Below are 144,179 nucleotides of genomic sequence, written 5' to 3'. Positions count from 1 at the left end.
CCCTAAGCCCCACACACAACATATTTCCCAATTTTCGTAGACTCCAAACTGCTCTCATCACTGCACCTGCCCTGTCCTTACCAGATATCTCCCAACCCTTCATTCTCTATACTGCTGAAAACCAAGGAATAGCTCTCGGGGTCTTAGGGCAACAGAAGGGAAGTCCTTCTTCCTTTGCCGCTGTGGCATATCTCCCTAAACAGTTAGACAACACTGTCAGAGGGTGGCCAACATGTCTTACAGCATTAGCAGCAGCAGCTGTTTTAGCTCTGGAAAGTAAAAAACTAACATTCGGCCAAAGCACCACCGTCCACAGCTCTCACAACTTACAGGATCTTCTCTCCTCCCGGGCGTTGAGCTCCCTCTCTCCTTCCCGAATTCAGTCACTCCATGCCCTCTTTATCTAAAATCCCAAATTCAGCCTTGCCAAAAGAGCCCCCCTCAAGCCGGCATCGCTAGTTCCAATATCCTCTTCCCCTCTTATTCATTCTTGCACTGACATTCTGGATCACCTGCAGCCACACTTCCCTAACGTCTCCTCTGAGCCTCTCACTAACCCAGATGACCAACTATTCGCAGACGGTTCATCTTCCGGAGCCCCTGGCTCTCCCAAAATTGCTGGGTATGCAGTAGTTACCTTAAACCATGTAATTGAGGCTAAATTCCTACTCCCAAGGAACCTCCTCCCAGAAGGCAGAACTCATAGCTCTCACCAGAGCCCTAACCCTCTCCAAAGACAAACAGGTCAACATATACACAGACTCCAAGTATACCGATCACATTCTTCATTCCCATGCCACCATCTGGCAAGAGACAGGATTCCTTATCGCCAAAAGAACCCCCACTACTAACGGCCCCTTATTTACCAACTCCTTCAGGCCGCACACCTCCCCACTGAAGCAGGAGTCATACACTGTGGAGGACATCAAGCAGGATCAGATGAAATCTCAAAAGGAAATAGGAAGGCTGATGAGGCAGCAAAACAGGGCTCCCTTTCTCCTCTCCCTGCGCCCATCCTCCTTGTCACCCCAGCAGTCCCACCCAAATACCCTCCCACCGAAAAGGCTTCGATACTACAGCAAGGAACCTCCCTTCAAGGGGACTAGATAACCAAACATCAAAAGCTCGTTCTTCCCCAAGAGCAAAGCAAGGAAATTCTAACATCTCTTCACCAGTCCTTCCATATTGGTGCACACCCTCTGTGCCTACCCCTTCGCCCTTATTTCTCCTCCCCCCATCTATTCATCTCACTAAAGGACATAACCTCAAACTGTCATATATTCCTCCCAAGGGGCCCTCTGCCCTCTCCTCATCCCTACACACCAGCTCAGAGGAACACTCCCAGGGGAGCACTGGCAAGTCAACTTCACCCACATGCCTCCTGTCAAAAAAACTAAATACCCTCTTACCCTCGTAGACACTTTTTCAGGTTGAGTAGAAGCATTTCCTACCCTTCAGAAAAAGCTGCAGAAGTCTCCCAAATTCTCATAACAGAAATCATCCCTAGATTTGGTCTCCCTCGCTCCATACATTCAGACAATGGGCCTAGTTTCATCTCCCAAATTACCCAACAAGTCTCCCAATCCCTTGGTGTTCAGTGGTGCCTCCATATCCCATACCAGCCCCAGTCATCTGGAAAAGTCGAGGGGGCAAATGGAATTCTCAAAACTCAGTTAACCAAACTCACACCTGAAGTCAAAAAACCTTGGACCTCCCTTTTACCTATAGCACTGGCTCACATCAGAGCCAGTCCAAAAGTTCCCTCCTTCCACAGTCCATTTGAGTTAATGTATGGATGCCCTTTCCTCTTACAAAACAGACCCCCTCCTAACTCTCAATTAGGAGAGTACCTCCCAACACTCTCCTTCATTTGTCATATTCTCCATGAACAAGCTGAGCAGGCCTTCCCAAAACCCCACCAAGGCCCCACCGACCAAACACTCCTTCCAGGAGAATATGTCTTTCTAAAAACTCTTACTCCAACGAGTCTCAAACCGAAGAGGGGAAGGCCCTTCCTTCTCACTACCCCCATCGCAGCCAAACTTTCAGGACACAACTTTTGGTACCATCTTTCCAGCTTAAAAAGGGTCCCTGGAGCTGACCCGCCACCAACTAACCAACCAGCTGTTCCTTGCAAATACTCCAGCACCCTTCTCAGACCAACTTGACTCCGTCTAACACCCATCCCAGAAGACCCCACTCTTCCCCCATGAACCATAACAGATAAGTTGTCACCCCTTACCATTAAGTATCTAAACCCTTATTAATGGAAATCATCCATTACGCTGCCCTTGCAGGAATCACCCTACTTACTCTACTCTTTGCCATAGGACTATATACTGTCTTGCCTCCTGGGTGGAGTTTCAAACAAAAAATCTCAATATCCGTAACCTTTTGCCTCATAATCCTGCTTAGAGCAGGTGTAACAGCCACCAACAAATAGTTGCCCCTCCCTAATGTCCTGTCTTTGCCCGTCCTGCCGTTTCACCCTCTTCCTTCACTGCATCACAGAAAACATCTCATTGTCCTATGCAGAACATCCCACCCTCACGGCATTCCTGGATTGGATCACCGATCTTCTATTTCAAGGGGATTTACAGGAATTTACTCCAGATGAAGCCGAATTCTTTACCTTTACACTTGCTCTCTGTCTATCTACTCCTTCTCCCCTCCTCCGTCTCACTACCACTCCACCTTCAGCGCACCATTCAACAGGCACATACGATACTCAATCAAACTAACCCCTCCCTGGCCAAGGCCTGCTGGTTGTGTACACACCTCAGAAACCACATCAAAGGATGCCTTCCCAGTTCCCCTCAAACACTGGGTTCTCACCAGTATAACCCTCCACCCCCGCTACCAAAGTTTCAGAGGAGTAAATGCACTCAAAGGTCACAAACTCAATCTTCCCGCACATACTTCAAAACACAAGGTTATCTTAGGAGCACTTACTAAAACTCAGCCAACACGCATCCCTATGCATAAAACGCGAACTTTCCTCAGGAGTCCCCCTAGGCACCCTCTCCTCTAGCTTATGCAACTGTAGCCTAACACTCACTCCTCCAACAGGCATCCGAACAACAGTAACAAACTCCACACAAGTTCTCAAAATTTCCAACCCCCCTCAGACCCAAGTCACGGGAAAAACATCAGGATTCTGCAATAACCGACACAGGCCCTGCTCAGAAATCGCAGGGTGGAGCGCTTGTCTAGACCCCGTCCCCACTTCCGAATGCATGGAAATCCCACTGCCTAACACACCCTCAAACGAACTACTTATTAACACAAAACTCTTCTTTCTACACTTAGAAAACTCAGCAGTAGGAGCCAGCCAGCTCACCTCAACACACCCTCTTCAACCCCTAACCGAGTGGCTCTAGCCTCCTCCCTCCACACCTGCCGCTCAGAGAACAACCTTTTACACTCCCTTTTTGCCATACATTTCCAATTCAGCCTCCCTAGCCAAGGTGTATTCTTTCTATGCAGCACCTCCACCTACCTCTGTCTCCCGACCAACTGGACAGGCACCTGTACCTCAGCCCTAAAACAGGCATAGCTCCAGAAGGAAACCTGCCCCTCCAAACCCTAAATACTCAACTCTGACACCACAGGTGCCGGGTCATATAGCTTATCCCACTACTCGTAGGCCTAGGCATCACAGTGGCTGCAGGCACAGGAGTAGCAGGAATCACAACCTCCTCTTATCACCATAAAACCTTATCAAAAGGCCTTTCAGATGGTATAGATGACCTTGCAACTTCCATATCCACCTTACAAGCTCAGCTAGACTCCCTAGCGGCAGTCGTCTTACAAAATCACAGAGGTCTCAACCTACTGACCGCTGACAAAGGAGGACTCTGCATTTTCCTAGACGAAGAGTGCTGCTTTTATTTTAACCAGTCAGGCTTAGTTCAGGATGCAGTAAAAAAAACTCAAAGATCGAGCCCAAAAGATCAGAGAAAGCAGCTCCTCTACCCGGCCTTCTTGGCCCTCTTGGTCTCTTAGCACCTGGGCCCCCTGGCTACTCCCTCTCCTTGTACCCACTATAATCCTTTTTCTCCTCCTAATCTTCATGCCTTGCTTAATACGCCTCTTCACCCAGTTTTTGCAGAATCATATCCAAGCCTTTACCCATGGAACCATATACGACATGATGTTACTCCAGGAGTATCAACAATTTCAAAACCAAAACCAACACCACCTTTCAGCCTTTCCCCTAGTTACTGCCCCCTCTCAGCCTGAGGCAGCCAGGGTGCCCGAAGCGCCCCCTTTCCTATCATCTATTAAAAGGCTGGAATGTTAGGGTCACCCCGACCAGACTGTTTCCCCTCCCTTCCCATGGGTCTTACAATGTAGTCCTTTGTGACCTCCGCACAGCTCTCCCTGGGCTAAAGACAATCCCCCACTTCACTGGCCCCTCCAGTAACTGTCCAGGCAGTTACGGGATGCAGTTAACATGTCTGTTCACCTTCAGTTTTATGCAAAACTGGCAAAAAACATCTCCAGGATGCGGTCAAGACACTTGCACCCCCGACTCAGCCCCCTCACCCTGACTCAGCCCTCCTGCACACCCAGCTCAGCTCCCCCACCCTGACTCAGCCCTCCTGCACACCCAGCTCAGCTCCCCCACCCTGACTTAGCCCTCCTACACACCCAACTCAGCTCCCCCACCCTGACCCAGTTCCTCGCCCTATAAAGCCCTGTGGTACTCTGTAAGCAGAGCTGCCTCCTCTGCTTTTGTCAGGAGATAGCCTGGCAGGACTGACAACAAATCAGCTTGCCTGAACTTGGGTCTATGGGCCTCATTCCTTTCTCGGCTGTCCTTCTAATTATCCCTTAGAGTGGGTTGATTCTTTTATTATTATGTAACATTGCTCTTTGTTTCTAGAAGTTTCTTTGCTTGGATAAAATCTACTTTATCTGATATTAATATGGCTATTCCTTCTTTTTTAAAAAATAATTAATGCTTACACAGTATTTTTAGTCCTTTGATTAACCTATTTATTTCACTGAAATTAAAATGAGTTACTTGTATATAGCATATAGTTGAATTATGGTTTGTTTGGGTTTGTTTTGTTTTTTATCCACTGTGCTAATATTTGCCTTATAATTGGTGTATTTAAACCATTTACATTTAAAGTAGTTGTTATTAGGGCTCAAGTCTTCCATTTAATTATTGGTTTTCTCTTTGTTTCCTCTGTTTCTTATGCCTCTGGTCCTTTCTTCTTCCTGTGTGTTACATGAACACTTTTTAGGATTCCATCTTGATTTACTTATAGTATTTTTGAATGTACCTTTTTGTGTAATTTTCTTAGCAGTTGCTCTGGGTGTGACAATATACAAATGTAACTTATTACAGTCTACTGGCATTGATATTTTACCACTTCAAATTAAGTATGGAATCTTTACTTCTGTTGTAATCCCTTTATCTTTTCCCACTGTTAAACATCATAGTCTTGACTCTCAGATGCTGTTATAATTTTTTGTTCTAATCATTAAACATGATTTTTAAAATTCCTGAGAAGAGCTAGTCTATTGCCTATCTGTATTCCTGACTTTTACATTGTTCTTTCGTCTTTCCTAATGCTTCAGGTTTCCTTCTTTGATCATTGTCATTCAGTTTGAGTCGCTTCTTTTCCACTTCCTTTAGGTAGGTCTGCGTGCAACAAATCCTTTAAATTTACCTTCATCAGAGAATGTCTTTATTTCTCCTGTATTCCTGAAGAATCGTTTTGTAAGAGATAGAATTCACTGTTGACAGTCCTTCTTTCAGCACTTAAGAAATGCTGTGCCACTTATTGTAGCCTCTGTGGTTTCAGAGGAGGAATGTGCTAGGATTTGAATTTGTATTCCCCCGTGGTAAATGTGTCATTATGCTCTGGCTGCTTTCAAGATTTTATCTTTAGTTTTCAGGAGTTTAATTATGGTGTGTCAAGGCACGGATTTCTTTCAGCTTTCCTATTTTAAGATTGTTCCACTTCTTAAATCTATAGGTCTATGTATTTTACCAAATTTGGGGAGGTTTCAACTTTTTTTTTTTCTTTTTTTCAAATACACTTTCAATACCACTCATTTCCTGCTCTCCTTCTGGGACGCTAAGGATATGAAGTTTTGATCTTTTGTTACTGTCCTACAGTTCCTTGAAGATCCGTGCATTTTTTTTTTTCAGGATATTTTCTCTCTGTTTTTCAGATTGGGTAAATTCTATTCATCTATTTTGAAGTTCTTTGATTCTATCCTCTGTCATCTCCATTCTATTATTGAGCTCATCCAGTGAATTTTTATTTCTGTTATTGTATTTTTCAGTTCTATAATTTCCATTGGTTCTTTTTAAATAACTCCAATTTCTTTGCTGACATTTTCTATTTTTGTTTCAATAATTCATAATTGTTCATTAAAGCATTTTTATAATAACTGCCTTAAAATCTTTATCAGATAATTCCAGTATCTGATTCACCTCCGTGTCCGTGATTATCTCGTTTTCATTAGAGTTGTGATATCCCTGATTCTTGGTGTAACTATTACTTTTCAGTTGTATCCAGAATAATTCCTTTTAACCGAATGAGTGTGAGCAACACTGCAATGAGTAATCGCCAACTTCATTATTTATTCTGCTTTTAACCTGGACATTTTGTATTTTGATTATTAGGAGACTCTAAGTCATATTTAAATATTTTATTTTAGTAGTCAGACACCCTGCTTCAGTTTGGCACATGGGTCCTGGCCTGACTTTTGTACACTATGATTCTGATGACAATTTAATTTTCTGGACCTTTGTGATGCTAGATTCATCTGTTTGGTTTATCTAATACCATGGGGGCTTCCAGTGTGACAACCAAAAATGTCTCTAGACATTACTAAAAGTTGCCTTGGGGAGAAAATCACCTCCAGTGGAGGACCACTGCTCTCAAAACCAGAAAAACTCAGTGTCCCCAGTGTGGGGCATGGCATGATCCTGTGAGGAGAGGCAGATAGAAACTCTTCTAAAGCCTTATGGAAACACATTAGGACCTTATCCAGTGTTTTTATGAACCAACTCCTTTCCCTGGCAAGAGGAAAAGGCTTTATTTGCTTCTTTCTATATCTGCCCATGTTTGCATTCATGGAAGATGTCAATGATGGCTCCTATAATAGACCAGGATTTGATTTCCTGTATAACACAGCTCAAAGATTAATCTAGCCCTTGATGAACAAGTGGCCTTTATTAAGGCATTACAGTGATCAAATTTCAAAGTGAAATCCTTTCAGAATTACACATGTATGTGTACATACTTCTATTCTGCTTTAAAACATGCTGTCAGGCTGGGCACGGTGGCTGACGCCTGTAATCCCAGCACTTTGGGAGGCTGAGGAAGGTGGGTCATGAGGTCAGGAGTTGGAGACCAGGCTGGCCAATATGGTGAAACCCCCATCTCTACTAAAAATACAAAAATTAGCTGGGCATGGTGGCGAGCGCCTGTAGTCCTAGCTACTCAGGAGGCTGAGGCAGAAGAATCACTTGAACTCGGGAAGCAGAGGTGGCAGTGAGCCAAGATTGCACCACTGCACTCCAGCCTAGGCAACAGAGCGAGCATTCTATCTAAAAAGAAACACACACACACACACACACACACAAAACATGCTGTCAAAGTTCATTATTTTTTTTGATTGTTAGTTGATTCTTTTTTTTTTTTTTTCTACATTGCTGAAATGACATCACATGACCTTTTGAAAGTTTTTGCTTTTCTGCCTGGAAACATAGGACAGAGTTTCATAAAAGCAAGAAAAAGGTTGCTGTGCTTTTTAAAATCTCCTTATCTTGGGGAGAAAAAAAAAAAAAAAAAAAAAAAGCTGCCAGATTGCTCACCACAGAGTTCCTCACACTCATTTGGTTAAAAGGAGCTCTTTTGGTTAATCGTTTACTGCCCTGTGGATAGAAAGCCATCCTCAAACTGTGTGAAAATAAAATGAAACCTCATAGAACACTTGTTTACAAAACGGCTGAAGTTGAAGGTCACACCCATTGGCTTCCGTGGTATTTTCTCCTTGCCAAACAAGCCTGCATTATTGCATATTAATAAATCATCTGGGATCGCTTCACATTATCTAGTTGGTTGAGGCTCATGGACACTAACCATTTTCCACCAATCTCCTCTAGAATGTTCATGGTGTTTTAGGCTACTCAGCATGAGTCCAATTTGTTTTGTGGGAGCCCAAAATAAATGACATGCCAGTGTAAAATAAAATTAGCTTCTCCTTTTTACTTTCAGAGAAAGATTTATTTGAACCCTGGTCTGCTGAGGATAAGAATGTTTTATAGACGTGAGCTCCGTGGACAGAAGTACAGCTGATTATCGGCTGGGTAGAGCAACCATCTCCTGACCGTAGACTCCAGTAACTGTTCCCTTGTATACTTTCACTTGAACGATGTCGAAATCTCTTTCCGCCATGTTTTGCCCTTTCCCTTCCTGTGTTTGCCTTCTAAGATTCAGAGGGAGTGATGTCAAAATGATTTGGAAAAGGCCTACATAGGTCGTAGATGGAGTACAGCCATTTATCTTCAAGGCTATCCTCAAACCATGAGGCTGCTTTCTCAATGAACTTGCTTGAAGTGCTGGGGAGGTAGTTTTTTTTTTTGTTTTTTTTTTTGTTTTTTTTTTTTTTTTTTTTCTGTTCTGGAAAGCAATAATTACTGCACTTCATCTAGTAACCTCATTTCAGGGATTCATTGCATGACAATACCCTCCCCACCGCTGTGGTAACATAGAACAGTTTTTATGTTTTTATGTAGTCCTTAGCCCTTTAATGGGGCAAGTGTGACAATCCCTGTTTTCATCAATCTGGCTGTAACTTTCAAAAGGAGCACTGGATCAGGAGCAAAAAGAGAACACAGAGTCCAGAAGCCATCAGGCTACGTGGCCAAGTAGGAAAGTCTAACCTGCAGCCTGGGCTGTTGCTGTTCAAGGATCTGTTGTCTACCACTAGAGTCATCCTTAGGATGGATGCCACGAATGAGAGGATGCCTGAGGAAATGTCTGACAGCTACCAGTTGACTTGAGGGGCTCTCACATCGCTTTCTGTTATTGTCATGAGGCTGCTATCCTGCAGTGAAAGGCTGGCTTCTGGAGAAGTGTGAATTCCAAAGCTAATCGAGGCAAAAGATTTTCACATAGTGGCTGAGAGTGTGAGTCCTAAATGCTAAGTTACCTACCTCAGATCCTGGCTTCGGCTGGGCGTGGTGGCTCATGCCTGTAATCTTAGCACTTTGGGAGGCCAAGGTGGGTGGATTGCCTGAGCTCAGGAGTTCGAGACCAGCCTGGGCAACACGGTGAAACCCCCTCTCTATCAAAATACAAAATAAATTAGCTGGGCATGGCGGTGTGCACCTGTAGTCCCAGCTGTTTGGGAGGCTGAGGCAGGAGAATTGCTTGAACCTGGGAGGCAGAGGTTGTGGTGAGCCGAGATCATGCCACTGCACTCTAGCCTGGGCAACAGAGCAAGACTCCGTCTCTACAAAAACGAACAAACAAAAACCGTGGCTTCATTTGTTCCCAACCCTGTGGCCATGGGCATGTTCATGAAACTCTCTGTGTCTCAGTTTCCTCAACTATGAAATGGGGATGATGATAATAATACCCAACTTACAGCATTGCTGTGTGGATTGGAGGAGACAGTGCTTGTGGAGTACTAAGGACAGAGCCTGTGAGGTCATAAGCTCTCAGTAAGCATTAGCTTTTAGGATTGGAAGCCCTTGGAGAATGTGTCCTCACAGCCAAAACCTGGCCAGAATACCCATGTGGCCCACAACAAGTACCCCATTGCTAGAAAATGTGTTTGCCGGAACAACTTTTGCAGTGTTTCTTCAGCATGGCCGAGGTGCTAAATCTATGACTAGGCTTTCAATTGCAAGCAGCCAGAATTCTTTCCAGAAAACATTTGGTGGGAACAATTTCCAAACATATTTCACAGTTGTCTTAAGGCCAACATTTGCTTTTAAACTGAAGAAGAGTCTTCACTTTTGACCTGGGGCTTTCCATGAAGACTGTAACAACTCAGAATTTCCCACTGGCCCCTGCAGTTTCTTAGGAATTGAAAAGAGCAACTGCAATTGACCTGAAGTCGCAAGTTGGTGAATTATCATTACCTCTCTTTTTGAGGCAGGGTGGTGAAGAGAGAAGGAATGTTTGTATGTAATTAGTAGACATCGGCCCATTTAAAATTATTGTAACATATTATTTTCTTTATTTTTTAATAACGAATATACTCTCTATATAAATAAAAATAAGTGCTAATGTTTATTAGGCACGTCAATGGCTTAAGCACGTGCACACACTTCACACACATTCTCTCATTTTTTGTTTCCTACAACCCTCTAAAGCAAGTGTTATTGTGCTATATTACAATCAAGGAAGCCACATCTGAGGATATGAGTGTTTAAATAACTGGTCCAAGGACACACAGTGCATAAACAGCAGAACTGGGACTTTAGGCCATGGCTGTCTGACTCAAAAATCCATCATCATATGGGGACTCTCTGTACTATCTTTGCAACAGTTCTGTAAATCTAAAATTATTCCAAAATAAAAAGGTCATTTAAAAAAATAAAATGTATTGCCGAAATGGCTCTACTACGCTATTTCTCTAAATGACTTATAAAAGGATTTTGCTTTGTTTATATACTACATTTCGGAGAAATCTTGAAAAACAGAATGCTATATTTTTACCTGAGGATCCTTCTAGCAACTATATTCCCAGAGTATTGTCTTGTACTCCTTCATGTAAAGCACTTAGAATAGAGCTTGACACCTGGAAAGCTCCCAATAAATGTTACTCATTATCATCATCACCATCACTATCATCATCATCACTATCATTGCCATCTTCATAAATCGTCCTTTGTTACATTAAATCTTATAGTTTTAAAATTAGGAAATACTTTAGAGTCCCCACTAGACTATGAATGACTGAAGAGCAAGGACAGACTTCTGCAGGTCTTCAATAAAATGTTATGAAACAGATAACCCCTGTGCTCACAACTAGATTCTTCAGCACTGAATCTTTAAACAGACAAGCAGTTTGTCTCTGTCTCTGTTTCTAATTTGCCTTTGCCCTGGGGGAGGACAGATGTTGCCAAACATCTCCCCATGACTCTGACCACTTTGTAGCTCCCATCCAACTTTATAGCCCATTGCTTGGGTTAGGGATGAAATGGACTTAAAAGCTCTTCATTCCAAAGGCGGTTTTCCTTGTGCCTGAGCTCCTTTAGCTCTAACTCAGTTTGACCCAGCTATCCTCTCTGCTGTGCTGCATGTCAAGGAAAAAAATCTATAAATGGGAACAAAATTAGCATGACCCTCATGCCTCATGCCCAATTTAAAAGAGCCAAATTATCTTTTCTTGCTGTCATGTTAAATGTTTCTCCTGCCATGTCCCCGATTTCCACTAAATGCCAACAACTGTTTATAAATTCCTGGGCTCTAAGAAGATGAGGACATAGTCCGAGACGCCTGATGCATCAGGATATGCAAACTCTAAAAAACAAAAGTTTTCACTGCAGCTTTGCTGACCCAGTACACTGCGCATTCACTGAGGTGCCAGCCGCGTCACATGAGATTGCTTAACACTTGACTGGGGCACTGTTTTAAAGGCTGTTGGTTCTAGGCGATTGCGGGAAATACCCTCTAGCTCAGCACTATCCGACAGAACTGTCTGCAATGATGGAAATTTCTATCTCTGCGTTGTCCCGTGAGGTTCTCATGGGTAGTCATAGAGCCCTTGAAATGTGGCTAATGCAACAGAGAAACCAAATTTTTAATTTTATTCTATTTTAAATTTTGGAGACTTAAACAGTCCCATGGGGCTAGTGGCTACCTCAGCCATCCTGGTTTACCCAGGACAGAGGGTTTCTTTGGAATGTGAGAGTTTTAGTACTAAAACCAGAACTGTTCTGGGCAAACTAAGACATTTGATCACCCTAAACTGGATCCCTTTTCAAAATACGTTTGGCGTTTTGGGAAGCATGAAATAGACATGTACCAGCTACAGTGCAGATTCAAAAAGAAATGAGGAGATAGGTAAATAACTGAGCTTTCCTTCCCAAGCAAAGAACAAATAAATGTTTTCTGAAAATTATTGAATTGGTGAGACCACAGGGTTGACCCTTACAAGTGAAGCAGTCTATATAAAATCTCAGTAAAAAGCTGAGCTGGCCAGGCGCGGTGCCTCACGCCTGAAATCCCAACACTTTGGGAGGCCGAGGTGGGTGGATCACTTGAGACCAGGAGTTCAAGACAAGCCTGGCTGACATGGTGAAACCCCATCTCTACTAAAAGACTACAAAAAGTTAGCTGGGTGTGGTGGTGGGCACCTGTAATCCCAGCTACTCAGGAGTCTGAGGCAGGAGAATTGCTTGAACCTGGGAGGTGGAGGCTGCAGTGAGCTCAGATCACACCACTGCACTCCAGGTTGGGCAACGAGAGAAACTCTGTCTCCAAAATATATATACATATATTTTATACCTATAAAATATGTATATAAAAATATATATATTCATATATATGAATGCCAAAAACCACACATAACAGTGTGGAAAAATAACCTGACTTTGTTAGAGAACAACATTATTTCCATTAACTCAGAAAATTCTTCTCAGGGGGGTTAAGAAAGTGAATGTCGCAGATATGTTCTGCTGGGTTGCACTTTATCCTGTGTGTATGTGTATATTTAGATTAATACAAGTCATGCGCTGTATTCCTTATGTAATTTATAAAGTTACACAAAATATAAAGAGGAATAAACCTGTCTGAAAGCTTTTGGCGAAGGAAGTTAACCTAAATGTAATAGTTTTACAGTGTACATGAAAATTTGCATTCTATAATGAACTGGATTCATTCTACAATAATGCATTCTATAATAAACTTGTCCTCAAACTACCTGCAGAGCCCGCCAGTAACTGACTTGACTGCATTTTGAATTCCACTGGAGAAGGAAAGGTGATTGGGTGACCATGGAAGAATCATGACTGCCTTGAATTCCTGATCCCAGCCAAGGGTCTGGTTAAGAACCACTAGAAGTTTCTTATTTAATGTAATTATCCTGGTAAAAGCTCCACTGCCTCATAACTCATCTACCTGCCAACCAGAGAGCCCAAAATTCACCATCAAAGAGGGAGTCCTTTGGACTAAGCCTCATCTTCTATTAAAACACAGATATCTTCTAAGATTGGTCATATATGACCATATATTAGCACCATATTGTAATTAATTTTTTTATCTTTCAAATCGATCTCCACTATCAAGGTCCTGAACACTTTTGACTATGCATCCTTATTAGTAACAAATTTTGAGGTGTGTCCCCAATATATGTATATTTAATGGTAATTATTGTCAATCCATACATTAATATAGCATATTTATTTGAAGAAGAATCCCACTGTTACTTTTTATTTTGTTTCATTTTGCTGTTCTCATGGTTCATCTGATTTAAGTCAGCATCCACATTAGATTATATATGTATGTCAATACTACTGGCTACCCGAACCACAATTGCTCTGCAAGTAATGATGGCTTGGATGTCTTTGAGTCACTGAGGACAGTTAAAAACCATTCTACTTTCAGCAGTCTAGCATTTGTTAATTGGATTTTTCTCTCGCCTATTCTGTTGCTTCCCATTTAATCACGTTTTTGTGCATTTCTTTTCTTGTCATTGGGCTGTTGGAGGACGGTGGTAGAGACTACAGCCCAGTTGCTGAGACATATACCAGCCTGAAGTCAAGGCCTTGGGTCCAGTTCCTTTACAAACCAATTTTTTTGCAATCTTCTGGAAGTAGTTACCAAACATTATTGTGCAGAAGAATTACTTGGGGATCTTGTTAAAAAAACAGGATTCCGGCTGGGCGCGGTGGTTCACGCCTATAATCCCAGCACTTTGGGAGGCCGAGGCAGGCGGATCATGAGGTCAGGAGATCTAGACCATCCTGGCCAACACAGTGAAACCCCGTCTATACTAAAAATACAAAAAAATTAGCTGGGTGTGGTGGCAGGCTCCTATAGTCCCAGCTACGCAGGAGGCTGAGGCAGGAGAATGGCATGAACCCAGGAGGTGGCAGAGCTTGCAGTGAGCAGAGATCGTGCCACTGCACTCCAGCCTGGGCAACAGAGTGAGACTCTGTCTCAAAAACAACAACAACAACAACAACAACAACAAAAAAAACAAGATTCCTAGCCAGGTGCAGTGGCTCACAACTATAATCCCAGCACTTTGGAGGCCTAGGCAGGAGGATCACTTGAGGACGGGAGTTCAAGACCAGCCTGAGCAATATAGTGAGATCCCATCTTTGCAAAAAAAAAAAAAAGAAAAATTAATTTTTAAAATTAGCCGAGCATGGTGGTACACACCTGGAGTCCCAGCTACTCAGGAGGCTCAGGTAAGAAGATCACTTGAGCCCAGGAACTTGAAACTGTAGTGAGCTGTGATGACACCACTGTACTCCAGCCTGGGTGACAGAGCAAGACTCTGTCTCAACAGTAATAACAACAACAAAAAACACAAAATGAGATTTCTGATCCCTCCCCAAGAGATTCTGATTTAATAGGTCTGAGGACCTATTAATAATCGCCATTTGTAATAAGACCCCCTGTCCCCCAGTGCTACCCACACAGGCAGTCCGGGGTCAGGTTGTGCTTATACCCCAGGAAATATTGGAGGAGTGAGAATGGTGGCAAAGCAAACCTTGCATTGGGTGAAATAGTCCAGACTTTATCACATGGTGACCATGCTCAAAAGCTTGACCTTTGTCACAGAATTGGTATGGATAGGGCAATGGAAGGAGGGTGTGTGGGTGTGGGAGTGGGTGTGTGCAAACATGAGGTCAGGTTTCTATCAAAGGTGCCAAACAGAATTGGTTTTCCTTTTCTCTCTCTCAAAGTGGAAGCTTGTTTTGAATGTACATATGTTAATAAACTAAATGACACTTTATAAATTACACCTTTTCTATCTTACGCCTCCAAAGAATTATTTCTAAATTCATGTCTTGTTAACAAATGTGCCATTTGTGCCCCCTCAAAAGAGAATGTTTTAAATTGCACGTCTTGGTTCCTGGTTCACAATGAGATTTAGGTCAAGTGTGAATTACGATCAAAAGGTAAACATATTACTGTGGCACCGAAAGAATGCAGGGATCACATGACAGACTTCCACGTGTACGTTTTGCTACTTGCTACAGATGAGTTTCTTAATTTGGGTTGCGGGGCGAGGTTGGATAATTTATTTACTAAAAAGCTCTTAAGCCCCAGCAAATAGACCCCAAATCAGTAAGCCTATTCCTCAGATCCTAAACATACCCAGATCTGTCCGTATCCCAGTGTGAACACACAACACACCTTCTACCTAAAAGTGAGACTCTGGATCTACTCATAGATAAAGTGAGTGACAGTTATTGCTGAAGTAGATATAAAACCATATTTCAAATACAATTTCTTCATAAAGTCCTATGGCAATTTTCACTCTTTCTGCATTTTTCTTTGAGGCCTGACCTTGAAAAATCAATAAGCATAATTGGTTAGAAAATTGAATTTCTTTCTCTTTGCTTCCAGGAATTAATTTGGCAAGCCATAGTTAATTTAGTGAGCATGTTTGCACTAACCATATTTTGCATGTCTAACACAAGGTATACAACTGTGCGCTGTGATCATTGTGAAATGCTGCCTGTGGCCCATGTTACAGAAGTTCAGAGCTGCAGCAAAGCTTTAAGGAGACTCGCACGATGTGAGTGGAGGGCGGTTCTAGCTTCTTGGTTTCTTGTAGGGCATACCCTCAAGCGTAAATCTATTATCTGCTGCCGGTTGAAATCTTGTTAGTCCTCAGGGAACCGTTTTCTGGAGATCATTCTAAATCAAATCCAGGGGATTTCTAGCCCAGGATCCCTGAGATTTGTCAGTTTGGTTCAATAGGAAGACCTAACAGCTAGGACATTCCCAAAAATCATGATATAGATGGTTTACTTTCAGTGCTTTGACCTACTGTCATGGACCGCTCTGCCACTTCGCCCTGCTGTCTCTACCTTCTGGGACTTCCATGTACCCCCAGGAAAACTCATTTTCCCCCTTTCTTGTGTCTGGGGATGGTTTTCGGTGTTTGTCAGTGTGAAAGGAAAATAAATCTCGGGACCCCACAATCACTAAGCCAAAGGGAAGTCAAGCTGCTACAATGAGATAGCTGCTTCATGATTAGCTAACAAGAAAATTCCTTGTGGACAAAGGACAGACAGACCTCAAAGTCATCCCTCTGCCCACGTGAGACAAATGCATATCTGATGGCTTCCTTTGTCCTGTTGTTTCCAGACTAAGGCATAGTGATTATTCCTCTCTTCTCCTCTCACAGGTAAATTGTGTATTCAGTGAAAGGCTAATCAGAGACTCAAAATAATGCAACCGTTTGTCTTTTAGCTACCTGTGCCCTGGAAGCCCCCTCCCCTGCTTCAACTTGTCCTGCCCTTCTGGACCAAACCAATGTACAACTTACACATATTGATTGATGTCTCATGTCTCCCCAAAATGTATAAAACCAGGCGTGGGTGCCCTGACTACCTTGGGCACACGTTGTCAGGACCTTCTGAGGCTGTGTCACGGGTGCATCCTTAAACTTGGCAAAATAAACTTTCTAAATTGATTGAGATCTGTCTCAGATACGTATGGGTTCACACCAGGCGCCTATGGGCTGATTTCATCCCTAGTGAGTGAAGAGGAGCTGTGGCAAGGGTAGCAGAGGGATGTCAGGCTTTGCTGAGTGGCAGGGGGAGCAGCCAATAGTGTGGGGATGTGGGGGCGGGAGAGATGTCCTCCTCTCCCCTCCTCCACCACTCCCTGCTGGATCAGGCCACCAAAAGACTAGACGCCACCACATGTATGAATATCTGAGATGCTGGGAAACCATGCAGGCTGGGCTGAGCTAAAACCCTTCGCTCCTTCGCTTTATTCTGTATCAGGGGATAGGGAAAACTTTTCCTGATTGTAAAGAAAAACTCAATTACAATTGGACCCCTAGGCTTCTAAAGGAAAATAGGTGAGAGAGGGAAAGGGGCGTTTCCTCAACTTCATGGCATCCAGTGTTCCACAACTGTGGAACATTGCAAGTGGCCTGTGCCCGGGGCTGCCGCTGCTCATCTGGATAGGTGAGTCAGGTGTAGCCAGGCGTGGGTGTGCGCACCAAGCCAGCACAGGGCAGGACAAAGCCCGGCTTGCTCTCATCTGTGTCTCATTGGATTTGCATTATCTAGGTCTTCAGAGGGGAGATCTCTCAGCCTCTGAGACTGCAATGCTATCCGTATCTTACCAGTGGCCTGTGGTAGCAGGAGCCCCATATTGGGTGGTGAATCTACTAGTGACTTCAGTGGTTGGAAACTTGGGAAAGTTTAGGAAATTAGAGAAGGAGTGGTTCATAGGCAAGCCACTAGGGGGTTAAGAGATGAGAAGCACCTGCCGGTGCTTTGGAAAACACAACTTGCTGGCACCTGCCTGCTCAGCAGTTTCTTCCTGCAGGTTGCAAGCCCCTTTTGTCACCGTCAGTGCCTAAGGATCCAGGAAGCACTGTCTACACTAGGAGTTTGTTAATATATCGCCATGGTGGGTTGGGTAATGTTTGAGAGCAAAAGAAAATAAAATATCCTATATGTGTTTAAGTTGTAGAAAACTAGGAATGGAAGATAAAAAGGCTTTCTGCCCTTGGATCCCAATTTACCTAGTGAGCAGGAAGCCTCCCCAGCACCCCTTCCTCATTTCTGACTAAAGCAGTTAATGGCATTAAATATCTTCATGTGATCTCACGCTAGAACTGTATTGGAGCAGACATCTGGCAACAATTTACTGGCGCACAGGATAAATGTTCAGAAAACCAAGTTGCAGTTCTGAGAAACTTCACAAATTCACCTTCCTGCCCACCCACTTCAAAGCCCCTCACTCTCTCAGCAACTGTTCACCCTCCCACGCCGGCACCTCAGACGCCTGCGATAACCTCCGACAAACTCGTCGGACAGCCCTAATCTCCTAACAAGGGAAATGCAGAGAGCTCGAGACAGAGATCAACACTCTGGACGGGGATTTCCAGGCCCAGATCAGCACCCTGCTGAGACATGCTGTCTGGAAAATCAGACATGTCATGTGGGAGCGCGCAGCCCCGTGGCCCCCTCACCTGGTCACGCAGCCGCCTCTCCATCCAAGCCAGTGGTACAGGCAGGGAGGAAGGACACTCACCTGTTAGCTAGTTAGATGTGGCCTCACCTTGTGGGGTTTCCACAGAATGGATCTCTTCCTGAGTATCATCATCATCATGACTGGCGATGAGGAGGAGCTAAGGATCTCCTTCTTGGGTGGGTGGGAACTCACTTTGCAAGAAAGTTGGCTCAGTTTGGAGACTCTCTGGGCTGGCTGGCAGATGGGAAGGCTGTCAAAGGTGAGCAGGCAGCATCATACCTGACCAATGAATGGCAACAGCCAGGGCTGCTGGGAAGTGTGGATGCAATTGCTGGCAAGAGCCACCTTTTTTCTTTCTTTTTTTTTTTTTTGTGAGTGGGCGTTCAGAGGCAATTTCCCCTAGAGCTGGCATCCTCTGTCTGGAGTAGGGAATAGGAATGCGCAGGAATTGGGGAGTGGAGGGAGGTTGTGTGTGTGTGTGTGCACGTGCACATGTGTGACTGCAGGTGTGTACAAATGCAATACCGCATTTCTATCTGCAAGGTTTAGAAAAAACCTTCCTTTAATGAAACCTCTATTTTACAAGAGGCTACAAGAGCTTTGGGATTTTCTTCCATGAAGTAACATGATTTCGCAGTGGATTTCAAACACGTTTTAAGGCACCAGAAACCCCTCTCTCTCTCTTTTTTTTCCTCCCCAAACACAATCATATACAAAAGTCACAGATTAGAAAAGAGATCAAAGCAGAGTTGCCCTGATTAAAGTGTACGCTGGCCCCAGAGACCCAAAACCTCTGCTGGTCCTCCTCTCTATGGCCAGAAAGGCCCCAAATGAACTCATGGAGGCCCTAAGTGCCCCAGAGCAAAATGTACCAAACTGGTGAGTGAGTAGGATAAGTTCTAGCTTTCAAATCAGACAGACCTGACTTTGGGTCCTGACTCTGCCACTTGTGAGCAGTGAGGTCTTTGTCCACTCATTAACATATCTGCTTCTCAGTTTCCTCATCTATGCAATAGAAATAATAACCCTTATATTGCAAGGTATCTACAAGAACAGGAGAGAAATACATGTAAGGCATGTGTTACTAAATCCCCATACCTATGTGCCGTGGCTGGCACATAGAATCTTTACACAACGTATTGCTGCCATATGACGTAGTTTGGATGTGTGTCCCTGCCTAAATCTCATGTTGAAATGTGATCCGCAATATTGGCTGTGGGGCCTGGCCAGGGAGGTGACTGGATCATGGGGGTGGATGTCTCAAGAATGGTTTAGCACCATCCCCTTGGTACTGCCTTGCAAGTGTAACTGAGTTATTGTGAGGTCTGATCATTTAAACATGTGTGGCACCTTCCTGCTCTTGCTCTTGCTCCTTCTTCTCCTTCCACCATGATTGTAAGCTTCCAGAGGGCTCCCCGAAGCCAGGTGACATCAGCGCCATTCTTGTACAGCCTGCAGAACCATAAGCCAATTAAACTTTGTTTCTTTATAAATTGCCCAGCCTCCGGTATTTATTTATAGCAGTGCAAGAATGACCTAATACACTGTGGTTAGTTCAAGGAAACTTTGGATATGAGCCATCTATTGATAGCCAGGAGAGAAAACAAATGACAGTGAGGAGACTTCCCTTAACTCAAAACTTTTGTGCCTGTTACTACCCTATTTGGTATTCTTTTCCTAATGGCACCTAAGTGCTTTGTTCAGTATCTTTTCTTTAAAAACAGGACAATCAAGACAGTAAATACATAACCTACAGAATGAGACAGAATATTTATAAATCTCATGTCTGGTAAGGTTCCAGTATCCAGAATATACAAAAAGAACTCAGCCAGGTGAGGTGGCTCACGCCTGTAATCCCAGCACTTTGGGAGTCCAAGGTGGGCGGATCATGAGATCAAGACATCAAGACCATCCTGGCCAAAATGGTGAAACCCCATCTCTACTAAAAATACAAGAATTAACTGGGCATGGTGGTGCACGCCTGTAGTCCCATCTCCTTGGGAGGCTGAGGCAGAAGAATCGCCTGAACCCAGGAGGCGGAGGTTGCAGTGAGCCCAGATCGTGCCATTGCACTCCAGCCTGCCAACAGAGCGAGACTCCGTCTAAAAAACAAACAAACAAAAAAATCTCTGACAACAAAAACAACAACAACAAATCCAATTTAAGAATGGGCAAAGGACTTGAAAAGTCATTTCTCCAAAGAAGATATACAAGTGGCCAACAAGCACGTGAAAAGATGCTCAGCATCCTTAGTCATTAGAGAAATGCAAATCAAACCCACAATGGACACCACTTCATATTCCCTGGGATGACAATAATAATTAAGAATGCAGAAAACACCAAGTGTTGGCAAGGATCTGGGGAAATTGGAATCCTCATGTACTGCTGGTGAGTGTGTACAATAGTACAGCCTCTATGGAAAACAGTTTGGGAGTTCATTAATAAGTTGAACACCACATTATCGTACAACCCAGCAATTCTACTCCTAGGTATATACTTAAAATAACTGAAAACAGACAATCAAACAAAAATCTTCACATGAATGTTTACAACAACACTATTCACAATTTCCAAAAGGCATAAACAACTCAAATGTCCATTTACTGATGACTGGGTAAACCAAATGAGTTATCTACATAAAAAGAAATATTATTCAACCATTAAAGGAATGAAGTACTGATACATGCTGCATTTTCTGTGACTCTTAGAAACATGCTAAATGAAAGAAGTCAGACACAAAGGGCTACATACTGTATGATTCCACTTAAATGAAATATCCAAAACAGGCAAATCCATAGAGACAGAAAGTAGATTCGTGGTTACCGGGGACTAGGGGGCTGTGGGAATGGAAAGTGACTGCTAATGGATAACAAGTTCTTTTTTAAGTTAATGCAAGTGTCCTGGAATTGGATGACGGCGATTCGTATACAATATTATGGGTTTACTTGTTGCCACTGAACTGCACACCCTAGAATGATTAAAATATGTTTTATGTTGTGTGTATTTTATTGCAACAAATAAAAGGCAGAACAAGTGTCCATCTAGCCAAAATATAGCCTGTGCCTTTTTAAAGCAGTTTTAAAGGTTTGGTTTCCTCTTTGACCATCTTGCATGGATGCAATAAAACACAGTTCTGAAATGCCAGAACATCTGTCTGTACTAAAGAAGTCTCATTCCGATTTCAAGGGCTCACTTGCCTCTGGAACTGGCCTTGAGAATGAGAGTGCCTACTCCTCCCTCAACAGCTGACGTAAAAGGGAGAACTTCCAGGAGGCCAGCCAAGAGCCTACTGGGGCATAACCAGGCTACCCAACTTGTTGGCTTGGACATGGCTCCTCTCCGTTTAGGAGGCTCTGCCCACTCACACTTCAGGCCTCAGCTTGCCATGTTTTCCTGTTAAGCCCAGAACCCTTCCCCTGGGTCCTTTCCTCAGAGGGCACATGTCCGGAGTCATAGTCTCAGAGATACTTGGGATTTTAAATATGATGCAACTGTAGGGTAGACTTTGGAATTCTGTGGGTTGTGCTTGGCCCACACCCCACCTTTGGGCCACTTTTGCTGCTACTATTATTTTTAGTTGGTGGGGCAATCATCGTGTGCCTCTGTACGGTTTTCATTTGGGAAACCTTAGAGTCTTTAACTCCACTCCATCCTATCACATCCTTGTTTAGCAATGATCATCCTTTTGCATTACAAACTACAAAAGCAACTCAGTAAGGCTAACAAATACCCTTCAACCAAGTAAAGGAGACTCCTTGGGGAGGATAGCCCCTGTCTGCTCACCTGGATGACCATGCCTCACATCTGCCAATCACATGCAAATACTTGTCCTGTTCTGACACATCCTTCCGGGTCCCAGCTTCTTCTCTTGAAGAGAGAGTTTGATTTGATTTTGTATTTCTGTCTTGAGCTACTTCCTGCTTTATCATTCAACAGCCTAAATTTAGTTCAACGCTCCATCTTTACAGTACAGATTTCCAGTGCACCATCAGAAGCCGAAGGAACTGTGAGTGGGAGGCATTCGAGCCGGCTGGGAGGTAAGCATTCGGGCCAGCAGGGAGGAGGAGTCACCCATGCAGCAGAGCTGGATGACAACATTCCCACACTGCCCTCAGACACATCACAGACCCTGGTACCACAGGATCTCTCTGATTCAACAGAAGAGAGATACAGAGCTGCATGCCACCAAGTAACTAATCCGTTCTTTTCTTCTTACATCCATTGAGCAGTGTGCGGTGTTGGCACAATGCACAGTACTTCTTAACCACTCCAGGAAAAGAAAGAACCACTCATTCTGATTAGCCGTCAGAACTAATTTTAAGCTACGTTATCATATGGTAAAGAGGAAAAAGGAAATACAAGGAAACTGTACTTAAGGCCGGTGCCTAATCAGGTTTTTTCCCCTTCGTCTGTTTTATACAAAAACTCCCTGGAATCACTGGTGTCAGCCATTTCATTCCCCTCTTCCAGTGTTAATTACATGTGATATTTTAAAATATACACTCCTCTCTCCAAGTAGACCAAACCGAGCCCTTTGTAAATTGCTCACTGCCCATGTATTTTCCCCAGCAGCTCCACCTCATTCCCTTGTACCTCCTGTCCCCCCATGGGGCCACAACTCCAGCAGCAATAAGTATAGAGTAATTATTTCTGCCAGAAACATTCCCCCTAAAAAGGGCTGGGCTGACTTTGGTGTGTGTATGTGTGTACTTAAAAGAAAGGCATATAATAATATCAGGCCTCTTTGTTTTCCCTCTTTTAATACCCACTGGTTCTCCAAGATGTCATTGGCAAACACAACAGCATTTGCTTTTGTTCCCTTTACAAATATTTTCCTCTCAAGGCCTATTTCTTTCTTAAAACTGCTGCGTGTCTCACTATGGAAAGCAATAGTTCTCAATTAGTAGACTGAATGAACTCTGCCTGTGTGGTTTTGATTTAGGAAATATTTACAGAGCTTTTGGTCTGAAACTCCCCAAAATCTGGAACAGCTGATAGTCTCTTGGGTAAGTGAAAACAACTCAAATGGTAGGTATTTGTGTTTAAGGTGGGAGTGGGGGCAGATAAGGGGCCTTGGGAAATCCAGTTAATCTATCTATCACTTCTTTTCCAATCATGTCATTATTCATTCAACAAATAATTGCTGAATGCCTAATATGTGCTTGCTGCACTTGGGTGAATTGGGACCACCAAGCGTGACCATTCGACCCGAGGAGAACTCTTATTACAATGAATTCTTGCAAAAACAGAGCTGGGCATTCTGTAACAACCTAGAAATTTTACCGGATTAAGGGACAATCATATGATTTGTCTTTTGGCATAATACAAATTATATTGATTTTTTAAAATACAAAAAAATGTACTTACATTTGTATCTTATGGTAAGCATTTCTTCCAATAGAGGGAAATGCTAAATGTCTCCGGATTTCGGCTTACATGTTGCATAGATTTGTGACAATCTTGAGATTTGGTTCCTTGAATGGAGTCTCTAATACAAGCTTTCTACTTCGACTGAATGGTCAGCCTTGATGATCCCAAATTGCCCAGGAGTAGCAAGCACATAGTAGACATTTGGAGAGAACCCATCTTTTTTCCAACATAGATTTGGACTAGAAGGTGTCAATGGAAGACCCAGGGATTTAGAATGGAGAATCCAAGTGGTAGAATGAGTTATGAATAGTGGAATAGGATTCATTAGATTTAGATTCTTAAAGAGGTCAAGTTGGACTAGATTCTAGAAAGACTGTGGTTAGAGGTACTATTTTTGTTCAAGAACAGAAAAAGATGAAATAATACATACTTGTGTACAACGGATCAAATTAAACATCTACCATGTAAGAAAGATGATGTGAAAAACAATCACATACTTCTATTAATAGAGTTATCCAAGTGGACTGAATCATGCTTGTGAGCCCCACATGTGGTACCCAGCACAGAAGAGAAGAATCACACCTGTGCACTGGGCCACATTTCACTTAGGTCCAGGGCACTCCCAATAGGAGGTAGAGACAGTTCCCCCCAGAGTCATTTTGTCATGAAGCGTCTGGATTTCAGAGTTCCAATGCCCAAATTAAACAGCTTAAGCTTGGGGGGGGCCAAAATTTTTTCACAAAGGTGTCACCTATGTGCAATAGGACCTGTGGCTCTTAATCAACCACCTGAGGTTGCCAGTGTATCGGTGAGTATTCCTCCAGCAGAAACATGACCTTAATGGAATTCTTGGCATGGAGTGGCAGTGTGTGGGTGCATTCTGGATAACTGGACTTTCCCAATGTTTGAAATTGCGCCATTTGGTTTCCTGACAACTGCTATGGAAAGTTGGGAACGACAGAAGGTGAAAAGAATCCAGACATATTGTTATCTAAATAACGACATCTTAAAGACAGACACTGAATGGCCTATGCAGCCCTCACTGGTAGAGGATGTGCAAAGAACAGCAGAATGAAGTCGGAGGCAGCTTTCTTTCCTGTTCCCCTTGGGGCCTTTACAGCTGTCTCCTCTCCAGCCCTTCCCTATCCCCTGCAACTACCAATTATCTTGAAAATCAAAAGCAGCTTTTGTTCAAGCAAAAAATCAATATGTTTTATCTATGAATATCTCCAAGAGTATTCAAGCTAAATGGGCTTTCTCAAAAGACACATCAGCCAGGACTCCAGAATTAATAGAAATGATGAGCCTGTGTTTATTAGGGAGCTTCGAAAAGATTAACATGAAAACAATGCCCCTTTCCCCCCTCAAGAGATACTGGACAGATATCCAGATATCCGTCTGCCATAGAGATTGAGATTTTGTTTCACTCAACTTGGAAGAATTGGGGGATTTAAATCTTGAAACTAACTGCAGATGAATAATATAAAATTAGAGCTTGCCTTGATGTTCCCACCAGGGACACATCCATCACATGAGGTCACTCTGCATTTGGGGCCTCAACTGAACTTCCATTTGGCTGGAGATAGTTACACTGTAGAGCAGTATTTCTCACACTTTAGTGTGTACACAAATCACTTGGGATCTTATTAAAATGCAGATTCAGCAGGTCTGAGGAGCACTCAAGGATCACAGGTAATGCTGACGATCCATTGAGCACACTTTGAATAGCAAGGATGTTGTAAATGTACTCCATTGTAAATGATCCAAAAGATATGGGTTCAATCCAAGTAACTTGACTTTGCGCAAGTTACTTAATCTCACTAAAATTCTGATTTTTTTTTCTCTACAAAATGACAAGTAAAGACATTTGCCTCACAGTATTAAGAGTTCAATGAGATAATCAGTAAAGCACTTTATAACTCTACATTGGTTAGTGATCTTGAAGCTTTCTAAGGGGAAATAAATGCTTGCTTGAATTATCCACCAAGCATGTATTGGGCAGCTGGTATCCTATGGGCTTTTCCCAGCAGAACTGAGAAGAGGAAGATGGGGGAACCCAGCTTCTCTGTGACTGACAGTCCCCTTGGCTGCTATCTTGGGGAGTGGAAGGGTGAGCAAAAGTTAAACTGATTATGGTGCTGCCATCAGGGGCTGGTTGAGAGACCCCCAGAGAATCCAACACCTAGCTGTGTTCCGTCTTCATTTCTGAAGAAAAGCCAAGGATACCTATTTCTCTTTCAATTCTGTTTCTTATTAAAGACAAAGGACGGTATATAGAAAAAGTTGCTTTAATTGAGATGTTAGAATGAATGAATTTTAGAGACAGATGGAGCGATTCTCTCCTAAAATGAAGAGTGATAACTCAAGGAAAAGGCCTTTGAGACCGAAGGCCCTATTATTGTGGAGGCTTATTGTTGAAAAAGACCAACTGGGCCACACGCTGATCATGCTGAATTGGCAAAAAGCTTATAATTCATCCAAATGAAAGTGGCTTCCCTGGGTCTTGGCTGGTTATGCGGAGTTAGAGTTAGTGTGAGAGCTATGAGAAATGGCTAGGGTAAAGGTCAAACAAAAACGCCATTCCCTTGAATAATCATTAAACTTCTGAGGCAAATGCATATGAAGCCCCCATGATGTTCTGTAATGTTTCTCTAAATCCCTTTTTGCTTTGGTTTTCTGCCAGAAATGGATGCAGATGCATCAGCTACCTCACAAGGAAAACCTGTTCTCACAAGTTTTATCGCACCACTTGGCAGAGAAAAAGGCTTGGGTAGAGGCTGAGAACTTTCACATATAACCAGAGAGCTCGGGAATTCAGCCATCTTGACTTACCGCCCACCGCTGAAAAGAAACTTAGGCAAACTCTCAGAGCCAGGATCTAAGAGTCTCCTCCTAATCAGAAAAGGATAAAACTCTACCAGGTCCAGCTTTCTCTTTAGAGGAAATTCTGTAGACGGCTACAAAGCCAGGCCATTTTAGAATTTCTCAGGGTAATGAGGAGCTCAAAGACCTGTTGGCATGGTTCTCTCACCTCAATCCTTCTCGTCTCTTTCCTCCCAGCTTCCATTGGCCCAAAGCAAGTTCCCTCAGAAGACTCCCAGGAAAATGCCAAGCTGGGGCTGCGAGGGATGAGGGCTGGTACAAAAAAAGGAGCAGGAAGAGCAGTTCTTTTTATTTGGGCCATTCTAGGTATTTGGGAGTCCATGAGAAATTTAAGAAGGGCTCACTCTAAAGAGTAAACAATGTAGATGGCAGGATATGTGACTGGGAATCTGCTAAGAATGTCTTCACATTACTCACAAGTTAATAATTTCCCTAAGAGTGGGAGTTTCTTGAGGATGTTTAGGATTTATTTTTAAGCCTTTTAGAGCTTTGGAATAACACTCACAGTTTCTCTTTTACTATTTTCATGGTGTTCAGAGATTTCAAGCCCACATTTTAGAACCCACCCACCTTCAACAGATGTAGACAAATTAGAAATACGCAGGGACCTCTCAAACTCATTACAGAGCTTATTTGGAACATGTGAATTATATATGCATTCTCTACCTCATTATCTTCATGGGACACTGTATGTTGATTTCCTTGTAAATCTGCAATGGTAGCATCTCACTGTATATAACCTGCAACTATGTCCCCAAGTCATTATCATTTATGCTAATGACAATGCTATGTCCTTTTCACAATTAGTGCTGTGGAGTATATAAGTCAAGGGGCATTTGCTGCGAACCTACTAGGTAGATACCAATGCATTAGGGACTGGGAGGGAAATATGCCATCAGAAGATTTGCCCCTCCCTGCCTGGTAAAACAGGCTTCTGAAAAATTATAAAGGGAGGGAAAATCAGTGAGGAATCTGCATTCCAATCAGATCTGCCCGTGTTTCCAGGTTACCCAATGGTAAAACAAGCCATCGAACTTGCTTACCATTTGTTGATTTCACAGATAATTTTATTCCAAGTGCGAGTAGACCTAAAAGATATGCAAAGATCAATGCAATGTGATTAAATGAGTCTCAATCAATAAATTCCGAAAAGTATGGCACGCAGTAAGAGCATAATAAATATTGATTCTTATTGTTATCATCATCACACTTATCATTATTTCTGTCATCAAAGACCTCTAAATCTAGTAGAATACATGACATGTATTTGTAATAAAATGAAGAAAATATACAGATTATACTGTTGGCACAGATAAAATTCTGTAAGAATTCAGAAAAAAGAGAAAATAATTTCAGACTGAGGATAAGAATTGAAGACATGTAATAATAAAGAAGTCCAATACCCTTATTCCCTCAGTATGACGTGTCTGAGAAGTATGGTAATTTGCCCTTCATACAAGCACTCCAAATATTCCTGATTTCCTTAATAATATACTATGGCTCTATGCACCATTAATTGATTCCAATCCTTTCAATATCTGTTTATACCTTTAGTCATTTGATCAATTAATAAGGGGGTCTCCAAGCCTGTTGTTTGCCGAGTGTCTTTTTTTTTTTTTTTTGAGATGGAGTTTCACTCTTGTTGCCTAGACTGGAGTGCAATGGCGTGACCTCTGCTCACCATAACCTCTGCCTCCTGGGTTCAAGTGATTCTCCTGCCTCAGCCTCCTGAGTATCTGGGATTGCAGGCATGCACCACCATGCCCAGTTAATTTTTTTGTATTTTTAGTAAAGACGGGGCTTCTCCATGTTGGTCAGGCTGATCTCAAACTTCCGACCTCAGGTGATCCACCTGCCTCAGCCTCCCAAAGTGCTGAGAATACAGGCATGAGCAACTGTACCTGGCTGCCGAGTGTCTTTAGGTGGTAGAATTATAGTACTTGTTTGGTAATTCTGTGTCACTGTATTTTTATCTTCATGATTTTATAATTTTTAAATCTCTTATCAGCCTTTCAGTAGTCTAAGTAGGGAATTTTAATATATCAACTAATTGGCCCAAAATAATTCGTCCAATCACTTTACTCTTTGAAATGCTTCCTGGTAGGTCTCTAAAGCTCTCAGTTATCATTTTAAGGTATGATAACAGAATGGTACATAGAAGTTCTTGCGTAGTTGTACCTTCGTTATGTTCAAGAAGGTGATGATATTTCCACCCTGTTGTCAAAAACCCCAAGGAAAGGGACCAGCTTCAGGTTGCCAGGAAGATGTTCACATCATGGACCTTGGAGCATTGCTTGTTATCTAGGTTACAAATAAAAATAATAATATAATGCTCAATTATAAACTGGTAATGGCTTTTTATGAAGTTGCCTAAAAGGAAATTGATGTAATATGATTCATGTCTCACACATTCTTTTCACTCCTTGTGCTTGTGACTGTATCAATCAGATTACTCATTGAGCACCATTTACATACTCTGCTTTGGGCTGGGCCCCACAGAGATGACTAAAAAAGTATATGATAGGCCCCCTGTCCTCGAGAAGTTTTAAATCTACCAGAAATGACTTGAAATATAAGAAGACAGCACATGAGCTCATATGATATCTATAATGAATGTTCCGCAGTAAGTTTCAGGAAAAAAGAGCTTTGATGAGTTCAGAGAAGAGAGAGATCCATGTTGACCAGAGTAGTTAGGTTGGGGGGGTATTTAGGGGGCTGAGGAGAGCTTTTTTGGTATACATTGTGGAGCAGAAATGGCCTCTTGTCACAGCCCTTAGTACTCAAGAGCCTTTAGAAGTAAAAATCCCAAGTGGCCTCCTCCTCTAATGAGACTATGCTGTGAGTTCCCGCATGTTTTCAAAGCAGGCAGCTCTAAAGAACAGAGTTCTGTGAGCACTTTCATTCACTCCACGTTATTCTCCAGCCGGACCCAATGATCAATCGCCTTTCCCCGAGGAAAATGTCTGAGCTATCCTGTCAGGGAAGATGAAAGTTGACTGCCATCCTCCTACTTGCCTCAGAGGAGAGGGGATTGTTTCTCAGCTGAAAGGAAGCAGGTCTGGTCATATCCTCAACATTATCGGATGTCAAAAAAAATCACATCCGCCCCCTTTTGAGAACATGCCTCCATGTGATGGCATGGAGCGATTCACAGTGCAAACGCCTGTTTCCCATAATGGGTAAGTGTATGTTTTCTCTTTTCACAGATTAGCCTACACTCCAGGGAAAACTAGTCAGAATAACAGAGCCAGGGTGAATTTGGGTCAGGCCGATCTAAGGGCCGGCATCTTGGATTTAAATTTGATCTGCCAGGGGCTCCCTTGGTCACAGTCACACCCTCCCAGCTTACTGCTACCTGTGGAAGAGGTTTAATGGCTCAAAACATATGACCTGTGCAATGAGCATTCCTAAGAAGTCTTTCCTTTGTTTGCAGTGGTGGACTGTGGGCCATGGGACTGCCTGTAACCAGCATGAACATCCAGATAAAGAAGCTGGGGTCAAAGCCTCTCAAAGCCAAGCAGAAACCACTCTGCCACTCACTCCATAGGCTCATGCATCCAACCGCCATCAGCTTAACGCCTGTGATTGTCTGGGCATCTCTCTAGGAATCACCCATACAAAGATGAGCTCTAAGTCTGGGGAGAGATAGGCTGTTTCTCCCAAGGAGAAGAGTTAATGGCAGAAGAGGGTATAGCTCTCCAAAGTCTAAAGGCTTGCATAGTGCTTCTCCTGTTGAGGCTTCTGGAGACTCCAGAGGCCATCTCAGACACTCCATCTGCCATCCGATCTGGTAGACCTAAGTGCTCAAGTTGTAGAGCAGCTTAAGTACTAGCTTGGATCTGCTCTGCAGATTTTTTTTTTTTTTTTTTTTTTTTTGAAGGAGTCTTGCTCTGTCACCCAGGCTGGAGTGCAATGCCACGATCTCAGTTCACTGCAACCTCTGCCTCCTGGGTTAAAGCAATTCTCCTGCCTCAGCTTCCTGAGTAGCCGGTATTGCAGGTGAGTGACACCACGCCCAGCTAATTTTTGTATTTTTAGTAGAGACAGAGTATCACCATTTGGCCAGGCTGGTTTCAAACTCCTGACCCCAAGTGATCTGCCTGCCTCAGCCTCCCAATGTGTTTGGATTACAGGCGTGAGCCACCATGCCCAGCCTGCAGATCTTTCTCTTGCTCTCAACTCTTTGCAAAATTGTGTGGGTCAAAGATAACTTGGAACATAGACGAGAACAGCACACCTAACGATGACATCCACTGCCTCCAGAGCTCAAAAACTCACCAGCTGTTGTGCCTCTTTCTTGGTGGTAGAAGGTTCAAGATATCACAAATTTGGCTTCATTTCACAGGGAATACCTCCAATCACTGCGCCCCTATAAACTTCGCCGTAAGTTTGTTTTCTACTGTCTGCCACAAGAGAAGTATATTGCAGATAGGGGCTGTTCCTTCAGCCTGGGTCCAGGAGTAAAAAGACACTTGGAATGGGGCAGGCAGAGCTGCAGACAAGAAGTAGAGTGAGCAAGATGCAAATGGATGTGGTTACAAGCCTCTGAGATGTGTGAGGTATTTGTTATCACAGCAAGAGCTAACTGATACACCTTCCTATACCTTTCATTTCAGCCTAATGACATTCGTATCCTGATAGATGCCCCATTCTTTCCAATTGTCATTTCTTGATTGACAAATTAAAGTGCCCTTTTTCATTTTTTTTGTGTGCCTAAATCCAGTCTTCAATTCACAAGTGAGTTATTTCTTATAATCCTTAGTTGGAAATAATTTCTGCAGGTTTAACACCCAAAGTGCTTTAGTTGTGTCTTTTTTTTTACAATTTATCACCTTCTATCTCTCACTTTATGATTTCTTTGCATGCCTATTGTAGCTACCATGGTTGATTTCCTAACATCTACTCCATCTGAATCTGTTAGTCTAAACCAAATATTGTAATCCCATCTTTTTATTTGTGATTGTTTTTGCAATGGTATTAGAACCAAATCCTGGTCAATGAAAAAACAGAAGAAAACTCTGGGGGACTTCCAGGAAAAGTTTCCCTGCTTCCCACCTGCCCCCAACCCCCAAAAAAGAGCAAAGAAAGAGATGGAGGCAGCCCTTCTCCCATGCTAATAGTGTGAGGATTAAGCAAACCTAAGGGAAGAGAGCCAGAGCCAAGCCAAAACAAGCACAGAGGAATGCCTGGCACAGCTCCAGATATATGTCCACTGCAAGTATTCTCCATGGCACCAGTGTGGGCCTTGACCAACAGAGACTCAATGAATTTATTTCATGAATAAGTAAAAGGAAAGCCTTTCAGATATTTTCGTTATGGATGTAAGATCTTTGAACAAAGTATAAAACAACGACAATTATTGCAGCCTGGAAAGTTGGTAGAGAAACTACTTAATCAAATTCCTCATGTATACATAGTTTTTGAAGCAAATAAATAAAAAGATAAAATTATTGAGGAAAAACCCCTGCAAAGAAAAAAATAGGGAAAGAACTTTCTGGAACAGCTATTGAGTAATCCAACTTTCTGAAGTCTCTCTAAACTAGGATAAAGATTATATAGATTTTCACCTGTACAGGATTCTGCCATGGCATTCCAGTGAGTGCAGCCAAACTAAACAAGGATGGGAACTAGAATTTTTAATCAAAGACCACACATAAAAATATAGTAGTTTATTATATGAAATAAAATCAACAGATATTTCTGTATTCATATATATACGTGTGTAGTAGTTTCACATCTACACGCATGAAACATCTACACAATACCATGAAAGAACATGGTATTTCATTTCATTACCACAAGTTAGAGGGGCCATTCTCCTGTTGCCTCTAAGGGTTGCACTGTTTCTCTATTAAACAGAAGAGTAGGTGACTTTTCTTTGGGACCTTTCCACAGCTATGACCTTGAAGCTCCAAAATGGGAAGTCGTCTTTTGGAAGTCTGAAAAAGTTGTGTTAACCCCTTGAATTGCCCAACTTCCTAGCATGGAATATATTAATATAAAGCTCCCAGTAAATGAATATTTTAAGTAAAGTGAATGAGGTTCTATAGAGTTTTTGTTTTGTCTTATAAACAGTAGAAGATGTTGGTCAACTGGTCGACAGGGCGGTTGAGGTTTCAATCCTTATGAGAAAGAGGACAATTACAAAATCCATTATATAATTATTAATTTCTGGTTTCCTTCAGCCTGGAAAAGAAAAACTCAGTTTTCCCTTGATCTGTGATTCTCTTTTCTCCCCCACTTTAAATCCTAAATGCATGGATATTACTGGAGAGAGTAACAAAAGCAAGAGAGACATGGTTACTGGCAAATTTAAAACTGAAACTCCATTTATGCAACCAATATATTAGGAGGCATGAAATTCTGTCCTATAGCTATTATTTTTTCCCCTTGCAATACTGAAAAAAATAAAATTGCTTCATTCAACTGAAATGGTATGTCTGACATGACAGAATGCTGAAGAATCAATATTCAGTTGCAAAAGTACAGTTACTTATTCTCTCAGACACACAATGAATGATTCTGAGGCATTGATGTGCTCAGCTTGTAAAGGGAGTGCAATCTCAAGGTAGTCGTTCCAGTATGGTACAGGATTTGAAAATTTTATGTGACATTTCTGTCTTTGGTATCGACTCACAAGGAAGTGTAAAAATAAAATCATTATTTATTCTGCGACTCAGTTTACTGTTTTTACAAATGAGCACATTATATGGCAACAGTCTTAGCACACAGCCTTGAGAAAAACAGGCTGGTTGTTCTCCTTTGCTTATTTCCTTTAGAAAATCATCAGTCGTCGGCTCATTGAATCCCCATCCTGCAGAAAGCAAGTTCTCAGCACATGGTTGTTGCATCAAATACACGGAGAGCAAGCGGCTTTGTGTTTGACCTTTTGAGATAAATGCTAAGTGGGAATCCAAGGAGCAACTTTGACAGGAGCTAGTATGGGAAAAGGGCTAGAGCATGAAGGAAGAGACGGCAAGCTGGGGTCTGGGCTTATCCAAGGCTGGTAACTAAAGAGATCATAGGGAAGAAGAAGAGAGTTTTCTTTGCCTTTTTCTTTGTCTTGTCTTGTCTATTTAAAGATATAAAATTGACATTTTATGAGACACTGATAATATTTTAAACATTTATGTCAAAGATTCATCTCGTACCAATTCTAAGATGCCTGATAGTGTGTTGCTGTTGGTTGGCTTATTTAACTGAGTAGTATTATGAATATTTAGGTAGTTAACTAGAGACTGAAAAGGACCACTTTTTGGAAAGATTTCCTTAGTACTTTTATTTCCATTCACTAATTTATATAAAATAATTTTATTGAGTAGGAAGCTAAAAATGAACATGGGATATGAGGTGGCTGTGATAATGGGACTTGCAGATCTTGGCTGTAGATGGCATAATTGACCCAGAGCTCCACGATTACACTTTGAAATACACCACCACATTGTGCCAAGGATGTATGACAGTAGGCAGCCCACATCTCAAAGCCCAAGGCTATGCTTCCCCTGGGCTGCCCCTGGCCAATGGCTGAGTGTGGCAGGGGCATAAGGCAGGCTCTTTCCTGAAAGACAAGGACTTCCTGTGATGGGCATCATGGTCCAAGGACTGCCCTTTGAGAATCCAAGGATACTCAAATCTCTTCTCTACAACGGCATAGTATTTGCATATGACCTCATCCTGTACATCATCCTGTATACCTTAAATAATCTCTAATTACTTATAATACCTAATACCATGTAAATGCTATGTAAATAGTTGTTTCACTGTATTGTTTTATATTTGTATTTTTTTCCAAATATTCAAAACGTGGTCAGTTGAATCTGCGCATGCATAACCCATGGATATGGAGGGCCAGCAGTACTTTCTTAGAACCATACTGCAGTCTAAGACACTTGCTCCCAACCACCCTTCCCTCCTTCCATCTCATCTCACCTCTGAGTTCTAATGGCCCTCAGCCTCCTCTGCCTTTCTGCCTTTCTCCCAAATGTCTTTCCCCTCTAAATCTGCGTGTCTCCCTCTTGGAGAGTCCAAATTAGCACAGGGTAGGAGAAGAAAACTAGTCATTTATCATCTTGCTGAGTTCTTATAGGGGCCTATAGGATCTACAATCTGGCCCCCAGCTCCTAGGTGGAAATTAGTGTTAGAATAATCCTAATCACTAGATTAAAGCTTTCTGTACCTTTTTCCGGGAGATGGTTTGACTCTCCAAGGTCAATGGTATTGCTGACCTGGTACCCTTTGTCCTGGGTGGCAATATGAAAGTCTTCTTAGCTTTAGCCTTTCTGATCTCTTTTAACTTTGACTTAGGGCATTTCCCTTTTGACACATCTTTACTTTAGCTGTATCATCACTTTGGAGCCATATAAAACCGGAATAAGTTACTTAAACTACAGGAATCTTAATGTCTCCATATATAACTTGGGAACAATAATAATACCTACATTGTCTGGTCATTCATTATTTGTTCAGTAAATAAGTATTGAATACCTAGTAGGCTCCAGGCATTCTGCTATAAGGAGAAAATTAGTTAAAATATATAAAGCACGAAGCTCACAAGTTGGCTTATATTTGTTGTTCAATAAATGATATTATTACTGATTTGTTGTTATTTTTATTATTGGCATGATGATTGAATTGTAATTCTGCTCTTTAAGAAATATAATTTTTGCATAGATGATCTTATTCATTATTTGCTATTTTTCAAGTTTAATGCTTAGAATCTTAAAACCCCACTTCTCCCGGTTTATCACTCTCTCTTTACATTCAAATTTCTTGAAAGAATTATCTATACAGCCTGACTCCATTTATTAACTTACCTTCAGTTAGTCCTCAGCATGCTCCAATCCAGTTTTCCACCTTCATCCTTCCCCAAAACAACTTTATCATAGGGCATCTACGACCTTCTTGTTGTTTATATGCATTAGCTTGGGCTGCCATAACAAAGTGCCAGAGATCGGGGGGTTGGACAACAGAAATGTACCGTCTCACAGTTCTGCAGGCTGGAAGTCCCAGATCGAGGTGTCAGCAGGGTTGGTTTCTTCTGAGACCTCTGTCCTTCATTTGTGTCTTCACATGGTGTTCCCTCTGTCTGTGTGTGTCCTGATTTCCACAGGACACACAGACCTTTTATAATGACACCAGTCATATTAAATTGGAGCCCACCTTCCGACCTACTTAATCTGAATTATCTCTTTAAAAGCCCCATCTTGGCCAGGCACAGTGGCTCACGCCTGTAATCCCAGCACTTTGGGAGGCTGAGGCGGGTGGATCATGAAGTCAGGAGTTCGAGACCAGCCTGGCCAACATGGTGAAACCCTGTCTCTACTAAAAATATAAAAATTAGCCAGGCGTGGTGGCGCAAGCCTGTAGTCCCAGCTATGAGGGAGGCTGAGGCAGGGGAATCGCTTGAACACAGGAAGCGGAGGTTGCAGTGGGCGGAGATTGCACCACTGCACTCCAGCCTGGCGACAGAGAGAGACTCCATCAAAAAAAAAAAAAAAAAAGCCCCATCTCCAAATACAGTCACATCAGGAGTCAGGGCTTCAGTGTAAGAATTTTACGAGAAACAATTTCGTTCACAACACGCTACTTACTTTTTTCCTTTGCTTGTTTTACTTGACCTTACAGGGTAATTCAAGAGTACTGTCCACACTTACTGCAAAAAGAGGTTACTCTTTTCTCTGGATTTCTGCAACCCTGCCATGCTCCCAATTTGTCTCTTATTCCTCTGGAAAAGGAGACCCTTTTTCAAAATTATCTTTCACTTTCTGACAATTAAATATTGAAGTTCTTCAAGACTTTGACCTTAACTTCTTCCCTTCCACTCTTTCTAGGTATTCACGTCCATCCACATGGCTTCAGCCTATGTAAAAAACTCTTGTTTTTTATGTGGAGACTAGAAATGTTGTTTTGACCTTTCTGTGCATTTTCCCCTGTCTGGAATGTAACAGACATTGAGAAAAACAGAGGGTTTTTTTCCTGTTCAGAATGATTGTTGTATTGAAACATATTTACCCCATAAAATCACCTCTTATTCCATCATACCAATACATTCATAGGAGGGAATTTCCAGACTAATCTCAGATGAACTTGTGTGGCCCTTTACAGAGCTGACCCACATGTGTGGCTGTTCTTGACATGAAGGTGGTGGGGCAAGAGGGGAAATTCCAAGCTGCAGAGTGCATGAAAACAGGTTTTTAAAGTTGACTGATAACCATCTCCATTGCAGCTATTCTGTGGCTCTGTCATTTTATGACTAAGGACTCTGATGCTGCTGCCACACACTGCCAATGGGGAATTTCTGTAGTCTGAGCTGAGTTATTTCATTTGCTAGGCTGTGGTGAACAGTTTCAAGATATTATAAGTCTCTTGATGGTAGATGTAATTATACAGTTCCTGAGATGATGCATTACTATTACCAATTAGAAATGAAAAAACCAGGAAGGGTGTGAGGATGGAGGGGGAGTGAGGGAGGAGAAATTGCTTAATGGATACAGTATACCCTACTCGAGTGATGGTGACACTAAACACTCAGACTTCACTACAAGACATCCATGAAACAAAACTACACTTGTACCTCTTAAATTTATACAAATTTTTCAAAAAAAAAATGAAAGGGGTAAAATTCAATCATTCACCAAGAATGGGTGTGTTGAGTGGCTATACTAGGTATCAAGTATAGTGCTAGTGAGTGGAGAGGCAAGGAAAATGGAGAATGGGAGGTCCCAAATGCAAGCTCCTCAACTTCATCAATGTCATGATTGTGCCTGGACCAGCCCTGTTCATTACAGTCAGAATCCCTCCTGTGCATCTTGGACACAAGCCTTAGCTGGCCAACCTCAGAACAGACCCTGCCCGTGTTTGCCCCAAGGCAGCCTAACTCCATTTTTGACTTAGATATGCAATTCTGGCCATACAAGCTTCTTTCACCAGGAATTATTTAATTATATGCATTCCATGTTTGTCCTGAGGTAAATTAGCCTAAGTGATTATTGTATCAAAACCTACAACTAAATTGTGATCAAGGGCATCTAACCTAGTCAGTGTTATATAAATGAACATAACTGGACTTACATAATTTTTAAAGAATACATGATATTTGTAACTATTTGGGGGTACATGTGATTTTTTATATATGCATACAATGTGTAACGATCAAATCAGGGTATTTAAGATTTCCATCACCTCAAACATTATCATTTATTTTCAAATCTTCTCTTCTAGCTATTCTGAAATATACAATAAATTATTGTTAACTACAGCTACCCTATCATGCTATGGAATACTGAAACTTATTCCTTTATCTAAATATATATATGTATATATATATTTTTTAATCTATTAACCAACCTCTCTTCATCCCCCCAAAAGATACCCTTCCCAGCCTCTGGTAACTATCATTCTAATTTCTACCTCCATGAGATCAACTTCTAGAGCTCCCACATGTGAGTGAGAACATTGGATATTTGTCTTTCTGTGCTGGATTTATTTCACTTAACATAATGACCTCTGGTTCTACCCATGTTGCTGCAAATGACAGGATTTCATTCTTTTTTGTGGCTGGATAGTACTCCATGGTATGTATTTACCACATTCTCTTTATCCATTCATCTGCCCATGGACACTTAGGTTGATTCTGTATATTGGCTATTGTGAATAGTGCTTTAGTAGAGATACAAATTCTGCCCAGCTCATACCTGTAATCCCAGCACTTTGGGAAGCTGAGGCAGGCGGATTGCTTGAGGCCAGGTCCAGGGCAACATAGATAATGATAATGCTTGAGATCAGCCAGGGCAACATAGAGAGACTCCATCTTTCCAAAAAAAAAAAAAAAAAATAGCCAGTTGTAGTGACATGCCTCTGTGGTCCCAGCTACTCAGGAGGTTGACAAGGGAGGATCACTTGAGCCCAGGAGTTCAAGGCTGCAGTGAAACTGTGATCGCACCACTGAACTCCAGCTTGGGTGACACAGTGAGACCCTATCTAAAAACAGAAAGAAAAAAACAAGGTGTAGGTATCCCTTTGATGTTCTGATTTCCTTTCCTTTGGATAAATACCCAGTGGTGGGATTGCAGGATCCTGTGGTAGTTCTGTAGCACCCCCAGGTGGATATGGGGTATGTCAGTGGTACTCCAGGCATGTGGGGTGCAGGGGCTGTTAGGCCCCAAGGCAGGGTGTAGTCTAGTGGGGGATGGGCTCCCAAAATGCCACTGCACTGCCACTGCTTGGGTCCCAGGGGTGTGTAGGACCCAGTGTGAACCCCATCTTTGGAACAATGCCTACTGCAGATGGCTGTCTGTACTAGTCTCAGAGCCCCCAAAGGCCAAGCGGCTCTACTGTGCCTAGGAATGTAGGAGTCCACTGTGCTTGTGTGGACCACTGGGGTCTCACACTTACCTTCTCCCCCAGCCAATCCTGGTTGCCTGGCTGCTTTGCTGCCCTCTCTTTCCCTGCCCCCACAGTCCCCTGTCACTTTCCTGCTGAATTCTAGTGTGGTCTCCGAGAGGCTCTATTCAACGTGCGTTTTTCTACTCGCTGTTTTGGTTCTTCTTTGTGGAGGAGGCAAGTGCTGGGTGCCTGGGGCGTCTTGAAGCCTCGTCTGCACTGATGTATTTATATTTTTTCCATGGCTCTAACTCAAAACAGTTCCAGGAGATATTGGTTATTTCTTGGATTTTTCGTTTCTTTCTTTTTGCCTAACAGGTTTAATTTTGTTTAAGAACAAAAAGGGCCAGGATCCGTGGCTCATGCCTGTCATCCCAGCTTTTTGGGAGGCCAAGGCAGGAAGATCACTTAAGCCTAGGAATTCAAGACCGGTCTGGATAACACAGAAAGACCCCATCTCTACAAAAAAAAAAAAAAAAAAAAAAAAAAAAAAGTAAAAGAAGAAAAAACAAAAACCAAAAAATAACTCCACAAAACTTAGAAATCTCCCTCTCCTTCGGTGACGGAGTTCCCTTGTGTTAGCTTTACCCGGTATGCGTGAGGGAACCTCATCCCACCTTATCTAAAGCCTTAGGATAGGGACAAATGGGATTTCCAGACATGTGCCCAAATCCGTGCAAAGGGAAAACCTCTAACCAGTAAGAATAATGGAAACACAGATACCTTATGTGACTTTTCTTTGAAGAAAAAAGTGAACAGAACAGGTTCACCTATTTCAAGTGCAGTTAAGTGTGATCCAGGAAAATGGAGGTGATCCCTATGCTAGAATGTTCGTCCCTCCCATCTCTGTCCCTTTTCCCACAAATACCTATGTATGTTTTCTGTCTATGGGGCTACCACTGAATTTATAAGGCACTTAGAGAAGTGAAGACTTCCACAAAAGAGGAAATGAGAGAGGGATAAAAATGAACTTCTGATTTCAGCTGAACTCACCCAGATGGCAAAAAGGAAAAAAAAAGTGACAATTTTGACCTTAGAAAGCAGTATAATAGTAAGAAAATTCAACTTGAGCTCAACTCCAATTTCCTATTTGACGGCTAAATAAATGTTACATGACTTTGTAAATATTTTTAAATGAGCGGCTTTTGGAGTGAGAGTGGTGAAGAAAAAAGGGAAAAGAGGTTAACTACCGCACATAAAACAACCAGTTCATGCAGCCTATGGCCAATTTTTACAGCTGGATTTTTATAAACTGCTTGGAGAGTTGAGCAGGGGATGGGTTTATGATGTTACCATGGCAGTCCTGCAGTTTTTTGACAAAATATTGTGACACTAAAGCAGATGTACTGTGGGAGGTAGACGTAGCGGTTGGGACAAGTATGAAGGAATTTAAGACCCTCACTAAATATTTCAGCGAAGAATTTCTCACTGAACTGCCCCTGGATTTAATTAGCTGTGGAGTGAGAGGTGAAGGGTTAATCCAAGGTCAGTGTGGAGGACAAAAAAGCTCCTGCACATGCAGCTATTTGCTATTTGCTGAATGCCACATTGCAGTCAATTGGAATAGTAAATTAGCCCAGCAGGAGAAAGAATAGACACTTCGTTTCTTTAAATCAATTGGATATGACGGTGTTCAGTTATCTAATTTCCATATGCGTTTCTCTGAGCTTCTTTCTGTCAATCCAGTAATTTCTTCCGAGTGTTAAAAGTGCCTGCCAAGCAAGGAAGACGTATTCTCCAACTTTCAAAGTGAGAAACAATTTGATTGAGCCCAATTAAGAACAATTAAATTGTGTTTAATAGTATTTGGTGCCTATATTTGCCTCTTTATACTACTTCAAATGTTTTGTTTTGTTTTGTTTTTCTCGTTCATGGGGGGGGAAAAAGTTGTCGGGCTGACATTTTTTCCTATCCACAGAATTCAGAGCAAGCTTGTTTGCTTGAATAGAACAAACTCCAAAACTCTGTCTAGAATAAAGGAAAATTTCTCAGGCACATGGAGCACCTCAATCATTCATTAATTGAGTCAACAAATATTCCTTGAGCATCTGTTATGGACCAGGCATTGTGCAATGCACTGTCTTCCCACCAATCAACCGTAGAAACCCGATAGGTCGGGACACAGAACAATGGCATCTCTTCAAAGGAAAGCTCTCAGGTAGGCAAAAGGTATACTCAGTCTACTAACTCAGAGTGATTACATTGTTGGTCACCTCTGTAACAAACCCAAATTGCAAAGAGGTTAACTGGTTTGTCAAAGATAACCAGCTACTTTAGTATGTGCAAACGAAGTAAACAATTTTCTGATTTATATTCTCTGGTTTAACCACTAGATAGATTTTCCATGGTATTTCTCTAATAAATTCTTTGTCTACATACTTACGGAATTTTTACTAATAGTAAACTTACATACACACTCAAAAGTGAATATTTAATCTGACTTGAGCGGTGTGAATGAGCAAATATCTTCTATTCCAAATTAATGTGGTAAGGAAGAGAGAAGAAAAATCAACTAACTTTAGCAAAGTTACAGAATAGTAAATTCCCAAAAGAGTCCTCAGTCATGTTAAGGTGGAAAGAAAATGTGAGCCACCATTTAACCATGTTATCACACTGGGGATCAACCATGCATCCAAGCCAAGTTACACCAAGATACAGTGTTAGCCAAGAAATGCTAGCCTTAGCAGAAAGCACTGGGCAATTCTGACCACACTGATGTCTGCAGAAGTGCTTTCAGGAGCTCCATTCAGCAACAGGCTTAGAGGGAACGGTTGAAGATTAGGCCTAAGGCTGGGTGAATGCTGCCACCTTTACCAGCTGCCCTTCAGGGCTGACCTTGGAGTTGAAGCACCTGACAGCTGTGAACCAACGTCAGCAGTTGTGGAAACAAGATACCGCAGTTTCTTTACCCCTACCCCAACAGCTCATGCAATTTGCTCGGTTGAAATCTGTTTCCTGAATGCCGGCATTCAGGCACTGGACTGCCTGCTAGGAATACGGTTCTGGACGAGACAGACGGCACACTGTCCTTGTATCGTCCAGTAGAATCCATGGCATAGGAGTGTGAGTTAGTGATCTGGGTATTTCAGTCAACTGATTTTTTAATTATATGGAGTTGAGTGCCCTTTGCTCTGGTCCCACTAGAGATCTCCTGTCCTAGTAGGACCAAGGACAGGATCTCTTCTTCATGGAGGTCCTTGACAGGAGATGTGCCTGCCTACCCAGCACCTACATGTGGCAGAATGTCACAGAAGGATGTGGTCAGAGTCCCCAGCGCCTGCTTTGGACCTGCAGTGCCTACATGACTCTCACAGCAGCCACTTGGAGCTGTGAAATGCATGCAGCCGAACTGGCAATGGTACTTATATTCTACCCCTCTTAGATGCTCAGTCCCTCCTTGGGAGCGCTCCTCTTCTGCAAGTGACACCTGCAGAAACCCATCAGCATGTGTGTCTGTGTCTGGAAGAAACATTAGGAAGAACAAGACCCAGGAACATGGTGTTCAGGGTTCAATGACATATTTTCACGAGATTCTTAGTTGGCTGCATCATCAATGTTCAAACTAAACTAACATAAATTACTCTTATTGCTTCATGAATCTTGATCTTTATAAAGGAAGAGGCTTATTTATAAAGAAAAGAGGCTTATTTGGCTCATGGTTCTGCAGGCCGTACAAGGAGCACGGCACCAGCATCTGCTTCTGGTGAGCGCTGCCCGGAGCTTCCACTCACTGAAGGCAAAGGAGAGCAGGCCTCACACAGCAAGAGGAAGAGAGCGAGAGAGAGAGAGAGGAGTACCAGGTTCTTTAGACAACCAAGGAACAGATCTACTTAAACTAGTTGAAGCAAAGCAGTATCAAAACTTCTGCCCAAACAATGACTGTCATTGTTAAATACTGAAACAGGAAAGGTTCCCTTGTCCGCCTAGCAGGGTGTACGACAAGGGAGTGGCTGGCTTCTTCAACGCCCGGCTGCTCAAATCTCTAGAGGAGCATACAAATGGGTAGGCTGTGGGACTCCGACCCCACAGGCTCGTGTCTAGGGGTGAATGTTTACAGCTCCTGAAGCCCCCGTGGGCGTATGTTGCAGGGTGCTCTCTTAGTTTGCTGTCTACAGGCAACTTGTGTTAGCTCAATGAGACCCTCTACCTTGTCGCAAGGACAGAGGAATTTCTGTGTCCCGGGATTTCTACCCTTAGTGGACCTGAAGAATCGGATTACATGTGGCCTTGAAGAATAGAGTAGAGTGCAAGGTTTTATCGAGTGGTTCTCAGCAGTTGGGGGAGCCAGAAGGGTGACGGTTTTCCCCTGGAGTCGGCCGCAGGCCCGGCCCCCTTCAGACTGCCCCGGCAAACCCCATGTCGTTCTCCTGCTCAGTGGCCTACTGGCGTGCCAGGGCTGGGGCCAGTGCGTTCCTTTGGACGTCCAGCCCCTTCTGTCTCTGCCTTGCTAGCGTCTCGGGTTTTTATAGGCCCAGGATAGGGGCGTGGCAGGTCAGGGTGGTCTTGGAAAACGCAACATTTGAGCGCGAAGGCAGAAGTGCCCGTCCTCACCTAGGTCTGTGGGGGTGGAGCCCTAGCCAGAGGCCACGCCCTTCCTCTACCCAGCAGTTCTCTTCCCCCACTTCCCTATCGTTTGTAGGGGCCACACTCTTCTCTTCCCAGCACTTACGTATCAATACTACTTAAAGCTAGCTTTGAAAATTAGTTGTTTGTTCCTAGAAAGGGTGAAGGACACCAGCTCGGAAGTATTCCTGTTGAGAAGATGTGACATGTTGATGTCAGTTAATCTGTTTCACTGACCCTCAGATAGCCAGACAATTATCAGAAAGTTCTTCCTTTTTCCCTGGTAGTAGGAAAAACATTTCCATGAATACAACTCTCTTCTTATAAAATAGGATGATTATTTGGATAGGCTTAGAATCGTTTAAAACCGTAGATTAATATACAGCATAGAAGAAAAGCAATTTAAGAAAAGACTGGCTCTGAAACTCCAAAACTCTTAAGACCTTCTCGAAATCCATGGAAGAAAACAAAGGTGAGGCTGAATGTATTGCATATTTGGAAGTCAAATAATAAGTAAGGGGTTCCACTAAGGTCTGCTATATTTATAATCACTTAGATTTTTTTGTGAGCTAAATCTTCTATGGTTGCTACAGCAAACATTTATTGAGTACCTTCTAAGTATGAGACCCTGTACTAGGATGTTTTAAAGATTATACAATTCTTGTTTAAGATATGATATATAGTCATTAAATCTCATTCACAAAAGTGGGGTATTAGTTGTGCTTGAGCTTATACGTAAAGGTTTGTACATATACATGTATGCGGTTTGGTCTTCTTATATGCAAATGTCCATATTGGGAGAAAATGCCAGTGCCAGTCAAAGCCAACTGAATTGTTGTACATTGATACACACTGTGAAAAAAAGGGAACAGCAACAAAAATATTCCAGTCCCAATCAAGTGATAAACAAAAGATATTCAAATCAACTTTAAAGAACCTGTTTTTGCTGAGTTTTGGAAGAACCTTTAAGACAGTGGCTCAAGTTCCCACTTGAACATGACTGTTTGTTGTTTTTAATGCTAGTGTTAAGGTTGAATTCATTAATGTCATGGTTTTGAATAACTTGAATTTTATTTACCTCTGGGCAGGTGGGCCTCCCTACAAGTGACCATGATGTAGGAAACACTTACACACATAGACGTATGTGTCACAGGGATGTGTAATACACTTTTTTTTTTTAGACGGAGTCTTGCTCTGTCACCAGGCTGGAGTGCAGTGGCGTTATCTTGGCTCACTGCAACCTCTGCCTCCCAGGTTCAAGCGATTCTCCTGCCTCAGTCTCCCGAATAGCTGGGACTACAGGTGTGTGCCACTACGCCTGGATAATTTTTGTATTTTTAGTAGAGACAGTGTTTCACCATGTTGGCCAGGATGGTCTCAATCTCTTGACCTCATGATCTGCCTGCCTCAGCCTCCCAAAGTGCTGGGATCACAGGCGTGAGCCACTGCACCCAGCTAAGATTTTTTCAGTTCACATGAGAGGGAGGCCTTTGGGGAGATGGGTGGATACTGAGCTCTTCTTGGTAACAGGAAGGCCATTAGAATAGGAAGCAGTGAATCAGGTGAAGAATCAGATAGAGTCAGGAAGGAGCCAGTGAAGCTACAGTGGGTCAGAAGCATAGTCACGGGGAGGTTGGGAGTTGTCTCAGTGTATTTGCTATAAAGGAACACCTGAGGAAGGGGTCATTTATAAAGAAAAGAGCCTTATTTGGCTCACAGTTCTGCAGACTGTACAAAAAGCATGGTGGCAACATCTGCTCCTGGTGAGGGCTGCAGGGAGCTTCCACTCATAACAGAAGATAAGGAGAGCAGGCATCACTTAGCAAGAGGAAGGGAGCAAGAGAGAGAGGGGAGAGGTACCATGCCCTTTCAAACAACCAATTCTCAGGTAAGCGAATAGAGCAAAAACTCCTGCATTACTACAGGTTGGTACCAAGCCATTCATGAGGGATCTGCCCCCGTGACCCAAACACCTCCCACCAGGCCCCACCTCCAACAAGGTATCAAACGTCAACATGAGATTTGGAGGAGACAGATATTCAAAGTAATCAGGAGCTCTGGCAGAACTTCAGATGCCAAGAGTAGAATTTTGAGGTTAAAATTAATGGCCATGGTAGTTACTAGAAGCCTTTGAAATATGAGTGGGTTTAATTATTTGACTGAGTTGATGTCAACAGCCTGAGATGGTAACAATGGTGATGGTGTGCTGTTGCTGTTCTTCAGCCCTCCCCACTAAGAAAGTTCTTCGAAGCCCGTAGCCAGCTTGCAGGTGGAGAGGGTGGATGAAAAGAAAATGGTCACGACCATAAGCATGATTCTGACATTTTCTATGGCTCTGGACAGACCAGTCACCAAAGATACCTCCAAAATTCATTTAGAAAGATGTGACAAGAAGGTTTCAGTGTTAGAACATTGTTGTCTAAGTTATTTATGGCAGAGTCCCAGCTGCTGCCAGAATTCCCCTTCTTAAAATAACCAACAGGTGGGTGACCTGGTCTTGGAGAACATTGTGTCAGAGTGTGCACGGGATACAATACGGCCTTCTTTCTTTTCTTGCTTAGGTAGTACTACCTTTAGCAAGTAATAAGACCCCTTGAATTTTGGAATTCAGATATCAGAAAAAAGCTGCTAACTCAGTGCCTTTTGTATACACTTAGGTATTTAATACATGTTTTTGCTTATTGATTGGTAAAAACTCCTAAAGATAGGTGCATGCTTGTGTGTGTGTATGTGTGTGTAATGATTTTTAGAGGTTGTGGGTTTGGAACTGTCTTTGTTTTATTTAGATCAATATGATCATCCATTTATCTTGCTCTTCTTGTTTCTTATTGACTTTTTTCCTGTAATGTATGTACCAAAAGAATTTGCTGTTGCATCTTCTTAAGAGAATGCAAACATTACCGTGTTTCCTTTCTCTCAGAAAAAAAATGACAATTCGTTTTCCAGAAATCATTTAAATTAAAATTGATATTCTTTGGACATGAAAAAAAAGGGTGGGGCAGCATGAATTTTTTTCTTCTTGTGGTTTGACTGCTCACTGGCAAGAGGAGAAAGCTGGTCCTGAAGCCTGGGGTTGCTGGACTGGCCACCTTTCCCTCCTGTCTTTCAGCATGCCCTTTTAAGAGCAGGAAACATGAAAGGGTTTGGCCACACCCCAATTCCACTAAAGGCGTTACCCAGTTGGCACTGAGGTCTGTCTCTGGCCTTGGTGGCTTCCCTGACGGCTCTAGCATTTGTTCCACAGCAATGACATTCAAATCCCAAGAGATGCATGAAAACACAAAAATAATGTGTGGTGAATAAACAAGTCTGCTAACTGGTTCTTCAACAATCCTCCTTTGTGTCAAACCCAGATTGCATTTGGTTGGATGCAAGGACAATGTTAGGCCATGAAGAAAACAGAGATCAAAGGAAATGGGATTTCCAGAGGCTAGGAACAGAGGCCTTCCAAGCAAGAGAGGCACCTACAGAGTCAGTGAAGCTGTGGTGTGGTGGTAACCTCGGTTACAGGTGAGGAACCAGAACAGACCCCAAGAGTGGCAAGGGTCATTTTGGAAATGTACAGCTTAAAGAACAAAGCTGAAATCTAGGGTAGATAGCGAGGTGAAACAGAGACCCAGAGCCTGGGAATCAGAAAATCAGAATTCTGGTCTTAGTCTGTCTCCAAGCAGCTGTGAGTTCTTGGCTAGATATTTTATCCCATCTAAGCCTCAATTTCCTTGTCTCTGAAGTGTAGGGTTTGGATCAAATGACCTCTTAAGTGCCTTTAATTTTTTATAATTATATGCCTGAGAGAAGTTGTCATTGTAATTTGGCCCTATTGGGGTTATGTTTTTTAAAGCTTGATAATAAGGAAAGTTTGCATGACAAAGTATACTTATCTGATTTAGAATTATTATTTCCTTTAATGTTTTCACATTACCCCCTTGGCGAGGTTCATTAAATTTGCCATGTGCAACGGATCTAAGGATTCTGATCCTGATATTATAAGATGTCCATTGAGCATCTCAAGTTGGTTATCAGCCCATTCTTCATTGCCTGTGGGTGGCAACACAGAACACATGTTTATCATTCATCTGACCAGGATCCTGGCATCAGATTTTCAAGAAAGTTACAGGAGCAGCCAGGGTCAGTGGTAAAGAAAGTGTTTCACTGAAAAATAGGCAATGAGACATCCTTTGGATAGAACCAAGCAAAACTGCATTTTTGGACCTTAGATTTAGAATGTAATCTCTCAGCTTGGAAGGGTTAACATAGGCATTAGAAAGCATGTTGATATACGTTTTTAAATTGATAAAGACCACCAAATTCATCTCTTCTGGAGGAAGGTGAAGTTCTGAAAACTTGAGTGAATTCTCCAGAGAAATATAGCTGGTTAAGGCAGGAGTGAGGCTCAGTCTAGGGTGTTCCACTCTCAATTCAATACTTTTTCTCTTTTCCCCATCAGTTGGTTTTTTTTTTTTTTTTTTTTTTTGAGATGGAGTGTCACTCTGTGGCCCACGCTGGAGTTCAGTGGCACAATCTCGGGTCTCTGCAACCTCCGCCTCCCGGGTTCAAGTGATTCTCCCACTTCAGCCTCCCAAGTAGCTGGGACTACAGGCTCTTGCCACCATATCAGGCTAACTTTTTGTATTTTTAGTAGAGATGGGGTTTCACCATGTTGGTCAAGCTGGTCTCAAATTCCTGACCTCAGGTGATCCAACCACCTCGACCTCCCAAAGTGCTGGGATTACAGGTGTGAGCCACTGTCCCTGGCCCCCCATCAGTTTCTTCTTAACAGAACCGGCCCTATTGGAAAGTGGAAAACACCAGTCTTCTAAGTGGTGGCATCAAAACCTGCACAGCTGAGGGGACCTGGGCAAGACGGTCAAATAGGAACATCTCTGGTCTGAAGCTCCCAGCAAGATCAATGCAGAAGGCAGGTGATTTCTGCATTTCCAACTGAGGTACCTGGTTCATCTCACTGGGACTGGTTAGACAGTGAGTGCAGCCCATGGAAGGCAAGCCAAAGGGGGGTGGGGCATTGCCCCACCCAGGAAGTGCAAGGGGTTGGGGAACTCCCTCCCCTAGCCAAGGGATACCACGAGGGACTGTGCTGTGAGGAATGGTGCATTTGAGCTCAGATACTATGCTTTTTTCATGCTCTTCACAACCCGCAGATCAGGAGATTCTCTTGGGTGAATCACCAGGGTCCTGCGTTTCAAGCACAAAACTGGACAGCCATTTGGGCACACCCTGAGCTAGCTGCAGGAGTTTTTTTTTCATACCCCAGTGGCCCCTGCAACAACAGCAGACAGAAGTGTTCACTCCCCTGGAAAGGGGGCTGAAGCCAGGGAGCCAAGTGGTCTAACTCAGCAGATCCCACCCTCATGGAGCCCAGAAAGCTAAGATCCACTGACTTGAAATTCTTGCTGCCAGCACAGCAGTCTGAAGTTGACCTGGGATGCTTGAGCTTGGTGGGGAGGAGTGTCTGCCACTATTGAGGGGTGAGTAGGCAGTTTTCCCCTTTGTTTATGTTGTTTCACAGCGTAAACAAAGCTGCTGGGATGTTTGAACTGGGCATAGCCCACCACAACTTGGCAAAGCCAAAGTCACTGTAGCCTGACTGCCTCTCTAGATTCTTCCTCTCTGGGCAGGGCATCTCTGAAAGAAAGGCAGCAGCCCCAGTCAGGGACATATAGATAAAACTCCCATCTCCCTGGGACAGAACACCTGGGGGAAGGGGCAGCTGTGGGCACAGCTTCAGCAGACTTAAACGTTTCTGCCTGCCAGCTCTGAAGAGAGCAGCGGACCTCCTAGCACAGTGCTCAAGCTCTGCTAAGGAACAGACTGCCTCCTCAAGTGGGTCCCTGACTCCTGTGCCACCTGACTGGTAGGCATATTCCAGCAGGGGTTGACAGACAACTCATACAGGAGAGCTCGGGCTGTCATCTGATGGGTGCCCCCTGGGACGAAGCTTCTAGAGGAAGTAACAGGTAGCAGTCTTTCCTGTTCTGCAGCCTCTGCCAGTGATTCTCAGGCAAACAGGATCTGGAGTGGATCTCCAGCAAACTTCAGCAGACCTGCAGCAGAGGGCCCTGATTGTTAGAAGGAAAACTAACAAACAGAAAGGAGTAGTATCAACATCAACAAAAAGGATGTCCACTCAGAGACCCCATCCGAAGGTCACCAACATCAAAGACCAATGGTAGATAAATCCACAAAGACAGGGAGAAACAAGCACAAAAAGGCTGAAAATTCCAAAAGCCAGAACGCCTCTTCTCTTCCAAAGGATCACAACTCTTCACCAGCAAGGGAACAGAACTGGATGGAGAATAAAGAGTTTGACGAATTGACAAAAGTAGGCTTCAGAAAGGTGGTAATAACAAACTCCTCCAAGCTAAAAGAACATGTTCTAACCCAATGCAAGGAAGCTAAGAACCTTGAAAAAAGGTTAGACAAATTGCTAACTAGAATAGCCAGTTTAGAGAAGAACATAAATGACCTGATGGAGTTGAAACACACCATGAGAACTTTGTGAAGTATACACAAGTATCAATAGCTGAATAGATCAAGCAGAAAAAAAGATATAAGAGATTGAAGATCAACCTAATGAACTAAAGCATGAAGACAAGATTAGAGAAAAAAGAATGAAAAGGAATGAACAAAGCCTCCAAGAAATATGGAACTATGTGAAAAGACCAAATCTACATTTGACTGGTGTACCTGAAAGTGACAGGGAGAATGGAACCAAGTTGGAAAACATTCTTAGGATATTATCCAGGAGAACTTCCCCAATCTAGCAAGACAGGCCAACATTCAAATTCAGGAAATACCAAGAACACCATAAAGACACTCCTTAAGAAGAACAACCCCAAGACACATAGTCTTCAGATTCACCATGGTTGAAATGAAGGAAAAAATGTTAAGGGCAGCCAGAGAGAAAGGTCGGGTTACCCACAAAAGGAAGCCCATCAGACTATCGGCAGATCTCTCTGCAGAAACCCTACAAGCCAGAAGAGAGTGGCGGCCAATATTCAACATTCTTAAAGAAAAGAATCGTCAACCCAGAATTTCATATCTAGCCAAACTAAGCTTCATAAGCAAAGGAGAAATAAAGTCCTTTACAGATAAGCAAATGCTGAGAGATTCTGTCACCACCAGGCCTGCCTTACAAGAGCTCCTGAAGGAAGCACTAAATATGGAAAGGAAAAACCAGTACCTTCCACTGCCAAAACATGCCAAATTGTAAAAACCATCAACACTATGATGAAACTACATTAACTAATGGGCAAAATAACCAGTTAGCCTCATAATGACAGGATGAAATTCACACATAACAATATTATCCTTAAATGTAAATGGCTTAAATGCCCCAATTAAAAGACACAGATTGGCAAATTGGATAAAGAGTCAAGACCCATTGCTGTGCTGTATTCAGGAGATACATCTCACATGCAAAGACACATATAGGCTCAAAATAAAGGGATAGAGGAATATTTACCAAGCAAATGGGGGGGGGGGGGGGAAAGGCAGGGGTTGCAATCCCAGTCTGATAAAACAGACTTTAAAACACAAAGTTCAAAAAAAACAAAAAAAAAGGCATTTTATAATGGTAAAGGGATCAATGTAACAAGAAACAAGAAGAAGTAACTATCCTAAATATATAGGCATCCAATAGAGGAGTACCCAGATTAATAAACCAAGTTCTTAGAGACCTACAAAGAGACTTAGACTCCCACACAATAATAGTGGGAGACTTTAACACCCCACTGTCAATATTAGGCAGATCAATGAGACAGAAAATTAACACGGATATTCAGGACTTGAACTCAACTCTGGACCAAGCAGACCTAATAGGCATCTACAGAACTCTTCACCCCAAATCAACAGAATATACATTTTTCTCATCACCACATCACACTTATTCTAAGATTGGCCACATAATTGGAAGTAAAACACTCCTCAGCAAATACAAAAAAAGGAAATTATAAAAAACAGTCTCTCAGACCACAGTGCAATCAAATTAGAACTCAGGATTAAGAAACTCACTAAAAACCACACAACTACATGGAAACTGAACAACCTGCTCCTGAATGACTACTGAGTAAATAACAAAATTAAGGCTGAAATAAATAAGTTCTTTGAAACCAATGAGAACATAGACACAACATACCAGAATCTCTGGAACACAGCTAAAGCAGCGGTTACAGGGAAATTTATAGCACTAAGTGCCCACAGGAGAAAGCAGGAAAGATCTAAAATTGACACCCTAACATCACAATTAAAAGAACTAGAGAAGCAAGAGCAAACAAATTCAAAAGCTCCAGAAGACAAGAAATAACTAAGATCAGAGCAGAAGTGAAGGAGATAGAGACACGAAAAACCCTTCCAAAATATCAATGAATCCAGGAGCTGGTTATTTGAAAAAATTGACAAAATGGATAGACAGCTAGCCAGACTAATAAAGAAGAAAACAGAGAAGAATCAAATAGACACAATAGAAAATGATAAAGGGGATATCACTACTGATCCCACAGAAATACAGACTACCATCAGAGAATACTATAAACACCTCTATGCAAATAAACTACAAAATCTAGAAGAAATGGATAAATTCCTGGACACATACACTCTCCCAAGACTAAACCAGGAAGAAGTCGAATCTCTGAATAGACCAATAATAAGTTCTGAAATTGAAGCAGTAATTAATAGCCTACCAACCAATAAAAGTCAAGGACCAGACAAATTCTACCAGAAGTACAAAGAGGAGCTGGTACCATTGCTTCTGAAAGTATTCCAAACAATAGAAAAAGAGTGACTCCTCCCTAACTCGTTTTATGAGGCCAGCATCATGCTGATACCAAAACCTGGCAGAGACACAACAACAAAAAAGGAAATTTCAGGCCAATATCCCTGATGAACATAGATGTGAAAATCCTCAATAAAATACTGGCAAACCAAATGCAGCAGTACATCAAAAAGCTTATCCACTGCAATCACGTCAGCTTCATCCCTAGGATGCAAGGCTGGTTCAACATATGCAAATCAATAAATGTAATCCATCACATAAAAGGAACCAATGACAAAAACCACATGATTATCTTAATAGATGCAGAAAAGGTCTTCAATAAAATTCAACACCCCTTCATGCCAAAAGCTGTCAATAAACTAGGAACTGATGGAACATATCTCAAAATAATAAGAGCTATTTATGACAAACCCACAGCCAATATTATACTGAATGGGCAAAAGCTGGAAGCCATCCCTTTGAAAACTGGCACAAGACAAGGATGCCTTCTCTCACCCCTCCAATTCAGCATAGTGTTGGAAATTCTGGCCAGGGCAATCAGGCAAGAGAAAGAAATAAAGGGTATTCAAATAGGAAGAGAGGCAGTCAAATTGTCCCTGTTTGCAGATGACATGATTGTATATTTAGAAAACCCCATCTTCTCAGCTCAAAATCTCCTTAAGCTGATAAGCAACTTCAGCAAAGTCTCAGGGTAGAAAATCAATGTGCAAAAATCATAAGCATTCCTATACACCAATAATAGACAGAAAGCCAAATCACGAGTGAATTCCCATTCATAATTGCTACAAAGAGAATAAAATAACTAGGAATACAACTTACAAGGGATGTGAAGGACCTCCTCAAAGAGAACTACAAACCACTGCTCGAGGAAATAAGAGAGGGCAGAAACAAATGGGAAAACATTCCATGCTCATGGATAGGAAGAATCAATATCGTGAAAATGGCCATACTGCCCAAAGTAATTTATAGAGTCAATGCTATCCCCATCAAGCTACCATTAACTTTCTTCACAGAGTTAGAAAAAACTACTTTAAATTTCATATGGAACCAGAAAAGAGCTCATATAGCAAAGACAATCCTAAGCCAAAAGAACAAAACTAGAGGCATCATGCTACCTGACTGCAAACTATGCTACAAAGCTACAGTAACCAAAACAGCTTGGTACTAGTGCCAAAACAGATATATAGACCAATGGAACAGAATAGAGGCCTCAGAAATAACACCACACATCTACAACCATCTGATCTTTGATGAACCTGACAAAAACAAGCAATGAGGAAAGGATTCGCTATTTAGTAAATGGTGTTGGGAAAACTGGCTAGCCATATGCAGAAAACTGAAACTGGACCCCTTCCTTATACCTTATACAAAAATTAACTCAGGTGGATTAAACGCTTAAATGTAAGATATAAGGCCGGGCGCGGTGGCTCAAGCCTGTAATCCCAGCACTTTGGGAGGCCGAGGCGGGCGGATCACAAGGTCAGGAGATCGAGACCACAGTGAAACCCCGTCTCTACTAAAAATACAAAAAATTAGCCGGGCGCGGTGGCGGGCGCCTGTAGTCCTAGCTACTCAGGAGGCTGAGGCAGGAGAATGGCGTGAACCCAGGAGGCGGAGCTTGCAGTGAGCCGAGATCGCGCCACTGCACTCCAGCCTGGGCAACAGCGTGAGACTCCGTCTCAAAAAAAAAAAAAAAAAAAAAAAAAAAAAAAAAAATGTAAGATATAAAACCATAAAATCCCTAGAAGAAAACTTAGGTAATGCCATTCAGGACATAGGCATGGACAAAGACTATGACTAAAACACCAAAAGCAATGGCAACAAAAGCCAAAATTGACAAATGGGACCTAATTAAACTTAAGAGCTTCTGCACAGCGAAAGAAACTATCACCAGAGTGAACAGGCAACCTAGAGAATGGGAGTAAATTTTTGCAATCTGTCTATCTAACAAAGGGCTAATATCCAGAATCTACAGGGAACTTAAACAAATTCATAAGAAAAATCAAACAACCCCATCAAAAAGTGGGTGAAGGATATGAACAGACACTTCTCAAAAGAAGACATTTATGTGGCCAAAAAACATATGGAAAAAAAAAGATCATCATCACTGGTCATTAGAAGAATGCAAATTAAAACCACAATAAGACACCATCTCACACCTCACATTCTAACATTCAGTTAGAGTGGTGATCATTAAAAAGTCAGGAAACAATAGTTGCTGGAGAGGATGTGGAGAAATAGGAACACTTTTACACTGTTAGAGGGAGTGTAAATTAGTTCAACCATTGTGGAAGACAGTGTAGCGATTCCTCAAGGATCTAGAACCAGAAATACCATCTGACCTGGCAATCCCATTACTGGGTATATATCCAAAGAATTATAAATCATTCTACTATAAAGACACATGTACACATATGTTTATTGCAGTACTATTCACAATAGCAAAGACTTAGAACCAACCCAAATGCCCATCAATGATAGACTGGATAAAGAAAATGTAGTACATATACACCATGGAATACTATGCAGCCATAAAGAAGGATGAGTTCATTTCCTTTGCAGGGACATGGATGAAGCTGGAAACCATCATTCTCAGCAAACTAACACAGGAACAGAAAACCAGCACGTTCTCACTCATAAGTGGAAGTTGAACAATGATAACACATGGACACAGGGAGGGGAATATCACACACTGGGGTCTGTCAGGGAGTGGGGAGCTAGCGGAGAGATAGCTTTAGGAGATATACCTAATGTAGATGAAGGGTTGATGGGTGCAGCAAACTGCCATGGCGCGTAACATGTAACGAAACTGCAGGTTCTGCATATGTGTCCTAGAACTTAAAATATAATAAAAAAATTAAAAATTAAAAACATGCCCCCAGCATCTCCTAAACTACCTGTCCCCCAAGATCTCTGCCCTCCCTGGCAGCTTCTCACAGCATCCCAGGCCGCTCCATCAAAGCCCACGCCTCATGAATTGTTTTTCCCTATTTGAGCGTCTGTTTCCAAGTCAGTTTCATGAGAGCTCGGACTATGCTCCTCTCTTTCTCAGTTGCATCTCCAGTTTTAGCACATTTTCTGGCGGTGTCAATGCTCAATAAATATTTGTTGAATCTGTGATCAAAAGATTAAAGTATACAGTAATGAATAAATAAACAGGAGCCCAAGATCTCTGCCATTAAAATCATTTCTATGGGTTAAGACACTGTTCCATGTATAAATGCAAAAAGACCTGGGAGAGAATGACAAGTAAAAATATTATCACAGCATCTCAAACTGCTTTTTAGAGCCATGAAATAAGAAAGTTTTAAAGGGAGACAGGGAGAGGGGAATCAGGGTGGGTGGGGGATGCTGCCATATTTGTGTTTGGTGGGCAGAGTGGAGAAAAGTGGCTCTCAATAGGAAACCTGCCGGTATCCCAAATAATATCCCATTACTTCTCACTTTGTCGGAAGCTGGCACTACTTGAAGCCATTCCACCATCAAGAACAGTTTTCTTCACTACTGATAAGTCATACAGACACATGAGAATTAGGGCTGTGCCTTCTTTCCTACTGTCAATTAAAACAATTAAAAATGTCCATTAAAAACTATTCCTATTATCAATTAAAACTCTGGAGAAATCATCACATCCTTTACTTTGTTTAGTTTCTTTGTGCCTTTGAGAGACTCAAGGCAGAATATACTATCTTGTTGCCTGAAAACTGAGGTGGGGAGCTGGTCTTCAGCCTCATAATCCTGTGCTCTAAACCACTAAGGAAAACTGTAGTTTTCTTCCATTTGTTAAGACTAATGCTAACATTTTTAAAATATATTTTTATTTATTGCAGGCAAATATTTTTTGGAAAATAGTTCCAATTTTTATTGATGAAGGCATAAATTATAACAATCCTGCAAACCTATCTTGCAATCTAAATCGTTGTTGTAGAAATGTAACTGTCATTATGGCAAAATTCCCCAGAGGGGCTAAAAAGAAGAGGGAAAAAGGAGAGCCATACATTGAATTTCATGATGTCAATATCACACTTCCAATGCCTACACAGTTTATATTTTCTATCTAAAATGAAAATTATATCTTTACCAAATAGATAAATAACAGAAGAGTAATATTAGAATGAGAATGCCATATTTGTTACTGCCTTTCTGTTTTACTTGTGTAAGTGTATTTCTTTACTCTTTGTTTGCAGTGACCTAGATATTTGTGACAGATGTGTACAGTTCCCATCATTTTATATAAACTAGCTGTTATTTTTAAATGTTAAGTCCTAGGATGACTCTGTCACCATCGACTCCCTCCCTCCACCCCATCATGCAACAGATGAAAGACATTATGAAAGGTTAGAAGATGGACAGAGTTGGAAACAGCCTTTCCTCGAAGATATTTTTTTTTTCAAGATCAAAATCAGAACCCAACCTTTTAAAGAACAGTCCTGAATTTAATTTCCTTCCCTTTGTTCTTATTTTAATTTCCCCCTAAACTGCACTTGAGCTTCCAATGATCTTCTTTCCTATCTAATGCCAGTAATTTGCACTTCTGTCATCCTTTTCATCTGGGGAATCATAAGGACATCTGAAACTTTCTCTTATGAACTTCAGAGAGCTGCTCTAACAGGTAAGTCCTTTGGTAATCTTTTCAGAATGTGTAGTGAGACTAAACTTTGCAGTACAGTTGAGTATTCCTCATCTGAAATGCTTAGAACCAGACATATTTTGAATTTTTATTTGATTTTCAGATTTTGGAATATTTCCATATATAAAGTGAGATATCTTGGGGATAGGACCCAAGAAAAATTCACTTATGCTTTAAATAGCCTGAAGGTAATTTTATACAATATGTTTAATAATTTTGTGCATAAAACAAAGTTTTAACTGCATTTTGACATGATCTATCACATGAGGTCGGGTGTGGAATTTTCCACTTATGGCATCATTTTGGGGTTCAAACAGTTTCAGATTTGGGAGCATTTTGGATTTTGAATTTGGGGATTGGAGATGATCAACTGTAATGAAAATCCCTTCTGGAGCCCAGCGTAGGTGATATGAAATGGTGACTGCGCTTTAGTGTACGGAAGTAGTCACATGGGATGTGGGTATTGCATGCACTTATGGTAGAGTTCATGAAGACTTATGTGCCTGCAATGGCACAATCCCATCTTTAAGGAAATGGCCCTAAATCCTTTGATCTTCCTCAGTAGACCCTGTGGCTTGCACAGGCTGCTTAGTCTGGGAGGTAAAATCAGTTATCATGTTTACTCTGGACATAGTAGATTGGAATTGGAAAAGAACTGCTATCCTACCCAACGCCACTGGGCTAGAGAGAGATCTACCCCTTATAGGCAGGCATTGACTAGCCAATGGAAATGCTTGGCAATGAGGTCATCTTATCTGATTATTTCTTTTGGAAAGGGTAAGTGCTAGGTGAACACAAAAAGATCTAGTCACTGGAGCTCGAGTTCATTTCCTAAGGGACTCTGAGATTTTTTTCTTGGTAGAATAAAAAATATGTCACAGATTCCAGGACAAGAAGGTCTAAAATCCAAGGTGATGGTGAGATGAAAAACAATCCTCCTACTGCACATTTCCATAAACACTTAAAATCAATTTTCATTTTACAAGTATATGATCTGTAGGTGCATTGTCCTCACAACACTAAAGAATTTGACTGGCAGGACCAGTTCTGTTGAGAAAGAACCAAGGAATGCAATCCTTTCACAGGTGCAGGCTACGTGGGCACAGATCTGGGGCAGCCTCCTGGAAAACCTGCAACGGCCCTTAGCTCTCCCGAGAGTAAAGCCAGCTTGAAGCCCTAAATGACCAATGTGAATGGTGTTGTCCTTTTATTACATATACACTTGAAAAATAAACTGTTGTATTGCAACCCTTTATCAATGTGGCTCGCGACTTCTGGCATCTGTCCCCCAGGTCTGTGGCTGTCCTTGTCAAATAACCTTTGGCTAGGCAATGAGCCACCAACAGAACAGAAAATAAGATTTGAGGGTTCTGGTTCCCACCTTTCACTCTTAATTTCAGACTACTGCCTCTAATACCAAACCACATATAGCAAGAACATTCTAGGTTAACATTAGTTGGGGTGAAAGAGAGTAGTAGAGGTACATTCCTCCCTCCCCAAACATAGATCATTCCTCATATTGGAGAGTCACTCCTATTCTGTTTCAGTTGCCCTAGGGAGGAAAAAATTAAAAGAGTGGAAATTCAGTGGCCGCTATCTGTTCTGCAGATAGTACACAGAAATGCTGTTACAAGCCCAGTGTTTCCTGGTCCTAAAAGAATCCTCCAATGTCCCAGAGAGAGAGTGTTTTAAAACACATGACCACTTGTAAGTTCCCTGGCACCATATTCCAGGGCTCCATCTGCACTTTGCATCTTGGCCCTCCAGGGCCCTGACGGTAGATCTCCTCAATGGCTTGGCCAACTCACAGGTACTACATCCTCAGTCACTTACAACATCCCTTCAGGTAGATGGGCTGGTGTCTTCTTTCAGATGGCATTCTTTCTTCTTAGGAACAGTTCCTGGAAGCCACCCTTGCATTCTAATTAGGGGTGATGGCTCATTTGTCAGCTCTCAGACTACAATCAATGACGATGACAGGTGATATGGTTTGACTGTGTCCCCACCCAAATCTGATCTTGAATTAATTATAGCTCCCGTAATCCCCACGTGTCATGGGAGGGACCCAGTAGGAGGTAATTGAATCATGGGGGCAGGTTTTCCCATGCTGTTCTCACGATAGTGAATAAGTCTCACAAGATTTGATGTTTGTATAAAGGGGAGATCCCCTGTACATGCTGTCTTGCCTGCTGCCATGTAAGACATGCCTCTGCTCCTCCTTTGCCTTTCGCCATGATTGTAAGGCCTCACTAGCCATGTGGAACTGTGAGTCCATTAAACCTCTTTCTCTTTATAAATTACCCAGTCTTGAGTATTTCTTCGTAGCTGTATGAAAATGGACTGATATAACAGACCAGATTGTGGTACATAGATCAACTTATATGTCACCCCATCTGCTCATGGCTCAGGGGCTTCTATGAACAGCTTTTCCAGGCACAGAGTCTATGTGACCCCTCTCAGAGAAACATGCCCCTCTCTCTGTTGGAGCTCTTTTTCTTTATTTTATTATTTTATTTTCTCTTACTACAAGACATAATTGGTGCACTGCTTCCAAGGAGCGGTTGTGAAAAGGGACTTTCTGGAATTCACCTGAAATAGACCCAACCACAAAGGGGTGGTTTGAGTTTAGAGATGAGCAAGAAGAACAACTTGAGCTTTGTTAGATGACACTTTCTTTTAGGTTTACTGCTGAACTAGATAAGGCAGTGCAAAAGCAAATGTACATAGTTAGTGACACAGCAAGTGAACACAGCTCCTTGATGCTGCTGTGAATTTTCAGAGACCTATCCAGTAGTCAAGGTAGCCCCTGGGAAGTAAAGAAGTTGTTGGATCAAAGATCCCCAGAGTTATGGGCTGTTTAAGCTAAAGGATGTAGTTGAAACTCCATCCATACCTGAGGGTCTCCTATTACTATATAAGGACATCTTCACGGCCTCTCAGGATTACATACTTCCGTGTTATACCCTCTGTGCGTCATTGGGCTCCTGCAGTGCTGCAAGTGGAATATTCTAAATTCTTTACTTAAGTCCTAGTGTCTGACTTCCTACCAAGGGAAAAACTTAATACAAATTCTGGCTAAAATCAGGAGACATATGTTCTAGCCCTAGCTCTGTCCCTAACTCACCAGGCGTACAATCTTATGCAAATCACATAATCTCCCCGGACTTTGGTTTCCTTACCTGCAAAACAAGCATTAGGTGGACTCTCGAGTCCCTTCTAGGCCAGAAATTCTGCTATGATTTTCAATGTCTCTCTCAGATACATACATGGTAGTATTATATCCTACAGACTTCTTGGCCAGATGTAGGGAATGGATAATGTGCTTTTGAAATAAATCATAAAATTGGCACACAAAAGCAAGAAATAGAAGTGAGTGATCATGGACTCTCTGCATCGAGACACCGGTTCTAAATCTCATTCAGCAAAAATGAAGAGTACTGAAGAAATTCTAGACTGACTCTCAGTCATTTCATGTCCTAGATAGTAAGTGGGGGAGGTAATCTAGATCTGGTATAGATTTAGAGAAATTCACCAGGGAGGTGAATTCAATGGGAACTTCAGGAAAAAGTGAATTTTCAGTACCAGGGTAGCACATGGTCAAGTGGCAGACAGGCTTTTAATGTCTAAGGAAAACACTGAAGTGTCTCATCTGCATGATATACTAAAAGGGCAAAGCATTCAGGAGCTTGAGTGGGTATCCTAGACTTTTTTCATCTGATTATACCATCACAATAGACACTAAATAGTAAGATAAAAAGAAACATAGGAAAATAATTGTAATTACATAGAAAATTCTCAAGAGAATCCAAATGTAATAAAATATGTGTAACTCTGGAAATGGTAACTTAAAAACCAATAATTTATTTCCTGTCTCAGTAAATGTACAGCCATCTATCTAATTGACAGAGCCAGAACTAAGGAGAATTATCCTATAATCTTGTTTTTCACTTCCATCTCATTTAATCAATTGCCCAAACCTTTCCATTCCCACGTGTATTTCATAGCTAAATATATCTCATTTTCATCTCCACTTCTGCTGCCTTAATTCAGTTCTACGCTTTGTGTCTCTTAGTTTACTGCAGAAGCCTCATAATTTACACCCTTACACCATTCTCCAAATTCCTTCTAGAGAGATCTATTTAACCCACAAATTTGATTATGTCACTTTCCTACTTGAAACTAGTCGTCAGATCCCCACTGTGTATAAAAGAATTCTAAACTCTAAAGCATGGTATAAAAAGCAATTATCTGGCTTTATTTCTAGGCATGCTTATTCCCAAATGGGCCTCCAGCCAAAACAAACTCTTTGAAACTCCCACAGGCACTGTCTGAATATGCCAACCTCATGTGTCCTACCTCCACATCTTACTGCAGTCGCCATCTGCCTTCCCGGATATTCACCCTGAACAAGGTGCTCCTCTGAGTTTCTACAGAACCCTAAACATATCTCCATAACATCATGTTTGTTTTTGTTGCAAACCTCAATTAACTTTTTTATCTTCTTGACTAGAATGTAAACTCTTTGATAGTTCTATCAACAAGGCCCAGGGCCATGGTTAGATAACCTCCTGCATACACATCATAGCATGTATGTTGGCCTGTACCCCACACAAATCACACACTCACTAACACCCCCCCAAATACTCTCAGAGACCCATGCCCACAGCACATCTTCTCTCATCTTTAAGCAAGATGTCAACATCACACCCAAATGTGGTATTAACATCACACCCAAATGTGGTATTAACATCACCCATACAGTGGGGTATACAGTGACAACATCCCTCATAGACAGAATGTCAGTGTCACTCACAGACAGTGTCAACATCCTACACAGACTTAATTTTTGCCCATATTTATCCCCAATGTCTCTCAGTGTATATGACATAGTAGATGCTTAATAAAGGCACATTGAATGGAGAGCTACAGGCTGCTGCAGGAAGAATGGATTTGTATGAGGGTTTGATGTCTGAGCTAAGCAAAAAGTGCATATAGTTTATTAATGAGCCATCGGTAGGTCTGCTGGCCGAGGGGAGTAACATCCCAGGAGATGGTGAGAAAACTGACTGCAGAGTCATCTCAACCCACTGTCAGTGTTCTTAGGGGAATAAACTAAGGTCACAGAAAAAAACACGAGGAATTCAGAAGAGATAGGTACTATGGTTTTCAATACAGACTGGTTAGATTCATGCCAACCTCAGAAATAATGATAATAACATTTTGTAACTATTTAGTAAAAGGTAGTTGTTTTCACCAGGAATATTGGAATCTCACTTCTTGTGGGACAGGTTAATTAGTCTATTGAATCGGAAAAATGAGACAGACTCCATGTACATAGACTTTAGTGGTCCCTTTGACAAGGTCTACACTACTCTGTTCTAAATGAGGCGAGCACAGAAAAGCAAGAGGATGTTGTCTTGGTGCCAGTTAGTGGGAAATGCAAATAGGTTTCGAGTGGTTAGTCCTAGAGTTTTGTTCTCAACCTTGTCCTATTTAATAGTTTTTCCAACACTTGAATGAAGATCCAGGAGGCACATGGAGTGGATTAATATATAACACCTGTCATCAAAACACTTTGCAAGCCAATATAAGGAACCTGAGAGGATTCAATAATAAGAGGAAATGGTTTGCATGTTGTCAGATGAAATTTGACAAGAATAAAATATAAGGCTCTGTAACATCTTCTCAAACAACATCTGTGTGTAGGTTGAGGGAACTTGTGGCTCCCCACGGTATAAGTTAACAGTGTGATTTAAGGCTTCCCTAAAGGAAGTAAAGAACAGATAATGAAGGAAATGGTAGTCCCTTTTTCTGCATGCTGATGGATCACACTTGGAATATTGCTTTTGACTCAGGTAGGTACCAGACTTTCTAGGCGGAACAAAGGTAGAAAAGAGCAAGTGGAGTATTTAAGAGTCCTGTAACCATATCTGAGGAGAAATAGTGGAAGGATCTGGGATGAACAGCCTGCAGAAGGGATGGTCCAAGGGCCAAGGCAGTCGTCCTACATATCAGAAGGGCTGTCACATGGAAGTGAGATCTTGTTGGTCTGTGTGACTGGTCCCACAGGTAGAACTGAGACCAACAGGTACAAGTTGCATGGTTACAGTCACATTTTTTTATTATAAGCAAGGGACTTATAATAGTCACAGCAATAGTTAGAAAGACATTTACCAATACGTCGTTGGTTCAATGTTCAGATGGCAGATCAGCCTGAATGAACTTCTAATGTGTGTTCTTCCCTCCATGTAAAAAGTATGCCATTAGCCTTGTATGGTCGATTGTGAAAATAACCCCAAATTCCTCCCATACCTTTATGCACACTCCTTTGCAATGTGATGTGGTAGCATCTCCCATCAAGAGTTTATTTCTCAGTCTCTTGAATCACGGCTTGGCCCTGTGACTTTGTTTTTTGACTAATGGGGTATCAGCAAATGTGACTCATTTGTGAAGTAGATGCTTCAAAAGTATTTGTGTATCAGGGCTTTCCCTAATGCTGCCCCTGGGAATCCTGAAACTGCCGTGAACCTAGACCAGTTAGCTGGAGACTCTTAACTCAGCCAGCTGTCTCACTCTAGTTAGCAACCAACACCAACAGTCAAACATGTGAGTAAGGACATTGTAAACCAAGCAGATCCCAGATGACCGACCCACTGACCACAGGTGGATGAGTGAGCCCAGGCAAGACCAGCAGAACTGCTCTGCTAAGCCCAGTTCCAATGCTGTATCAGAATCATTAACTAATAAATCATTGTTATTTTCAGCCACCATGCTTTGGGGTAGTTTATAACACAGCAAAAATGGATACATCATAGACAACACTCTGTTTGTCCCAAAATATATCCAGGTTGTTTTCTTTTACACACTCTTTTCAAGGGGGAATTTAAGCATTTTTCTTTTCCTAGTTAAGACAGAATCTACTCTTAATAGTACAGAAAACCAATGTGGTGGGTTGACATGGTGGAAAAGTGGTGGAAAATATGACAAAACCAGAAAGACTTCTATTGGCCTAAGAGTTTTTAAAAAGGTTGCAGACATGGATAATTGATTACATGGTTGACTGTCCAACTGACGGCATGAATGAAAACAACTGCCAAAGCCATGAGCTGACAGACAATATGGGGCTGCAGATTTGGGTTTCTCTACTAACGGTAGAGGCAAGTTGAAACTTTTCATTACCAGGTCTTCACATGTCTTCATATTCTTGATATTAATAACTCTACTTTGCATAGCACATTTTGGTTCAAAAAACATTTTTGACACCCATTCTTTTTTTTTTTTTTTGAGACGGAGTCTGGCTCTGTCGCCCAGGCTGGAGTGCAGTGGCGCGATCTCGGCTCACTGCAAGCTCCGCCTCCCGGGTTTTACGCCATTCTCCTGCCTCAGCCTCCCGAGTAGCTGGGACTACAGGCGCCCGCCACCTCGCCCTGCTAGTTTTTTGTATTTTTTAGTAGAGACGGGGTTTCACCGTGTTAGCCAGGATGGTCTCGATCTCCTGACCTCGTGATCCGCCCGTCTCGGCCTCCCAAAGTGCTGGGATTACAGGCTTGAGTTGACACCCATTCTTTCATGTATTTATAATTAACATTTCACACTCAAAATATTAGAGGTATGTACAACCGATGCATTTAGTTGCGGTGTGCAGAGAGTCAGGTTCTTGCATCAGTTTTGCTGCAGCAGTACAGAACGACAATGGAGGAGAAGGGGGGCAGGGTTAATAGGTCAAGGGAAAGCCCCCTCTCACCTCCTTAGCACTGCCTTGCTGAGGAAATAAGCTGTTCTCCCTATTCCACTGCCTGCAGAAGGCAAGCTGAAGAGGTCTCAAACCGCTGTAGTTCAAAAGACCAACACTCAACACATCATTTCCTCTATTTGCTTTCCTTGGTGTGATAGCCTCTTGAGGGAATGTTATTTATTTATTTACATATTTCTTTATTTTTAGGAACATTTCTGGCCTGTTTCGAAGCTGCTACATCTACTTGGAAAGAAGCCACATAACCTTTGCTGCTTCTTCATTTCAAGTTTTCCTTTGAATTTTCTGTTTCCTGAGCTGGGAGAAATGAGAGGAGGCACCTTACCTTTCTAACAGGTTAGACCAGACAGAGGCCTAAAAATGGCGTCTCTGGGTTTTATCAAAGCCTTGAACTTCTGGCAGGAGCTTCTTCCTTTCATGCTGTGCCGGCTTTCTTCATGACTTTGCCTCACATCTTCTTTGTCCTGCTATTACAAAGGAGCTCTTCGTGTCTTCTCCACTCTCTTGGGGAGTATATGTATTCCTTGTTTATTCCTCCTCTAAATAAGAGTCTTATAAATATTCAGAAGTACTGGACAGCAAAGAGACTTGGAGTCAGGATTCCTGGCTTGGTAGGGTTTTTTTTTTTTTTTTCCAATTCAAGCTTTTGGACACGTGTTCCTCCAGGAAACTTGGAGCCTTATCCTACTGCACACCTCCAGATCCTTTGAGGCCAACGGGCTGGCTAATTAATTAATGGACTAGCTGATTTAGCAAATGACCTTACAGAGGTGTTATAAAACACTAAAAAACAGAACAATTTTACTTATAACCTCATCATCCCACAAGTCAAACGGGGTTCATCTTCTGTGATGGTTGTTTCTCAGGACTAAATATTGTTAGAGATCAAATGTAGTTATATATATTTGTGTCTCTCTCTCTATATATATATATGGATGTATATATATGTGCGTGTGTTTATATAGATATAGACATAGACATTTATGTATATATGTCTAAGGATCTAACATTCCAAAAAAGCTTAGCATAGAAAACACTTTGAACTTATAAATAAGCCATTTTCACTTAAAGATTCCCCTTCTTTCACTAGAAACCTTTCACACTTTGTTTCCCCTCCCCACCTCAACACCCTGCCTAGCTTCCCTCCTACCCCCCACCCTGGAACAACAGATTGGGTTAGTGCTAGAAAATGTCTTTTATGGGCAACTTAGGCAACATTCCATTGTCAGTACAATCAACAGAAGTCAGAAATGTCAATATTAGGCAACAGTCAAAAAATTCAAATGCGTTTCTGGAAGTTATTCCGTTTCAGCCCCCTAGTAATTTCTGAGTAATTCCTTCACTTGCCTTCCAAACATTTGGCACAAGATTATCTTCAGGGCATAAGCTATGCCCATTAAGCAAATTTATCCAGGCAAAACTGTGCAGCAAAAAGCGGTTTAACATATTCCAAGGTTCAATGTCTCTTTTTTAAGGCAGCTGCTCCTCTCAGCAAAAATAGAATTTAGGGGAGTGCCAACCACAGCATCCTGGGGCCTGAAACATCTTTACACATAGTTGTTCTATTTTCAAATAAGTATATATATACACACATATATACATATATAGAGATGGTGTTTAAACACTGCGAAGCTTAAAGGCATGCACAGAGAGATTAATTGTCATGTGTGTGACTATAAGTAACACAAGGCTGAGATTAATAATCTTCTCAGAGAATTATTTTTCATGTGACACACAGAATTTTATTGTGTGTATTTCATTATTGCTATCTGATGGTCCCAAGGGCTCGTTGTGTTTATATAAAGATTCCTTGCCTCTTTCCAGAGCCTGGAATGTTTATATTTTAGCACATAATCTTCAAAGACTCTAGTGTGAAAAGTAGAATGTGTGTTTAAAAACCTGTTGTGTATTTTTCAGTTATTTACCAAAAAAAATTTTTTTATTGAATTTGCATCGATCAGTAGTTCTCAACCAGAGGTGACTTTGCTTCCCAGGGGACATTTGGCAATTACTGGAGATATTTGTGGTTGTCACGACTAGCATTGAGTGGGCAGAAGCCGGGAGTGCTTCAAAACCTCCTACCATGCACAGGACAGGCCCCACAGCAAAGAATTACCCAGCCCCAAATCTCAATAATGCCAAGGCTGAAAGACCCTGGCATAGAGCATCTATCTTGGTTATACATGACAACACTACAGTTTGTTCCATCCAATAGATAATGTCGCCCATAATATACCCAGGGCAGCCACCAGTGGCCTTTGCAATTATAACCCTGTTGGTCTGAGAATACATATCCCCCATTTCTGTGCATGTCTAGTCAGGGAACTGACAACCAAGTTGGAAGTGAGAGATACTAGTTCATTTTACTTGTGGCTTAAATAGCTCAATATGTTAAAGAGAATTCCGTGCTATCCTTGTTAGTCATGGCAAATTTCCTGACTGCCTATAGAGAAAAGAGACAAAGAAATCGATTCTCAGCTGATATGATGGGAAAAGAATTTGGTATCTTAAAAAAAAAAAAAAAAAAAACAAAAAAAAACTTAGTATTTACCACTGATTTGCAGCATGACCTTGGGGAACTCCCTGGCTTAGAAACATAATGACTCATGAGTTCTCCATGATCTGTGACATATTGAGAGCGCATGGTGTTGTCTCTCTCAGTTTATTCTTCTAATTCGTTAAAGAATCAACTACGATTTCTTGAAAAAAAAAAAATATATGGTATGTGTGTGTGGTGTGTCAGGCTACCTTTTTCCTCCATCAACAGGGAGGGTTTGATTTGGGGATGAATCAAATGCTACTACTGCCTACTCCAACAGATCCTATTTTCACCGTTTCTATATTCATCTTACCTTCAGGGCCCATAAAAGAAATGTTTTGCTTGAAGTGTAGTCAGGGAGAGTGCTCATAAGGATGTAACTATTCAAGTGTTTCTTCTTGTTTTTACAGTAGATAGAACTTGCAGATGTACATTTATCAATTTATTATTAATCATTAGTGTTATGAACATCAAAATTTCAAGGTAGCAGCTATCCAACTTTTTAAAGTAAAATCAAAATGCTTTATATTTTGCACCAAGTATAGTCTTAATCATGGCCTTCAGGTATATTTCCTCACTCCAAACATAATTCAGTGGAAAGACCAGGCAGTGACCTGGGGCATTTGTTTTTATCTCTCTGAATCTTATTTGCAAATTGGAGATAATAATCATATTTTATACAGTTCTTGTGAGTTGAAAATGTTAGAAGTCTTAATACTGAAAATATCCACTAAGGATTAAGCAGGTGGATGGAAAAAACTCACCCCTGGATTCAAGTTGATGAACTCTTAGAATTCCACAGGATAAATAGAAAAGCCTAAAAACTTGCTAAGAGAAGGAAGAATATTGGCCACATGGCAAGGGATGCAAATCAAATTGGTGTCAGACATTTCATTAGCAACAGAAGACACTAGTAGGTAGGGTGGTAAAGCTTCAAAGTTTTGAAGAAAAACAAATTTGGTCCTTGCATTCTATACCCAGTCCAACAATCATAAAGCACATGGTCAAATTCAAACATCTCCTGATATGCAGTAACTCAAAAAGTACATCACCCCTATATCCCATATGAAAGTATTCCCCAGGGGCTTTCTTACTTCCAAAATAAAGCAATTTTCAAAAGAACACGAGACATAAGAGAGCATGACAATGAAGTGTGACCAAGAAGAGGTGAGGAAAGCTGCAAACAAAGTTAAAAAGAATTAAATAGATACTAATTGGACATTTTCCTTGGAGCAGCAAAAGTTTGTGGCACAGGATCATATTACTCTTTTATGGATTCCTTTGTGATTAATGTTTCTATAATTATAATAGACCCATAATCCTTCAGAGTAAATATCTAAGGACAAAACATGGAAGGCAGTTACAAGTGGCTAGTTGAATTTAAATGTCATAAACGTTAGCAATAAATGATAAATACGACTTACCAAAACTGAGAAACAGGTTGGAATAGAGGGATAGAGAAAGAAGATAGTGTATTTAAGCAAAAGTCTTAATTTGTCCTAGTAGAAGTCAACAGACACTGTCTGAAATAGAGAATCACACAGTAGAGAACTACAGGACTTGATACAGATGTCCTTTATAGCTCTTACTCTTACATTTCCCTGGAAGTATTCAACAATGCAATTTGATAAGATAAATAAATTAGAGGTATGAAATTGGCAAGGGAGGAAAAATGATCACTATTTGTAGATAACATGCTTATGTAAGTGTAAAATCACAGAGAATTTTCCAAAACACTTGCAAGCAATAAATTAGATCAATAAGTTAGTAGAACATGTCAGAAGTCAATAGCCTTAATAAAGTGTAAAAAATGACCAAAAATAGCAGTTCAGGTAAGTTACCAAGAAAAAAACTTAACTAATGTATATAACCTTTTTGAGGAAAATTTTAAATCATTTCTGATGGATACAAAAGTAACAACTAGCAAATGGAAAAATTTAATGTGGTAAATTAGAAGACTCCATCTCATGAAGATGTCAATTTCTCCTAAGTTATTTTATAAACGTAACATGTTCCAAACAAAATACCAACTACAGAAAACTGATAAAGAAGAGCAGTTATTATTTACACTAGATAGTAAAATATGCTATAAAACCTCAATAATTTAAACAGTGTAGCACTGTGGCATGAATATAGACAGAGAAGAGGAAAAGAATAGAGAGCCCACGCATCATCCAAAATGGTCCCTAAAATTAACAGAGAGTAAAGATGACATCTCAAGTTAGTGGAGTGAAGGAGGACTTTTTAACAAACATTTTGGGGCCTACCAAGCAGTGATGAAATAATATAAAAGAGGATATCTACCTCTCACTGTATTCCAGATAAACTTCAAAAAATTCTAGAAAAGAAATGTGGTTTTTAAAAATTCCATTAAAGTATAATACTAAAAGAAAACATAGACAATGTCCTTTAGCACTTTCTAACTGACTCAAAATCCAGGCATCAAAAAAACAAAAAAGAAGTATCATTTCAAATATATAAAAATCAGTATATTTTCAGAGCAAAACATCCTGAGCAAGTCACAAGACAAATGGCAAACTGGGAAAAATATTTTTAACTTATTTTACAGACAAACAACTCATCTCTCAAGTGTATAAGGAATTCCTAGATGGTGCTTAGGAAACAGCCAGTAACCAGGAGAAAAAAAAAAATGGGCAGAGGATATTAACAGAAAATTCACAGAAAAATAAGACAAATAGACTTTAACTGTTTGAAAAGTTGCTTAGCCTCACTTATAATAAGATAAAATGCATGTTAAAATTATGCTAAGATATGAGATTTTATCTAGCAGATAGCAAAAATCTGAAATCCATGATAAAAATGTGACATGACAGAAACTCATTCATTGCCAATAAATAGTGTAAATTTTCACATCCCCCATGGAAAGCAATTTAACAATATTGACCAAACATAAAAATACATTTACTCTTTGATTCAGTAATACAATCCTAAGGAACTAACCTAAACATATACCTCATATTTACATAATTATATGTGTACAATATTTTTTATGAAGATATTTATGTTATAGCAAAAGATTAAAACAATGTCATTCAGTAAATGAATAGTTAATTAAACTATGGCACGGTCACTGAGTGAAATACTATGTAGCTAACAAAAAAGATAGAAAAAAGAATGAGAATATGCTCTCTGCATACTGATATGGAAATATCTTCAGAAAAATGTTGCTGATAGTATATCAATCCAATGTGCTATTTTTTTGGATAAGAAAGGGAGAAATAAGTACATATGCTTGCTTTTGCTCTCTCTTCATAAAGAATCACTAAAAACATAAACTAATAAAAGTGGCTACCTATGCACAAGAAGCTATATACTAAACAATAAACTAATAAAAGTATCTGTCTATGTTCCTAGAAAAATTAAACATAGAATTAGCATATGGTCCATCAATTCCACTTCTACGTATAGACACAAAAGAACTAAAAGCAGGGACTTGAACAGATATTTATTTATACACTAGCATTCACAGCATCTTTCTTCACAATAAACAAAAGATGAAAAGGACTCCAATGTCAAACAATAAATGAATGGTTAAACAAAATATGATACATACACACATGGAATATTATTCAGCCTTGAAAAGGAATGAAATTCTGATACATGGTACAGTACAGATAAATCTTAAAACCATGCCAAGTGAAATAAGTTAGACACAAAGGGACAAATATTGTGTGATTCCACTTACATGAGGCACCTAGGACAGTCAAATTCATAGAAACAAAGTAGAATAGAGGTTACCAAGAGCTGAGGGAGAGGCAATGGAAGTTATTGTTTAATGGGTACAGCTTTTCTATTTGTGGTGATGAAAAGTCTTGGGAATGGATGATAGTGACGGTTGCACTTCAACGTGAATGTACTTAATACCACTGAACTATACCCTAGAATATTAAATTTGTAAATTTTATGTTATGTATATTTAGCATAATAAAAAAAGACTGGGACCTATAGAGTCAGGGATTGGAGATAGAATCTGCAGGAGTGACACTACTCAACATATACCTTTGGAACTATGTAAATATATGACTCTATTACCTAATAAGAACAACAAATCAATTCTTATGAAAGATCTGGATTTTTCTCTTTGATCATTTCTTTAATTTGATTTTTTCTATATGCAAAATAGTGCTTTATTTTGTTTCAGTGTTCTAAGTACCTTCATCAATATTAGATTGTTTAGATAAACATCTCCACACCAGAATACTAAGCAGCAGTGATGAAGAATCAAGTGGATCTCTGTTTTCTTCATTGCATTGTATACACTCACAGGCTCTGACCTTCAGGCAGTACTCTCAATTCTGATCTTTACAGGGCTGGTTCATTGAATGCACTGCATCTGCCTTGCAATCTCAGCCATCTACGTCAGGGGAGGGTGAGAAAGGAGAGAGTGGAGGGCTTTACTTTGTGCCTCGCACTCCAAGACCACTTGTCAGGGCAACCCTGCCTTGGGCATGATGGGATCTTTCCTTTGCCCCTCATTTCATCGGGGTCTTTTCACTTGCATGAGTCCTACCTGTGGCAGGGGAACTGAAGGCCAGGGGATTAGCAGCAGCGGGAACAGGGTTCCAGATTTCACAGTCTGTCTACAGCTGCCCAGCCTCCTCCTGAACATTTCCACCTAGTGGGGCACCCACCGTGGCGGTACCCATTCCACTGGTTCATGGCTCCACTGGCAGAAATTTATCTCTTGGATAATTGCTACCCATTGGTCCTGACTTTATTTTCTGGAATAAAAAAGTAAATATAATTCCTCTTCCGCATATAACTTCAGATATTTGAAAACCATTAACATGTTCCTCCCACCCAATGCATCGCCTCTCTAGGTCCTCAGGGTTCTCCGTAGAACTGCATCTTTTTAATGTCTAGAATCCCAGTAACTACTGAACCCATCCAGCTCTCCTCTCTCAATGTTTCCTGGATCTATAGCCCATTTCCATGGATACACTTTTGATTTCATTCCTACTTCACCTATTTCTTACAAATCTCTTTTCCCCCTTTAGAAATTGAATACAAATGTGAGCCCAAATGAAACACATCTGTGTGAAGGTTGGTGTGGTAGGCTGTCTTTAGAATGCCCCTCAATGGTCTTCATGCCCTGTAGAATCTTCTCCCCTTGAATGTGGGTTGTGCCTAGTGACTTGCCTCTAATGAATGAAATATAGCAAAAGTGATAGAATGCCACTTTGAGGAGGTTATAAAGCATGACGACTTCAGTCTTGCTAACATCTTTTAGGCCCTTCTTACTTGCTCTGAGGAGTCCGGCTCTCAAGTGAGCTGCCCTGATGGAGAGGCCCACGTGTCCAGAATGAAGGGTGTCTCCTGCCAACAGCCATCAAGGAACTGAATCCTTCTGACAATCACATGGGCAACATTTGAAGCAAATCTTCCCCCAGCCAAGCTTTGAGATGACTACAGCCCCAGTGGACACCTTGATTGCAGTTTTATAAGACCCGAGACAGAGGACCCAGCTAAGCCATGGGCCAGCCAGGATTTCCTGACCTATAGGAACTGTGAAATAGAATAATGTTGTTGTAAGTCACTACATTTCTGAGTAATTTGACATGCAGCAATAGATAACTAACTTCAGGAACAAGGACAAAGAGTGAGAACTAATCATGGCCCATCTGAACCATTCACGTACTAAGCAGAGCCAGTCAGAAGAACGAGGATTGACATCCTGCCCCTGTCTCCCTGTATAGGTAGAAGTAAAATGTTCCTGATTCCCAGCACTTTGGGAGGCTGAGGCGGGCAATAGGAGTTCGAGACCAGCCTGACTAATATGGTGATACTCTGTGTCTACTAAAAATACAAAAATTAGCCAGGTGTGGTGGTGGGTGCCTATAATCCCAGCTACTTGGGAGGCTGAGACAGGAGAATTGCTTGAACCTGGGAGGCGGAGGTTGCAGTGAGCCGAGATCATACCACTGTACTCCAGCCTGAGTGATAGAACATGACTCCATAAAAAAAAAAAAACCAAAAAAAAAAAAAAAAAAAACCACTTTAACCTTTTTTTTTTCCCAAAAGAACTTCACTCATGGAAGAAAAACTTTAATTGCTGTTTCAAAAAAATATTTGTGTGAAGCAGAAATTGGTTTCAATAACGTTAGTAAAGAATACAGCCTGGAAAGTAGATGAAACTGGATGTAAAATTCTGGCAGCAATTTAATTGGACAGTCCCAGATGGTTAGGCTGAGGATAAAAGTCTTGTCTATGGGGAATTTTGGACGATACCTGGAGAAAGATTACACTGTGCCTAAATCAAATTGAGTTGCTTTCACAAGTGTTGTAAAGTTTCATAGAGTAAAAGATTTTTTCTACATGCACTTCAGTTTCACAGTAAGAATGGCAAAGAATATCTAAACACAGAAGAAAGCATTGCTGCAATATATCTAACTCCTTGATATAATAACACATACAATTCAAAAATGATTACACTCTCATTGTATCTGGGGTTTCTGAAACTACAAGGTAGTAGTTATGGAAAGCATGGCCCCTGGTTTCAACATCTAAAAAGCAGCCACCTCTTTCTATGAGTGTTCTTCTTTTGTGATATTTTCTTCATTTTTCTTATTCAATGGTGCCGTTGCTGCTTCTTAACCAAACTGGTAAAAACAAAATTATAATCATTGAACATAACCCTCTGACAATCAAGACACTTAAAACCTTCAATCATCTGGGACAAAAAAGCACTGTGTAGAACTCTGATTAACAAAGTGGGCTGGGCGCGGTGACTCACGCCTGTAATCCCAACACTTTGAGATGCCGAGGCGGGCAGATCAATTGAGGTCAGGAGTTCAAGACCAGCCTGGCCAACATGGCAAAACTCCGTCTCTACGAAAAATACAATAATAAGCCGGGTATGATGGTGCGCGCCTGTAATCTCAGCTACTCAGGAGGCTGAGGCAGGAGAATCGCTTGAACCCAGGAGGCAGAAGTTGCAGTGAGCCAAGATCACGCCACTGCACTCCAGCCTGGGCGACAGCAAGACTCTGTTTCAAAAATAAAAAAATAAGAAACATTAAAAAAATGAAGTGGTCATCAGTTTCCTGGCTTGAGGACTTCCACGACTTTCCTGATCAGGTCAGCACAGGAAGTCCGATTTAAGTTTGTTTCAAAGCTGATGTACAAAAATTCTGGTTCTGGAGTGATGTGAATAGTTCCATAAGTGCCATCTGATTTTGTTCCTTTCATTAACAGCCCAGAAGGATCGAATAGTGTGGCATCAATGACAGAACCTGGTGTCAGGGCACCATTTCCAGTCTGAGTGACATCCTTTGTAGTGACACAGTCTTTCATGAGAAAAAATCTTCCCTTAACTGCTTGGTCACACTCTCTCATCAGCATTTCCAGGGTTTGATCTGGCTTACTACCCTACTCTCTGGGAAATCTGGAATATGTAAGTACCAACAGTCAGAATTCACATGTCTCATACAATACACTGCTCCATTTGGAAAAATTGCATTAAGAAACTCAATTTCTTTCTGAAAATCCCAGGTTCCTTTAGTGAGAAGGCTTCATGAAATCCTTAGGAAAATAAAGGAAGCTTTGAATTGAGTCAAATCCATTGTAATCCCTAGCAAGCTTCAAAAGGAGAACCAGTGCTTTCAGCAAGAGAGTGGTACCACATGTCTTCATAATGAAACGTCTCTACCGGGCACGGGGGCTCAGGCCTGTAATGTCAGCACTTTGAGAGGTCAAGGCGGCAGGAACACTTGAGTCCAGGAGTTCGAGGCTACAGAGAGCTATGATTGGGCCACTGCACTCCAGCCGGGGTGACAGAGCAAGACTTTCTTCCCAAAACAAACAAACAAAAAGGTATGCCCCCATTCAGATCTCAGAATGGTATGAAAAGCCCCAGATCCTTGGTTTGCATTGAGTTGCTTCCAGGAGAACCAGACCTCTAGCAGCTTCTCGGTCTCTTAGGAAAAATGTGCAGCTCCCAGTGAACAAACCAACAGCCACAGAAAATCAACTAAATTAAACCTCTTTTCCTGCCATAGCTGCCACTGCTACAGATGGTTTCAGCTGTGTTACTAAAGTTCAGATTGCTTTTTTTTTTTTTTGCTGTAGTTTTATATTAATTTTTTTTTTTTTTAAAAGGACTCATGAAATTTTCCCAGCTTTTTGTGAGCCCAAGTTGAATGTGAGTCTCTTGGAAATAGAGGCAGATACAGTTCAGTCTCTGGTAATCCACTGCTTTCCCATTAGAGAGAGTAGGATAAGCACTAGCTAATGTTTCTGGCCATATAACGTAAGCCCATATGAGCCATTTTTAAGCATCCAGTTTAGTAGTGTTAAGGGTACTCACATTGCTGTGAAACTTATCTCCAGAACATTTTTATCTTGCAAAACTGATACTTTATACCTGTTGAACAATTCCCCATTTCTCTCTCCCAGCCCCTGTCAACCACCATTGTATTTTCTGTTTCCATGAATTTTAGATACTTAATACAAATGGGATTATACAGTATTTGCCTCTTTGTAACTAGCTTATTTCACTTACCATATGTCTTCAAGATTTATCCATAATGTAGCATGTGACAAGATTTCCTTCTTTTTGAAGGCTGAATAATATTCCACTGTAGGTGTAGAACATCTCTTGTTTATCCCTTCATCTGGCAATGGACATTCGGGTTGTTCCCACCTTTGGCTATTGTGAATAATGGTGCTCTAAACATGGGTGTGCAAATATTTCTTCAATGTTCTGCTTTCAATTCTTTTGGATATTTGCCCAGAAATTGAAATGCCAAATCATGTAGTAGTTCTATTTTTAATTTTCTGAGGAATCTCCATAGAGTTTTAAACAGCAGCTGCACCATTTGTTCTCCCACCAACAGGGCAGATAGGTTCCAATTTCCCCATATGCTCACCAACACTTGTTATTTTCTATGTGTGTGTTTTTTTATTATGGTAGCCATCCTGATGGATGTGAAGCAACATCTCGTTGTGGTTTCATTTGCATTCTCTAATGATTGGTGATATTGAACATCTTTTTATATGTTTGTTGTCTATTTGTATATCTTCTTTGGAGAAATGTCTATTCAAATCCCTTGCTCATTTGGATTTTTTGTTGTTGAGTTGTAAGAGTTATTTACAGATTCTGAATATTAAACCCTTATCCACTATGTAATCTGCAAATATTTTCTGCATTCCATAGGTTGCCTTTCCACTCTACTGATTGTTTCCTTTGATACACAGAAACATTTCTTGGGTATGACACCAAAAGCACAGGCAACAAAAGTAAAGATAAACAAATAGGGCTAGAGGTGACTTAAAAAAAAAATCTATCCAGTCATCAGCCTATGCACACTATCAGTCTCTCTATTGATCTACTCCCCCACTCTGCCTCACACAAACAATCCATTGGTTCTGAAATCTCTAGTCTCTAAATTACAGCTAGCTGACTTACAACCCCCTTTCTTCATTGCAACATTCTGAGAAATTGGGGCTTTCCAGAGCCAGCTTTGGAGACAGTTCCTAAGAAGTTGCCTGGTGTGAGTTATCCTTTGCCTAATCTCTTGTGTCCGTTCCACACAACCAGAATCATCTTCTCTTCCAGTGGCACAAAACTGCTTACAGTTGCTTGAAACTCAACAATTAATGTGTGTCACCCTGCTCTGAGTACAACACTCTTTCTTATTTTACTACTATTAAGAGACACATTCATTTAATATTGAAATTTATGATACACTTAGAAAAACAGCACAGTACACTTTTGGATCTTTTTAACTTTTTCTGTTAGAGTATTGGCTGCAGCAGATTTTCGTTAGCATTTAAATTAGTCTTTAAAATATTCTATTCTAAAATGAATTATCTCTCATGATATTTACCTAAATTTATCAAACATACCAAAATATGTAATTTCAGCAACAAATGTTGTGTTCCAGTCCCATTCCTCACATTTGTAGGGCCTAAGAATACAAACAGAAGTTCACATACCATATGACTAAGTATTTAAAATTATAAGTCAAGTTAACAAACTATTATATGAAATATGTACAATTGATTTGCCTTATTCTCAAATTCTGTATTTGCTAATTTGCTTACTAGCTAAAATTCATTTAGAGTCCCAAAATCAGCTCTTGAGTCACTGTTGTGGACATTCACAGACTGGAAGGAAGGCAAACATTTTGAGTTGCCAATGCGATGTTCCCAGCTGAAATGAACAAGGCGAATCTCTGCCTCCTCCTTTCAGCTGTCATCTAGTAAATGGGTGTCCTTTTTATGGTCTATTTAGTGTCACATATTTCAAGTTTTAGTGCTTTTTTGGGTAGTTTTGCTGTTTAGAATGACCCCAAGTGTCGTGCTGAAGTGCCAGACAGCAGGGTACTGGTCCACCACCTGTTAGGAACTGGGCCTCACAGCAGGCAGTGAGTGGCCAGTGAGTCAGCGAAGCTTCCTCTGTACTTATGGTCACTCCCCATCGCTCGCATTACCGCCTGAACTCTGCCTCCTGTCAGCTCAGTAATGGCATCAGAGTCTCATAGGAGCACAAACCCTATGGTTCACCCTATGGTGAACTGTACATGCGAGGGATGTAGGTTGCATGCTCTTTATGATAATCTAATGCCTGATGATCTGTCATTGTCTCCCATCACTCCCAGATGGGACTGTCTAGTTGCAGGAAAACAAGCTCATGGCTCCTACTGATTCTATGTTATGATGAGTTATATAATTATTTCATTATCTATTACAATGTAATTATCATAGAAATAAAGTGCACAATAAATGTAATGGGCTTGAATCATCCTGAAACCATTTCCCACCCCCCGGTCTGTGAAAAAATTATCTTCCATTAAACCAGTCCCTGGTGCCAAAAAGGTAGGGGATCGCTGCCATGCAGTGCCCCTAACTGCAGGGAGGCTGTGATGAGCTTTATGGAGAACATACAATGGGCATCGCTCAGACATGAGCAATAGTGCTGTTAACCCTGAGTTCAACATTAATGAAATCAACAATATATGTTAAATAAGGTGTCTTTGAACAGGAACAGTTTATGAACTCATCAGTTGATAAAAATGCTGTGACCAGGAACCTACCCATGCATTTCCGCAGGGCAATTGTCTAGGATTTGATAATTCAGTGTTCCCTGTGACTTTATAGGACGCAACTACCAAAATAACAAGAACCAACTGTACTGGCCTCCTACCATAAGAAACACACATTCGTAAAGACACAAGAAAAGAAGATGTGCAAAGCCATGGTTTTTCGGTGACTAAAAGTCATCTTCTAAAATATCAAAAGAAATATCAAAGAAAATAGACTTTAATTATTATCACGGATGTCCTGGTGTCCTGTGAACAGGTTGGCCATGTCTGGATGAACTGTAAAGAGACACATAGTCTGGCCGGGCGCGGTGGCTCACGCCTGTCATCCCAGCACTTTGGGAGGCTGAGGCAGGTGGATCACAAGGTCAGGAGATCAAGACCATCCTGGCTAACACGGTGAAACCCCATCTCTACTAAAAATACAAAAAATTAGCTGGGCGTGGTGGCGGGCGCCTGTAGTCCCAGCTACTCGGGAGGCTGAGGCAGGAGAATGGCGTGAACCCGGGAGGCGGAGCTTGCAGTGAGCCGAGATCGCGCCACTGCACTCCAGCCTGGGCGACAGAGCGAGACTCCTTCTCAAAAAAAAAAAAAAAAGGGACACGTAGTTCTTGAGGTATTGTGTATATACTCCATATTTTTTTTCTTGCCTTCATTTCAACAAAGACACTAATAATGTTGTGATAGCAAAGATTTCCACATAGTTGGTTCTATGGTTAGGAATAAACCAAAGAATTAAAAATGTGATTGTGTGCAATATATACAAAATATAAATATATTTTTATCTAAGAGCAAATTTAAATAAATACTAAAATTGAAAAATTAAAATTATTTATTTTTTAATGTTATCTTTCTTCCAAAATAGTGAGTTTTCTATTGAAACTAAGAGAAAAAATAGAAATTGTGTTACATGAAGTCAAAATGTATAATAAAAGTTGTTTACATAGAAATTATGATGAATAAATATGAACTTTTAAAATAAAATGTATTTAAATGAAATAACACTTTAAACTTATTAAGTGTTTTAATAAAACGATTCACAATTCTAGCTTTCAATATTTCATCTAGTTGCCAACATAAAACATTGGTATCACTCAAGCAACTTCTAGATCCACATATAAATTTGAAATAATATGATTGTTTAACATAGTAAAATGTCTCCTAGCTACTATGTGCAACTATTGAAAATACCTTGCTAATTCCCAAGTACCTCCAGAACCACAAACAGGAGAAGAATCAGGAAATCAATGCTGCGTAACACTGAGAAAGAGTATTTTGTTGTACAAGAGTAGAAGTATTGGGCCAGGCGCAGTGGCTCATGCCTGTAATCCCAGCACTTTGGGAGGCCAAGGTGGGTGAATCATTTGAGGTCAGGAGTTCAAGACCAGCCTGGCCAACATGATGAAACCCCATCTCTACTAAAAATACAAAAATTAGCCGGGCATGTTGGTGGCGCCTGTAATCCCAGCCACTCGGGAGGCTGAGGCAGGAGAACTGCTTGAGTCTGGGAGGCGGAGGTTACAGTGAGCTGAGATCGGGCCACTGAACTCCAGTCTAGGCAACAGAGTGAGACCCTGTATCAAAAAAATCAATCAATCAATTAATAAAAAAGAATAGAAGGATTTGACACATTAATTAACTTACCTTTTCTGTCTCCCAAATGGTCTCATCACTTAAATTTTCCCTGTACTCTGGAGTCGTGCTTTTGTCTGTGCTGACAGCAAGGATGCAACCCCAAAATTTCCATAGCATTCAGATGCAGTCATTTACTGTTTCAAGGACATTAGACAAAGATGTTGAGAAGCGTATCCCTGGGCCTTAAACAATGTTAGTCATTAAAAGGGATATTTGAGGTTGAGCTGTGGCAGATCTGGGCCCTGATTCTGAGCCCAGTGTCTAAGAAGGTGCTGAGTACTCCTAATAAAGATAAGAGGGGCTGCATTGAGAAGGAAGGTTTTTGCAAGCATTCCCGATCTCACTGGATCATGGTGCACATTAGGCCATTGGCTGGACACAGCCACATGGACGCCTGGTGACCGTGGCACGGTGCACTGCATCTAAAGTACCTGCCTGTGTTGGCTACAGCTCTGATCTGAATTAAACCCTTTCTCCTGGCTGAAGCTGAGTTTCCTGCTATCCGCATAGCAGAAGCCACTTGCAGCCTTAAGTATAAAATGAGGTAATATTGTGAAATGTTTAAAGTTGTCCATGTGATTCCTGGAGAGCATCTAACTATGGATTCCTATTCCGTTGACTGGCCAAGATCTATTGAGTTAAAGAAACCTTTTGAATTAAAGAAACACTTTTATTTACTTTTTTAGTAACTGACTGACTGACTCCTTCTACCTTAGACAACCAGTTTGTCTTCGTTTTCTAAATGTAGCAACATACGCTCTTTCCTAGGGCTCATCACATTAATGGCAGCAAGAACAACAATAAAGGTGAGTGTTTCTGGAATGCTTACTAAGTTCCAGGTACTGTTTGAAGCACTTTAAATGTGTGCACAACTTTGTCCTCATAGCGAGCCCAATAGATGGGGATGATTTTACCAAAGAGGAAACTGAGGCACAGAGGAGTTGAAGGGACCTGTCAGAGTAAGGTTACACAGGCGGTCTAACTCCAGTCCATGTTCTTCTGCAATTTGCTGCATGATAGTATGGGAAATGAAGAAATGGTACTTTTTACGTGCCATAGACATGCTTGGCTTATTTTACAGAAAAAATAGATTTTCCTGCAAATGGGTTGAAAATAATACATATAAGAAAAAGCACTGTTATGTGTTCACTCATTGCTTTTCCTTCTGGGAGATGATGCTGTTGTCGATAGCATTAATACCAGAAGTGCCTTCTATTTAGAACTCCTTATTGGCATTTTTTAAATAAAGGGCCTCAGGTGTTCATGTAGAAAAGGGAACAGAAGAAAGAACTCCACGCAACCCATGCCTGCTCAAAAATCTGCAAAGAACTACAAACCTCAGGAATGTGTTTGCAATGCCCCCAAGTGTCACATTTCACTGGGCAGGAAACAGTTAAATAATTTCCCCCAAGGTCACCCCTAATGTCAGTAGAAGAGCTGGGCATGGAGCCCGGGTCTCTGGCTCCCCTCCCTGAATTTCAGGAGGCAAACTACACTCTGACATTTAATCAGCGAGACATTTTGTTTGTGTTTAAGCATTCCCTCTCAATATTTGCAACCCAAACCTTGTAGCATGGAGTCAGTGCCTGAGAAACTGGGAAGAAAATCTGACCCAAAGCCAAACTGCCAGTCCTAGATGCGGGAAGAATAAAGTTAAATCTAGCCATGTTCTATAAATGATGCCATTCAAAAATCATCTCTTAAGACTTTCTCCCAATTCCCAATGTGAACACAGGTCAAATTACATTATGGTAGATGTGGTCATTATAATAAGATTCCTGATCCTCAGCCAATGGCCCTCTCTCTTATTTCAAGCAATATTCCTTGCAACCAAATTCTAGGACATTCTCTGAGAATTTGCTACAGTGGGATTTGATCTGTACCCTAAAAGGGTACCATCACACATCTCAAAGAGTGGAAGGCATGCGATGGATGGCGACCGTCTATTAACAGGAGGTTGTACTGCATGGTCTATTTTTCAGAACTCTGAGCACCGAGCCAAGATTAAAGCAAGAGAGCTGTCATGAAGGATTGGTGTTTTAGGCCTGAGGCTACTTTGGTTTCGTCTTGTCTACAATTATGGAAAGGCCTTCATCTTGCTTTTTCTGGGTGGAAGAACAGACTGAAAAACGTTTACGCGCTTTACAAAACAGCTACATTTCCCTCTTGTTTTTCACCCCTCGGCCCCCACCCCGGCTTCACCTTGGAGATGATCCTGTCAATTCAGTCCTGAAAAAGAACTTTCTTTCAGAACAGCTTCTTCCTGGTGCTCTCCCTCCTTGACACTGGCTAAGGATCCTCTTTGCCCCCAGAAAATGGGTCTATCTTCCCCCACCATGGTGACCGTGAGAAGAAACATGGGGACACAGGAGGCTTCAGTTAATCTCATATTGGCGTCTTGTTGCATCTCTTTGTTTTCACATAGACTGTCTGCCAGGTTTCTGACTCTTTGTATCCCAGGAACCTTGTCTGGAGTCTTCATCACTGCCTGACTTGCCTTTGGGCCCCAGGATACGCCTTCCTGGGTCTATGGAAACTCACTAAGCCCTGAAAGACTGGTGGATTTCTCATTCATCTGATTCAGAGTGAATGCATCTTTTTTTTTGTTTTTTTTGTTTTTTTGTTTTTTTTTGAGACGGAGTCTCGCTCTGTCGCCCAGGCTGGAGTGCAGTGGCGTGATCTCGGCTCACTGCAAGCTCCGCCTCCTGGGTTCACGCCATTCTCCTGCCTCAGCCTCCTGAGTAGCTGGGACTACAGGCGCCCGCAACCGCGCCCGGCTAATTTTTTGTATTTTTAGTAGAGACGGGGTTTCACTGTGGTCTCGATCTCCTGACCTTGTGATCCGCCCACCTCGGCCTCCCAAAGTGCTGGGATTACAGGCTTGAGCCACCGCGCCCGGCCGAGAATGCATCTTGTGTATGTGAAGTCCCAGACTGGGCCACTCTTGGTATATGCTGTCCAATCTTAACACAGTGTTAGTGAGCAGGAACCACCCGTATTAGAACATAACGAGAAATCCCGTCATGGGCTCAATGATCTCCCTGTCCATGTGTGACCGTCACTCTGTGCCAGACTCGTCTGCCTGACACCACAGAGCCCACCAATGTGTGCTCTATTGTATGGAAAGCATGCTTTAGACTGTCCCTTCAAAGCTCCTTTGTAGTCCTTTAGAGATTGTTTCAGTGGCCTTCCCTGGAGTGTTCTAGTTTGATTCTCTGTGTCTTCTCTGTTGGATGTAAGGTCAGTCTGTAAGTCTCCAAAAGCATATGCTGTGTTTTTCATTTGAGTTTTCTACTAACAACACAGCCCAGACAATTTGCTGCCCAAACATGATAGAATTAAGTAAAAGTTTAATGTTTCCTATTAGCCATATGATTCTCATCTACTAGAAAAGATACCTGTATTAGTCCATTTTCACACTGCTGATAAAGACATATCCGAGACTGGGCAACTTAAAAAAGAAAGAGGTTTAATTGGATTTACAGTTCCAGTGGCTGGGGAAGCCTCACAATCATGGCAGGAGGCAAGGAGAAGCAAGTCCCATCTCACATGGATGGCAGCAGGCAAAGAGAGGGAACTTGTGCAGGCAAACTCCTATTTCTAAACCCATCAGATCTCATGAGACTCATTCACTATCATGAGAACGGCACAGGGAAGACTCACCGCCATAATTCAATCACCCCCCACCAGGTCCCTCCCACAACATGTGAGAATTATGGGAGCTACAAGATGGGATTTGGGTGGGGACACAGAACCAAACTATATCAATACCCAAATTGTTCATTCTGGGAATCTCTCTCTGGTGCCCTAGTGTGGGTCCTTCCCTCCCTTCTTTCCCTTCCTTCCTTCCTTCCTTCCTTCCTTCCTGCTTCCCTCCCTCCCCCTTCCTTCCTCCCTCCCTCCCTCCCTTCCTTCCTTCCTTCCTTCCTTCCTTCCTTCCTTCCTTCCTTCCTTCCTTCCTTCCTTCCTTCTATCCTCCCTTCCTTCCTTTTCACAAATTGAATGTCACCTATTAGTCAAGTACTGAGAGACGAGTCATTTATAACACTAGGCAATGAATGCTATAATAGGAGCAAATATGTGGCTATATATGAAAGACCTCATACTTTTTAACTTAAAAAAATTAAATGTTAATTTTATAAGAAAACATAATTACTAGTTTAAATCATGATAAATAATTTATCTTAGATAATTCACATTCTCTGTTATGTTTATTAAGTATGTTCATGGGCTGATTGAATTAAAAGTTGCTATATTACAGGCCAACCTATTGCTCGGTAGCAACTGAAAGTCATACATTCATGTACACATGTGTATGTCCTAATAATTTATACAATTTCATGTCTACAGACTATGTTTATCTATTTATACATACATATGTCTTTACCCTAATATTTAGAAAGAAACCAAACCATCGTTAAACCACACATATATAGAGATAATTATAAATAGGCAAATACATGATGCTCCTTTGAAGGTCACTACCATGGCCTCAGTAATCATTAAAATGATTCAGTTAATGCTATTTGTTAAATGCTCCTGATTCTGACAGCACATCCAAAGTGCACTCATCAGTAATCAGAAGTTCTGGACGACTTTGCCAAGGTTGTGTTGTGGTATGTGGAGACGTGGATGGTGGAATTTGACTCTTAGTCTTCTGTGCTTGATCAATAAGCTAGAAAAAGGGTATATATATATTTATTTATTTAATAAAGACATATTATATATGTTTATACATATAATTTATTTATATTTATGTTTATATATGTGTGTGGTTTTAGTGACTTTTCTTTTATTGTTGCTATTATTTGCTTTTTTTTTTTTTTTTAATTATACTTTAAGTTCTAGGGTACATGTGCACAACATGCAGATTTGTTACATACGTATACATGTGCCATGTTGGTGTGCTACACCCGTTAACTTGTCATTTACATTACGTATATCTCCTAATGCTATCCCTCCCCACTCCCCCTACCCCATGACAGGCCCTGGTGTGCATTGTTACCCTTCTGTGCTTTGTTTTAAATAAAGTTCATTCATGAGCTAAGCAGTGAATCCAAGATTGACTCACCTAAATGATGTTGTAACTTTCAGCCAAAAGAGCAGTCTTTACATTTTCCGAATTCATTTTCTTGTTTGTCTTCAATGTGTGGGGTTTTTTTGGAGGCCAGGGTAAATAATAGCAAATTGAAACTTTGTATTTATTTGTAACTTTGTATTTGCATTGATTCCTCATAAATACATTATTTAAAAAAATCTAAGCATCCAGTAAACATTGGAAATAGTTCAATATTATCATTTTAAATGTGGAATTTATAAGAAAAGAAAATGTAATTACTTATTTAAATCATCATACATAATTTATCTATTTATTATAGATGATTTATAATTTACTATATGAATTACACTTAAAGCAATCTTTAGCAATTTTTAATAGTCTAGCAATTGTAATACTTCATGATATCTAATTTTATATTTCATAGAATAAATAGCATTAATCATCTGAAAGTATTTAAGAAGAAAAGTTAAAAAGAATTTGAAGAGAAATGTAGTACTTTCTGAATAAAGGGCTTATTTACTGTTTCCTTTTTTCCTTTTTTCATGATTTTTTACTATTAGCAAGGTAGTATGCTGTACACAGTCAAATAGTAATATATTTTATAATGAAAAACATGTTTCCAACCCCACTCTTCCCCACACCCTCAGAGAAAATTCATATTGCTAAATAACATATTTTCTCCATAATTTCTCGATTTATCACTTTTAGGCCATTCTCTCTTGACTTTCTATTACAGTAGATCAGGACCTGGATGTCTTACATTACCATCACCTTCCCTCCACTCTTCTCGTTTCCCAATAAAGATAAAACAAAATGTTTGTTTAATCAATGTTCAGCAATTACAGTATCTTGCTTCTGTAAATACTGCTTATTTCTGAGCCAAGATTATATTTTCTTACTCAGACCACTTTTGGGGATTTTTTTTCTAATGGTGGTGATAATCACCTTACACTTTTATTGCTTAGTTTTCTGTGTACCTAATTCTTCACCAGGGCTCTGACAGATTCAACCGTTTGTTCATTCAACAAATATACTACTAATGTCTCTATGTTGGGCACCATTCTAGGTTCTACAGATTCATCCGCAGACGAAAGAAACAAAAACCTCTGCTCTTTGACAGTTTACATTCTAGTGGGGGAAAAGTCAACAATTTAAAGTAACATAATGACTTAGCATTATTATTTTTAGAATATGAAATGTGCTCTGGGAAGATGTCACACAGGTTACAGATGGAGACCAGGACAAGTCAATGACTCCATGTCCATGCTCAGTAGGGGTGGGAAAACCAGGAGTGCTGAGGGAGGGGCTACAATTTTAAATGGGTTGGCAGTATGGGCCTCATTGAGGATGAAAGTGAGAAAAGAGTTAAAGGAAGTGAAGAAGTGAGCCAGGTAAGTGTCAAGGGCTGAGGCAGGAGGATCGCAGGAGGCCAAGAGTTTGAGACCAGCCTGGGGCACACAGTCAGATTCCATTTTTACAAAAAAAAAGGAAAGAAAGAAAGAAAGAAAAGCAAAAAAGAATGGCAGCATGGTCCCATATCAAGGGAATATCTATCTAGGGCAACGTGGGCCCTGAGGAAAGGGCATGCTAGGGTGTTCAAGAACCCACAAAGGGGCAATGATTGCCCAGACAGAGTGAGGGAGAGCGTCTGGGGTCCATTTTGTCAGTCTTTACAAAGACTTTAATTTTTATTGTGAGAGGGGCTGAAAGGTTTTGTTTTAGCTTCAAACAAAAGTCGTTTCATCTGAAGACAATGAAATCTGCCTTTTATCTTAACAGATTATAGCTACATCCAGTGGTTTAATGGATAGATAATAACCAGTCTATATTAAAAGTGGCCCAAAGCCCCAAAAGTTCCAGTGTATGCCATACATGAGATAAGTAGCTCCAGTGGGAATAGCTGAATCATTCACCCATGCATGTCTTTCCATACTGAAGTTGACATCCCAGTTCCCAGTTATCTACCTTAGGTGCATGGCCTCCAATCTGATGTCAACATCACATACGTCATTTCTCTCCTGTCTTTCTGGAGGATGCAGTCCCAGACATATGCACAGTTATTTTCTTTTCAGCGCTGACCCTGAACTTACTCTTCATAATGGAGCTCATCAAAGCCAAATCATACCCTTCAAGAAGCAACAGTGATGAAATGTGTTTCAGACTGCCCTTTAGAACAAAACAAAAGCTGCTTCTCTTAATGAGGTAAACCTTTCTCCAGCTCCCTTCCTTTAATTAGTGCTACTACACATATTAAAAGCTGTTTGTACAGGACGTAGAGTCAGTGTCACATAAATATAGAATCAGGAGGAGACCAGCAGAAAGGTATAGCAGCAAAAAATTTGCCTTCTAACTTTTCAACATTTTGGTTAATTCAACAAGGAATCTTTGCAGGGTATTGTCAGAAAAATGCCAAGACTCCATCAAATGCTACCTCCATCTCTGCCACTCCAGTTAACCCCTGCAATCCTGTGACCACTCACTCATGATCTGTAGATCAATTACTCCAGCTTTCAGAAGATTAATATAGGTTAGTTTCACAAAAGTAAGTATGTGACAAGGTGGGCTGCAACAAGAATCAGCAGTCCTGGTTCTAACCCTTGCTCTGCTAAGGAACGGAGCCCTCTTTCCATCTAGAAAGCAGGGTACGGTTGACTATCCTCCCTCCGAGCCCACAAAAGCACAATCCAATTGTTTGCCCTGAATACTATGAGCTTCTGTGACTACACTCTCAGGAACAAGCTTAGGACTTTATGTTTTCAAAACAATTAGTCCCCATGACTCCTGGGAAAGAGGTTATTTGTGAGGCGATTTGCAGAAAGGAAAGATTTGTTCAAAATCAGTAGTATGACAAAGCACACTGAATGCTACAACTCAAATAATCATATTACTTATTTCAAACAGAAGGCATTTCAGTGGCACTATACGTTGTCCCTAGATAACCAGGAGCTTGCTTGTCTAGTACTCTGAGGTACTGACAGAATTCTTGATTATAGTTCAGTCAGAAATAACTTGTTCTTTCCCAAGGCCAAGACAGGATATATACACACAATTATTTCATCCAGCCAAACCTTCTGGAACCCTGTGCTAACAAGCTTTCCTTTGCAGTCCCCACGTCGCCAGGTGTACCATGAGGACCTTTGCTGTTAGCATTCGCTCCCTAATGACTTCCGAAAAGTTGTAGCTTTAAGAGACTTTGTCCTTTAATTGAGGCACAATTATCTTCTAGTATTAGACCTAAAAAAAAAAAAAAAAAAAAAAAAAAACCTGACAGTGAATTGAAGTGAAGGTGGTCACATCTTGGCTGATTGCTGATTTTTTAAAGGGAGATCAGAAGTGCTGTATACTTATGCCAATTCTGCTTTGTTGGAGGCGCCATAATTTTACGTGTTATCTGTTCTAGAATCCTTATTATAGTTTTGATCCAAAACCAAAAAAAAAAAAAAAAAGAAAAAGAAAGGAAGGAAGGAGGTGGGGGAGGGATAGAGGGAAGGAAGAAATGAAGGCAGGAAGGTGAGAAAGAAAGAGAAAGAAAGAAAGAAAAAGAAAGAAAGAAAGAAAGAAAGAAAGAAAGAAAGAAAGAAAGAAAGAAAGAAAGAAAGAAAGAAAGAAAGAAAGAAAGAGAAAGAAAGGGAAAGAGAGAAAGAAAAAGAGAGAGAGAGAAAGAGAGAGAGAGAGAAAGAGAGAAAGAAAGAAGGAAAGAAAAGGAGATTGATTTAGAAACCAGAGCAGACTGACCATTAATATGTAAGAGACTCTCCCCGACGTTTCTCTGGGTATCTATCACAAGGTCAGTGGAAGGCAAGGTAGTGTTGGCCCCTGTCCAGAGAATTCATTGCTGCGAATCTTGGAAAATATGTTGTTATAACAAACTTACTGTATATCAGAAACCTCACTATGAAGGGTTAATTCAACAGTCCTTTTACAGAGGAAAATACTTGAGGGCAATTTTTAAATCCTATAATGTCTCAAAAAGGAGGGTACCCAGCAAAAGATTTTGCAGTCCCTGTGTTTTAGAAATAATGTGCTTCTCAAAGGTAGCCCATCATAGAAACCACCAAACAAGAGTTGTCCAGCTCCCCAGGGCTTAGGGTGATGGGGCAGAACCATTTAATTCAGAAATCCCACTCCACAATTCAGCAGAAAAACACAGACATGTGTCCTAAGAAATAAACAAAGGACATGAGGAAATCTCTGGTTCTCTTGTCTACCCTAAAAGGTTCAGATATTTGGGGGTTTTAGCACAGCCTAGTTTCATAAATAGTAGACTAGGAAGGTTTGCTCAACCACGGAAGACTACCTACCGTGCTTCTCTCTGATTATTGTGGATTTGATGTTAAATGTTTCATGGGATTACCAACTGAAAAACTCTTGACTTCAGAATCACTCAAAGCTTTCACTTCCCGTCTCGAGTCCCAAAACGCGTCATGAACTCAACCCTGAACCCAGGTGGCAGGCTGCAACAGAGAATTTTGAGGACGTTTCTCTCTAAACACAGGCGGATTAGAAAGCAGAGCACCTGCAAATAGATTAATGAACCTCGGCATTGCCGGAGTTGTCAAGACCAACTGTTGAGAATTCCCGTGGAGTGAAGGAGGATGTGAATCCGGCTCTGAGTAGATATCATTACCTATGCTGTCTGACTTCCTGCTCGCAGGTTTTGCAGCACACGTGGGCTTTTACCCTTCAGCTCAACTGTTTGGTGGCAGTTGGATTGGGGGCGGTTGAGAGTATTGTTTAAAATGCCTCTCTTCGTGGGCAGAGGCCTTGGTGTTTATTCTCGGAGCTGTCTTAGCCATAGAGTGCTTTTTGAAAAATTCATCACACTCGATTCGTGTTTATGTACCAGGAAAGGAAGCAGTCGGCTTATGTTCTCAGAAAAAGAACTGGAACTGGTCACTTACAGCATGGCATTTTGGTGTTTAATAGTCATGAGACATAGCAAAGAAGAAAAACAGTGATAACATCCTGTGCTCTAAATGCAGAACCTCTTAGGTCCAAACCCTCAAATCCTTACTATCCTGATGACCTACATGAAGAACATTTTCAGTGTATTCTAGTGTCAACCTCTGATTGAAATGTATGATACAAACAGAAAGTGCATGTGTTGTAAGTGTACACTCCGTACATCCTCATGAAGTGAACGCACCCATGTAACCATAATAAAGACCAAAAACCAGGACACTATCAGCACCCAGAAACACCACTCATGCCTTTTCCAGTGTAGCCCCCTCAGGAGTAACCACTACTCTGGCTTCTAACACCTGGGATTCTTTTTGTTTGTTTTGAACTCTACACAAATGGAATCACACAGTATATACTCTTTTTGCATCTGGCTTCTTTCAAGTATGTAGAGATTGTACAAATATGTCCGTATTAACAAGCCTTTTACATCATTGTCCTGTTGACAAGGAAATCGTTCATCTGCAACAGTTTGCTAGTGCAAAGTTTGCTCTCTTCACAGTGAGTAAAGACATTCACATGGGAAATAAATGTATACATGGCTACATTATATGCTTCAGCCTGCCAATAAGCACGTCCGGTTTTTAACAGGGGGAAAGGAACTTTCACAGTGCCTTTTCCAAAGGAGTAAGATAACATGAGCTTTGCTGTGCAGCGACAACAAAAAGTTGAACAGCAGGAGGATGAGTTGGGGAATTTCACTGTCTGAGCTAAAGCATAAAGCTAGTGACATGCACAAGAAAGTCAGATTTAGTGGTTGAATGTTGATGTTTCAGAATGGAAAATTAGAGCTTGATGTATAATTGCAGGGAGAGCTGTTTCCTACCACTTTATTTTAGTGTGTTCCCAATAAACAGACTACTCCAGGTGATATCTTACTTCCTGCAGTTTGTAGCTGGCTTAATCAGACAAGTGACATTTTTAGCCTCTGGTCAAGGAAGGGACAAGCATAATAATAATAATAATAAAATCATCTTTCATGCCTGAGCTGAATTAAAACAGTACAACTTTGTCACTAATGACAAAGCAAGGCAAAGGATTTAGAACAGTCAGAGTCATAATTGCAAGTTGCAAAATAATTAAATGTTATTGTGGTGTGCAAAAAATATTTAGGAGCCAACTTTACAGCAAATGAATTATGGGATTTTCCAATCACATGCACATGAACAACATATGTAATTGTAGATTTTTTTGACCATGCAACAAGCCTAACAACTCGGTTCCAAGTGAATCAAGCACTTGTTTGAAAGAAATATAATCAAATATGGATTATTTCAACAATAGCCAAAGAGTTTCTTCCTGAGTTCCCTGCCGGCAAAAAGCAGGGGATTTATGCCACTCATTTCTGAGCAAACCACATTCCTTGAACGTGGCTGATCCCTCCCAGTCTAAACATTATTTTTTAATGTGAAACCCTGCAATTAAATCTTCCTCCCTGAAAAAAGGAAAGTTCACTGAGCAGAGAAACCAACTGCATACCCCATTGAGAAGACTGTGATGGGAGGGAGGAGTGTTTTCTGTGGGAAGACCCACTGATGGGACGAAAACAGAAGTACGTCTTGGGGGGAGGAGAAGAAGAAAATGCTTGTGCACATCTGGGGATTTCATGTATTCAAACATACACTCAAGGGTGTGTGTGTCTCTGTGTGTGTGTGTGTGTGTATGTGTGCATGCACTTGTGCCCGAGAAACAGAAAACACTACTAATACTCAAAATGTTTTTATGACAAGGATCAAACTTAAATAAGCTTTGCTGTTGATCATATTCCTTTTACTCATGTTTCCCCTTGCTAAGGAGAGGCTTTACTAAGGAAAGCAATGGATTTATTAGTGAAATAATGAAATGATTCATTGAATTGAAAATAGTGTCTAATGTTTCACAAATAAGATTTTCCCTTCTTGAGAATCTTATTTCCTTCACATAGAGCCAGGGTGGCTGTCTCACAGAGGGTCACTTTGGAAGAGGTCCAGAAATGCACTTTTTCTCCTGCCCATTGCATTGATAATAGCCAGGGGATGCTTGGGAGCAAGGCCTACCCACTAGAATGTAGTAAGTCTCATAAATATTATACATGTTTATGTCATCTCCCAAAAATATGCCCTCATTATCTTACTAATTTAGGGGGCCTAATTCCTCAAATTAGGGTGATTTAAGACAAACTATCTCCAGAATATCCCATAGTTGAAATATGTGCATTTTTCTCCCACTAGACATTTATTAGGCCACCAGGTATATATGGGGCCAAGTATAAGGGAAAGGAAGAGAATGCATCAATTGAGTCAGCCACAGTCTCACCTCTGGGAGGTCTTTTTAGCTGGGAAGTGACCTGATTTTGTATGTTAGAAAAATCACCATAGTGGCAACTTAGAGGCTAACTGGGGATTAGGAGAGGTGAAACATGGAGAAGATTTGGAAAGCTATTGTAAGAGTCCAGGCATGTGAGGATGAAGGCCTTGTCTCAGGTAGTGTATTAGTCTGTGTTTATGCTGCTGAGAATACATACCCGAGACTGGGCACTTTACAAGAGAAAGAGGTTTAATTGGACTTACAGTTCCACATGGCTGGGGAGGCCCCACAATCATACAGAAAGCAAGGAGGAGCAAGTCACATCTTACATGGATGGTGGCAGGCAAAGAGAGAGCTTGTGCAGGGAAACTCCCGTTTTTAAAACCATCAGAACTCATGAGACTTATTCACTATCACGAGAACAACATGGGAAAGATCTACCCCCATGATTCAACCATCTCCCACTGGGTGTCTCCACAACACGTGGGAATTATGGGAGCTACAGGATGCAATCTGGGTGGGGACACAGAGCCAAACCATATCAGGAGTAATTATTGGAATAGGAGCTAAGGTAAGGATTTGTGACATACTATAGCCTACACTGTTCATTATGGTAGCTACTAGCCACATGTGCCTACTTAAATTTAAAATTTTAATTTTAATTCATTAGAATTAAATAATATTAAACATATTAATAGCATAAAAATTTCATAGTCACACTAGTCATATTTCAAGGACTCAATAGTCAAACTTAGCTAGTGGCAACTTCATTGGAATGTGCAAATATAGTATGTGTCTGCATTTGCAGAACATTCCATCTACAAAGGCTATGTAGAGTTTCGTTCTTTCAGAAATTTATGACTAATTGTGAAGGTTGATGACACTAGAATTTGTAATATTAAAAAGGCATGAATTTGAAACATACTATGGATTGATACATGGGAGATAGTTACTTGGCTACTGGTGAGCCACGCTGTCTCCGCCCCCACCAGAATTTTCATATCAATGATACTCTGTGATGATCAAATCATCCTGCATAATGCATGTGTTTGTGTACATAGTGCTACATATTATATAGTATTACGTATTATATATCTACAGGTCATCTATTTACTATATCTATTCCTATAACTAGGTCTAGATGTATAAAGTACTTGGTGGTTGTGTCACCAACTGACTGTGCCAGCTCAGATCCTCTGAAAACTAGATGCCAAGGTGAGATTAGATTTGCATGAGGTACAAGTCTATGAAGAAGAAAGGGAGGAGAGCAGCAGAGGAGGCAGGCAGAGACTTTGGACCACGGAACAGTCATGATACCTGTGAAGGCGAGGAGGTGGATGGACATCCATTGAGTAGGAAGAGTCTTAGAATGTTCCAAGAAAGTGTCAAGAAAATTCCATAAACAGTTTGCCAGGCTCATTTGGAGTCTTCGAGTCAAAGTCACCAAGTAGAGTAGTCCTAAGTGTCTCAGAAATGGCCTGCATTCATTTCATGATTTGGCTCTGTGATCTATCCAGATCTCATCTGTGTTATAATCCCCACAATCTCCACATGTAGAGGGAGAGACCTGATGGGAGATCCTTGGATCATGGGGATTTCCCCCATGCTGTTCTTGTGATAGTGAGTGAGTTCTCACAAGATCTAATGGTTTTATAAGGCAGTTTCCCCTGCTCTTGCTCACGTGCTCTCTCTCCTCCCACCATGCAAGACATGCCTGCGATCAAGTTGGTTTCATCCCTGGGATGCAAGGTTGGTTCAACATATGCAAATCAACAAACATAATCCATCATATGAACAGAACCAAAGACAAAAACCACATGATTATCTCAATAGATGCAGAAAAGGCCTTCAACAAAATTCAACAGCCCTTCATGCTAAAAACTCTCAATAAACTAGGTATTGATGGGACATATCTCAAAATAATAAGAGCTATTTATGACAAACCCACAGCCAATATCATACTGAATGGGCAAAATCTGGAAGCATTCCCTTTGAAAACTGGCACAAGACAGGATGCCCTCTCTCACCACTCTTATTCAACATAGTGTTGGAAGTTCTGGCCAGGGCAATCAGATAAGAGAAAGAAATAAAGGGTATTCAATTAGGAAAAGAGGAAGTCAAATTGTCCCTGTTTGCAGATGACATGATTGTATATTTAGAAAACCCCATCTTCTCAGTCCAAAATCTCCTTAAGCTGATAAGCAACTTCAGCAAAATCTCAGGATACAAAATCAACGTGCAAAAATCACAAGCATTCCTATACACCAATAATAGACAAACAAAGAACCAAATCATGAGTGAACTCCCATTCACAATTGCTTCAAAGAGAATAAAATACTTAGGAATCCAACTTACAAGGGACGTGAAGGACCTCTTCAAGGAGAGCTACAAACCACTGCTCAGTTAAATAAAACAGGACATAAACATATGGAAGAACATTCCATGCTCGTGGATAGGAAGAATCAATATCGTGAAAATGGCCATACTGCCCAAGGTAATTTACAGATTCAATGTCATCCCCATCAAGCTACCAATGACTTTCTTCACAGAATTGGAAAAAACTACTTTAAAGTTTATATGGAATCAAAAAAGAGCCCACATTTCCAAGACAATCCTAAGCCAAAAGAACAAAGCTGGAGGCATTAAGCTACCTGACTTCAAACTATACTACAAGGCTACAGTAACCAAAACAGCATGGTACTGGTGCCAAAACAGAGATATAGACCAATGGAACAGAACAGAGCCCCTGGAAACAATACCACACATCTATAACCATCTGATCTTTGACAAACCTGACAAAAACAAGAAATGGGGAAAGGATTCCCTATTTAATAAATGGTGCTGGGAAAACTGGCTAGCCATATGTAGAAAGCTGAAACTGAATCCCTTCCTTACACCTTATACAAAAATTAATTCAAGATGGATTAAAGACTTAAATGTTAGATCTAAAACCATAAAAATCCTAGAAGAAAACCTAGGCAATACCATTCAGGACACAGGCATGGGCAAGGGCTTCATGACTAAAACACCAAAAGCAAAGGCAACAAAAGCTGAAATAGACAACTGGGATCTAATTAAACTAAAGAGCTTCTGCACAGCAAAAGAAACTACCATCAGAGTAAACAGATAACCTACAGCGTGGGAGAAAAATTTTGCAATCTACCCATCTGACAAAGGGCTAATATCCAGAATCTTCAAAGAACTTAAACAAATTACAAGAAAAAATCAAACAATCCCATCAAAAAGTGGGTGAAGGATATGAACAGACACTTCTCAAAAGAAGACATTTATGAAGCCAACAGACACATGAAAAAATGTTCATCATCACTGGCCATCAGAGAAATGCAAATCACAACCACAATGAGATACCATCTCACACCAGTTAGAATAGTGATCACTAAAAAGTCAGGAAACAACAGGTGCTGGAGAGGATATGGAGAAATAGGAATACTTTTACACTGTTGGTGGGAGTGTAAACTAGTTCAACCATTGTGGAAGACAGTGTGGCGATTCCTCAAGGATCTAGAACTAGAAATACCATTTGACCCAGTGATCCCATTACTGGGTATATACCCAAAGAACTATAATCATGCTACTATAAAGACACATGTACATGTATGTTTTTGCAGCACTCTTCACAATAGCAAAGACTTGTAATCAATCCAAATGTCCATCAATGATAGACTGCATTAAGAAAATGTGGCACATATACACCATGGAATACTCTGCAGCCATGAAAAAATGAGTTCATGTCCTTCGTAGGGACATGGATGAAGCTGGAAACCATAATTCTGAGCAAATTATTGCAAGGACAGAAAACCAAACACTGCATGTTCTCACTCATAGGTGGGAATTGAACAAAGAGAACACTTGGACACAGGGTGGTGAACATCACACACCAGGGCCTGTCGTGGGGTAGGAGGAGTGGGGAGGGATAGCATTAGGAAAAATACCTAATGTAAATGATGAGTTAATGGGTGCAGCACACCAACATGGCACACGTATGCATAAGTAACAAACCTGCACATTGTGCACATGTACCCTAGAACTTAAAGTATAATTAAAAAATAAATAAATAATAATAATAATTTAAAAAAAAAGACATGCCTGCTTCCCCTTCTGCCATCATTTTAAGTTTCCTGAGTCTTCCCCCACCATACAAAACTGTGAGCCAAGGCTCTTTTCTTTATAAATTACCCAGTCTCTAGCAGTCCTTTACAGCAGTGTGAAAAAAGACTAAAACAATTAGTATCCCCATTGCGCTGGGAGTAGCCCATGGGAAGCATGGCCTTGGAGTGTATGTAGTAGTGAATCCAGTGGGTGACAACTGGGGCCATCAAACACTATGCTCATCATGGGAAAAACCTGAACAACACTCAATGGCTTCCAAAATAGTATATTTTGTATTGCTAGCACTTTATGTATATGTAATACATAATAATATATACTTATAATATTTTGTATATATAATACATGATACTATAAAATAATTGAAATATAATTTATAATACGCTGCATTTATAATTCTTATGTATTCAAGAATTGGGGAATTCTTACTTGATAACCCAACACTTACAAAAATCGATAGTATTTTGTAATTAGGTAGTAGAATCAAAACAACTTAATGGGGATATCTCTACTTACAGAAAGATGGAGTAGAAAATTTTTTTCTATACCTTCCACCAAGAACAACTAAATTGCTCCCTGACCCTGGGCATTATATATGAAACAAACATGAGAAGTCTCTGAAAGGTGGAAAGAAGGCAGACTAGCTAGGAACCTCAGAACCTTAAAAACGACATGACAGCGAGTTCTCTAGGTTTTCTATTTTCCCCATATATCCCGAATCAGGTACTAAAAAAGCCAATAACCTTGTAATGTCCACAAACACAGACCAAACAAAGCCCAACAAAATCCCTCTGTCTTGAGCCAAAGGATCAGAAATGGAACAGTCTAGCAAGAAGGAAAGTTTTTAGAAAAGTCAACACTGCATTGTAGCCAAGCACCACAGTGGGGTTAAAAGACCCTGTGGCCACATTCCCACTTACACCAGCAAAGGCTAAGTTGAAAACCTAGACTTCCATCCTTATCAAACTGTAAAAAGGCCCCGCAATCTGTTTGCCAGGTTGAGTAGGGAGACCAGACTTCCATTCCCAATGAGCAGTAATGAGTGTCTGCCTTGAGGTGTCAGTGTAGACCATGTGGGAGCCTAGTCTTCCACCCCAATCAAGGGGGTGGAAGTCCAGGCACATTTCCTTCCTGATGAGGTGGTGCCTGCGAGGTCTTGTGAAGAGTTGAGAATTTCACCACTACCAGTAGTAATGAGCCAACCCTCCATCATGGTGTCAGTAGGGATCACATGGTGAGTGGTATTGAGGCACTCCTATGCCTCCCAGCCAGTATATCAAAGAGGTATATCTGGAGGCCCAGGGGAAGCCAGAACTCCCATCACCATGGTCCTAATAAGGCGTGAACAGAGGCAGAGTGGTGAGCCTGGATATCTGTTCCCACCTGCAGTAACAAGAGTGTATCTCTCTTCTCCTCCCAAAGTGGTAGCAGAACAAGACCACTAAAATACAAAGTTTAATAAGACCTACAGTTTCATAAAATAAGGCTCAATATGACCAGTTTCAATCTAAATCACTCATACCAAGAAACAGGAAGGTCTCATACTCCTTTTAAAAATACAAATAATAGATGCCGACACTGAAATGAATGGGGTATTAGAATTGTTTGACAAAAAATTTAAAGTAGCCATCATAAAAATCCTTTCAACACACAATTAAGAATATGCTTAAAACAAATTTAAAAATAGAGTCCTAGCAAAGAAATAGGAAATATAAAGTAGAACCAAATGGAAATTTTAGGACTGAATATACAATAACTGAAATTTTTTAAATGCTGTAGATGAACTTAAAAGGAGGGAACAGAGGAAAGATTCAGTGAATCTGAAGATAGATAGAAATTACTCAATGGTATCAACAGAGTAAAAATAAACTAGAAAAAAATGAAAAATGAAAGGAGCTTCAGGGACATATGGGGCGATTATAAGAAATCTAACATTTGTTTCATTCAACTCCTAGAAAGAGGAGAAAAGAGGTTGTGATTGAAAAATATTCAAAGAAATAATGGCTGAAAACTTTCAACTTTGATCAAAGACATACATCTACAGCTCAAGGAGCTGAGCAAAACCTAAACAAGATAAACCCAAAGTAATCCACACTCAGTTATACAGTCAAACTTCTGAAAACTAAAGACAAAGCACTGTGAGAGAAACAACTCCTTATTTTATAGGAGGAGAACAATTTGAATAATAATGGATTTCTCAACATAAACCAAGGAAGCCAGAAAGAATTGGTACATTTTTCAAGTGCTGAAAGTAAAGAACCATCAACCCAGAATCCTATATCCAGTAAAAATATCTTTAAGGAATGAAGAGGAAATCAAGACATTTTCAGCTGAAGAAAAGCTAAGTGAATTTCATGTTACTAACAGACGTATTCAGAAAGAATGTCTAAAAGAAGCTCTTTAAACAGAGAGGGAAAAACATAAAACAATCATGCAATTCAGGAATGAAAAAAGAACATAAGAAAAAATGTAGGTAAATACAATGTATTTTTCCTCTTCTCTTGAATCCTCTAAATCATGTTTGAGGATTGAAAGAAAAAATACGACAGTGTTTGCTATGGTGCTCAATATATGTAAAGAAAATATTTAAGATAATTGTGTTATAATGGGGGAGGGTAAAGGGACATAAGAAAAAGTAAGGTTCTTATACTTCACTTAAACTGGGAAGTGGTGATACAGTAAACTATGATAACTTATGTATATAGAATGTTATACCTTAAGTAACCCCTAAAAATATTTACAAAGAGATATATTCATGAACACTATAAATAAATCAAAATTGAATTCTAAAAAATGTTCAAATAACCCACAGGAAGATAGGAATAAGTAAATAAATGAAAACTGGAACAGATAGAAAACAAAAACAAAGATGGCTGACTAACATAACAATAATTACATTAAATTTAAATGATCTAAACCTTCCAATTAAACAACAGAGACTGGCAGGATAAATTTTAAGACATGACCCAACTATATGCTTTTTGTAATAATATCACTTTAAATGTAATAATACAATCATATTGAAAGAAAAAGAATAAAAAAAATCATGCAAACACTAATCGAAAGAAAGGAGGAGTGCCTATATTAGTGTCAGATAAAGTAGACTGTAAAGAAAATTACCAGAAACATAAAGGGACATTTATAATAATAAAAGTTTCAATTAACCAAGAAGATATAACAATCTTATATGTGTATACATCAAATAACAGAGCTGCAAAATATGTAAAGCCAAAACTGATCAAATTTAATGGAGAAAGAGATAAATCCACCATTATAAGATCTCAGCACGCTTATCTCAAAAATTAATAGAATGATTAGACAGGAAAGCAGTATGGATATTGAAGAACTCATCACCATCAACTAACAAAATCTAATTGACATCTATAGAACACTTCGCCTAGCATCAGCAGAACATAAGTGCCCACAGGACATAGACCAAGATAGACCGCATCCTGAGCCATTAAACAAATTCCCCAAAATTGAAAATAATTGAGATGTAGTAAGCCCTAAAATGAAGGCTCAATATTGTGTGCTGCCTTGATAGCTGGTAAAATGGAAAGAACCTCATCTGGCCTAATCACAAGTTCGCCTCCCCACTCTGCTATTGTGGATAAGGCCCCCTTAGTCAAACAACCCTCCTATGAAGAGGAACAGATGTAGTTCCTGCACATCCCTGAGTAGCAAGTTACCCTAGCAGCTATGGAATTATTCAAACATGCCAATCGCATATGCCTGTGGAAATCAGGGGATGCCCCATCCTCTTAACCCTACAAAGCCTGCCTCACACAACCCCCAGTTGTACACTCTGTTTCCAAGTACGACACCTGTATGGCCCTGGATGGCTTGCAGCGCCCTCCTATTGAAGGCTATGGGTATATGTAACTGATAAACTGCTGTCAAGCTTATTTATACAACATTGAGTATCTTAAGTTTGGCCATCCCAGGAACCCTAGAGTAGAAATTTCTCCCTTGCCAATGGGATAAATAGAAGACAATACAAACATGAAATTATTCAGAGCTGTGTTCTCCAACCACAAGGGAATCAACCAAAAATGAATAATAGGAAGACCAAAACAATCTCCTAACACCAAAAAATTAAGCAACAAGCTTCTAAATAATCTGTGAGTAAAAGAGAAAATCTGAAGGGAAGTAAAACAGACTTGATGAGTAACCAAAGATGAAAAATAATGAGAGAGACAAAGGGTTTAAAGAGGATTTGAAGTTTAGATGATGAGAGAAGGCAAGCTAGCCATCATAGATCATCTTAAGAAATCAATGCAGGCTGGGCGCGGTGGCTCACGCCTATAATCTCAGCCCTTTGGGAGGCCAAGGCAGGTGGATCACCAGAGGTTAGGAGTTCGAGACCAGCCTGGCCAACATGGCGAAACCCCGTCTCTACTAAAAATACAAAAATTAGCCTGGCGTGTTGGTGGCAGCCTGTAATCCCAGTCACTTGGGAGGCTGAGGCAGGAGAATCGCTGGAACCCGAGAGGCAGAGGTTGCAGTGAGCCGAGATCGCACCACTGTACTCCAGCCTGGGCAACTGAGCGAGATTCTGTCTCAAAAAACAAAAAACTCAGTGCAGATTTGTGAATTGCATCAACTAGTTAGCCAACTTGGAAAGTAGAACAGGTATAGGGTTCAGAGAGAAAAGACTTATAGGTGGAAGATAGAGAAAGCTGAAGCTAAACTATGGAATAACAACTAGAAATAGACCCTAGTGAGTTGCCTTCACAGGACACAGCAATAAGTCCATGGAAGAAGGTGGGAAACAGCTGAGGTTGCTGTGTGACACTAAAACATTCCTTCCTTTTCTCTGATGTCCAGTATCCCATTGTTTAGCTCTTTTTGGCTGGAATTCTGACAAGGAACGTGGACACTTTAAGTTTAATACTATGGATGGAAGTTCTCTGCAAAGTGGTCCACTCTGGGCAAACACAAGTTATTCTTACTATCTTTCCTTTACCTTCATGGGAGCTTAGGTCCTCTTACCTGTTCAGAACTACAGATATTTGGGGGATTATTTTGCAATTGTAACTACAAAGATATGAGCAGAGGCCAAAAAAACAAAACAAAACAAAACAAAACAAAACTCCATAGTTTAATTCGCATTTTTCATTATTTTATAATTTAGTGCTTCACCCAGTCTATTCAACTTGACTTTTTATATTCTCATTAAGTAACCTTTGCTCAAGCCAGACCAAATATTTTCCAGTTCATGAGTAAGCCAAGCTCATTTCTTTTTCTTTTTTTTTCGAGACAGAGTCTCTCTCTGTCACCCGGGCTGGAGTGCAGTGGCACAATCTCGGCTCACTGCAAGCTCCGCCTCCCGGGTTCATGCCATCCTCCTGCCTCAGCCTCCCGAGTAACTGGGACTACAGGCGCCTGCCACCACACCTGGCTAATTTTTGTATTTTTAGTAGAGACGGGGTTTCACCTTGTTAGCCAGGATGGTCTCTATCTCCTGACCTCATGATCCGCCCACCTCCCAAAGTGCTGGGATTATAGGTGTGAGCCACCAGGCCCGGCTTGCCAAGCTCATTTCTATTCCCAAATTTCTGAAAGTTTATCAGTTTTATTCTCTGACAGGGTAGCAATGACTAACTTTTAAAAGTCAGAGCAGTGTAATTGAAATAGCACTAATTATATGTAACACATATTACATAATACATATATAATTATATGTATAATTATCTCTTTAAATATGCATAAACCTGTATCTAGATATAGGCACTGGTTTATATATTTGTAGTATTTATATGTTTATAACTGAAAGGATAATTATAGAATGTGATTAATATTCATCTCTGGGTTATGGCCTACTTGTTAATGCTAAAGGCAAGAAAGAATTTAGTCACCAATTGCTACACACATAGCATTCAAATCAATTAGTGCAAGAATGCCCATGGGCGTGTGTGCACACACACATACAAGCATACATAATTCATTTCAATTCTCTTTCCAGTTTTCTTATAAACATCTCCATCTGCAAAAAATTCTAAAAATTTTTACAAAGTATGACACACCAGTTAGGAAATCATAATGTTCATTATTCATAACATCATGCACCATGACCGAATTATGATCTAAGTGCTTAGGGGTAATGGAGAAATATTCGTAGCCTCAAGGAGGATTATTTTATGGCTAATCTTTCTGTTATCCTTTCTATGCCATTCTAAGAATAGGTAAAATAATTTCACCCACTTTTCTGTAACTTTTCTGGTGTCTAATTGGAGTAAAGAACATCAAAAATTATTGCAGAAAAATCACCCTCCACTAATTCTCCATTTCTATGTTTATTGTTTACATTATATTTTTCCTTTATAGCATATACAAAGCAATTTAACACAAAAACACAACTTGAAACATCTAAGCTGTGGAAAGGAGAATGTATGTGGTATAGTCAATAGGTAAATACTGTACTTATAAATATAAATATGCATATACACAATCTTCGGTGACTACCAATTACTCTCAAATATTTTGGAAGTGCTTTGGTAGCTTAAAAAGAAGAAAGTGAAGGAGAGTGAAGGAATACATAACTTATAAAAAATGTCCCATGTATTAAAAATGCTGACGATGCAATTCATTTAAAATGTGTAATACAAAATTGTATAAAAATAAAGGAATTGTAAGATCACAGTTATGCAAATCTAGGCATATAATAAATAGCAAGAACACTATAAGGAAATACATCAAAATATTATTTGTTAGAGGTAGAAATGAGTGGATATTTTTCCTTAGCCTACTCTCTTGTAATTTCAAAGTTTTTTTATGATGAACTTATCTTCCTTCTGTCTAACAAAAAAGATTGTTTTCATATAAGGTAAAATAAAACTGGCCTCAAGAGTTAAGATTGTTAAGTTAAAAAAGGAACATTGTCTGTTTAAATCTTAATTGGAGATAATTTCTTCTAGAAGAGATGTCGAACCTTGAGAAAACAATTTCTGGTGTAAGCCAATATTTTTGTACTCTAAGTTCTGTAACTAAAGCAATTTTATATTTAATCCTGTGGTAGAACTGGTTGCTAGGGTACTAAATTACCAGTTTATATAAGAAGACCCAGCTAAGGCATTGATTAGAAATGAGGCAAAAATTTGGGGAGTGCTTTCTAAAAAAGGGCAAAAAAGAAAAACCCTCATAGAAAAGGCTCATAAACTTTCAGAGGTGAACATGACCATGATGAGACATTTTTGTATAATCAAAACAAAGTCACAGCGATTGCACAAAGGAGTAACACGAGACAGTATAAATAACATAGACATTAGAGTCAGACAAGCCAATGCTCAGATCCCTCTCTGCTCTTTACCATGATTTTCTACAAGTTATTTATCCTATCAAGCCTTAGCTTTCTCATCTATAAATGGCAAAGAATCATAACTGCCTCATGATATTGTTGGGAAGATTACATATAGCAAAATAGATATATATGCCTGATATGAGGTAGATATTGAGGAAATCGCTTCCTTCTTGCATAACCAATGATAAGTTTGCAAGAAGTTATCTCTTTGCTTATTTCTTTACATAAACATTTTACCTTTTCTTCTCTTATAAGTTAGGAATACATTTGTCTTCAACTAACAGAAGAACCAGCCTCAAAATTGGCTCATGTAACAAGATATATGATGAAGATGATTATCAGCACTGGCTCAGTTGCTTATTAATGCCATCAAGGGCCAAGTTCTTTCCACATTTTCTCTCCACTATCCTTAGTGGGTTGGCTTTCATTCTCATTCTTCTTGCCTCAGGGCTAAAAGATGACCACTGAAGCTTCAGATATCACATAAAAATTGAAGGTGGAACGAAAACACAGAGGCAAAAGTCCTTTCATCTAAAGTTTTATCTTTTTATTTAACAAGAAATTTCTAGTTACACCTTATTAACCAATACCTAGTAAAATGACTGGGCAAGGAGAATGAGGACCTTGAAATATTTCTTCACAGTCTTATTGAGATATAACTCTCATATCATCCAATTCACTCATTTTAAGTGTACAGCTTAATGTTTTTAGTGTATTAACAAAATTGAGCAACCATTACCACAGTTAATTTTAGAACATTTTCTTCACCCCCAAAAGAAACCTTGTACCCATTAGCTGTCACTCTCCATTGTCTCCCAACTTACCCAGACCTGGCAATGTCTAATCTACTTTCAATCTCTATAGATTTGCCTATTCTGAACATTTTATATAAATAGAATAATATAGCCTATGATCTTATGTGACTGTTTTATTTTACTTAGCATAACATAACATTTTCAAGGCTTATTCATGTTGTAACATATATCAATACTTTAAATGCTTTTGCCAAATAATATTTCATCATATGGATATAGCACATGTGACTTATCCATTTATCAATTCATGAATATTTGGGTTGTTTTCACTTTTTAGTTATTATAAATATAGCTTCTATAGATATTTATGTGTAAGTTTTATATAAATGTATGTTTTGATTTCTCTTGCATCTATGCCTAGGAGCATAATTCTTAAGTCATATGGTAATTTGCTAACCCTATATTTAACCTTTTGAGGGACTTATAGGCTGTGTTCCAAAATGGCTGCACCATTTTACATTTTCACAAGCAATGGTATATATATCCTGGAAAATGTTCCATGTGTCCTTCTAAGGAATTTATATTATGCTCTTAATTGAGTGGGGTATTAAAATCTCCAACTATTTTGTTGAATTGTCTATTTCTCCCTTCAATTCTGTCAGTTTTTGTTTCATATATTTTGGGGCTCTGCTGTTAGGTGCATCTATGTTTGTGATTGTTATATCTTTATAATATAATGTGATAGATTGACCCTTTTATCAGATAAAAAGCTCTGTTATCTCTAGTAATATTACAGATAGTCCCCAAGTTATGAAGTTTAACTTAATTTTTCAGCTTTACAATGGTGCCAAAGCAATACACATTGAGTACATTTCTTAAGTTACATGGGGTTATGTCTGGACAAACTGATCGGTTATCTCTAGTAATATTACAGATAGTCCCCAAGTTATGAAGTTTAACTTAATTTTTCAGCTTTACAATGGTGCCAAAGCAATACACATTGAGTACATTTCTTAAGTTACATGGGGTTATGTCTGGACAAACTGATCTTAAGTTGAAAATATCATAAATCAACTCTCACAATATTTTCAACTTACAATGGGTTTATTAGTTTTTAACCCCATCATAAGTCAAGGAGCATCTGTATTTGTTTTCAAGTCTACTTTATCTGTTAGCACATTCACTCCAGCTCTCCTTTGGTTGCTGTTTGAATGATACTTTCAACCTATTTTTATATTTGAATGGAATATATGTCTCCTGTGTATAAAATATAGTTGAATCTTGTTATTTTTTCAATTCGATCTGACAATCTCTTCATTTGATTGATTGTTTAATCCATTCACCATTTAATGTCATTATTTATATTTATATTTTGTTGTATTTACATCTGCCATTTTACTTTTTCTTTTTTCTATTACTTATCTTTCCCATTTCGTTCCTCTCTTACTGCTTTCTTTTGCATTAAGTGAGTATTTTCTAGTGTAACATTTTAATTAATTCCTTTAATGTTTTTTCACTATAGTTTTTAGTTATTTTCTTAATGGTTGCTCTAGGCTTGCAACATACATTTTAATTTATCAGAATTTACCTTAGATTTCTCCTAGCTTAATTCCAGTGAAATGTAGAAATGTTACTCCTATAAAACTCTATTCCTTCTTCTCTTGTTCTTGCTGTTATTAATTATAAATAGATTATTTTTCATTTCAGCTATCACACGTTTCAACTCCAAATTTCCATTATCCTTTTTAATAATTTCTATCTCTTATTTTTATTCTCCACATGATGATATTGTCATCATATCTTGTTTTACTTCTTTAAGTATTGTTTCCTTTAGTTTTTTTTTTAACATATCTATAATACCTGCTTTGAAATCATCGACATCTCATAAAACATTACTTTTTTCTCCTCCACCCCAACCCTACACAGGTTGCACTTTTCCCATTTCTTTGTGTGTCTTATAGTTTTTTTTTGAAAACTGGACAGTTTAGATAATATACTGTGGTGACACTTGATATTGTCCTTCTCCCAGAAGTATGGTTGTTTTGTTTGCTTGTTTATTCATTTAGTGATTTGACTGGACTACTTCAGTAAAATGTATTTACCTTGAAGTGTGTAGCCTCCGATATTTCTCCTCAGATGGCACAGACCTGAGTATGCACATGATTACCTTGGGAGGACAGTGGTTTTACCAGAATTATATTTGAATGTCTCCTCCCCATGATCTCTCTGTTAAGCTTCTAGCTCCTCTGCCTCTATTAGTATCACAATGGCAGTTAACCTCCCCTAATATCTAGCTGATTTCTCTGTTGTCTTCCACAAAATCATGCCTCATACATTTCTCCACAGTCTGATTCAGGTCCCTTTGCAGAAATAGTCTTTGAGGCTGGGCAGTGAGATTTTTTCCGACCCCAGAAGGGCTCTTCTTAGCTGTTTCTTTCCCTGGTTCTCTCCGTTAAACTTCTAGCTGGTCTACAGTTTAGCTTGTTGCTATCATGAAGCTCTCCTCATAATTGCTTACCACCAAAATCACCATTAATTTAAACATCACCCTTAGGTTTGAACCTCCCCATGTCTGTTCTTAGGCCTCCCTGTCCCCTGAACAAAACCTCTGCACCACAGCTCTTGTGCTAGAGGTAGAGACAATGGCACCCTCCTCTTAGAGTAGCACTCCTGATTTACAAGTGGGATACTGAATGCGGGAGGTAGCTCTCATGGCTTACATTAGGGTAACTTTTGGTGTTGTGCATTCTAAGGATTTGAGCAAATGTACAATGACATGTATGCACCATGATAGTATTATCCAGAATAGTTTCACTGCCCTGAAATCCTGTGTGCCTTACCTATGTATATTTCCTCCACTCAGCACCTGGCAGTCACTGATATTTTTACTTTCTGCATAGTTTTGCCCTTTCCAGAATATCGTATAGTTTAAATTACAGTATGTAGCCTTTCAGATTGGCCTCTTTCAGTTAGTGATAGGTGTTTAAGTTTCCTCCATGTCTTTTCTGGCTTCGTAGCTCATTGTTTTTAGTACTAAATGACACTCCCTAGTCTGGATGTATCAGTTTATCTACCCATCCACCTACTAATGGATATCTTGATTGCTTCCAAGTTTTAGCAATTATGAATAAAGCTGCTATAAACACCTGTGTGCAGGTTTTTGTGTAGACATAAGTTATAATCTTCTTTGGATAAATACCAAGGAGCATGATTGCTGGGTCATATGTTAAGAGTTTCTTTAGTTCTGTAAGAAACCACTAAACTATCTTCCAATATAACTGTACCATTTTGCATTCCTACCAGCAATACATGAGAATTCCTGTTGCTCCACATCTTCACCAGCATTTGTTGTTGTCAGTGCTTCAGAGTTTTGCCATTCTAATAGGTATACAGTATTATCCCATTTTTGGTTTTAATTTGCACTTCCCTAATAATATGTGATGTAAAGCATCTTTTCATATGCTTATTTGCCTTCTGTCTGTCTTCTTTGGTGAGGTATCCGTTAAGGTCTTTGACCATTTTTTCATTTGGGTTTGTGCTCTTATTGTTGAGTTTTATGGTTCTTTGTATACTTTGAATGATAGTCCTTTATCAGATATGCATTTTGCAAATATTTTATCCCATTCTGTGGCTTATCTTCTCATTCTCTTGATATTGTCTTTTGCAGAAAAGAAGCTTTTTTTTTTTTTTTTTTCTGACGAAATCTCGCTCTGTCGCCCAGGCTGGAGTGCAGTGGCAAGCTCCGCCTCCCGGGTTCACGCCACTCTCCTGCCTCAGCCTCCCGAGTAGCTGGGACTACAGGCGCCCGCCATCACGCCTGGCTAATTTTTTGTATTTTTTGTAGAGACGGAGTTTCACTATGTTAGCCAGGATGGTCTCGATTTCCTGACCTCGTGATCCGCCCGCCTCGGCCTCCCAAAGTGCTGGGATTACAGGCGTGAGCCACCGCGCCCGGCCAAAAGCTTTTAATTTTAATGGAGTCTTGCTTTGAATTATTTCTTTCATGGATTCTGCCGCTGCTGCTGTATCTAAAAAGTCATCTTTATACCCAAACTCATTTAGTTTTTCTCCCTTCTTGTTTTCTAGAAGTTTATAGTTTTGTGTTTTATACGTTGGCAAACAGTTCATTTTGAGTTGATTTTCATGAAAAGTATAAGGCCTGTGTCTTTTTTTTTTTTCTTTGCCTGTGGATGTCCAGTTTTTTCAGCACCATTTGTTGAAAAGACTATCTCTGCTTTGTTATATTGCCTCTACTTCTTTGTCCAAGATTAGGTAACTATATTTATGTGAGTCTATTTCGATCTATCTTTTTCCATTGATCTATTTGTCTACTTTTTGCCAATACCACAGTGTCTTGATTATTGTAGCTTTATAGTAAGTATTAAAATTGGATAGTGTCAGTCCTCCAACTTTGTTCTTATCCTTTAGTATTGTGTTAGCTATGCTGTGTCTTTTACCTGTCTATGTAAATGTTAGAGCAAGTTTGTTAATATCCACAAAATAACTTGCTGGGATTTTGATTGGGATTGCATTGAATCTATAGATCAAGTTGGGAAGAAAGAGAATTTTGACAACATTGAATCTTCTTTGCTATGAACATGTCATCTCTATTAGTTCCTCTTTGATTTTATTCATCAGAGTTTTGTACTTGTTATAGATCTTGCACATATTTTGTTAAATTTATACCCAAGCCTTTTATTTTGGGGGGCTGCTAGTATAAATGGTATTGTGTTTTTAATTTCAAATTCCACTGTTCGTGATTGGTATATAAAAACATGATTGACTTTTGTGTATTAATCTTGTATTCTGCAACCTTGCTATAACAGCTTGTTAGTTTCTGGAATTTTTTGGTGGTGGTTATTATTGTAGCTGTTTATTCTTTTGGATTTTCTAGAGACTATTATGTCATCTGTGAAGAAAGATAGTTTTATTTCTTCTTTCTCAATCTGTGTACATTTTATTTCCTTTCCTCGTCTCATTGCATTAGCAAGGACTTCCAGTACAATGTTGAAAAAGAGTGATGAGAAAGGACATCCTCACCTTTTTTCTAATTTTAGCAGGCAAGCTTCTGGTTTCTCACAATGTTAGCTGTGGGGTTATTTGTAGATTTTTTAAATCACATTGATGAAGTTTCCCTCTGTATCTAGTTTGCTCAAAGTTTTTATTATGAATGGGTATTGGACTTTGACAAATGTTTTTTCTGTATCCACTGATATGTCCATATGAATTTTCTTCTTTAGCCTGTTGATGTGATAAATTACAGTTTTCAAATGTTGAATCAGCCTTGTATATCTGGGATAAATCCCACGTGGTAATGTTACATAGTTATTTTTATAAATTGCAATTTAATTTACTAACATTTTGTTGAGGATATTTGCATCTGTGTTCACTAGAGATATTGGTCTGTATTTTTTTTTTTTTTTTTTTTTGGTAATGTCTTCATTTGGTTTTAATATTAGCATAATACTGGCCTCATAGAATGAGTTAGAAAGTGTTCCCTTTGCGTTTGTCCTCTGAAAGAGATCACAGAAAATTGATATAATTTCTTTTTCTTTTTTTTTTTTTTTTTTTTGAGACGGAGTCTGGCTCTGTCGCCCAGGCTGGAGTGCAGTGGCCGGATCTCAGCTCACTGCAAGTTCCGCCTTCCGGGCTTATGCCATTCTCCTGCCTCAGCCTCCCGAGTAGCTGGGACTACAGGCGCCCACCACGTCGCCTGGCTAGTTTTTTGTAATTTTTTTTTAGTAGAGACGGGGTTTCATCGTGTTAGCCAGGATGATCTCGAACTCCTGACCTCGTGATCTGCCCATCTCGGCCTCCCAAAGTGCTGGGATTACAGGCTTGAGCCACCGCGCCCGGCCGATATAATTTCTTTTTTAAATATTTGATAGAATTCACCAGTGAACGTCTTCGGATTTGTTATTTTCTGTTTTGGAGGTTAGTATTACTTATTATTGACTTAATTTCTTTAATAGATATAAATCTATTTGGACTGTTTCTTCTTGTATAAGTTTTGGTAGATTATGTCTTTCAAAGAACTGATTCATTTCATGTAGGTTATCAAATTTGTGGGCATGAAGTTATACATAGCATTCCTTTATTATAATTCCTTATTATCCTTACAGTGTCCCTGGGATCAGTAGCGATATTCTCTCCTTCCTTTCTGATATTAGTAATTCGTGTCCACTCTTTTTTTTTTAATTAGTCTGACAAATGGCTCCTTAATTTTATTGATCTTTTCACATAACTAGTTTTTTGTTTCATTGATTTTCTTTATTGACTTTCTGGTTTCCATTTTATTGATTTCTGCTGTAATTTTTATTATTTCTTTTATTCTTACCTTGAACTTAACTTCCTCTTTGTTTTCTAGTTTCTTTAAGTGGAAGCTGAGATTATTGATTTAGATTTTTTTTTAATAATACATGCATTCAATGTAATAAGTTTCTCTGTAAGCACTACTTTTGCTGCATGCCACAAGTTTTGGTAAGTGTGCTTTCATTTTTATTTACTTCAAAATATTTTTAAATTTAAGATTTCTCTTTTGACCCATGTGTTACTTAGAAGTATTATTTAATTTTCATGTATTTCAAGATTTTTTAGTTATCTCTCTGTTGTTGGTGCCTAGTTTAATTTCATTGTGGTCTGAAGGCAGACATTGTATGATTTCTATTCTTTTGGATTTTTAAGGTGTGTTTTATGGCCCAGAATGTGATCTATCTTAGTGAATGTTTCCTGTGAGCCTGAGAAGAATATGTACACTGCTTTTGTTGGATAAACTAGTTTATAGATATAAATGATATCCAGTTGATTGATAGTGCCCTTGAGTTAAACTATGTTCTTACTGATTTCCTATCTGTTGGATCTGCCTATTTCTGATCTAAGGTTGTTGAAGTCTCCAACGATGATAGTGGATTCAACTATTTCTCCTTGCACTTCTATCAGATTTTGCTCCACATAGTTTGATGCTCTGTTGTCAGGCACATACATTTGAAGAATTGTTATGTCTTCTTTGAGAATTTACTCTTGGAGACTATAATAATTTTATCATCATATAATGCCCTTCCTTATTTCTAATCATTTCTTTTATGTTATATTGTCTCTGTCTGAAATTAACATAAATACTCCTGCTTTCTTTTGATCAATGTTAGCATATTATATCTTTCTCCATCCATTTACTTTTAATCTAGATGTGTCTTTATGTTTAATGTTTGCTTCCTGTAGACAGCATGATTTTGGGTCTAGTTTTTTGATCCCCTCTGACAATCTCTGTATTTTAAGTGGTCTTCTTAGACCATTGATGTTCAAAGTAATTAATATAATTGGATTAATATCTATCATATTTATTACTATTTTCTTTCTGCAGCCCTTGTTTGTTCCCTTTTTTGTCTTCCATTATTTTGCTTTTTGTGATTTTAATTGTGCTTTTTATATGATTATGTTCTCTTTTTTTGTGTGTATCAGTTATACTTCTTTTTTTATTTTACTTTTTTTAGTAAGTGCCTTAGAGTTTGCAGTGTACATTTACAATTCATCCAAGTCTACTTTCAAATGACAGTATATATACCACTTTACAGTGGTGAGTGTGAGTTCCTTATACTAACCAAACAATCCTAATTTCACCCTGTTGTCCATTGCATCATTGTTGTCATTCATTTCACTTATATATAAGCACACATAAGCAAATACATATTTGAATAAATTGCTATTACTATTTTGAACACAAAGTTTTCATTTTATCTTGACTTATTCCATCTTTAATGTTCCTTCTTTTTTTTTTTTTTTTTTTTTTTTTTTTGAGACAGAGTCTCGCTCTGTCACCCAGGCTGGAGTGCAGTGGCGTGATCTCAGCTCACTGCAACCTCCACCTCCCCAGTTCAAGCAATTTTCCTGCCTCAGCCTCCCAAGTAGCTAGGACTACAGGTGCGTGCCACAATGCCTGGCTAATTTTTTGTATTTTTAGTTGAGATGGGGTTTCACCATGTTAGCCAGGATGGTCTTGATCTCTTGACCTTGTGGGAGGCCCACCTCAGCCTCCCAAAGTGCTGGTTCTTTCTTTATTTATGTAGATCTGAGTTTCTGACCTGTATGGTTTACCTTTTCTATAAAATATTTTTTACTTACAATGTTATTTTGTTTTTTGCTTATTATAAGTTTTATATTTTTGTCTAAAAAGATTTTATTTGCATAAATTTACAGGGTACAAGTGCACATTTGTTACATGAATATGTTGTGTAGTGGTGAAAGAAAATAGACATTTCTTGCAAAGCAGGTTTACTGTCAACAAATTCCTTCAATTTTTGTTTGTCTAAGAAAGTATTTCTCCTTCACTTTTGAAGGAGAATCTTAGAGGGTACAAAATTCTAAGCAGGTGGATTTTTTCCTCTGAACTCTTTGAATATTTTACTCCATTCTCTTCTTGCTTGGATGGTTTCTGAGGACAACTCAGCTGTAATTCTTATTTTCTTTTCTCTATAGGTAAGGAATTTTTTCCCTCTGGCTTCCTTCAGAATTTTTTTCTTCATCTTTGATTTTTCTACAGTTTGAAAATGATATGCCTAAGTGTGTTTTTTTGGCATTTATCCTGCTTCTTATTCTGTTCACTTCCTGAAGCTGTGGTTTGGTGTTTGACACTAATTTGGGGAAATTCTCAGTCATTTTTGTATCCAATATTTCTTCCATTTATTTCCCTTTCTTCTCCTTCTGATATTCCCATTACATATATGTTACTCCTTTTGTAGTTGTCCCACAGTCCCTGGATATTCTATTTTTGTTTCTTGCAGTCTTTTTTCTCTTTGCTTTTCACTTTTGGTGGTTTCCAGTGATATGTCCTCAAACTCAGAGATCCTCTCCTTGGCTAGGGTAGTCTACTAGTAAGCCCATCAAAGGCATTCTTCATTCCTCTTACAGTGTTTTTGATCTCTAACATTTATTTTTGGTCTTATCTTGGGATTTCCATTTCTCCGCTCACATTGTACATCTGTTCTTGCATGTTACTTACTTTATCCATTACAGCCCTTAGTGTATCAATTACAATTGTTTTAAATGTCTGGTCTGATGATTACAAAATCCTTTCCAGGTCTGGTTCTGAGGCTTCCTTGGTCTCTTCAAATTGTGTGCGTGTGTGTGTTTGTGTGTGTGTGTGTGTGTGTGTGTGTGTGTGTTTTGGGGGGGGATGGGGGAGGGAAGTTCTGCCTTTTAGTATGCACTGTAATTTTTTACTGATAGACATGATGTACTGGGTAAAAGGAACTGCTATAAATAAGCTTTATTAATGTGTTGGGACAGGGAAAGTGTTCTATTATAGTCTTATGATTAAGTTTCAGTCTTTCACTCAACCTGTGTCTCAACTGTGAACTTCTCAAATTTTTCTCAGTTTTTTTTTTTTTTTTCTCCCCTCTTAGGTGGGAGAGAATGGATGGAGTGAGCTGGAATTGGGTATTTTCCTTCTTTCACATGGAAGGTTAGAGTTGACCAGAGTTGGGTATGTCCCTTCCCCCAAATCAGTTAGACTCTGACAATCCCCAGCAGGTGAGGCTCTAGTTAACTAGTTTCTCCCCAGGGTAACCCTCGTTAAGAAGAACAGATTGCTCCGGCATAGTTTTAAATGGTTCGTTCCTTTTGCTCACGCCCTGCTGAAAGCATGAAGAGATTCTTCTCTGATATTTTCTGTAAGAATCTGATCAAGCTCCTGGAGGTGAAACTCACAAATATTTGGTAGTCACTCTAGACTGGGTTGCTCTGGAGTTTTTAACTCTCAGGCTTGTTCACCCTGATCCTCCAGCAATTTGTAAATTAGAGCTCAGTTTTTTCTGCCCCAGCACTGGTCCCCGCAGTGGTTTCCACCGGTGAGTCTCTGCTCTGGAAAAACTATGACTCCCTGCACTTGCCTGTCTGTCTCTCCAGTCGTGGGAATAATGTCCTTACCTCTCTTTCAGATCCTAGAAGAGTTGTTAATGTTTCAGTACGCTCAGCTTTTAACATGCTGTTAGGGCAGACGGGCAACTTCCAAGCTTCTTATCTTACATGCAAAACTGAAAACCCTAACTTGCTTTTTCTGGTTTGATAGGTTTTTGGTTTTCAGTACTTTAAAAATGTCGGTGCCCTGTATTCCGGATTACATGGTTTCTGATGAGAATTCAATCATTCTTATCTTGGTTGCTCTGCACATAATGTCTTTTTTCTCTGCCTGCTTTATGATTTTTCTCTGTCACTGTGTTTTAGTAATTGCATGTCATGTTCTTAGTGTCGTTATTTTTATGTTTATTCTACTTAATATTTTAGGGGCTTTTCTATATCTGTAGGTTTATAGTTTTCATCAAATTTGTAACATTTCTGACAATTCTTTGTTTAAATATTTTGACATCCTCCCCTCTGTGGCCCTGCTCTTCCAAGACCCTAAATATACATATGTTAGAATGCTTTATATCTTTCTGAAAGTCACTGTCTATTAATTTTTTCAAATTTTTTTCTCTGTGTGATTGAGTTTGAATGGTTTCTCTTGCTATGTTTTCAAGTTCACTGATTTTTTTTTTTAGGGGAAGGACAAGTTTAATTAGTTCCTTCCAGTGAACTTTTTAAGATGAAGTTATATGTGTATATATATATATATATTCCATTTGGGCCTTTTTAAAAAAAGTTCTTGTCTACTAATTCCATCAATTCTGTCATTTCTTGGGCTGATTTTATTGTGTTTTATTGTTTTGGGGCTTTTCTGTTGTTCTGGGTCATACTTTCTTGGTTCATTGCATGCCTCTTAAGTTTTGGTTAGATGTTAGACATTTAGATTTTTACATTTTTGAGTTTCAGATTTTGTTTTATTTCTGTAAAGAGTGCTGGACTTTGCTGTGGCATGTTGTTAAAACTTTTTGCACATCTGTTCTGTTTATGTTCTTTATAAGCAAATTTTGGGTTGGATATGGAGCAACTTTTACTCTAGGGCTAATTAAGTCATTGTACTAAGACATGACTCCTCTGAAAACTTTAACAAATAACCCTTACATTATGAGGTCTCTACTTTCTGGCTGGTGATAATGCAGTGTTTTCCCAACCTTGTGTGAATGAACTCCGGGAAGCATTTGGCTTACTGTTTTCTAGTGGTTCTTTCCTTGGCCTCATGGAGTTTGAACACCACCCAGGTGTTGGCCGGAACTCAATGAGAGACTCCAGTGCAGTGCTCTGCAGATTCTCTGGAGATGCTCATGTGTGTAGTTCTTCTTGATACTCGACTCACAAATTCTACTTACCTCAGCCTTCTGGAACACTGAGTTCTGCCTCCTCCACTCACTATAACTGGCCGGTTTTGTTGGGGTTTCCCCTCTATGCAGTGAAGTTACATACCCTTACAACACTTAGCTTCTATCCTATTGACCAGAATTTAATAATGTGAAAACACCTAGGTGTATTAAAGTCCAAGAAATGTAGTTTTTATTTTGGGTGGGCCCAGCTCAGCTAAAACTCGAGAGGTCTAGTTTTGAGAAACAAAGGAAAAACAAATACTCACAGATTAACAGCAATATTTTACATAAAAAATTTCCACCCCAAGTGAAATAAGTGAAAATAAGCAGCAGTTCCGCCATATCAAAGTCTTTAGACTATTTTGTTTCCTAGAAATGTATTTATTTTCATTAATAGATTATTGGATCTGACCTCCAACTCAGATAAAGCCATTGGATTCCATTTCTTATTATTCCTATGAGTTCTATCCTAAGAATATGAAATAATTCAATATTCCATTAAGTCAGGCACAAATTACACTTTAATTATATTAGTGTTCTATCATCAAAAGTCTTCAGAGTGAAAAGGAAAATACATGAATGTGTAATAAAAGCCAAGAAAATGTAAAACTATTCATTCTGGGTAGGAGTTGCCGGCTTCTCCGAGTTCACAGATATTGATGTAAGATGTGTTTAGAAGACCAGTATCTTTTTAAGCTTTGCATGCCATGACATATTAATAGTAAACTTTAAAAGAGACTCAGTAATCAGCAAAATGACTTACATGAGAATATTCACAACTTTTTTCATACTAACTGAAACCTGGAAATGGTCCAGGATGGATCCATAGGTGAATGGATTAGTTGTAATAAATGCATACAAGGGTATATGCATACTCATCAATAAAAAGAAAAACTATTGATACGGGCAACAACATGGATATATCTCAAAAGCATTATGCTGGATGAAACATGTTTTATACAAAACAGTACATGCTGGTTTTACTAATATTAGTGGCTGATTCCACTAATAATAAACTCTAGAAGTAGCAAAATTAATTTATGGCAGAAAAAAGGTACAACAGTCTCTGCAGGTGGGGGAAGGAATTGGAAGAGACATGAGGAAACTCTAAGGGGAGATGGTAATGTTTTATATCTTAATCATAGTTTTGGTTATACAGGTGTGACCAGTGGTTAGAACTCAGTGATTGTACGTTTCAAACTTTGCATTTGGTTGATTGACTGTTAATTTTATATCAAAAGAAGAAACTATATATCAATATTGAACTGTAGTTAATATTATGTCTGCTGAAATACTTAGGAGGAAGTACATTTATGTCTACAATTTCCTTTAAAATGCATGAAAATAATGAGTTGGTTGGAGGACAGAGGGATGGATGAAGGAAAAAGGTGATAAAGCAAGTATAGTAAAATGTTAAGAGTAGAGTCTTGGTGGTGTGTATACTAGTGTTCACTGTACAAGTCTTTTAATATTGCAGTTAACAATTTTTATAATATATTGAGAGGAAAAAGTGAGTGTGATGGTATCTTTGAGGCAAATGTCCAGATAGAATTTTTAGCCAGAATAACTTCAGTAAACTAGGATGGTATTTGTCTTCTTTAAAGTGTATGACTCTTTTAGCCTGGGGGAAAAAAATGGTATAGAAAGGTTTACACAGTCAAAACCACAGTTTACTATTTCCAGATTGAGAAGGATTCTGTGCATATTTAGTATTTCATATTGATGTAATGTTTAAGAGAATGTGGCCTAATAGAATGATAATCTCATAACTCCAATTTGAAACATGTAAATAAGTAACTGAGATAGACTTCTGTTTTTCTTTTTCAACTTTTATTTTAGGTTCAGGGGTACACGTGAAGGTTTGTTACACAGGTAAATTCGTGTCACGGAGGTTTATTGTACATATTATTTCATCACCTGGGTATTAAGCCCAGTACCTAATAGTTGTCTTTTATGCTCCTCCCCCTCCTCCCACCTTCCACCCTCAAGTAGATCCCAGTTGTTACCTTCTTTGTGTCCATGAGTTCTCATCATTTAGTTCCCACTTATAAGTGAGAACATGCAGTATTTGTTTTTTTGTTCCTGCGTTAGTTTGCTGAGGATAATGGCCTCCAGCTCCATCCATGTTCCTGCAAAAGACATGATCTCATTTTTTTGGCTGCATAGTATTCCATGGAGTCTATGTACCACATTTTCTTTATCCAATCTGTCACTGATGGGTATTTACGTTGATTCCATGACTTTGCTATTGTGAACAGTGCTGAAATGAACATTCACGTGCATGTGTCTTTATAGTAGAATAATTCATATTCCTTTGGGTATATAGCCAGTTATGAGATTGCTGGTTCAAATGGTAATTCTGCTTTTAGCTATTTGAGGAATCAGCATATTGCTTTCCACAATGGTTGAAATAATTCACACTCCCTCCAACAGTGCGTAAGTGTTCCTTTTTCTCCACAACCTCGCCAGCATCAGTTATTTTTTGGCTTTTTAGAAATAGCCATTCCGACTGGTGTGAGATGGTATCTCATTGTGATTTTGATTTGCATTTCTCTAATGATGAGTGCTATTGAGTTTTTTCATATGCTTGCTGGCTGCATGTATGTCTTCTATTGAAAAGTGTCTGTTCATGTCCTTTGCCTACTTTTTAATGGGGTTCTTTGTTTTTTTCTCATGCATTTGTATAAGTTTCTTATAGATGTTGGCTATTAGACCTTTGTCAGATGTATAGCTTGCAAATATTGTACCCCATTCTAGTTCTTTGAAGAATGTTTTTGGTAGTTTGATAGGAATAGCATTGAATCTGTACATTGCTTTGAGCAGTATGACCATTTTAGTGATATTGATTCTTCCTATCCATGAGCATCGGATATTTTTCCATTTGTGTCTTCTCTGATTTATTTGAACAGTGTTTTGTAATTCTCATTGTAGACTTCTGATTTTAAACTAAAATCTTACTAAGTTTAGTTTAGTATTGGAAATTTTACAATATATAAGACTTAAATGCTCAGAAAGATTTTATTGCTGTTGTTGAGAAAATTGAAATACATGTCCTATAAAACAAAATTAAACATGTCAAATTTATAAATAAAATTTTAAACACTTGAAGGTTTAAACATTTTAGCAAAATCTGGAAATATGACCAAACTGAATTTTAAAATCCCTTAAAAATAACTGATAAAATTTACTAGACTTAAAAATAGAATAAGATTTGTAAGCTAAATTGAAAGCCTATGCATTGCATTTTTTAAAAACTGCCTTCAAGTTTTTCATAAAGCTCATATCAGTAGAAAGAAGCTTCACTACCAAAATATTTTTTAGGGAATATTTTGGCTCACAGAGGTAGGCTGAAATAGCTAGCTTTCCAACAGATTTTTTAATGTTCATAGAAAATATCAACCCAATGATCAGCTAGGCTATCTTCTAAAGTATATAGAACTATGTTTAATAAGCAAAATATTCCGGGACTCTTTTGAGGAGTTTAACAATATAGCTAGCTTCAAAATCACTGCTACTCAATGCTAGCAAAAGTTCGGGGAAAGAAGTACTATTTACCAAATGTTGCCTAAAGTATGTGCAATCCATTCATTTCTCCAAGTAACCTGAACCTTCTTCAGAATTGAGCCAGACCATCGGAAAGCTGGACTCCATTCTCCTTGTCCTTCCAATTTAACACCATAGAAAGTCTTTGAATAGAGTTTTTTTCAAGATTGTGGCATCAACCTGCATGCCTTGCATTGTGGGAAACAAATCTATGAAAGTGGATGTTGGACACACTCTTGAGTAACTGAGGACTCCATTCACTGCATCACACAAGGTCTTCTTTCCAGAGACCCACAGAAGGAAATTTGTTGGGGACATAGTACTAGGGAAAGTTGTGTCTTGACCTTAATTATTTTATGAATGAGATAAATAATCATTACATCATCTTTCTCTGTATTGGCTGCTAGAAAGCTCAGAGCTACATCCATGGACTTCTACAAACTATGCTGATTCTCATGGTCCACATATTATAGATTGATCTCTCCTTTGACTTGGCTTGACTTGACTTTTTCAACTTATTTTTATTTCACTAAATCACGTTTACTTATTTTTATCTTGTGTTATAATGTATTAATAGGTATACATAAGCATATTGCTCTAAGTCTGTAAATCACTCTTAGAATGATTAATGGAACATAGTAACTCCTAACTGTATTGTTCATCAGCAAAAGCGAAATTTCAAAACCAAAGGGAAGCAATGCAGACAGAGATGAGACAGAGGACCCTACATGACAGCTGAAAGTAGGTTAAAAAAAAAAAAACCTATAAAAAAGATGCATTGTTTTTAATTGTCTTCTGAAAAAAGTTTGGAAGGTGGGAGGTTGAGGGAGCAGGGAATATGTGAAAATTCGATAAACTTCTCTTCTTTCACACAATAACCACTTATTATTCTGTGCACATTTTGTGCTTCAAAATATCTACAGAAATGCCAATTTATATTTTCTGGAGTTTGAGGTACAGGCAACCTTTAGTTATTATAAATCCTATCTCTTGCTAAATTTAAATTAATTTCACATTTGCTCAGGGAGGTCAAGATCAGGTCACAGTGCTGAGTCGTCAGCATATAATCCTTTGTTTCAGTCCTCACCTCTTTTGTGCAGGCAAAATCTATGGTAGTTCTTGCTCTTTCAATATTCAGAAGTGTTTCAATATGTTCTAAAGCATGCTCATTGCTATGAGAAAAAAAAATTCAGCACACATTATTTCTAGTGGACAGTCAAGGTTTTGTGTCCTGAGTAGACCACATATGTTGCACGCTGTTTGCTAAACAGACTTTCCTGTGGAAAATCACAGCCATTCCCCATCAGTTCATATGCTTCCAGATGGAGATGAGTCCTCTCCCAGCCCCAGTGATGGGATATCCCTGGCCTTTAAGCCAATTAGCAAACCTGATACCCCTGGCCATAGTGATTGGTTCATATTACACAGTCAATAATACATATTGGCAAGCCTGCTGGGAAAGATAGAAAGCAAAGATTCTCTCTCTTCAGCTAGATTTAATGATGTGAGAATTTAACATTTGTAGCTGCTTTAACCATCTGGAGAAAGCCTGGATCTACTGGGAGCACCACATATAGCCTGGCTTACGGCTAACTCAAAAGAGAGAGGGGCTTGGGAGAGAACAAAGTGACATACTTAAAGCCTGAAGCAGAGAGTACCTGAAGCTACCTTTGCCCATAAACAATTCCAGGTAATTGAGTCAATACATTTGTTTTTTGCTTAAACCAATTTTGAATGGGTATTTCTGCCAATAGTGTACTACCTAAAGATATCCAGAGTTAAATTTAATTTTGCCTTCTTGCCTACTATTGGCAAATAGAAAAAAAAGTTTATTTTCTTTTTATCTGTTTCTCTTCTATCAATGTACATACGCCATACTTGTGTGCATTATTTCCTTCATTCTTATATCTCCTGCCCTTTCAAAAAGGTGAGCTGTAAGTATGTGATTTTTTTTTTCTCTCAAGTAATTCTTTCTTGACAGTGAGATTCAGGCAGTTATTTGAAGGCTGCTAAGAACAGGTGAGGACTTATGCATGAGCCTGCTGGATGAAAATAAAATAAAGCATGCTGAAGTCCTTCTCACATTTCTTTCTTTTTTTTTTTTTTTTTTTTTTTTTTTTTTTGAGACAGCGTCTCACTGTATCACCCAGGCTGGGGTGCAGTGGCATGATCATGGTGCACTGTGGCCTTGACCTTCCAGGCTCAAACGATCTCACATTTCTTCAATTGCTCTTACCAAGGCTTTCAAAGTCCACCATGTGGGAGACCGTGATCCAGACTGCAGCGAGTCTAGACCCGTACAGTTCAGAGTTAGCAAAGTGTGGTCCAAGGTTCCTTGGCATCAGCATCACCTGGGGTGCCTGTGACAAAGCAGTTCACTGGCTTTCTCCCAACCTAGAAACCCTAATCTGTGGGAGCCTGGCCTGCTAATCAGTTCTAATAAGCTCTCCAGGTGATTCCCATGCACAGTAATGTCAGAGAATTCCTACCTTAGCTTCATCCTGTCAACAGGCAACATGAAAATTACTTCCGTAATAGTTTTCTATCACTGTGAAAAATCCATCCTCCTCATTTATGGGTAATGTAGCTGCTTTTAAATGTAAAAGTTATGTAAGTAATTACAGTAATGGGAGAATTTTAACTGGTTGGAATTGAATGAAATGCAAGGAAAACTGAAGGAATTTCAAAAACACTTTGCACCGAATCATTTATTTTAGATACCTTTCTTTATCTAAATCAGTTGTTCTTAACCTTGGCTTTATGTCAGCTTTTTCGAATACTGTCTAGGCCACATGCCAGAATGATGAATTAAGAATGTCTAAAGAAGAGACTTAGTCATTAGTGTTGGAACTATGGCTAGTCAAAGCCCATAGAGAAGACTATTTTCAAGATTCTAGAGGTAAAATTCATTATTATGAAGACACTAGACCTTCAAAATAACCCCAAAGAATATAAAACTCCATTGAATAGGAGATCCTGGTCTATCTCCATTACTGTAATTCCTGCTATCGTCTCCAGAATATCTCTTCACTTCTGTATACCTTTTCAAATCCAATTTTTCTGAGATTATTAAGGCAGATTTCAGAGCTAATTAAGATATCGATTTCCCAAGACCACAATCACATCAGAAATAGGTTTATATTTTTAAAGAGTTACTATACCCTCATCTGATTACATTCATATCACAGAAATCTACAGTTGACCCTTGGGACTAGGATTAGGAGCACCCATCTCCCAGTAAGTCAAAAATTCACATATATATATTATATACTATATTCTTAAATTTAATAAAAGAAAATGTTACTAAGAAAACATATTTACTATTCACAGGTAAGGAGTGATGGCTCATGCCTGTAATCTCAACTTTGGGAGGCCAAGGCAGGCGGATCACTTGAGGTCAGGAGTTCAAGACCACTCTGCACAACATGGCGAAACCCCTTCTCTACTAAAAAAATTAGCTAGGCATGGTGGTGGGCACCTGTAATCCCAGCTACTCAAGAGGCTGAGGCAGGAAAATCACTTGAACCTGGGATGTGGTGGTTTCAGTGAGCTGAGAATGAGCCGCTGCACTCCAGCCTGGGTAACAGAAAGAGAGAGAGAGATTCTCTCTCTCTGTGTGTGTGTGTGTGTGTGTGTGTGTGTGTGTATATATGCAGACTGTATATATATACATACACACACACACACACACACAGAGAGAGAGAGAGAGAGAGAACCTATTCATTAAGTGGAAGTGGATCATCAAAGGTTTTCACCCTTATCATCTTCACATTGAGTAGACTGAGGAGGAGGAGGGAGAGGAAGAGTTGGTCTTGCTGTCTCAGGGATGGCAGAAGTGGAAGAAAATCGACATATAAGTGGGCCCACAAAGTTCAACTCATTCTGTTTGAGGTCAGCTATACGTACAGACAGTCCCTGACTTAGGATGGTTTGACGTACAATTCTCCAACTTTACAGTGGTACGAAAGCAATACACATTAAGTAGCAACCTTACTTCAAGTACCCACACAACCATTCTGTTTTTCACTTTCAGTAGTATTCAATAAATTACATTATGTATTCAACTTTTTTTTTTATAGAAAGAGGCTTTGTGTTAAATTATTTTGCCCAACTGTACATTAATATAAGTGTTCTGAGTACATTTAACATAGGCTAGGCTAAGCTATAATGTTCAGTAAGTAAGGTGTATGAAATCCATTCTTGGCAGGATATTTTCATCTTATGGTGGGTTTATTGGAATGTAATCCCATTGTAAGCATTTATATTTTTTAATTCACTATACCCACTTTAGCAAACAAAAACCAGAGGAAATGAGCCAGTTTTTCACATAGCCATTTCAAGAGGCTGAGGATGTTAGATGGATAAGATCTCTGTCAAAGACCTAATGGCTTTAATGAGCTCAGCAATGTAAAAGTATGTGGGCAAAAATTGCTCAGAATGCACTAGTGCCTTTTTCCTGATGTCAGAATACCACAGCACTATAGCAGAGCTGTGGCTTGATTAATCGATTCAGAATGATTCCTGTTGAGCAATTGTCTTTTTGAAGGGAATGCCAATGCAATCTGCTAACAACTGTCACTTTATATTAAGTATGAATTATGCTGTAGAATGGGTGCAGGTGCTCATAGAAATTGACTGTCATAAAATCCTTGTGTGTGATGTTTCAGTAAAATCATCCATTCAGATGATGAAAACAAAGGAGCAGAATAAGACAAGACTATAAAGGTGTTGTCCTTCCCACTGTTGATGAGAAAAACACAGTCTAAAATTGCTCCTGATGTATTGTTCCCCCAGCTTGGTAATTAACAGCCCCCTCCCCCAAAGATTTTTGGGCACAGAGATGATGTTATGAGAAAAGACGAGATAGAAAACTCTCATGCACTGTGGCTCGATTACAACCAACCATCAATGTGCATCAAAGTATGTATTAAGGGTGGTACTGCATACCCTTTGTCCTAGAGAGATTTCCACTTCTAGGCATTTAGCCCTAGGAGATAATACCACAAGTGCAAAGAAGTTTATGCATAAGAATCTTTATTGTATCATTGTTTAGATCAGTAAAAATTGTGAAACAACAAATGTTTATAGAAAAGCATTGTGTATAGCGGGGGTCCCCAACCCCGGGGGCCACAGACCGATACCAGTTAGGAATGGGCTCACACAGCAGGAGGTGAGTGGTGAGCGAGCATTATGGCCTGAGCTCCACTTCCTGTCAGATCAGTGGTGGCATTAGATTCTGATAGGCGCGGTAACCCTATGAACTACGCATGTGAAGAATCTAGGTTGCATGCTCCTTATGAGAATCTAATGCCTGATGATCTGAAGTGGAACAGTTTCATCCCAAAACCATCCTCTGCCCCCTTCTGGTCTGTGGAAAAAATGTCTTCCAGGAAATCTGTCCCTGGTGCCAAAAAGGTTGGGGACAGTGGTAGAATATGTACATGATGATATTATGAAAACACTAAAAATGATTAATAACGATAGTAAATGTATTCACTTGGAAAGATGCTCAATATATGTAACTGACTACAAATAAAGTTTATAGAACAGTATATATGGTAATGCTTCATTTGTGTAAAATTATGTACATGTATCTACATGTGAATATAAAATAATATCCAAAAGAATAGCCATTAAAGTTTTAATGGTAGAATCTAGAGTGATTTCTACTTTTTTCATTACTTTTCTCTGTTGCTTGAATTTTTACAATGAACACTCAGCAATTTTGCAAAAACAATAAAGCTATTTAAAAAGAAATGAATATGATAAGAAACTTTATGTGAGTACAAATGAGGCGGAGGAATTTGAAAAGGTTCTAACGATTACACCTCCATTCAGAGATGATGATAATGACAATGATGGATGAATTGTATAATAATCATGTATGATAGCAAAAACATTAATTTACAATTTATTAGGAGTAGCATTAGGCACTTAGCACTGTAGAAACAATAGTAATAAATGGACTTGGAACTGAAATTAAATAAACAAGCATGAAAGCATTTGCAAGCATATCACATGGGGAGATTGAGGCCATTCTGTGGGGGAAATACGACATGACAGAGTAACAAGCAGGGTTTAACACAATTCAGGAGAGTTTGTCTTGGCGTAGGAAGAGCTTTTGAGAGGAAATGAATGTGAGAGGTGAATTTAGAAGTGTGAGGTAGACAGCTTGTTGGAGAGGAAGTCAAATAGAATATTTCATAGAGCCCAAAGTAAGGAAGATGAACATTTTTGCCTCAGGATTTGCAAAGAATAAATGTGAAATGCGTCTCCATTCTGTGGTCACGGTCAAAGTCTACAGCCTAGCTCTGTCAACCAGTCATACTTTCCTTCAAATGCTTTGGCAGGTACATTGTATAGAAACTATTGGAGAGAGAATCCCCCATCAGCAGAAAAACCACGTAAGTGAATCCTTTGGGAAGCCTCTGTTATCTCTTTCAGACCACAAAGCTATTACTGAAGGCACAGCTGAAGCACTTAAAGGAATGTTTTGTATTACCATATAACAGTCTTACAAGTAGGCTGAACCTCTTTCTGCTTAAATGTTATTTTGAAGGCGTCAACCATTTCATTCCTTCCCGGCAGTCCTTTGCTAGATCCTGAAATCCCTTTAAATATCCGTTTTTGGGGGGTATGATATTATTGCATCTCTAGACAAGGGTCAACAAAACAGCTCTTTGTCAGCCAGTAATGACTCAGCATAGTTTCTTTAATCAGAGAATCAGAATAACGCCCTTATCCACAGTTTTGCCTTCTGCAGTTTCAGTTACACATGGGCATCTGCAGTCAGAAAATATTAAATGGAAAATTCCAGAAATAAACAATTCATAAGTTTTAAATTGCATGCTGTTCTGAGTAGCATGATGAGATCTCACTCTGGACCACTGGGACATGAATCACCCGTTGGTCTAGTGGGTCCACCCTGTATACGCTACCCACCCATAAGTCACTTAGTAGTCATCTAGGTCAGTGGTCCCCAACCTTTTTAGCACCACGGTCCGATTTCGTGGAAGACAATTTTCCCACACAATAGGTTTCGAGTTCCTGGTAGAATCTAATGCCGCCGCTGATCTGACAGGAGGTGGAGCTCAGGCAGTAAAGCTCACTTGCCTGCCACGCACCTCCTGCTGTGTGGCCTGCTTCCTAACAGACCACAGACTGGCACTGGTCCATGACCCAGGGGGTTGGGGGCCTCTGGTCTAGGTGATCTGATCTAAAAAATAGTGTATATAGGGTTCAATACTATCCGCGTTTTTCAGCGTCTCCTGGAGATCTTGGAACATATTTCTGTGGATAAGGGGGTCTACTGAACCAAGGAACTGTGATACAATTAAAATATTTTGGTGGAGCTGGAGGGTAAGGGTCAGTCCTTTGGGTGGTGCCCGGCCAGTCCTGTACAGGGAACTAGAGTGGGAGGCAAATACAACCAAGAGTATTTTTTTATGAAATACAATCTTTTAATATATAAAATATATTTTAATTCAATATGTATATAATTTTGTTCAAATGTCAAAAATAGACAAATGAGTTTAGCAACTCAGACCTAAGCACAACACTCATCACAGGGCGTTGCTATTTATTTCTTATAGTATTATAGTTGTGATTATTTCTTATCTGCCTTCCCCTCCAGCGAATAAGCTCTATGCGGGTTGGATTCTATTCATTGTGCTCAGCTCTGCACCCGCCCCAGAGTGCACCTGCCACAAAGTAGGTGCTCAGTGGAATTCAATGAGTGATAGTAGAATGAATGGCACCCTGGGTAAAAAAGAGCAAATATGCAAGAAGTGGGAGGAGTTGAGAGAAAGAAGTAGGTGGAAAGAGGGGCCCCAAGGTGGAATAACCTACTTTTGGGTTTCACCTACCTGGTATAAACATATGTATATTTTATCCTGATTTTGTGAAGAGGCAGTTTTTTTCTTTCCCCTATTCTATTTTTCCTGCCCCACAACTTTTAGATGACAATTGCATTTTCTCTACAAAAAGTGAATGAATTACATTTACAGAGTATAATTCAAAAAGTCAAGGTCAAAGAAAATATGAGCCTGTTTAATAATGGTGGTTCTTAACTTTTCTTTTAGATGTGTATTAGCATATATAAGTTTTTAAAATATTCTTCTTCCTTTCTTTTCTTATTTTTTACTTCAAAATTTTGTTACAGTAAGTATTTAACAGTTTATTTACTGTGTGTCAATAATGTAGATATCAGTTTTGGGGTTTTTGTTTGTTTGTTTGTTTGTTTGAGACGGAGTCTCACTCTGTCACCCAGGCTGGAGTGCAGTGGTGTGATCTTGGCTCACTGCAACTTCCACCTCCCGAGTTCAAGCGATTCTCCTGCCTCAGCCTCCTGAGTAGCTGGAATTATAGGCACCCGCCACCATGCCTGGCTACTTTTTGTATTTTTAGTAGAGACAGGATTTCACCATGTTGGTCAGACTGGCCTCAAACTCCTGACCTTGTGATCCACCTGCCTCGGCCTCCCAAAGTGCTGGGATTACAGGTGTGAGCCACCGCACCCGGCCTATATCAGTTTTTTCTATGCTTCAAATACTGTTTTCTTATAGCACATCTTTATTCCCTGCTATATTACCTGTCAAATGACATGTGGGGAAGGGGGAGGTATGAGAAGGAAACGACAACAGTGTTATCCCTGTCATTAGTCACCTCTTCCCAAAATACAGACATTCATTTATTTAACAAATATTTATTGAATGCCTGCTACTATATGCTGGGTCCTGGCTCTAGCACCTGGGGACACAGCTGGGGACAAACAAAGTCCCTGAGAGCTAACATCCCAATCCACCTGGAGCTAGTTTTCTCAGGATTGAGATTTATTTCTTATATAAAAGTTTGCTGAAATATTGACAATTATTTATGGATCGTACAATTGGGTTTTATTTACATTTCACATTGCAGAGATTAAAACAATAAAACAAACCCTTGTCATCAGCATCACAGGCGGCAGTTGTTAGTCATCATGCACTGGATGGGAGATACTTGGGTTTTGTTTGTTTGTTTGTTTGTTTTTTAGACAAGGTCTCACACTGTCACCCAGGCTGGAGTGCAGTGGCATGATCACATCTCACTCTATCTCGGCCTCCTAGACTCAAGTGATCTCCCCTCCTCAGCCTCCTAAGTAGCTGGGACACAGGTTGTGCCAACACATCCAGCTAATTTTGTTCTTTTTCTTTCTTTGTAGAGATGGGGGGGTCTCACTATGTTGCCCCAGCTGGTCTCAAACTCCTAGCTTCAAGTGAACCTCACACTTCAGCCTCCCAAAGTCCTGGGATTACAGGTGAGAACCACCGCACCCGGCCAAGATACGCTTTTTAACCTAAAGATGAGTAAGAGCAGAGTTTGTAGTGAATCTCCAGAACTTCATGGTAGGGAGTGACTTCCAGTGCTGTTTCCAAGGTGGGGATGTTAAAGAGGATGCACCCCATGTACCAACTCCCAGGATGTCAATCAGGGGAAAGAAAGAGGTGTGGGTGACATTCCTTCTTTTACGTGCCTCACACCTAGCCACAGAGTTTATCCTGAGGGCTTTAAGATCAGGGAAAAGAGCAAGGTGTTCTGATTCCCTCATCTTCCCTCATTCCCACTCACTGGAAATAATTTCAACTGACTGGAAATCTGAGAGCTTCACATTTGTGCCTTAAATATTCCTGATCCCTCATGCCTAGGTTTGTGTTCCCCCAGAAGCAGACCCTGAGGAAAAGCTTTGAGTTCAACAGGTTTATTTGGGAGTGATCTCAAGAAGCACGGCTGAGGGAGGGAAGAAATCAGGCAGGAAAGGCAGGGCAGCGAGTTCCCACGCTTGCGTCTGCTATGGAGCCAGTGCACAGCGTGCCCCGCAACCTAGTCCAGCCCAGTGGTTGAGGGAGCTAGATACTGGCACCCCAGGGAAGATGGTTTCCAAACGTGAGGGCTGCAGTTCCTCCCAGCCCTGTATGCATGGGCCTGCCATTCCTCCCTAAGAGAAGTGGAGTCTATTTCTCCTCTATTCATACCCAGACTAGCCTGTGACATGCTTTTATCAGTAGAAGGCAGCACATATCAGGAGAACGGATGCTGGGCCCATTCTGAGACATCTAGAAGCTTCCATTTCCATGCTGTCTGGGGAGGCCAGCTGTTATCCTGTAAAGAATCTGGACTCATCTACTAAAAAAATGACACACTATGTAAAGAGAAAGAAGCCACAGGGGCCAGACGTGGTGGCTAACGCCTGTAATCACAACCCTTTGGGAGGCTGAGGTGGGCGGATCACCTGAGGTCGGGAGTTCGAGACCAGCCTGACCAACATGGAGAAACCCCATCACTATTAAAAAAACACACACACACAAAATATTAGCTGGGCGTGGTGGCGCATGCCTGTAATCCCAGGTACTCGGGAGGCTGAGGCAGGAGAATCGCTTGAACCCGGGAGGCGGAGGTTGTGGTGAACCAAGATCGCACCATTACACTCCTGCCTGGGCAACAGGAACAAAACTCTGTCTCAAAAAAAAGAGAGAGAGAGAGAGAGAGAGAGAGAGATAAAGCAGCCACAGGGAGGAACACCCAAGTGCCAGCCATGTGAAGGAAGCCTTCTTGGGCCCTCAAAATCCTCTAGGGGCCAGCTGAATGCAATTGAGCACTTGACCCAAGGTCACAGAGACCTGAAGCCAGCTGAGCCCTTCCCAGATTTCTGACCTACAGAATCATGAGAAATACAAAACAGAGTTACTGCACATCAGTTTTTTAGGAAGCATAGATATCCAATACATACACCAGTGGTCAGTCATTGGCTGAGAGTTGCTCCCAGGGGCGTTAATTTCCTGGAAGTTCCGGCCTGCTTCATAGGTGGGCGAAGCAGCCTTCACACTACTCAGAGAAGGTCTCAGGCAGTGAAAGGAAGGTTCTCTGACCCTTGGAGGGAGGACTAGTGTACACGGAGCTGGCAAAGGCATGGGGATGCAGGTGGGACCCAGAGAGCCAGGGGTCCACTGCTTCTGATGTCAAAATGTATTCCTTCCAATTGGCCAGCTGCCCTCTCCGTGTCCCAGGGCAGATTCTTGCTTCTTTAGAAACTGAAATGTGGCTTCTCCCTACTCCTGATCCCTTGAGGCTTCGAATCTGCCCATTTCTTTCTTGAAACATTTAATGTTTCTATGCCAGTCAGTTTAACAACAAATAAATTCTAACTCAGCATAAAGTGTATGAGGTAATGTGGAATGTGTGTGTGCGTGTGTGTGTGTGTGTGTGTGTGTGTGTGTTGGAAGAGCACAGAATCAAATATATATCTTATAGTCTCCTTTCTCAAGCAGTTCAAAGTCTACAAAGAAAAGCCAATCCAGAAGCAGCTACCATCCCGCACTGTTATCAAGATAAAGTCACCCCATAAATGTGTTGCTTCATAGATAAATGTAATGCCTCCTCTAAGACAGAGCGCCTGCTATTTTCCTTGTTTTTCTGTTTGTGGTGATGAGGTCACCCAGAGGACTCAGTCTCTCCCCTCGTTGCCCTGGTAATGAAAAGCATGTAATTAAAAGCTGGCTGGTGAGAGCAACGAATGTGATTCTGTGACCCAATGACAGTTTTTTCCTAAGCAAAGCTCATTAGACCACATTAAATTCACAATAGGTTTAAATTCACGAAGTGTACACTGGAATGACCATAAGCAGGGGGTTTTAGCCAGAGAACTCCCTAAACACAGAGCAGGTTTGGAACCTGCTTCTTTGAAAATGTGAGGAACCCAAGTTGAGGTCAGCTTTTCTAGCACTTAAGGCAGTAGTGGGCTGCAGGGGGCTCCTTGCAGGGGAGCCTGATTCTGAGGCTGGAAGCTGGGATGAGGGAGGGGTAAACAGGAATGAGGGACCATTAGCTGTCTCTGCCAAGAGGATCTACGGTGAGGGACATCTGGCAGATGACACGGTGGGGCTGGGCTGGAGATGACTTATTCCTGGATCACATTCGTGTTTAGATGATCAAGCCAAATCACAATTCGTTTAGTATTTTCTGTCACCTAAACAGCTGGCTCGGGTCACTGGGCCAAAAGATGGGATATATGTGATTTTTTTTTTTAAGTTTCTGAAATGCCAGGGCTTATTCATTCACTTCTGTCACTGAGACCGTCCCCTACCTCTTTTGTTGTAGTACAGATTGAACATTTCTTATCCAAAAATCCTAAATTCTCAAAATCCAAAACTTTTTGGGAGCTGTTATAACACCACAAGTGGAAAATTCCACCCTGGACCTCATGTGGCCAGCAGCCGTCAAAACACAAGTGCACGCCCCAAGGTTATCCAGCGTCCTTAAGGGAAAAATAAAATTACCTTCAGGCTTATGTGCATAAGGTGTATATGAAGCATAAATGAATTTCCTGTTTAGTCTTGAGTCCCATCCCCAAGATATCTCATTATGCATATGCAAATATTCCAAAATCTGAAAAAATCCCAGAGTCAAATCCAGACACTTTTGGTCCCAAGCATTTCAGATAAGGGATACTCAACCTGAAATTGTTTTTAAATAAAATTTCAAGGAGAGAAAAGCTGTGCAAATTCCACACACCTTTGAATAAAAAAAGGATGCAAACTTTTGTGTTTTGACCAGATATCTCTAATCACCCTCCTAAATGCTCCCAGAACGAACACCCTCAAGCAATCACTGGATTTTTTGCTTCACCAGATGTTTGCCCAGAGGGGAAAAAAGGAGAATGATGCAATAAACATACTGCGGCGCTATTCACAATAACAAAGACTTGGAATCAACCCAAATGTCCATCAGTGACAGACTGGATTAAGAAAATGTGGCACATACACACCATGGAATACTATGCAGCCGTAAAAAAGGATGAGTTCATGTCCTTTGTAGGGGCATGGATGCAGCTGGAAACCATCATTCTCAGCAAACTATCGCAAGAACAGAAAACCAAACACCACATGTTCTCACTCATAGGTGGGAATTGAACAATGAGAACACTTGGACACAGGAAGGGGAACATCACACATCGGGGCCTATTGTGGGGAGGGGGGAGGGGGGAGGGATAGCATTAGGAGATACACCTAATGTAAATGACGAGTTAATGGGTACGGCACACCAACATGGCACATGTATACGTATGTAACAAACCTGCACATTGTGCACATGTACCCTAGAACTTAAAGTATAATTTAAAAAAAATTGTATTGCTTTTAAACTTGAAAAAATAAAAAAAGGAGAGTGACTAGTGAGCAGAGCAGATATTGCAGGCCGCTGTCTCCAACCCAGCGACCGTAACTCAACTTTCAAAAGGACAACTGCAGACTCCTCACGGAAGTCTTCATGAGAGAGATGGCTTCATATCTTCCTGGGTTTGAACCTGCTTGACTTTGAGCCAGCTATTTAAACTCTCTCAGCTTTCACGTTCTCACCTGAATAAAGGGATTGATAACAATACCTGCCTCACAGAGGTGTCGTCAAAGTACTTTGCGTGGTGTCTGTGACATACTGAACAGTTGTCTAGAATGACTAGTCAATGCATCTAGTCAATGTGAGCAGCTACTATCATTATTATTAGCACTCTACACAGGCACTGTGGGGATTAAAGGCATGATGTGCTTTGAGAGGGAAATTTCTCAGTCAGCCTATTTTTTGTTTATTTGTTTGTTTAAGAGACAAGGTCTCCCTCTGGAACCCAGGCTGGAGTACCGTGGCATACTCATACCTCACTGCAGCCTTGAACTCCTGGGCTCAAGCAATCCTCCCACCTCAGCTTCCTGAACAGCTGGGAATACATGTGTGCCTCACCACACCCAGCTTCAGTCAGCCTGTTCTCAAGGCCTGGAGTCCCTTATTAGAGAACTTCTCTGGTTTCCTAAACATTGTTCCCTATTTAAAATGCAACTTAGCACCTCTGGAAGTGCCTGTAGTGCTCCCTTGTCTCCATAAATGAGTTTCTTGTGTTCCAAGACACGTCCCACCATGGGCTGAGTGTCCTGGGTTTCTGAAGACATATATTGCAATGTTAGGGCATATGTGCACAGGCAGTTTTGGTAAGGCCCAACCTTCTTGTAAATATCAGTGCATAAGCATGGTGTGATACAGAGATGCTTAACCCGTGGGCCCAAGAACAGGGCATTAGGAGATCTATGAGTCACTCGATATTAGATGCAAAATTGCCTTGGTGCCCTTGTACCTCTTTGGAACCAGGAAATGTGTAGCTTTTATTGGATTCTCAAACGGCTCTATAGTTAAAGAGACATAATCATGGGAACAGCTACTTGGAACCAGCCCTCCACAGCCTCTTTCATGTATGGTGGGTTTGCTAGGGGACCTGGAGAGATCCAGCCTGGGAACAGGAAGGGATGGGTGGAGAGGCAAAGCGATGAGATCAGTGACAGTCAGATAAGCCCAAGGGCCCTGGGTGTCCTGGTGTGTCAGGGTGAGGAGAGAACAGACCCATGCAGAGCCAAGCCAAACCCTGCTGACTCACAGCTTTCCTCTGGAAGCTGCCCTGCAGTAAGCGTGCAGATAGAGGTTCCAAGCAGCCTGAGAAGGAGCAAGAGCTTTTTCAGCAGGCAAGGGCGAGGCTGAGGCTGAGAGTGGAGCCTCTGGCCCTGGTGCAATCTTGGGCCTCAGGGGCACTGAGTTCTAGGCCCAGCTGCCATCTGATCTCACACCGGTTCCTCCATCTACAAAGAAGGGGATTGAGGGGCTGACCTTAGAGGTTCCTTAACATTTCTTCCGATTCTGAAAGAATGATTCTAATGACCCCATAAGCTTCCTCTTTGAGTACTTCTTACCCAGGAGGAAAATCTGGTAGATTCAGGTTTTATGAAGCCCAAAGTATATATAATTTGGGGATAGAGTTACCAGAGAAATTCCTGAAGCCCAGTTAAATTTGAATTTCAGCCAAACAAATAAGGAAATTTTAATATATGTATGTCCCAAATATCACTCATGACATACTTAAACTAAAAGGTTATTCACTGTTTACCTGATTTTCACATTTAATCGTGAGTCCTGAATTTTATTTGCTAATTCTGACAACTGTATTTGGAATGAACTCTAAGTAAAAGAATACAAAATTAGGATTACGGAATTAAATACAAATGTGAAGGTTTATTGGAATGAGAAAAGAAATCACAGCTTTGAAGATTTAGGCCTGTTTCAGCAATTGGAACATTCTGCAACTCCTGGAACTCACAGGGATCCCCAGTAAGTGAGAGGCCTCAAGCCTCAGGTTTATAAGCATCGCAGCCAATTCGCATTTCCTGGGATGTTGGCGTCTTTTCTAAAGCCTTCTCTATTTATTACCGTAGTTTCATTGGTTCTCATGGCAGCCTCTCAAATTATACAATTGAGTATTTTTGTAACTCCATCTCTTCATCTCTTATTTTTTAGTCTTTTTTTTCTCTATTGGAGTTTGGATTTTTAGCTTTTCAATTTCATGAAAAAACAGATTTTAAATAATATTTACAAAATAGTATAAGCCTTTTAGTTTAGACTATTTTAGAAACATCAGATTATGTTAGTGATATGGGCAATGGTAATTTTATTGTCTACATTTTATAAAGTCTAAAAAGAGAAACAAGAAATAATAAATTTTTCTTTCACTTAGAAACTGCTTTAGAGAAACATTTAATTTTGACTGTAGCCTGCAGATATGTCAAGATATTTGTGTACATAAACACATATGCATATGTATATGTTTCTGAATTCTATGCAAGATTATCTTAAAGCTTAACTAAGTCCTCCAAATGATTGACCAGGAGGAAATCAGTCAAATTAGACAAAATTGTTCTGTCCTAAGCATATATTGAAATGTTTACCAGTAAAATGTATGTATGTTTTAATTATCATAAATGAAGTGTCCATGGAAGATATTTTGTTATCTTTCATTTGAAATTTGAACTAGTAGGTTCAATTTTTTTCTTATTGAAAGAAGGTATTCTTGAGCACTGTTACACAGATTTCACATTATTATAGCAGATAATGTTTTTGGCCTTGAAAATTCTGAATCTCTTCCTAATGATGCTAGCAATTGGCTTGAAATGTAATATGATAGAAAATTAAAGTGACCATAAAAGAAAATAAAAGTAATTTCAGATGGAAGAAAAATGCAGAACAAGATAAGCAGAAAGCAATAGAGATGAAATATCAAGAAATGAAATCTATTTTGCAATTTTTGAAAAATGGCTTGAAATAAGTTGTATAATGTATTAATGGATTCACAGTGGTAATTGAATAAACTAGTTCACTATTCTGGATATACCAGTTTAATAATGTCGTAATTTGTGCAGTCATTTGCTTGCCTTTTCCCTCTAAAATATTTCAGGCACTGCACTGGGGTGTATGTGTATACACACGTAATGATGGCGGTGGTGGTGGTGCTGGAATGTACAGCTGTGTGTAAGCATGTAGTTGTTGTAATGGTAGTGATGGTGTGTGTGTGTGTGTGCGTGTGTGTGTGTGTGGTAATTGTGGTAGGGCTGGTGAATACCACATAACTTCTGTAATTGCTTCATGATATTCATCTTGTTTGTTATTGTACAAATTAATAATTATAATTAAGTATTACTAAGGCTTTCTTTTTCTGAAATATTTAACAAGGAGTAGAACTACATCATCTTTAAGCTTTAAATTTGCCTTTCTTTTTGAAAAGGCAATTAATTAAATGCCCAGTAGATACTTGTACTATCAGAAGGTTCCCACTTTTCTTCTTGCTTTAAATTAGCTTATTTCTTATACTGGTAATTATTTGGGCATCTTTTATGCATGCATATGGAACACTTGTGATTTTTTGTTTTTAAACTGAATGTACAACCTGCTGATGAAAGTTTTATCCATGTATACAGCTCTAGCTAGGGAAAGTAAATAACAAATATTGCCTCACCAAATGTACTCTTCCTTATTGTCTGACCCAAAGATATTCTACAGCTTAAAGTTGCTGAAAATGTCCACCTCTTCTTTTAGGACTATTATCTCTTTACTTACTATGCTGCTAATATATTTGTTCTTTCTCTGAGTGTATCTGCCCCAAGTTTGGTTATTGTTTAGTAGTCGCTTGTCATTGCATGAGGTCATTGCATTTTCAAAATTCTTCTTAATTACAGTTATTCAACTTTACATAGAGCAGATTTCTGGAAATCCTGTTCTCCAGCTTTGCACAATAAATCCTAATATAAATTAGCTGCAGTAACTGATGCTTCACTGAAAGGCTTATATATATATATATATATATATATATATATATATATAAAACTAAAGACAAGAATTGCAGGATACATTTTCCATCTTTTGGAAATATGCAAAAGTCTAATTTGAAGGTAACTATTTGCATGCACAAAGATACGTTGTTTCAATAATAGCTCAAAAATAATGCATTATGCAGCATTTGAACACTAACATGAACATTACATTTAGCAATAAGAGAAATCTATGTATCGGTCTTGAAAACATGCAAGGCTTTTATTGTTTGTTGTGGGAGTTTTCAGATTCAAGAAAATGTTTTTGAATGGATAAAAGCTGCTTGAAGACATAGGAAAGAGTAGTTGAAGAATCTGACAGTTTTCACTGCCATCAGACTGGTAAAATGTTAACATTGGCCGTTCCAAGTTTAAAAGGACTCTTCTACATTGCTGGTGGGAGTACAACTAGAACAATTACTTTAGGGATAATCTGACAATACCAAATCAACTTGAAGATGCTCATACCCTAGAGCCCAGCCATTTTATTCCTAAATATATGCCCTAGAGAAATTCTAGCCTACATGCACAGGAGATAGAATACTCATTACAGTCATTTTTGCTATTTTTAAATAGTAAAAAATGAAATGAATACTGAAATTAGATATATAAAGACATGTAGTGTATTCATATAATGGAATGTTATAGAGCAGTTAATACGAATAAACTACATGGATTACTATAGAGAAATATCAGAAATCTAACACCGAGGATGAAAAGTAGGTTACAGAGGATTAGCTGAGAGTGAGAGCATTTATATAAAATTTAAAGCAACAAAAACAGTATTGAGGGGGCACACAAGGACTTGCAGTTAACGTGTTAAAAATGTACAAGGGGCCAGGCGCGGTGGTTCACGCCTGCAATCCCAGCACTTTGGGAGGCTGAGGCGGGCGGATCACAAGGTCAAGAGATTGAGACCATCCTGGCCAACACGGTGAAACCCCGTCTCTACTAAAAATACAAAAATTAGCTGGGCGTGGTGGCGAGCGCCTGTGGTCCCAGCTACTCGGGAGCCTGAGGCAGGAGAATCACTCGAACCCGGGAGGCAGAGGTTGCGGTGAGCCAAGATCGCGCCACTGTACTCCAGTCTGGTGACAGAGGGAGACTCTGTCTTTAAAAAAAAAAAAAAAGGACGAGGGAAACAAAAACGTAAAATTAAAGAATCGTGATTATTCCTGGGGAGGAAAGGGGAGACATGGAATCAGGTACACAGGCTATGTTGCCTGTGTCTGTAATATATCATTTCTTTTTTATGAAAGAATACTTGAGCGAGGAAGTGGTCAGAGGGAAAAAAAAAAACTGAGATGTTCTCCTTACCATGAATGAATGTATGAATAAAGAATAAATTCAAAAATAAATACAGATGAAAGCAGATGCTATTGATAAGAGACATGTAACTTCATTTCATATGCTTGATACGACACAGATAAAGATGAAGACTGTTAACCTTGCTGAAAATGATGACTCTTTATTCACTAGATTTAACCTGATGGGCTGCTTTCAGTTGTGAAGGAGACAACAAAAAAGAATGTCAGGCTTGGAAATATATCATCAAGCATTATATCTAACAGGAAAGTAATATTATTAAGGATTTTTTAAGAATTTAATTCTTTGGCATAATACTTCACTATTAACATAGGAGCCTGGGGTTTGACTTTATCATGTTAAAAAGTGTTTCAGGCGTGTTTTCAGGTAACATTTATGTCATGAAGATGCTACCTGTCAGCTCCCAAGAGTTATTTTATCACACATCTTAATAAATACAACAAAGTAATGATCACACTCCCTCCCCGCCACCCCCCGCCCGCAACCCAGTGCTATTTCTCCTCCTTTTTCCCTGCCTTGTCCTCTCACACTGCAGGCGCTCACCCAGGCATGCAAGCTAGAATCTCCAGGCCAGGGCCCTACCCACCCTTCACCTGCCCCTGAGCTGCCAACCACCGTCTTCCTGCTGACTTTGCTCCGTACCATCCACTGCTTCCACTGCTGCCTCCGTCAGGCGCCAGAGGCATCAAATTGTTGGCAATAAAAGCCCCACTAGGCTGCCCACTAAGCCGTCATCCCGTGACGCTGCACCCACTGCTTCTCCCAGCTCCTCCGCGTGGGTCTGCCCTTCACTCCCAAGCATAACAGGTTGCTCATGAGATGTTCTGATCTTGTGCCTCTTGCTCTGGCACACTGTACTGTGTCATCCGTCCCTCTTCTCTACTGGACCTGCACTCCCTGAGGACAGGAACAACATCCAAGGGCATCTTTGTCTCATGGATAATGCATTGCATGAAATCCGACTGGGTGCTGTGGCTCACGCTTGTAATTGCAGCACTTTGGGAGGCTGAGGTGGGTGGATCACTTGAGGTCAGGAGTTTGAGACCAGCCTGGCCAACATGGTGAAACCCCATCTCTACTAAAAATACAAAACTTAGCCAGGAGTGGTGGTGCATGCCTGTAATCCCAGCTACTCGGGAGGCTGAGGCAGGAGAATTGCTTGAATGCAGGAGGTTGAGGTTGCAGTGAGCCGAGATCGTGCCACTGTACTCCAGCCTGGGCAACAGAATGAGACTCTGTCAAAAAAAGAAAGAAGGAAGGAAGGAAGGAAGGAAGGAAGGAAGGAAGGAAGGAAGGAAAGAAGGAAGGAAGGAAGGAAGGGAGGGAAAGAAAGGAAGAAAGAAGAAAGAAAGAAAGAAAGAGAGAGAGAGAGAGAAAGAAAGAAAGAAAGAAAGAAAGAAAGAAAGAAAGAAAGAAAGAAAGAAAGGGAGAGAGAAAAAGAGAGAAAGAGAGAGAGGGAAGCTGAGGCAGGAGAATTGCTTAAACCTGGCAGACTGAGGTTGTAGTGAGCTGAAATAGTGCCACTGCACTCCAGCCTGGGCAACAGAATGAGACTGTCAAAAAAAGAAGAAAGAAAGAGAGAGAGAGAAAGAGAGAAAGAAAAGAAAGGAAGAAAGAAAGAAAGAAAGAAAGAAAGAAAGAAAGAAAGAAAGAAAGAAAGAAAGAAAGAGAAAGAAAGAAAGAAAGAAAGAAAGAAAGAAAGAAAGAAAGAAAGAAAGGAAGGAAGGAAGGAAGGAAGGAAGGAAGGAAGGAAGGAAGGAAGGAAGGAAGGAAGGAAGGAAGGGAGAAAGAAAGAAAGAAGAAAAAGAAAGAAAGAAGGAAAGAAAGAAAGAAAGAGAAAGAAAGAAAGGGAAAGAAAGAAAGAGAAAGAAAGGAAGGGAAAGAAAGAAAGAGAAAGAAAGGAAGGGAAAGAAAGAAAGAAAGGGAAAGAAAGAGAGAGAAAGAAAGAAAAAGAAGAAAGAAAGAAAGAAAGAAAGAAAGAAAGAAAGAAAGAAAGAAAGAAAGAAAGAAAGAAAGAAAGAAAGAAAGGAGAAAGAAAGAAGCATAGTGGGTGCTCAATAAACTGAACTGGGAAATTATTGATAATCCAGACTCAGTGCAAACTGTTACATTGTTTTAAAATGTTGTGCTACTGGCAAAATCCTTAAGTGATCAAGATGCCCATCCTGGTTCTAACTACATCCTCATTTTCTGTTGTCATTTTGACTCCCCATCGTCTTCTGAAATCCCCTCTTTTTTCTCTCTCTCGTCTACGGTCTACATTCATTTGAACTGAAATACTCATTTCCATGTATCTGGGCTGATAAAATAATTGCAGAGATTTTTCATGCAATTAACTCACAGAGTAGACTCTAAGTACTCTGTTGGATTTTCTATAGCACCACATACTGCTAAGTCTAATTTGCAACCATACGAATCCATGACATGCTGGAATTTAAGCAGGTTCATTAGCCTACAATGTTTACTCTGCAAAAATGTTTGCTGGAATTGAAAAAATAACCTCCCTCACTTCACAGAAATCACTGACTCCCTTTCTGTTGCTTCAGGGCAGCCGCCAGATACGCTCCCCAACTTGCAGTGTAAAAATCTGGAATAGTGGTTGCTTAGTCTTTTCTATACATTTACAAGGGGTACAATGAGGCAGAGAGTAAATCACACATAGATGGAACCTGTGTGTCCCACATTGGAGCTTATTTGGGTCACCATCTTCTTGTTGGGTCTTTTCCCAAGAAATCTCTTTGGAAATGGGAAGTTATGTCTGGAAGTCAGGTGGCAGAAGGCCACCCATGTACTTACTGTTTGGAAGTCAGGGATGGAGGAGGGTACAGGAAAGCATATTGCATTGGCACCACCAAAATGATACGCTCTAACCTGAGGCCACACATACCACACACACACATGCTGCTACAGGATGCATGCCAATCCTCTAGCCACATCTCCCATGCTCATTCACAGGTCCCGAAAGCTAGCCCACCGTGAGGCCAGGAGGAGGTGTTTTAGAAGAGAATAAAAAACTAGGATGAGGCACTGATAAGGGATGAAAAAGATGAACAGAGACTAATGATGAAATAGAAGAAGGGCAGAGGAGAAATGTGTTGAGTGTGTGGACAGAAGCACTAGGAAGAGTAGGATCGTAGAGGCACATATGGTGTACAGGGGTTCCAACACAGCTGTAGCAAGGAGATGCTCAGAGTTTCTGTGACCAGGACACGATTGTTACCAAAAGAAAACAACAGCTGCCAAGAACATTGTTGATGGAGAGGGACAGAGTGGTACTGCAGCTCTTTGGGATAGGGAAGTAATTCCCTCACTGGGGCAGTTCTTTGTCCCTAAGGGAAGTTCGGAGGTCAGTATTCTTATTTAAGAATATATTATTGAGGTTATTGAGATTCCATATTATTATGGAAATAATAGTTGTGACATTTAGTACTTCTGTTAAAATAATCGTCTATGTATAATAATATTTTTAAAGGTTTTTATATGTACATTTTTTTTAATGAAAGGACTTTTCCTCAAATTAGGTTTTAAAATACAAATGGAGAAATATGTACATTAACTGCAAAGATATGAAGAAGGACTAAAATTTCAAAATCTAAAAAAAAAAAACCCTTAATTTCACTTAATATTCTAGAATACACACATTCTGATCAGTTTCTGTCTACAAGAAAGTGGATTAGTTTTTAAATGTTGACACAGGTATAATAAAAAGGTCAGCTTTTTATTACAGTTCTGTAACTGCAGAATGGTTGATGGAACCTGCGTGTCTGGATATGTGTACATACACATTTACAATCAAGATGTGTTTGCTGCCAGCCCTGATTGGGGGACAGCTGTGCGCAAAGCAGAGGCCCAGGCCCTGTAGACAGCCCAAGAGAAGACACACTTCTGACATGCACTTAATACCACAATTCCCATTAAACCAGCGCACTGAACATAAAACAATCTGACCCAGAGTAACAATTTATTTTATTTTATTTTATTTTATTTTATTTTATTTTATTTTATTTTATTGAGACAGAGCCTCACTCTGCCACCCAGTTTGGAGTGCACTGGTACAATCATAGCTCACTGCAGCCTTGAACTCCTGGGCTCAAGCGACCCTCCTGCCTCAGCCTCTCAAGAAGCTAGGAGTACAGGTGCCTGCTACCATGCCTGGCTAAGTTTAAATTTTGTTTTATTTTATTTTGTAAAATAGGGTCTCTCTATTTTGCCAGGGCTGGTCTTGAACTCCTGGGTTTTCCTCTCACCTTAGCTTGCAAAGTGCTGGATTACAGGTGTGAGCCACCACGCCCAGTCGTTTTTTTTTTTTAATTGGAAAGATGATTATACAACAAAGAACTATATACACGCGTATAGAGAGAAGAGGCAAGTTATCCATCAACAAAGGCAGAATGAATAGGCTTGCCATTGGCATGTTTCTAAGACACATTACTTTAATACAGTAAACTATATTTTCCCTAGAACCTTTGCACTTGTATCATAAACATGTAGGTGTCACAATACTGTGAACCACTGCATCACACCCTCCAACACACTCACAGACACACACACACACACACACACAGAGAGAGAGAGAGAGAGAGAGAGAGAAAGAATGAGTCTGTTCTCATATAGTCGTTATATTAGCCACAAGGTTAAAGATAGACTTCCATGATCGCATTATTCTTAATCTTCAGTGGACTGGGTAAGGGATATGCCTCCACTTCTGACATTTATTTGGCAAGCAAAATCCAGCTGCTGTTCCATGACGCACCATTCCAGCAACTCGTCAAAACTCATCTCCAGAGTGAATTATGCCCACAGGGAGTCGAGTGAGTCACACCTTCCTCCATCATTTATTATCAACTCCTAGATTCCTTATTTAACTCCCCGAAAGTCCAGGCTTTTTGAAATAGAATGTTGCCTTGAAAGAATCAACATGAGATTAAATTCAACTCATGAAGATTGTTCAACACAGAGACATTTGCAAAAGAAGACGATTTTCACGTAGCCGGGTGTGGTGGCTCATGCCTGTAATCCCAGCACTTTGGGAGGCTGAGGCAGTGGATCACTTAAGGTCAGGAGTTCCAGACCAGCCTGGCCAACATGGAGAAACCCCATCTCTACTAAGAATACAAAAATTAGCCAGGCATGGTGGCGCATGCCTGTAATCCCAGCTACTCGGGAGGCTGAGGCAGGAGAATCGCTTAAACCCTGGAGTCAGAGGTTGCAGTGAGCCAGGATCACGCCACTGCACTCCAGACTGGGTGACAGAGAGAGACTCCATCTCAAAAAAAAAAAAAAATGTAAAAAAAAAAGAAAAAAGAAAATGATTTCCACACAGCTGGAACATGTTTCTTTTAGAACATTCATAAAAGTAGTATTAAGAACTACTATTAGTAAGCTGTGTTCACAAAGGAAAATATTCCATTATATCTGCACCTAAAGTCCTGTCTGTACGAGATGCAAAAAACAAGACAGGAAGGGGAGGATGAGCTATCCAGTGGTTCTCAAATTAGGGGTGCCAAGATGCCCATGACCTACTCAGAAACTCCTCAAGGTGAAAACTTTTTGATAAGAATGTCAACACGTTACTCTGCATTGTAAATATCATTATCCCACGAGTGTGTAGGGTTTAGTAAACATGAACTGTGACATCACAGCCAGCTCAGCTGATTGAATACAGAAACAGATATGAGAATCAAGCTGTCTTCTCTTAAGCCAGATATTAAAAGATTGGTAAAAATGTAAAACAATGCCATTCTTCTTCCTCATTATTGCTGTTTGGGAAAATAAAATTATTTTGCATAAAAATATGTTATCTACATTAAAATAATGGTTTATTATTGTTATTTTAAATGAATTAAATAATGATTGAAATATTTCTCAGTTTTAGGCTGGGCACAGTGGCCTATGTCTATAATCCCAGCACTCCGGGAGGCCGAGGCAGGTGGATCACCTGAGGTCAGGAGTTCCCGACCAGCCTGGCCAACATGGTGAAACCCTGTCTCTGCTAAAAATACAAAAATTAGCTGGGCATTGTGGCACATGCCTGTAATTCCAGCAACTTGGGAGGCTAAGGCAGGAGAATTCTTGAACCCGGGAGGTGGAGGTTGCAGTGAGTCGAGATCATACACTCCAGCCAGGGAGACAGAGTGAGACTGTCTCAAAAAAAAAAAAAAAAGGGAAGCAAGAAAGGAAGGGAGGGAGGAAGGGAGGGAGGGAAGGAGGGAAAGAGAGAGAGAAAGAGAAAGAAAAAGAAAGAGAGAGAGAGAAAGGAAGGAAGGAAGGAAGGAAGGAAGGAAGGAAGGAAGGAAGGAAGGAAGGAAGGAAGGAAGGAAGGAAGGAAATAATTCTCAGTTTTAACTTCTAATAAATAAATATTGATAGAACAGCCTGCATGTAGCACAGCTCTCTGGGGTCATCAATTATTTTTAAGAACATAGGTTTCCTGAGACCAGAAAGTCTGAGGATGCCTGAACTCTACAAATGGTTGAGTACATTTACTGTCAACTTGGAAGCATTCTCTCCTAAAAAATAGTGTTTCAAAAAGAAAAAATGCTTTCTGTGACTCAGAGGGGAGTTTTCCATAGAGAAGCCTTTCCTGGCTATCAGTTGGCTGCACCTGGGCTGG

This window comes from Macaca nemestrina, chromosome 5, assembly GCF_043159975.1.
Source record: "Macaca nemestrina isolate mMacNem1 chromosome 5, mMacNem.hap1, whole genome shotgun sequence".
NCBI classification, from domain to species: domain Eukaryota; kingdom Metazoa; phylum Chordata; class Mammalia; order Primates; family Cercopithecidae; genus Macaca; species Macaca nemestrina.
This window is presented reverse-complemented; position numbering follows the sequence as displayed.